Below are 123,132 nucleotides of genomic sequence, written 5' to 3'. Positions count from 1 at the left end.
CTGTAGTGCAGTGTGTTCCCTGTGTTCTGGACCTTTAGGAGGCCAAGGGGGCGTTGGGAACCTCCTTAACATTAAAGTCTCAAGTCACTGAGTAAAGGAGAATGGGGGAAAAAAAAAATTTCAATAAACAAGGGGAATTCTGTACAAGGAAAGAGGAAATGGAGAAGCTGTTGTTTTCTCCCTCCTCTGTGTCTGAAGGAGAACAAGAATTGTTGTCCCTCCTGTCACCCTGTGCTTTAAACCCTTTTGATCAGCACAGGAAGGCTAAAAGCAGAGTTCCCATGGTGGTTACTGGAACTCAGCTTTCCAAACAACAGAGACCACATGGACTATCAGCTTTCAGCTCTCCTCAGCTACTGTGTCCTCTCAGGTAACACAAACCCCTTCAGGCAAGACAGGCAATAAGCCAAATCCATCTCCCACTGCCACAGACACCCACCCCAAAAAGAGAAGCCAGCCTGGCCATCCTGAGCTTGGCGATTCCTGTAATGCAAGTTGGTGGTGCAGCACTTCATGGAGGGGGTGGGGCCATTCATCACTGAAAACTGAGCAAGGCAAGAAAGGAGAACACTTCCTCAGGTTCATATTTAGGAGATGAGCCCCTTTGAAAGCCTACATTTAGACTTGTAAAGTGCCTGTTTGGAAAGAGGTCCTGGTTTCCATCGGAGAAACCAACTCAGTGGCTCAGAAGTCAGTCATGGATGCAGAGAAGGGACTTTAAACGGTGACATGTAAATGAATTCTTTATTAATTATGCCATAAGCCACCCGTTTGTCAGTCTCTCCCCTGAACTTTGACCAAGGCAAACAGGATTGCAGTGGCAGGCAGTGAGATAGAATGAGGTTTCCTCACAGGAGGCATTTTATACCCTTTGAAGTAATCAGATCAAAGTTTAATGGTGGGTGGAGTCATTGCCCATTCTAATAAAAGCTGCTGTATTTGAATCTCTATCTGGATGAAAAGGGGTTTTAAGGGATAAAACAAAGACAGCAGCAAGCTTCTCCCTCTCAATCCACCCATATCGACAGAAAATGGAAAGCAGAAAAATATTCTAATGATTGAGTCAGACAAGCAGCTTCCCCTCCATGAAAACTGACTGAACAGTAAACAGCAAAGGAATTTATGAAGCTTGTAAAGGTGGTGGATAAAATAATAGAAGAGATAAAAATGCATGTCATCTTGAGTAAACCCATTCTCCTCATTGCTCTGAAAGAAAAGGGCTTGTCACCTCTGCCCAGATAAAACTGACTTGGCAAATACCTTCCCATGCACTATTTTACAATTACAATAACATACACCCAGCATGTTTTTCATTCGTGATTGCATTGCTAATCTCAGTTTTCAGTTCACACACCTACCAGGAGTTCTATTTAGACAGTGCCTCACCCCATACCTTTGCTTGATGAACACAGGAATGGGCCTTGCATTGTCCTCTTCTCTGCTCCTTCCTCCAGTCTTTAGGAATCATCTAACAACAAATGCGTCACCACAAACCCTATACACCCCTAGTGCCCAAGAGCACATTTAAAGATTTTCTGCTAGGTCTACCAGTGCTTTAAATCCAAGCCTTTCCCTGCATCCACTTCTGTGGAGCCAACTGCAATAACAGTTCTTGCCTGTGCTTCCTCACAACCATCCAAGGCTCTGTGCTTCAAGTGCACACATCCCTCTGGAATCCATCTGGTCTGTCTGTGCCAGACCCCAACATCCACAGCTTCTCCAAGTCCCACAGCAGGACATGCTGGAGCAGCAGCAGCTTTTGCTTCCTCTTAATCTGCTTCCCACTTTGCATTCACCTGGGCTTTTACAAGGAGGAAGGAATTCTTTCCCAACAACTTTGTCATCTTCTTCCGCGGCCCAGTGACGCACATGTCAACTGTGGACACAACCCACTGGGTTACTGAATCAGCTCACGAGTGCATCAGCACCAGAAAGAAGCTACTTCATCCCTAAAACAGTTATGTCTGATCACTAGGAGAAAGCAGGAAGATACAGGATCAAAGGGAGAAAAGCCAGGCAAAACTCATCCCGTTACTACAAATGTCCCATCAATTTAGCACTTGCTTTAAAACACCCCCCGTGGCCCCCCAGGGCAGCTCTACCTGCAGCACCTGGGTGATTCCCCTGCTCCAGGGGTTCATCTGCTCCTGGCTCTCCAGCTTAGCCACTGCTGCTGAAGTGCCTGTTCTGTACCCTGCTGAGCAAGGAAACCAGGATGAGAGGGTCGTGCTGGTGGATGGGCCTTTAATACTCCAGGGACAAGAGAAAACACTAGGAACTGGCCCGATAAGCCTCCAAGGGTTGCAGGCCCTTGGACTGCACAGATGCCTTAGTCAGGCCTGAAACTTAGCCATGCAAAAACCTGCTTTTCTCTGCTGGAGAATGTTGGTAAAGACAGGGAAAAGCTTCAGCTGCTTTTTGACAGTCAGGCACATTCCCCTTCCCTTCTTACCAGGAACATAGCTGGGCAACAAAAGAACAAGGTGAAACAGAACCTGGTTCCTTCTGTATTTTTTTTTTCCTTCCTGAGTTTTTTTTTTTTTTCCTTCTCTGCTATCACCTGAACATGTGGCCTGGCTGTCCCTGGCCCAGCTGGGCAAACAGCTTGGCTGCTCTGAGTCCCAGCTTTTCCTGCCTTGCAGTCCCCCCTGCTGGCAGAAACAACCAGTTCTGCAGGGAACAGCACTTACCGGGACTTTTGGAGTGGCCTTCACCCACTGCTGGTGGGCACACAACATTTGGATGTGACACACTCTCCTTTCCACAGCTGCCTCCCTGCCCACCATTCCCTTCCCATGGAGTCCCAGGGGCCCACCAAAGCTGCAAGTGCTGCCCCATTACACAAACTCTGCACATACAGGCGCCAAGTGCAAGGCTTGGATCACCACACACTTCAGGGTGCAGTTGGAGCAGGGATGGGAAAGCAGCTTGGATGGCTGCGCTGCAGCTGAGCTGCTGCTGGCACAAGTGCTCACACACGGAGGCAAAGGAAGGGGGGACAGCACGGAAGCCTGGCTGATGGGAGAAGACCATGGGCTGGGTTTACAGGACAGGCGAAGGGAGGTAGGAATACCAGGATAACCAAGCAAAACCACAGGGCAGGAAAGAGGCAAACAGCATAAAATCCTTTCCTACAGTCAGCAACACTCATTTTTACTACTAGGAGGTCTCATTTAGGTATGTTTGGGGAGAAAAGCCCCCCCAATCCTATAAGGGGGGCTTAAAGGGCTGGTGTAGAGTGAGCTTCCAGGTTTGGAGCCCCTGCAGGCTTTGCAGCATAGAAGCTCTTCAGAGTAGCTGTTCCCAGAGCATGGGATCCCACATGTTGCATGGATCCCACTTGGCATGGAGGACCAACACTTGCCCATGGCTTGTGTGAGCTCTTTGCCTGGCACAAATCCCACACAGGCAGGTTTGCTACACAAGACACAAGTGCTTTTATAGCTTGGCAAGCAAAGCATTAGTTTGACTGCCATAGTTCTACTTCCAAGCCAGGTTCAGAGGGGTCTGGGAACTAACTCATGTGTGTGAAGCTATCCCCTACTGGACAGGGCTAAGAGCTGCTGGAATTGATGACAGTAATATGCAAGTGGTGAAAGTGGTTATGAAAACCCATTATGAAACCCAAGTCTTTCACTGCCATGACCAGGCTGGTACTGACAACCAAAACTGTTATGTGCAGCAACAGCTTCATGCCTGAGCTCTGAGAAACTACAAACAGTAATCGAAGCCTCTAGAGATGCTTTCATCACCAGTTTACATACCCCAACAAACATTTTTCCACCTGTTTTTATCTCCTTTCTCTCCCCAACTTCAGCACTTGGCCACCTTCATCATGGACAAGAGTGAGTCCATCACGACAGTGGATGATGCAATCCGGAAACTCATCCTGCTCAACTCCAAAGAGAAGATCTGGACACAGGAGATGCTGCTGCAAGTGAACGACAAGTCCATCCGGCTGCTGGACTGTGAGACACAGGTACCTGTAGCCCTGTGGGACTGGCCCCAGACTGAAGTGTGGGGTGCAGTGAGTGCCTTTCCATTCTGCCTGGGAGAGGGCAAGTTCTAAGGAACACAAACAAGGGTGAATCACTACCAAAATCCTCTCCTAGATTAGAGTCAGCCCTGCAGCATGGGAACAGGATGGTTTTAGCAATGACAAATTAAGGAAGATCAGCCCAGGGATCCCAGGAGTTCCTGCACAGGACCATTCCCTCTCAATTCAGTAGTTCTCCATTGCCTGACACCTTCCCCCTTCTCTTGCAGGAGGAGCTGGAGGACTTTCCCCTGCCAACAGTGCAGCACTGCCAGACAGTGCTCAATCAGATGCGCTATTCCTCCATCCTCCTGCTCGTGTGTCAGGATTCTGAGCAGCACAAACCAGACATCCACTTCTTCAACTGTGACGAGGTGGAGGTAAGCAGAGCCCTCCTGCTTGCTGTGAAACAGAACAAAATACACTTCTTGCTGTCTGCCCTTTCCCCCTTCCTCCAATCCTTCCTAAAGCCAAGCCCTTAAAAACATCCCTGTTTTATCCTTAAGGCGGAGATGGTTCATGAGGACATAGAAAGTGCCCTGGCAGACCACAAGCATGGGAAGAAGATACGGCCACAGACACTCAAGTAAGTGCTGCAGGATACAACTGGGAGCAACAACAATAAACCCGTTTCCAGTGGTTTAGTCACACTCCAGTCTCTTGGAAACGGGATCTGCAACCACTGATGGGTTTGTTCCATGTCATTTTCCTTGCAGGGCAAACCAGGAAAAGATCAAGCAGAGACAATCCATCCTCCCCTCACCTCAAGGACCAGCTCCCATCCCGATCCAGCATGACATGCGAGGCTCAGCGATGAACAGGAACAGAGTGGCACCTCCTTCCCAGCATGATCCAGGTACTGGGAGAACTCAGGAAGTCTGTCCTGGGGATGGGAGACTAATTAACTCAGACAGCCAACCTTCCTGAAGTGGTCTGTGGTGAAAATAAGTGTTGTACCCCCTGGGCATCTTCTGCTCAACAAATAAAAGCTCCCAGAAACTCCTTGTAACAACACCCTTATTTGGGGGATACAGAAATGCCAAAAAAGCAAAAGCCCCTCATAAGCCATCACATGAAATTTGAACCAGGCGTTGGTGATCTTAAAATGTACAGACAAGGCATTTGGTCAGAAAGACAAATTCCTGGCTCTGCTGACTTCACAGAAGCCAAGATTTCACCCTTGAAAATCAACTTGTTTTCATGAATTCCTGTAAAGCCAAGCATGGAAATGCAGATCTGAACTCACCCTTCTTATGTGCTCATCTAAAGTCTGATTCCAAAACCATCCTGACTTCAGCCCATTTGAGTTGGCTTGGAAAAAAACTAGTATTTTCCTTTGAAGAAAGAAGTAACAGAAGTAAGTTCCTAGGAACAGAAACAAGCTCTTTCTCTTACAAAATATCAAAGTGATGAACAAACTGTAAGCATTTTTTACCCCTGCCTATCATACCACCTTATCTTAGCATTCATTTCCAGTTTCAAGGAAAACATGTACTAGGATACTATAACACATCCAAAACACTCATTTGCTGGGATGGATTCTGAAGTCAAGCAACTGCTCTGGCTGCTGAATGGAGAACTTATTTCAGGCCCAGTTCTGCATCATAAAAGGAATATCTCTATTTCTGAGCTGGACCATGAATAAACATCTCTATTCTGATGAAAAGCAGCCACTCTTACCTCTGTCCTTCCAAGGGTGCTCACATCAGCAGAGCTGGGAATTCCTCTAGGCAGGATTTCTGGCTCTGAGTGCACAAAGCCTGGCAGGAGAGCAGATGGCAGGAGGAAAGCCTTGAGTGATGCCTGTTTGCCGAGATTCTTTCTCCATGAAACATCTTCCCCACTTTTCCTACAAAACCTGTCCCAATGGGGCACCTCATCCCCACATTTACAGACGCTCTGGACTTGTCACGGTCCTTTGCTAAAACTGCCTCCCCGGTTCTCCCACTTGGTAGATCCTGCTGTGCTGGCCCTTTCCAAGCCCCTGTCCTGAGCTGACACTGTTTGCTTTGCATGAGGGGCTACCCCAGCGATTGTTCCCACTGGAATATCCCCCCGCACTGGGCATGTGGCTTCTGGAAGCCGGGACATGCCTCGGAGTTGGGTTTTTTGCAGGATGATTGGGATTTAGCACCTGTTACAAACATTATTCCTGAGGTGCCCTCACAACCCAGAACAAACACCCAAGCTCGGAGCTACCATCCCATCGATCCCTGCCTTTCATGGAACCTATTTCCAACCTCTGATAGTAAATCTGTTTTTCTCTCCCTTGTTTGCAGACTATGAACGACGAAGCTCTGGCTCTCACGACCATGAGGAATCCCGTGCCATGTTAGCACAGAAGATTGAAAAGGAAACGGTGGGTGACAGGGACACTGCACAGTCCATAGGCAGGAGCAGAGGCAGGGAGCAAGGGAGAGGGAGCAGAGGCAGGGAGCAGACATTTAATGCATCATCTAGGCCTTTTTTCCAATTGATACCTGCTGTGCATAAAGATAAGGTGGCCAAAAAGCAAGTCTCCATCACCGCCTCAGTGACAATGTCCTCTGACCTGAGGCAGCTCTGCTGATTCCAGCTCTGCTCCTCCCCATCCCACTTGGGTTATTTTCCAGCTGTCCATTCGGAGGGGGTCACTTGTCCCCTTGGTAAGGACAGCACACAGCCAGGCCCAGCAGCTCTGTGCTTCCAAAGGGAAGCACTGAGCTGCACTCCATGCCTGCACTACCCACTCATGTGCATTCTCCTGGGAAGTGCAGCCGGCCCTGGGATTCAGGCTCCCAGCTGTGCACAGTCTAGGCTCGCTTTCACGTTGGTCCCTTGGGTTTCTGTCCTCACAGCAAATCCTGAACTGCACCCTGGATGACATTGAAGTGTTTGTCGCCCGGCTCCAGAAGGCTGCAGAGGCATTCCGACAGCTCAACCAAAGGAAGAAAGGGAAGAAGAACAAGAAGAAAGGGGCCAGCAGGTGCGGTGCAGCAGCCACAACAAACAGGAGCACAGGGGGGGTCATGGATGAAGGGGGGGGGGGGAACACCTCAGCTCCTGGCCCAGCAAGGCCGGATCGATGCCATGGCACAGCCACAGATTCAGGCACACAGGTTTGGGAGGTGCTGCTTCCATGGCACCTCTGGCAGAGCACACGGAGCCTCTGGCACACAGAGGGAGTTTGCCTTTACCTGAACCCCTGATTTTCAGTAGTTCTGGTCTCAACACCCATTTCTGCTGTGCCTTCTGCATGGCAGGCAGATGGAACCTTCCCAAAGGGGGATGCTCTCACTAACGCGTCCTTCTCTGCCCCTTCTCCTGGCAGAGGGAATGCTGACCCTCCGAGCAAGACCCCCGAGCGAGGCCGAGTTCATTGACTGCTTCCAGAAAACCAAACTGGCTTTTAACCTCTTGGTAAGACATGGAGGAGTTTCCTTCCCATGCAGGGACAGGGCTTTTCCCTGTATATCCCAGCAGTGAGTGTTTGGAGTGACACTTGAATGGCAAATACTGACAGTGGACAATAGCGTGTATTCCAGGTTCTTCAGAACTCAGGACAAACACTGTGTCAGGCTTGTGCAGGTTTTCTGGGACAAGCTGTTACACCAAATCTAGAAGCATCAAGTCCAGGATGGGACAGAGCAGCCAGAGGGCCACAGCACCTGGGTCTTTTCAGATCCAGGCCTGGGCAGTCTCTGCTTGACAGTAATTGAAGTCCCCCATTGCCCCAGTATTCCTGGCCCCTCTCTTTCTCCCCTGCAAGACCCTCTGTATTGTGAAGGGGATGGAAAGAAAGAGCATAAAGATGTTCCCAGTGCTACCAGCTCTGCTCAGTGAAACACAAGAGACTAGGAAGCTAATAAGGCAGCAGGAATTCTGTCAGTTGTGACCAAACTTGTCCAGCCAACACATCGTCCAAGCTCCTTCCTGGGCAGTCATTATTAAGGAAACCTCACAGACAGGGTTTGCAGGACACCAAGCTCCAGCCTTTTCTTCTAGAACTGAATATGGATATTTGTGCCTACTCAGGATCAGAAGGAGCAGCTTATCTCCTGGCAAGAGCCCAGGGTTGAGTGTGGAGCAGAGCTGGCACTCCATGGGTGGATCCATGCCACATTCCTCACCACACAGCTGCTAAGTCCCTGGGAAGTGCCCGTTCACTGGGTCACCCTGCTGCCAGCAGTTGTTTCTCACTTCCCACTCCACTTTAATGTTTACTCTCCAGCATTTCAAATGCTTTGCATTTCAGTAGGAGCAGGGAGCCTGTCTCTCATGGCATCAGTGCCAGCAGCCCAGGACAGGAGAAGGATCTTGAATAGAAAAACAAACTGGAGAGGTTTCTCACCACAGCTCCGCTGATTGTTACTGCCAAAAACCCAATTCTTACAGTTAATTAATTCCTAGTGCTTGCTCCTCCATTCTGCCACAGTTCACCTGAAATAAAACTGTATTTGGAGCCTTTCAGTGGCCAGGGCAGCTCCAGGTGCCACAGGAGAGACCTTGGTGGTGATTTTCTCTTGTCAGCAATTGCAAAGGGACCCTCAAAACACCTATCCTGTTGTTTCCATTCATGGAACTAGGGGATTCTCAACCCTGCAAGAGGCAGAAGCAACCATAACCCTGGCCTTTCCTCCCTAGGACTTTCAAAATAAGCCAAGGTTTTGTATGTCTGTTCAAATTACCTTCCAAGGCACTGATTTAACAGAGAGGATACTCCACCCACACAGAAATTCATCAGGAATTAGAAATGGACACAAAATTAAAATTAATTATTCCTACTCCTCCATCCCTTACTCTTCTCATCAGCCAGCAACACTTCCCCATGTGACAGAAAAGAGAAGGAACACTCAAGTTAGGGTTAAACTGTGTTTCTCTTTCCAGGCCAAACTGAGGAAGCACATCCAGAACCCCAGCGCTTCGGAGCTGGTGCATTTCTTATTTGGGCCACTGGAACTGGTAAATCTTATTCCCAGGTCTCACTGGGAACTCCTTTTTTATTTCTACTTCACACTTACAGGCAGACAGATTGTGCAGAAGAGTTAGAAAACTGCTCACGCCTGGCCACAGCTTTCTCAGGAACTTCCAGAAGTGATGATGGTTGTTCCTGGCCTCTGATCCGGTTTGCAGCTTGAAGTAAATACAGGAACCCCAGCAAATCGTCCCATCCAATCAATAAAGCATTACTGTGAACAAAAGGGGCAGTGAGCTGGGGGTCCCACTGGGAATCTGTCTGGTCTCACCTTCAGGCAAACACAGCTCAGTATTTGCACTGAAAATGCTTGGAAGCAGAAATCCCAGCTGGGAAAAGGAGCCAGAAAGGACACAGGAATAGCAAGATACTTTCCATCTTTTGAAGCGTCAGCTTGTGACACTTCACTTGTCTGTAGCAACAGCTCATTTACAGATCAGATCTCACTTTGACTCCAATCTAAAAAAAAATTATGTTCCCCTGAAGTGTCCAGTCTCTTTCAAAGACTTAGGTTGATGTTTCTTGAGGTGACTGAGCTGATCCAAGGATCACCTTTGTCTTTTATTCCTGCTCCTCTGTGTGTCCCTCGATTGACATTTTGACCGTTTCTTGCAAGCTCTCTCCTCTTTGTGTGGTTTGTGTGTGACCCAGATCATCAATAGCTGCGGAGGCCCCGAGCTGGCCCGGTCTGTCCTCAGCCCACTGCTTTCTAAAGATGCCACCGATTTCCTGAGAGGACACCTGACACCCAAAGAGATAAACCTCTGGGATTCCCTGGGGGACACATGGACCAGATCCAGGTGAGGACAGAACTGCCATCTCCCCAGGCTGCCCAGGCAGAGGGCATGCTTGGATGCCCTGATGCTCCTGTTTCTCCTTTGAGGGGATGCTCTGAAAGACACATTCCTGTGAATGTCACCTCATATTCCCACTTTGTCCTAGAGCTGAGTGGCCCCGAGATGCGAACATCCCCACCTACATCCCCAAATTCCGCAACGGCTGGGAACCACCCACAGAGATCTTCCGCGGAGCTCCCTGGGAAATAGATATTGGTCACTTGCAAGAGGAGGTTAGTCCTGTGCCCCTGGGGATCCTCTCTTCCCTCTCCCTCCCCCTTTTCCAGAGAGATGGAGCCGTGGGGGGTGTGGTGGTGTACAAGAAGTAGTTGGATCAAAAGTCAGATGGATCTGGTCACTCCAGTTAAATATGGAAAGCAAATTGTGCGGCTGGAAAAGGGCAGCAATAATCAGCCTCTCCCGACTCATGGCAACGGGACCCTACAATGTCACTGAGCTCCAGGGACACAGGCTTCCCTGAAGAACATCTTGACCAAAAGCTGCCAGGCCATGATTCATCTCCCACTATCCCTCTTCTTTTCTCCAATCAGCTTTCCCCTCTCCTGGTAACACTGACTCCATATCTGCCTTTCCAGCTCTCCTCAGCCAATGGATATCCTTACCGGAACTCCTCACTCAAGCGTGGCCAGACTGCTGAGCAGACACAGCCTGGGGATGCCTTCAAACAGAATACCACTCCACATGGAAATAGGTAATGGATCTGCACCCCGGGAGCTTCAGCTCCTACCTTGGAACCTCATGAACACACAGGGGCACATATGGTGATACTGGGAAGTTTGGGCATCCTGGAGACAACTCCCTGCCACTGTTAATAACCACCAAGAGAAGACAAAGATCAGTGGAGGGATGATTCCTATGAGCACTGCCTGCTGTTTAACCCCCTGCAGCTCTGCAAGGAAAGGAATCCCAGGCGTTTTGCACCACAGGAGACAAAAATATCGACTGACTTCATCAGTCCATCCATAGGCTTTGTTTCCCAACATCAGCCCACCAAAGTGGCCTTAAGGATCAGGTGCCAAAGACGCTGCACTGTGCTTTGGCTCTCCACAAGTGTAGAGATGTTGGAATCATGGAATTACAGAATGGATTGGGTGGGACCGGACCTTAAACATTACCCAGTTCCAACCCCCTGCCAGGGCCAGGGACACCTTCCACTGTCTCAGGTTGCTCCAGGCTCTGTCCAGCCTGGCCTTGAACACTTCCTAGGATGGGGCAGCCATCTTTTCTGAGCAACCTGTGCCAGGGCCTCCCCACCCTCACAGGGAAGAATTTCTTCCCAATATGCATCTAAACCCACCCTCTGGCAGTGGGAAGCCATCCCTCCTTGTCCTGTCACTCCAGCCTCTTCCCCAAAGTCCCTCTCCAGCTCTCTTGGAGCCCCTTAGGCACTGGAAAGGGCTCTAAGAGCTCCCTAGAACTTTCTCTTCTCCAGGTTGAACATTCCCAGCTCTCCCAGTCTGGCTGTGTAATGCTCCAGCCCTTGGAGCACTTCCTGGCCCTTCCTGGCCTGCTCTGGACACCCTTGAGGATCTCTCCATTCATCCCAAAGCCACCACAGGTTGCACAGACAGAAGCTGCCTAGAGGGGGAATCAGCCCTAAGGGAAGGGCACACACAAACCTTGCCCTGTTGGAAATACAGGGCCAGGGAAGAGCACCCCAAGCTCCCAGTGTTGCTGGAAAACATTCCAGCTGAGGAAGGAGCTTTGTTTCACTGGAGACAGCAGCTCCCTTTTTGCTTTAGACACAACCAAAGGCAACCCCACTGATTAGAGGCTGAATAAAACAATATATTCCAGTCCTGCCCACCTCTCCCCCAGGGAACTGACAGGGTGCCGGGTTAGACAACTCTTCTTAATGAAACAGAATTCTGGAAAATGGAGAAAAACCCCTCCCTTTTCTTCAGAAGTCTCAGAAAGTTCACTTCCAAACCCAGAACCAACCAGGCCACTCTTCTGCCTCAGGTTTTTTCCCAAGGGAAAGATGGCTCTTCCACCTTTCAACATTTCAACAGCTTCAATGCTCATTTTCCATCACCAGCTACTCCTTGGTACAAAACCTTCATCAAAGTACTTTTAGTTCAGAGTTTAGAGGCTCCATCTGCTTCCTTGTTTACATGAGCTCACACCTTGAAAATTGTCACATCTCTGAGCGTCACCAAACTCTTCCAGACTTCCACATGAATCCTCTGCCGTGACTTGACACATCACTTTGCAGGGATTTGAGTCAAGTTTTCAACTGACCATCCACTTTTCTGTCACCAGCTCTAGTCTGGGAAAAAAACCCTCAAGCCAGACTGGTTTTCCATGGTTTTCTGTTCTAATCTAAAAGATTTATAAGCTTTATTACAAGAGTTCAAATCCACAGCAAAAGACCTTAAATCCAATTACACCAGCAAAATAATAATTTTTTTCTCATTTATCCTATCACTGGTCCAGGGAGGAACATCAGGTGGTAGAGATGCAGTGTGGAACAGGGAAAGGATAATTTGTCTTCTCCAATTTCAATTTTCTTGGCCTTGTAATTGGATGGGCCTCCACTAAAACTCCAGTTTTTCCCTCCTGCAGGAATTTCGAGGCCCAGGGAGTGGCTGTGCCCAGGAGATTTGCCAAAATCCGCTACGATTTCACAGCGCGAAACGCCAACGAGCTCTCGGTGCTGAAGGATGAAATCCTGGAGGTACGTGACCACTCCTGGGAAAAGGTGTGTCCCCTCCCCTTCCCAGGGGCAGGAGAGAGTCAGGATACCAGCCAGCACCGACTCTGTTTCCCTGGTGGTGTCTGAGCAGTGACACGGAGCTTTGTCAAAGCCAAAGCTGGAACAGGCTGCCTGTGCTGGGCTGTGTCACCTCCGCAGCTCAAACACATCGGTCCCATCCTAACCAGGTGAGGAGGGAGGACAACAACTCCCTGCTGTGCCCGGCTCATCCCCTGCTGGGCCTGTGCTCCTTATTACCACTTCCCCCTCCATGAGGAATTGTTTTCTCTGAAAAACACCTTTTTCATAACCCTTCTCTTCCAGCAGCTGGAGAATGTGGGACATTACTTGGGCTAACACTGATCTGTGACCTGGGAAATGGTTTCTGTGCAAAATGTAGCTTTTAAAAAATTTATTTATTTATTTTAACACAAAAAGACAACAGAAACTGAGTCATTGGGAAAAAAAAGATCTGGAGAAACAAGGACATTACGTAGCAACTATGAGTTCTTCAGCACCCAGAGGTGCTCTCATCTTCACCCTCATGATAAATTCTGACACCTTCCAGGAAAAGTTTCAATCCTGGGTTACATCTGAAAGCAGCAGATCTAATCAGAGCTCCTGGCCTCAGTGATGTCCTTCTGGCAACTTCACCTTCTGGGTGGTCCATCCCACTGTATCCTGGTTGGGTATGCCTGAAATCCCATGTTCCCACTAGCAGATTTATTTTTGTCCCTCTCTCAGGTGTTGGAAGACAATAAGCAATGGTGGAAGTTGCTCAACCGGAGTGGGCAGGCTGGTTACGTTCCATACAATATCCTGGATGTGGTGAAACTGGAAGAGCTTGAACAGGTCTGTAGTCAGGTGGTACCTGACTGGTACCAGCTGCAGGGCACAATCTGCCTCTGGGAATAATCTTGTCATTAGACCTCCCTGGATTTCTTAGGATACTATGAACAAGTCAGGATGAACCCTCAGAAACAGACAAAATCAGGAGATTCCTGAGTCTCCTATGATAAAACTCCAATTTTGCCAAGATTGCATTCTGAAATAAGGCCTGTCCTTCCCATTTGTGCAGCAGCCTCGTGTTTTCCAAATTCTTCCATGTCAAGATTTTTGTTGGGGTTTAAATTAAAGATGGACACTTCCTTCACCCAGTTCAGTTCAGCAGCAGGAACACATCACTCAAGTGGAGGCAGATGGAAATGACAACTAAGTGAGAATTAAGGAAATACTGCAACTTGCACTACAGAAATGTAGAGCTGGAGTGTTCTAAACACCCTAGGGAAGCATGGAATTGCTTTCCTGTTTTGGTATTGCAGAGTTTGGACAAAGCCAAAGAGGGTCCAGGAGGCTTCTGGATAAATCCTTGCTAGTTTAATTGAAACATCAGAAAACTTCCCAGTCTGCTCCAGGCCCTTGACAGTGGTCATGCTTTATATCCCAGCTATGGAGCAAGGAGGCTTTGCCTTGCAATGGGATTGAACATGTTTGGCATGTGTAGGAACTCCCTCATGCAAACTTCAGGCTTTGCTTTGGGTTTTTCATTCCCAGAAATTAACTTCTTCCATGCAGCTCCACCTGAGGTCTCACCAGCCCCACATGAGCACGAGGACAATATGGCAGTTTGTCCCTCAAATGAAAATGAAAAATGGCAGAAAAAAAATTTCTTACTTTCCCCCCCCCCTTTCTAAGCAGTCTAACCAGAGGTACAAAGGAGACCTGAGCCCCAGGGGCTATGGCCCATCCAGTCCAACTCACAAGATGCCTGCCAGCTATGCCGGGGATAAGTGGGGCAGTGAGATGTTATCACGCAACTCTCCACAGGACGCCAAAGAACGTAAGTGTGTGTCCCACTCTGTGTCCCACGCTGGGGTCCCCTGGGTTTGGGTGCTCCGGGGATCAGACCTACCCAAGGGGCTCCCCTGCACCCTTCAGTGATCAGAAACAGAACAGCACCAAGCCTGGAGGCCATTGCAGGTAGGACAAGAGCCAAGAGAGCAGCCCTGGAGCTTGTAACACCTCCCACGCTCTCGGGCAGCCCAGGACAAACAGGGCAATAAGTGATCACCCCATTCCTCTTTCCTCCTTCCTCCTCCCGAGGAGAAGGTTTCCTCTCTCTTCCAAAACATTTAAGTGTGTCTAAGGAACAGCTCGGGTCAATCTCCTTTCTCTCCCTTCCTTTTGCTCATATCCTGCCACACACGCAGTGCCTGCCTAGCTAGTTCCTTTATGTGGTTCCACAGAATTCCCAGCCAAACAGGAGATCCACATCCCTCCTTCATCCTGCACATGTTGTGGGGGTCACAGAGCAGGAGAGAGACCAGGGGCCCCGCTTATCCCACCCTGTCCACTCTTCAAAGGAGGAGTCCTTTTGGGACAATGGAAAGCCCTGCAATACAAGGACACAAACCTGTTCTTAACACCGAGTGATTCTCCACAGTCCTCAGGAGTTTCATGGGGAAAGTGACACTGGATGAAGTGTCACTGGAGTTTTCCCAGAATCACAGGATGGCCTGGGCTGGAAGGGACCTTCAAGCTCATCTCATGAGCGTGTTCCTCACTCCCAGTTTGTGCTTCCTGCCGCTTCTGTTCCGCTGTGGAGCAAAACCTGGAGCTCTGGGATCAGCAAATCACTGACTAGAAGTAGCAGAGAGGACTGAAAAGGTCTCAATCGCAACTCTCCAGTTGTAGATTCTCACAGATCTGTCCTTCCACTCCAGGCAACAGCCAAGGGCTGATGGGAGGAAAATAAATGGCAACACAGGGGCACAGGAAAATGGGAACCACTTTTCTGGGCTGAATTTAAATAAAAATGCTGAGCCACACCCCCATTTTCCTTACAATCTCCCCACAAACACATTTAATGGGATTTTGGACTGAAGATTTGATTTCATTCCCTCCCTGTTTCTACAGAACTTATTCACCAAATGGATGAGCTGAACGACGAGCTGCTAAAGAAGATCACAAACAATAAAATTCAGCCTCCCCACAGGAATTTCAAAGTGGAGAAGCCTCAGCAAGTTTTTGTGCCCCTCACCTTTGAATCCAGCACTGAAGAAGTCAAAGCCTGGCTGGAGGCCAAGGCATTCAGCAAAGAGTAAGATTTGCTCTATTGGCACATGAAATGCTCTCCTTCCCTGGAGAAGGAGCTGGGGAGGCTGCTGGCCCCATCTCACCTGGGACAAGTCACTGGGATTTACCTACAGAGCCTGTGATGTAAATTAGACTTCAGCCCTATTAAATCCAGGCTCTATAGCCAGGATCTTCAGAGCCCAAACTCACTCTGTTTCTTATAAACATTTTCTTGGAGAAAAATAATCCATGAACTAAACCCACGGCCTGAAATGCCACTGGAATCACAGCTGCCACCCTGGCACAGCCCCAGGGCCCTGTGATACCATCCCAGTGCAGCTCCCAGCCTCCCATCTCCCACTCCTCACCTCTGGCACGAGGCCACTGCAGCCCAGCCATCATCTCCCACTTTGTGTCTCCCCAGGACCGTGGAACACCTGGGCATCCTCACCGGAGCCCAGCTCTTCTCCCTCAACAGAGAGGAGCTGAAGAAGGTGTGTGGTGATGAGGGAAACAGAGTGTACAGCAAGATCACGGTGGAGAAAAACCAGCTGGAGGTGAGTGTTTGTCTGGATAATTCCTGCTGCACTGGGGGCTGTACCAGCAGTGTCACACAGCTCATCAAACAGGCCTTCTAAGAAACACAATTGGGAAAAAAAATGCAACCAAACCTACACAAGCAATAAAACACAAGGAAGAATTCTGAAGAGTCTTTCAAGCTAAAAGGGCCCAAATCCATAAGATCCCCCTGTTTCCACTAGTTAATCTGCTTTTTACTGATATCACCTATCCCTCTGAAACTAGCTCTCCTCCCACAGCATTCATTAAATACTGTAATTCATTAAATAATGTAATTCAACTGCAGCTTGAAGTTCCAATCCAAACTTCCTGTTTTGTTTCCATTCCAGAAAAGCAGAGGGGAGTCAGAGCTCCAAGAAATCATGAAGCGCCGCCAGGAAAGGATTGATTCTGCTAATTAAAGTCTCTCTGCTTTATTTCAGCTCTTAGCCCTAAGTAGTGCAGAAAAAAAGGGAATGAAAGCAATGATTCCCGGCCCAGGCCGGAGGCAGCAGAGCTCCCCTTGGGGTCCAGCTGCCATCAGAGTGACAATTCCTTGAACACTGTTGGGAAGGGTTGACAATAAGACCATATCCCACTGGGAAAGGTGTTTTAATTTTGCATGAAGTATTTTTTTTATAACTATATATTTTATACTGAAATTTTCCGTGCATGCGATCAGAGCGGGATTCCCGCGGGGCTGGATGTGCACGAGGGCTGGATTCCAGCAAACAGAGACCCCAGAGCTTTTCTCCAAGGGCTGTCCCTGCTCCCACCCCTCGCTGGCACAGCAGGCCTGGCACACAGCTCAGGAGGGGCCAGCCTCAGGGCCTGGAGCTGCACAGGGAATAGGCTTTGGAGCCCTGCAGTGGTTTGGGTGTAAGGAAAGGACAGTAAAGCTCCTTCTGTTCCACCCCCGTCACGGGCAGGGACGCCTTTCCCAAGCCCAGTTGCTCAAACCCTGTCCAGCCCGGCCTTGGACACTTCCAGGGATGGGGAGTGACGACCCCGCTGGGCACCCAAGGCGGCCCCATTTCCATTTCCTCCTCAGTGCAGGTGTCCCCTGCAGCCCATGAGCACAGGCCGGTGACAACTCCCCGTCCCCCTCCTGTCCCCCTGCGCCCCCTCATTGGACAAGGCTGGAACGGCAGCACACATTCCCAAAGTCTGGCTGCTTCCTTAAACCCACGGAGCAGTCAGTGCTGTCTCTGAACGGCTGAACTGAGCTCTCGGTGCCTAGAAACGAACAGGAGTGACAAACAAAGGGATGTGAACATGGGCACGGCTGAGCTCCACCTGCCCACTGCTGCTGATGCCCAGGCCTGGGCTCAGGGCAGCTGTGCAGCCCTTCCCTGGGCCACGGATCCTGCCCTGGAATGCTGTGGTGCTGCCAAACCCGGCCTCAAACCAGGAGAAGATAAACCCTGACCTTGCTCCCGTCCCAGGCACACCCACAGCCCTTCCCAGGGTGTTGGTCACTCGTCCCCACCTTCACCTTTTCACTGTAAAAAGTCAGCTGAAATGATTCCCAAATAGCTGAAACCCCAAAGCACACTGGGAAAGGCAGGTTTATCTCCAAATAAATGGGCACGAGGAAAAAAAATCTAATTTAGCACAGGCTGTTGCTCTTGACTTCCTGTTTTCCTTCCTAAAGTTATGTGCATTTATATATAACAATCTGTAAATAGGGGGTGAGGAGCATCTCTCTCCCTAGAGGCAGAATTAGTGATTATGCTTCCAAAATTTACTCACAGTTTCAGAACTCAAGCAGGCAGCGCAGTTCCTGTCCACAGCGAGTTTGGCACGTGGCATTTCTGTCTCTGTTTAACTGACAGACCACCCTGATTGCAAAGCAGCGAAGCAAACCCAGCTCCAGAGCTGCCCACAGCCCAGGGACAGTTGGGTTTTCTCTCTCAGCACTGCTGAGTCTTTGCCCAAATTTGAGTCTGTCCTTGCACGTTGAATGGAAAAAGCTTTAACACGGCCTCTGGGGAACTCGTGGCTAAATCTGAGAGCACCGGTGCACCTCAGCCGTGGCTTTATTCCCGAGTGTCTCCGATGGATAATCTGTTTTCTTCATTTGAAAGAGGACACTGCTGGCAGCAGCAGAATTGGGGTGCAGGCAGGGGGGATCCTGGGTTTAGTCACACCCGGCTGGGATCTGAGAAGGGCACTCACCTTGTCAGGGAGGGATGAAGAGGACAATCCTCCTGAGAAGCCCTGGCTCTGAATTAGGTGGAGAAGGGAAGCATGATGGCAAGCACGGGAGGCAAAAAAGTTTCTAAAATGAAAATAAAACCAAATGTTGAGCTAGGAAACACAGCGCCTTCTAGTCCTGGGGTGTAGAGGAAAGCAAATCACAGGGAATCACAGTTACCTGGGGTTTTAACAGGAGTGTACAGGACAGCTCTGTAAAGCTGGGAGCCACAGGAACACTTCCCAAAACAAATCTCTCAGCAGACCTTATTGCAGAGGTCACTTTTACAAGTTTCCATGCGACTGAGCTGTGCATCTGTTCTGTTTGTACTGCCTGCAGACACTGCTATAAAGTACTGTACATTGATGTAACTGAGCGAAGGAGACAATGATATAACCATGCACTGTACAAGAGTTATTAAAATAGTTAAGTTATACTTATAAATCCATCTCCGTCTCTTTCACTGGGTTCTCATAATGGTTTGTCACTGACAGGCTCAGAAACTCAGCAAGATGTCTGAAACCACACGCTTCCTTTTGGGTTTGGGGACTGACATTTAACAGGAAGGGTGTTATGGCCTGGACAGCTGGGTTTTAAACACAGGGGCAAAGCATGACAAGGCTGTACAAAAGCACATTTGGGCCTATCTGGAGGGGGAACGACTGTGGCAGCCATCCTAAGTGGAACAATATAGAAAGAAGGAACAGCATAAACCCCTGACTCAGGGCCTGTTACATGGATTCTCCAATTCCAGCCAAGAGCTATCCTCGGTTTCAGGAGGCAAAAGTTTGTTTTCTCTTTTCCCCATTAATTAAGTTACTCGGTTGAAATAACGGGTAATGCCTTTTGTAGATGTTTAGGTGAGTTAATTTCCAAGTAGGACCACACTAACAAGATCACCTCCTCTACAGGCTAAATAGAGTTTAGGCAAACCTAGAGCCCAAAACAGCTGCCCTGCTGGCTCGGGGGCTCTCTCGGCGGCTGGAGCCGTGCCCGACAGGCCATTTCGAACCTTGCCCCGACGGCAGGGGAGGGAGCACAGAGCGCGGAGCTCCTGCAGCGGGGCAGCACCGGCGGCTCCGAGCCTCCCCTCACGGCCGCCGCCCCTCAGGGCCCGCCCGCCGCCATCTTGCGGCACCGGCGGCGCCCGGGCCCCGCGCGGCCACGAGGGACGGCCGCCTCGGGGGCGGGTCGGGCGCCGCGCCGGCCGTGGGGAAGACGCCCGGGTGGTTCTGGGGATCGGAGATCGCGGGGCCCGGAGGTGCCGGGGCCGGCAGAGCCCCGGACACGCTCTAAGGGGACAATGGCGGCGTCGGGGTCGCCAAGGCGACCGCCCGCCCCGACCCGCGGGAGCGGAGCCGCCGCTCAGAACCGCTCTCCCTCCGCTGCCCCGCCCCGGCTCCTCCCGGCCGCCTCCGCCTCGCGCGCGCGCTCCCGATTGGCCGCTGCCGCCCGGCCGGGCTGCGATTGGCGCGGGAGCGCGCGGGCCGCGGGTGCGCGCGCAGGCCGGTCCCCTCCGGGCACGCACCGTCCCTTATAGGCACGCGAGCCCCCGCAGCCGCGGACATGTCGGTGTCCCCCGTGAAGCGGCAGAAGATGGAGTCGGCGCTGGACCAGCTCAAGCACCACACCACGGTGGTGGCCGACACCGGGGATTTCAACGGTGAGAGGCGGCGCGAGGGGATCCCGTCACCGCAGCTTCTCCCGAGCCCCCTCTCCCGCCCCCTTCACGGAGAGTGGGCGCGCCCGGCCGAAGGGGCGCGCGCTGGGGGGAGCGAACCACCCGGAGGGGGGCGGGGGGAGGCGCTCGGTGGCGGCGCCTTGGTCCCCGTCCCGGGGCAAATCCCGCCCCGGCGGGACATTTTCCAGACCCTCCCGGGAGCTTCTCCCAGTCTGCCCTCGAGGGTGCCCTGACCACCGCGTTCAGCTCTGCGTGCTGTCAGACTCAGGCCAGGCTCTGCTGTGCTGAGGAATTCGGGTTTTCTTCCAGTGACCTGGCTAGATCTGGGACGTGTTTGGGGTTTTTCCAAACTCAGGGTTGGATGGGACTTGGAGCAGCCTGGTCCAGTGGGACTGGAATTGGATGTGCTTCAATATCCCCTCCAACTCAAGCTACCCCAGGATTCCATCACTCTATGACACGCTTAAAAGCTGGTTTGGGGTTGGAGAAAAAGAAGGGAAGTGGTGTTTTTTATTTGTTACAGTGGAGCTGTACATTTATCAATTTCCCTCTTGCATTTCCAGGATGCAGAAAGCAAGAGGGAACTTGAGGGTGAGTCTGTGAGGAATAATCTTGAAAGAATTCAACCTGCTGGATACTGCAGAGACAGTAAAATTCCAAATGGGTTGTTGTATGATCCTGACAATTCCAAGTATACTTCATGGATAAGCCACAAGTGGTTACAGGAAAACACCCAGGAGCACATCCAGGAAAACATCTTGGAATTAATGGATAAAATCATGGTTTATTTTCCTTGTGCAGCACTGCATGTGCTTGATTTTAGGATCCCTAAAACTGTTACTTTCCTGAAAACAGGCAAGTGTGCCTAATTTATAGGCAGAATTTGATATAAAAATATTTGTGGTTATATATATCTAGCGTAGATATTTGTGAGGTAGATACTCTGTAATACATATTATATATATTTTAATAGGTGTGTATAAATATGTATATTTTATATAATATTTTTTATATGTGCACATATATATTTACATCACACGCTCTACCTGTCTGGGAGCCTTGCTGGTGAGCTCCCAACTCATTCCTGAGGAAAACTTCAGCTAAAGTTGCTTGGTTTAACTGTTTTCTCTTTTTCTTAATTATTTTATTTCTTAATTATTTTATTTTATTCTGCTGGAATAACTAATAAAGCCAGCTGTAAATGTCTAATTCCAAGTGGGACTAAGAAACTTTTCTGCACAATCCAGAGTGGCTTTTAAGACATTCATTATTCAGGGATGTGAGGAATAGGATTTTGAACACTCGTGGGCTGTGAGTCTAGCCAGAGGTCCCTCCTAACAGAGCAAAAACCCCATAGCCCAGGGGAGCCAGGGCTTTTGGGGATGGAAAACTTAATGGCAGCAGTTGGCAGCTGTGCCAGTTCAACTGATAAAATAAATCCAAGACTTCCCTACAGGAGTATTTTTGCTGAATATGTGTAAATACAGGCACACCTTTTTACTCTCGAGTGAGTGAGGTTTGGGGTTGTTTTCCTTATAATTTAAATTTCCAGGCTTTAGTTCAGCTCCCCTGGCTGGGCCCGAAGTGCCACAGTAGGGCGAGGGCTGGAGCTGGGAGCAGATTCTATCCCAGCCCAGCCGTGTCCAGGAGCCTCCCTAGGCTGTGGCAGGAGCCTAGGGAAGGGATCAGACATCTGGAACTGCCCAGGCTGCAGGAATGGAGGGGGAACTGACCTGTACAAATTATTCAGGCCCCCACAGAAAACTGCTAGGCTGTGGTTCCAGGCCAGGACTGTCAGCAGTGTGGCATCCTCAGTGCCACATCAGTGGTTAATTTCCTTGGAGCTCTCAGGATCAGGATGAAATGGTGTTCATGTCCCCTGGGAAAGCAGGGAGCAGGATCAGTGCTGTAGCCATGTCTCTTTCCTGCTCTCTGCACCTCCTCCAGGATGCCCTGGCTCACGGCAGTTTAATCTGTGTGGAATACCTTCCTGTGCCTGACTGTGGAGCTGGGACAGTCCCTGAGCATCCCATGGAATCCTGGGGTTATTGCACAGACATGCAGGCCTGAAAGTCCCCTGCAGTGAGAGCTCAGCGCCTGGCCACAGAGGCAATTCCAGCATCTAAAAGAAATAAAAGAAGAAGAAAAAGGTGATTTCTTCTCTTTCAAAGTTATTTCAAGTTCTCAGACCCAAACCAACCTCTGCCCTTGATTTTGGCTGGGTGAATCCTGAGCAGTGGGCACAGGTGCTGTCATTGATGCTGATGGCAGTGATGCTTTCTGGGGAAATCAGCTGCTTCCCAGAGCCCACTGCCTGCCCCATGCCTGATCTGCACAGGAGAAAACCTCTTGCATGAAGGGATTTTGCTCCATCCCATCCCATCTGCCCAGGCTGTTCCATGAGGATGCTGCCAGGCTGGGGCAGCACAGGCAGACGCAGCTCTCAGCTCTCTCTGCTCCAAACACAGCTCTGGGCTCCTTTGCAAACTCCTCTGCCGTGAGCTTTTCTCCAGGAGAACTCAAGGAATGGCTCCTGGCAGGGGGGAGACTCAGTTACCACACAGGGAAATAAAGGATGAATATTTGTCTCATATTCCCCTCAAAAGGTTCATGCTCTGCCCTACAGATTCTTTCTAGATTTTCCCGCAAGATCTGCCTTATCTGTCCATTACTAATTATCTATTTTTTACCTCAAAATATTTGTTCTCTATCTTGGAGAATATCTCAGTTTCTATCCCTAAAATTTTCACTACATGTCTGCATGTGACTCTCTTAGTTTACCTCATGATGTTCATTCTCTCCCTTGGGAATTGCTTCAAGTTCTTCCCCCAAATTGTCCCTTTCTGTCCACTTCTGATTTCCTCATTTTTTACAAGAAAGTATTAATTCCCTACTCTGGAGATTGTCTCCAGTTTTACCGCAAAAATTTTTCCCCTATCTGTTCACTACTGATTGCCTGATTTTAACCTCAAGTACGTTCATTCTCTTCCCTAGAGATTACCTCACATTTTATCCCCAGAACTTTCCCTACCTGTGCACTACTGATTGCCACAGTTTACTTCAAAATATTCACGCTCTCCACTACAGGCCACCTCAAGTTTACTCCTGAAGTTTTTCCTACCTATCCACTACTGATTATCTCAATTTTTACCTCAAATCAGTCATTCTCTATGTACAGATACTGGACAGTAAACCACACCAAGATTTAAAAGTCTGCACCAGGAATAGCAGATAGTTTTCCATGAATAACTGGAGTTCCTTTTTTCTGTCCTCAGCCTGAGACTGCAGGACTGAATCTTTCAAACCAAGAGACAAGAGAGTTGTTATTAACACTTAAACCTCTCAAACACTGTAATTTCTCAGACAGCTGTGCCAGCACTGAGCTACTCCCATATGCCTGCAGTGCTTTGGGGAGGAGCAAGATGACATCCCACTTCTGCCTGCAAAAATTTCAAGGTCATAAAAAGTCATTTCCCTTCTTTCTCTCTGACCCATAACCAAAGCTCTTGGGAGTCCTCTAACCATGGACTCTTCATGGAGGGGATGGCTCAGCTGTGGGAAAAAAAGAGACCAATGAGACCCCTCCTGAAACAGAAATAAATTCCAGCTGCAGCAAATCCCACTGCTACATTTGGAAGCCCTTCAGCAAAACCCTTGGAAAAACAAAAGTGATGCGTGGGGACCTGGAGCTCCAGAGGACTGAGGAGAAGGCGGGCAACAAGCAGCCAGCAAACAGCTTCCACTGCTTCTCACTTCAGCCACTGCAGCAATGACAGCTTCCCTGGAATTTCACATCCCCAATGTGTCCTTCAAGCTCAACAGGTGAACCCACAGGTACTCCAGGACTGATTCCCTTTGGACCTCAAGCTGCACAGACCCTCTGGGAGGAAATGAAATTTAAGGGCTGATGTCAACAACTGTTTTCCCCCTTGCACTCTTCCCACATGTTCTCCTTTCAGGGGGATGCAGGTCCCAGCCCCAGAAAGCAAAACTGCCATTCAATCCAGTACAAAACCTGCCTGAAAAGACCAGGACTCCAGGAGCCAGCAGCCATTTCTTCTGGGTTTTCTGCTTACAGATATTTTAATTCTGCTTTTCAGAGGTGCTCTTCTACCAAGGTAATTCCCATTTTTTAAAAAATCTTGAATAAAGTTTTAAAAAGCTGAGTTTAATGAGTTCATATTTTGATTACTCTTAACTTGGAGTTTTCCAGGGCAGCACTTGCCATGATCCAGCAGGCCAATGAACCCTCTGGTCTACCCCAAGCCTTTACATCCCACTTTCCATAGTCAGTGTTCCCATGAACAGAACACACAACTCACCATGGACATGTTCAAAGTCCAGTTTCATTCCTGGAGTTGACAGACCACACACAGCAACACCAAAAGCAAATTCCAGGTTAGTTTTTCTCCTTCCAACTCCTCCCACTATTTATCCATCTCTCCAATGTTCATTCCTTTGCCCACTGGAGTGTTCACAGCCCCAGGGTTCCCAGTGCTGCCCTGTTCTCTTCCCAGCCCCACGTCCCTCTGGCACTGACAGAGCTGCTGGGAGCTGAAATTCTCCCAGTGACCTCGGTCCCTCTGCCTGGAAAATGTCCCTTCCCGCTCCTGCCCCCAGCTCTCATCTCCTGGAAAAGAGGGGCCGCGTTCTGCTGGGTGCTCCCAGCTCTGGGCAGATCTGCCCTTCAGCAGGGAAAGGCAAAGGTGGCTCCAGTGACTGTGCCAAGAGCAGGTGACAAGGACAGTGGGTCACACCAGCGCCAAGGAACTTCAGGGTCAGGCTCTGCTGTTTGCAGAGAACGACCAGCCAGGAAAGGATGCTGTTCCACTGAAAGGGAACAAACAGGGAGAAGAACTAAAGAGGCTGGGACAGCACAGCCCCCAGACCTGCCCAGTCTCCAGCTGCCACATCGTTCTGTGGCCAGATAGGACCCAAATCCACAGCCAGCCTGTGGGTCTGGGGTTTAAAAGCTACTTTCAGGGCAGCAAAAAGGTCTCTGGCTGGGACAATTCACTGAATTCACTGGTAGATCCTGAAATCTGTTTCCAAGCGCATAAAAACCCAGAGGAAAAGGTGCTGAGCACCGTTAGGAGTTCAAGGTGCTCCTGGCAGAGATTTCCTGAACTGCTGGGAAATGGTCCCAGGTCTGGCTTTGGCTGCTCCCCAACACTCTGCACTCTCCAGAGCAGCCATCCTGCCTGGGAAGGCCAGGAAGAAGGGAAGGGGCATTGGAGCCCCTCTGGGAACCCCCAGCCCCACTGCCAGTGAGCAGTGGCCCTGTCAGTGCCTGCAGCCCTCACCCCAATTTCTGTCATGGGGTGGGTGGCTCCTGATGTAGCACTTGGGGACATGGGATGGGGGTGGCCCTGGCAGTGCTGGGGCAGCAGTTGGACCCGATGGTCCACAGGAACACCTGAACAGGTCCTGGCAGGGCCACAGCATTGCCTCCAGGTCCTGCAGCACAGCTGCTTGTACTTCAGGACTTCTGGTTTTTGGCACAGATCCACTGGAATTTAACCTCATAAAAATAATCTGGTAAGAATTAACATTAACCCAGGAGTTCCAGGGCATCACCTGTGTGTTATCACAGTCCGTTTAACTGGGGTTTGGGGTAGAAAAACTGCTTTGAAGGTGTGATCAAACCTTTGTACAACCTTGTCAGGATTAAGGGCAGCAGACCAGGTATGTCGATAAAAATTACAGAAATTATTTACTTGCATTAATAACAATGACTTAAAGACCTTAATTAATCACTCCTGAGCATAGGAGCTGTAAGTGCTGGTGCAGGGCACCCTGTGTGCAGGAATATTGCAAGGAATGACATTCAGCAACACCAATTACCAGTGTAAAAAATATTTTTGTGATTCATGTCAATTGGCAATGGAATCAGCAAATGCTTATATCTGCTGTGTCGAAAATAGACATAAAGAAAGGTTTTGAAACTTTCTGACCAAATAGCCAAATAAAGCATCGAAATAAAAAAAGTATAGTAAAGAGTAGCAGTACGACTGACGCTTAGAATAAAATACAGAAAGTTGTGGTAAAGCTAAGAGATATTGCAACAAAGCAATTGAATGCTTATGTATTATAAAAAGCTTGATGCACTTGATAAAATCATGTAGCAGACACCAGTGTAAGGCCTCCCTCCAGACGACCACAAGGACAGGAAGCCAACGACCACCTGAAAAGATTATGAAATTGCTGACACCAGCTTATTGATATTTGCTGATTTGGACTAACCAAGCACACTAGAAAATGCTTTGTAGGCTTAAAAACAGTTTATATACTTTACCGAACTTGTAAGTAGTGTGTGCCGTGAGTGGAGCGGTGACTTCCCGGCCACCCAGCGCTGCTTGCTTGCTTGCTTTACAATAAAAAATTTAGAAATAAAATTCGGATTGACTACTGAAATTTTATAACACCAGGACAAACTGTTACTGACCCACAACAACAGCTAGGGGAAAATCTCCATCACTGCCCAGTGCAGCGACCTCGGGGAGTATCTGCCTCAGAGGGGCTCTGCAGACTTGCGGTGACACGGGGCCCTGACTGACACCGCCATGTCCAGAAGAGGTTGGTTGGGTCATTTTCTCGACCATTTTCTCTTTTCATGTCTTCCCGGGGCCGGGGCGATGAACGATCTCCCCGAGGGCCTGACGCAGCAGCCGCTCCCGCTGCTTACCGGGCTGAACGCGGCTGCGCAGCCCCAGCGCCATCACCCCGCGGGCCGGGCCGGGGTTCGGGGCTCAGGGCTCGGTTCGGCGGGGGCGAGAGGAGCCCCCTCAGAGCCGGGCCCGCGCCGCGCCCGCTCAGGGGACCTCTGCCTCAGCGACCGGGACAGAGGCTGCCCGCCGCCGCCTCCCGCTCGCCCGCGGCGCCTCTGACCAACGCCCCCGTCCCCACCGGGACGTCTTTCTGGGCACGGGCTCCGTTCTCGGCGACATTTTCTCCCTGCTCAAAGTGCATGCGCGAAACTTCGCCATATTGGAAAGGGCACCGTACGCCTAAGCCGCCATCTTAGGTGGGTAACGTGAGTTTTGCCCGAAGTCCGCCATCTTGTGTTCTGGCGGAAGTCACTTCTGTGATCGCCGCCATCTTAGGTGTGGTAATGTGAATTCCTCCCGCAGCCGCCATCTTGTGTGCTGGCAGCAGCCGGGTCCGGGCGGTTCCGCCGCCTCCGGCCCGGGCCGCCCTCTTGGGCGTTGCCGACTTTGATTTGCGGCCACCTCCGCCCTCTTCCGAGCGGCGATTGTTGCTGTCCATCACACACACAGAAGCACGCACACACACACATGCACTCGCATCGCAGTCTCGCACAGCTCGACCGAGCCCCGTCCGGCACCGCCCCGCCCCGCCCCGCCCGCTGTCCCCAGTCCGGGGTCTCTCATGAGTTTCTTGCCCATGTAGCGCAGAAACAACCTCCCATCAACACCATGGTCACGGTTCGTCTCTTCTCTGCATACAAAAGCCTCACTAGTCACAAGCATCACAAAGGCCTTCAGAGCCTGTGAGTCAAGGGCAGTTGTGAAAAAAACCCCTTGCTTTCTGCTGTGATATGTTATGGACTAATTCGTGCCTGTGTAAAATATACATAAATAAGTTGTGCCTGCACGAAAATTCTTAAAGGTTTAAAAAACCCACAAGCCGCAGCAAAGAGGTTGCCTCACAAAAACGCCCAAGCGATGAACACCTGACAAGTATCCATGATCAAGATAGTCAGAGGCATCAAGGATGTGCATCCAATACCACATTCCCCTAACTCGACCACCAGCAGTCACCACTTCCCACAATCGGTTTTGTCCAGCCCAGCACAGAGAAAAGGAAGTTACATGAATATGTACAGCGACGAGAAGAATAGGAGAAACTCTGCCGCAGGCAAAATAAACCTTATAGAGCCCACCCAACAGAGACAGCCTGTGTGGACAGAGGGGATTCCAAGCAGTAGAGTTCGAATCTGTGTTAACCCGGCGCTGATCCTGGGCTCGATGCTGACCCTTGGATTGTGGCTATCAGAGACCGAATCTTGGTCGTGAAATAAAAATATTTTTATTGATTATTGATTTGACTTTATCATTAATTATCTATAGCACTGCTCATTCAGTTTTCTTTTTGACAAATATCTCTGTTATTGATCACATTTCCAATAACAGCAGGCAGCTAATCTATGTTCCTGGCAGGATATTCCTGTCTGTTATAAATAAGAAGCTTGATTAGGCCAATATTCAAGCAGCAATCAATTTATTAATTTATGTGGTAAAGTATGAGCAAAACAGCGCTGGGTACAGTGGGGGAAGTTTTCCCTCCAGCTGCATAACGATGGTTGGGGCGTACAGATATTTATAGGGGTGCACATAAGCTTTTCTCAGCAGTTTCTAGTCCCAATTTTTACGTCACAATTCTATACGCTATTGTGAGTTAGTTTTTCTCAGGATGTACCCCAGAAAGGAGTATTCCCAGATGGTGGGGTCCGACTTCCGAAAGAAGAAAGAGGCCTCCCAGCTGGTGCGGTCCAGACTCCAGATGTGGGCCCACCTTTTAATTGCAAAGACTATAAATCTCGTAACAGTGATGTCCAGCTTCCCTTGGTCGAAGCCATCAATCCTTGGGTTGATGTTCATCTTCCTTTCTCAAGCTGCTTTTTACTGTTTTGCTAAGGTGTTGAGATAAGCATGTTTCCTTTACATATATTCTAAACTTATATTTTCAAAGCTCCTTACTACAAGCAATATTCTAAAATTATACTTCAAAAGGTTATTATTGCAAAGCTGTTTAATGCTTAGCTACGTGCAAAAAGTTCCTGTCCAGCAGCAACATCCTTAAAGCTTTAATTCAGATGCTATAAAAGTTAATTGCAAACAAAGGATAGGTTCAAAGGCCTTCTTCCATGCTTTACTCCCTCAGTTATCTATTAGAATTCATCCTCTAATTGTCCCATGATCAGTTTCCACACATACCACAATCACAAGCACACACGCTGCCTGTGTGTACCTGACAAGAAACACAGCTTTGTATCTCACACTGTCCAAGTCCATGGCAATTTCTTTTTGCAGCCTTTGCAGAGCCTGAATGCAGAGAGGAGCAGGACATCCGTACCCCTGAGACCCTGCGGACGTTGGATTTTATGGAGATCTCAACTCTCAGAGAGGCGAACACGCAGTCCCGGCTCGCTGCAGTTCCCGCAGGAGCACGGGCGGTGCTGCAGGTCAGGCTGTCAGCGTGCGGCGCTGTGCGGGGCTCACCCTCTGCCCCCGTTAATACTCCCGAGCTCTTCCCTCCGCCCTGCCAATGGGGAACAATCCGGTCCCGCTGCGCGGTCGTCCTGCAGCATCGGAAGCCGTGATGACATATTCATGAAATCCTGGAATGTTCCGGGTGGGAAGGGACCTTAAGGCCCATTCCATTCCACCCCCTGCCATGAACAAGCGGGGGTGACTGGAAACAGCCTGGCCTTGTGAGATACAAAGCTGTGTTTCGTGTCAGGTACACACAGGCAGCGTGTGTGCTTGTGATTGTGATATGTATGGAAACTGATCATGGGACAATTAAAGGATGAATTCTAATAGATAACTGAGGGAGTAAAGCATGGAAGAAGGCCTTTGAACCTATCCTTTGTTTGCAATTAACTTTTATAGCATCTGAATTAAAGCTTTAAGGATGTTGCTGCTGGACAGGAACTTTCTGCACGTAGCTAAGCATTAAACAGCTTTGCAATAATAACCTTTTGAAGTATAATTTTAGAATATTGCTTGTAGTAAGGAGCTTTGAAAATATAAGTTTAGAATATATGTAAAGGAAATATGCTTATCTCAACACCTTAGCAAAACAGTAAAAAGCAGCTTGAGAAAGGAAGATGAACATCAACCCAAGGATTGATGGCTTCGACCAAGGAAAGCTGGACATCACTGTTCTGAGATTTATAGTCTTTGCAATTAAAAGGTGGGCCCACATCTGGAGTCTGGACCGCACCAGCTGGAGGACCTCTTTCTTCTTTCGGAAGTCGGACCCCACCATCTGGGAATACTCCTTTCTGGGGTACATCCTGAGAAAAACTAACTCACAATAGCGTATAGAATTGTGACGTAAAAATTTGGACTAGAAACTGCTGAGAAAAGCTTATGTGCACCCCTATAAATATCTGTACGCCCCAACCATCGGTGTGCAGTTGGAGGGAAAACTTCCCCCACTGTACCCAGCGCTGTTTTGCTCATACTTTACCACATAAATTAATAAATTGATTGCTGCTTGAATATTGGCCTAGTCAAGCTTCTTATTTATAACACAGTCACTCCAGGCTCCTGTGTATTACTGCAGCCTGCCAGACTAATTAGTTGTTTCTTGGAATGCTGTAGGAGAGAAGGTAATTGATGGGGCTAAGGATCACATTAACACAGCCATACACTTCTAGGAGCGGCAAACTATGTGTTTTTCACCCAAAAAGTGAGGGGTTTTTGTGACACCAAAGCAGAACGCATCACCAGTTGCATGAAGTGAGCGCTTCAGGAAAAATGACAGGATGAATTCAAGACAGAGAAATAACGTGGAGAATCAGCAAGTTCCAGCGGTTAGCAGAGGGAAAGGGCGAGAAGAAACGTGAGCAGGAACAGGAGTATGCCTTTCAGATGACACTCACTGCGAGCGCATTAATTTTAAAATTACTTATTTTTCCCCGCCGGCTGGCGCTGGTGAGGCGGGAACTACATTTCCCGTGATGCCTCGGGGCAACGGCGCCAATCGGGCGGGGCGGGGCGCGGGGCGTGACCCATGGGGAGGCGGGAGAGGCTTGAATATTAAGGCGGTGGCATTAGCTTGCCATTTCCTTGGTGAAAAGATATTGAGTCGGTCCGGGTATTTCTCGCGGCTGGGAGCTGTGTGCGGTACGCCCGGCCAGGTGGGAGGCGGGTCCGGGAAGGCTTGGCGAAACCTGCAGCGCTCTGGGCTAATGCGGCTTGAGGAGCTGTGAGGTCCGTGAGGGGGTGAAGGTTGAAGTGCTATGGGGTTAGAGGTGTGCGGGGCTGAGGGCTCTAGGGTTCATGGAGGACTGAGGCGGTCTCAGGGCTGAGGTTTGTGGGATCCCTGAGGGTTGCGCGCCTGTGGGGGCAGAGGAGTTGTGAAATCTCTGAGAGGCTCTCGGGTATCAGTGGAGTCGTGGGGGGCTGGGAAGTTCGCGGAACTGATACTTGTCGTGCCCTTGAGAAGCGCTCGGGGAGCCGTGAGGTGTGTAGGGCTTGAGGGGCTGTGGGGGTCTGCGGCATTCCTGTGGGGCTCTGAGTTGTGAGCTGCGCGGGACTGACGGCTGCGGGATTTCTGAGGGGCGCGCAGCTGAGGGCTGTGGGGTGCGCGGGGCTGAGGGGCACAGGGAGATCCGTGAGGGGCTATGGTTCGGGAGGTCTGTGGGGCTGTGGGTGTGTCTGGGGGTCTGCGAGGTGCTGGGTGGGGTTTGAGGTGCTGTGAGGGGAGGTGGCCTGAGGGGCTGGGAGGGGGGGGGGGTCCCTGAGGGGCTGTGAGGTGCGTAGGGCTGTGGGGCGGTGTCTGTGTGGGATCCGTGAGGGCCTTTAGGCTCTGAGGTACTTGGCGCTCGCGGCTGTGGCGCTCTGAGTCGTGTTTTCCTGGCCCGCACGGCGCTGGGGCTGCCCGGACAGCGCGGGGTGCCCGGTCCCGGCGTGGGGCGACGCGTCCCGGGGGAGCAGCAGCGTCGCCTCCCGTCGGTGCGAGCGGGGAGTCCCCGCCGCCCCCGGCAGGGATGGAGGCTCGGCTGTGCCCCCGCCTGCTGCAGCCGCTCGTCGGACTGGTGAAGGACCAGAGGGTCCCGACTAAGCCTGGCTGAGGCTCCCCCCGGCCGGAGCGCAGCCGTCGGACTGTGTGAGGAGGGAAGGGTGGGGGGGGGGGGGTCTCGGGGCAGGGAAAGGAGCAATCACCGGGGGGGGGGGGAGATGGCTTAATCTTAGTGGCTTTTGCTGGTAATATTGCCTGCTTGTGGTTCTTCATTAACAAGATGGGCGCTTTTTTTTCAGATATTTCCGGTAGGGTGGAATTAAACCCCCAAGTCCCCCTAAAAGTTGGGTATCTAAGCAGTGTGTTTTGGCTGCAGAGAAATTCGGGGTGAAAGGGTTTAGGAAATCTGTCTCTGTCAGGTTCCAGGTAAGTACCTAGCCTTACAGGTGTCCATTTCTTTTTAAACGCAGGATTAAATGAGAGGTGGTTATGTTCCAGGAGACAACCACTCCCTCCTGAGCAAGGAGAATGTGCAGCTCCTCAGGCAGGGACGGGAGATGTCCAGCCTGCAGAAACAACTCATTGCAGGACCTTAGAAATCTAGCAGGGTGTTATAGATAATTAATGATAAAGTCAAATCAATAATCAATAAAAATATTTTTATTTCGCGACCAAGATTCGGTCTCTGATAGCCACAATCAAAGGGTCAGCGTCGAGAGTGAGAGTCACCCAGTCATCGGTGCTGGGCGAACACAGATTCAAGCTCTACTGCTTGGAATCCCCTCTGTCCACAAATGCTGTCTCTGTTGGCCGGGCTTTACAGGGTTTACTTTGCCTGGGGCAGGGTTCCTCCTATTGTTCTCGTCGCTGTACATATCCATGTAGTTTCCTTTTCTCTGTGCTGGGCTGGACAAAACCGATTGTGGGAAGTGGTGACTGCTGGTGGTCGAGTTAGGGGAATGTGGTATTGGGATGCACATCCTTGATGCCGCTTGTGATAAACGAGTTCACTGAATTTAAGGATCATATCATTTTCTCTATTATTTTTGCAAGCAAGAATAAGCAAAGACAGCGCTGGGCGGCCCGGAGTTTTGCGCTTGGCTTTGGCTCGCAAACTTCCCATCTCCTAAGTCCACTTTTACAGTCTTATTCTCCGGGTTTAAAGATGACGTGATCCATTTTTCTGCGCTTGCTCGTTCAGTTGCTGGGGGGTCTTTTTCTGCGTTCTGGTGGTCGTGAGACTGAAGGCTTGGTCTTCCTCTTTGTGAATGCCGGGTGAACTTTTCAACCTTTTTAAACTTTTTCCTTATAAGGCATATCCATACAGAATGCTATACGCTTTTTTTGCAAGCTAAGCAGTTTTGCTAGTACCATATACTTTCTACAATCTAAGCAATTCTTGCGAATTTAGGGATTGTTATCACATCTGCTTTTTTTGCTCTCCTTTCATAAGGCATACCTTTACAATGGAATTCCCAAAAGCAGAAACCATATGTTTCTGCACAAGAAGTCTTTAACTGTTTAACTGTTGTTTTATATTGTATAATTATTTAGCTGTTGATTTAATTAATGAACAAACGTATTAGTATTACTACTTATTACACCTCTGACTATCTTGATCATGGATACTTGTCAGGTATTCAGTGCTTGGGCGTCTCTGAACTGTCCCGGGAAAGGGCCCATCTCCAGGCGGAGCCACGTCTTTTTGTTTGCTAATTCGGTTTTCTTCCTCGCTGCCGTCTGTGATTTCACAATTTGTGAGGCAATCTCTTTCCCCTGCTGTGGCTTGTGGTTTTTAAATCTTTAGGAATTTTCGTATAGGCACAACTTAGTTCATGTATGTTTTACAAAGGCACGAATTATTCCTTAACATATATCACACAGAGTAAGGTGGCTCAAAATGGATGGAGAAAAGAGAGGAAGGTGTGTGGCAGTTGATGACTTCTAAACACTGTAACACAGGATGTGTCTTTCCCCCATGCCTGTGGTTTGTGTCTATTGTAAATACAGATTTAATAAGAGAATCGTGAAATTGTTTGGGTTGGGGGGAACATTAGAGATGATCCAGTTTCACCTTCCACTGGCCCAGGTTGCTCCAAGCCCCGTGCAACCTGGCCTTGGTCACTCCCAAGGATGGATCAGCCACAGCTTCTGAAGGCAACCTGTGCCAGGGCATCCTCATGCATCAGCATCCTCGCAGGGAAGGATTTGTTCCCAGTATCTCATCCAAAGCCACCCTCCTGTGGCTTAAGGCCATTCCCCCCTGTGCTGTCACTGCCTGTCCTTGTGAGTGGCTGCTCTCCTAGAGAGTCCCTGGCCATGTGCCCTCTGTTGGAGTTTAGCAGGCTGATATTGCAGGAGTCAGGTTCCAAACCTCTGTGGAGTTGTGAAATCAAGAGAAGGAAATTGTTGCTGAGCAGCAGAATTGGCAGAGGTGGCCTGCTGAAATGTTTGGAGGGCAGCAAAGGAATGTAAGAGGCACAAGATGAGGGAGGGGGAGAGAAGGCAGGCATTAGTTCAATCTGTAAGGCAGAAGCGTAGGAGTTGAATTCTTTTGGCAACTGGAAGCTGAAGGAAGAGCTTGTTGGCTGTCTTGTGCAAAGAAGGCCCGTGCAGCGTTCTGCAAGTCTTGTTTTGAAGCGCTTGTGAGGAAAAGAGAAGAGCGCAGATCAAAAGCCTTTGAGTGCAGTATCAATGGAATATTTATCCTGGCAATAGGATGACAGGGAGTAGCTTCCAGTGGCTTAAACGAGACATCAAAAGGAGCATCTGTGCTACAGGTGTTTAGGCTGTGGTAGAGAAGTGATGGAAGAGCTTGTGTGAAGGGAACGGATGCTGTGAGGTGAGGTTTGTTTCAGAGGTGCTCGGATAAGCCCCAGTGCCGCCGTGTTCTTTGTAGCGGAGAGAAGAGGAGCAGAAAGCGGCGAGGCGGATGCCTGGATGTCCCAGGGTGGCTCCATGGTGCTTGTGTCCCCATGGTCTGTTCTGTTGGCCACGTGCTGGAGCACAGGCTTTTCCAGACCGTGCTGGAATGATGATGTAGAAGCCGAGCTTTCCTTGAAAGCCTTCAGGTACACGGTACGGCAAGAGGCAGTGCTCAGAATTCCATCCTTACAGCTGCCAGGACTGGGCCATTGGAATATCTGGCCTGTGTTGTCCAGTGAGAGAAGCAGTTGGTTAGGGAATCTCCTCCCTGGCTTCTGCCCTCCTCCCCTACCCTTACGGTGCCAGTGATGACGTGGTGCAAAATCAAATGTCCTTGGAGAAGTAACAGGCAGGAGATAACAGAATTCTAGCAATGTGTCAGTGAGGGCCTGTTCCCTGTGGGGAAGTACTGGAAGTTACACTGAGGCATTTAACAGTCTGCACAACTCCAAATACATGAAGAATACGTGTGAGCTAAAAACTTCAGGCATTGAGATAATGAAAGTATTTTCATCTTCTCGTTATGGACATTGTTATAAGTGGAGCTTGGCAAGAAAAACTCGAATGAGGGAGGGAGGGATGCAACCAGGCTAAAATTTAGGGGAACTGCAGGAACATTCTTTTCAGGTAGAAAGCAGTTTGGTTAAATACAAGAAAGAAAACCCACGCTTAAAGTTTAAGAGTTTAATAAATGATTAGAAAGGATAAAGCATAAAGCAAAAGATACAGTGCCTGACAAAGCCAGTACCCACCCCCTTCTTAAACTCAGGGTCCTTTATAGTGTTGCAGTTGCATTTCTTCCTCAGTTTGTGTAGTAGATTTGTTTTGGGCTCCTTGACTGCACTTCTTACTTCAGGTTTCCGTTTGTTTGCACAATTCAGTAACTACAGACTTCAGCAGTCTACGGTGTTCTTCTGAAAGTCTGGTGATGGCACTTGGAGCTTGGTGCTTCTTTTGTGGTTTTCGTTTCTCTACTTTATGCTATTTTACATGTGTATTTTGCAGAAGCAAGCACAGCTTAAAATACATCCTGTGAAAGTCTTGCTTCTCCATGTGCATTGCCCATAAGCTATTACTAATTTTTCCACAGTTAAAAACCGTTTAAAACGTACAATAATTATTTGCAAGGAGTTGCAATCCTATAATTAAAACATATAAATAGTAGTGAGAGCCAACATAGCCATTTATAACATTAAATTAATGGAAAAGTTCAGTAAATCACAGGCTTAATATAGCTGAGAAGAATGAGGAAGAATTAGTGATATAAAATTATTTTACTTATCTCTTTGTGCTGTTTAAAACATTCACTCTGGTCTCTGAATGCTTTGATATTTCTTTTAATGTCTGCCCTTAGAATAGTCTCTGCTCCCCTCTTAATGAAATTTCTTAGATTTAATTAAACAACAGATCCTGTTTCTGGCAGAAGAGGCAAGGATGTTTAGTTCCACTCCACTGAAGGGCAGTGCAAGAATAACCTTTGGTGAATGCTCTGACATAGTAAAACCTGCCATGGGGTTTCTTTTACTGCTGGTTTCAAGATGCCTCAGGAAGCAGTCTGGGAAATGATGGAAAAGGAGTGAGTATTCCCACCATTTGACTAATTTTGTTCTGAAGAGTCTCAGGGATTGAAACAGGCAGATGAGAGCAGTGCGTTGTCAGACTACATTCCACCTCTTCTCTTTACTGATGGACCTCTGTGGGGGGAGAGCTGAGCAGCAGAGCAAAAAGCAGTACACAGTTGACGAATGGTGTGGACATCTTGCACCTGGTGGGCCCGAAGCCCTGGGAACAGCAAACAGAAATGTAAAACAGAAACCAGAAATAATGTTGTGCTTTGTCTAAATCAAATCATGCAAGACTGTGGTTAAGCAATGTTACCAGGAAACGTAAATGTTGTGGTTATCGCTTTGGCAGTGGAAAAAGTCTAAAGAAGCTGTAAGAGTACCTAAACTGAGCTGTAGAAACAATAAATTGGCTTCTTGCTTGCACCAAGCAGAGCCCCTCTTTCAGTCGCTGTCAGAGCTCGGAAACTGTTGAGGAGTTTTTGTGGTGCTGCAATGGTCTCTAATGGGAAAATGGAGAAAAAACCAAACTCCAAGTCTGGACGCTGTTGGTGGGCAGGATAATGAATATTATAGAATTGGGACAATCTTGGCTGTAAAATCACAACTGTGTGTGATAAATGGGTATGATTTGTGCTACCTAAATTGTAACTATATCAATATTTTAGAAAATAGTTGTTATAAAGTATGTAGGATTGAGATAAGCAAGATCCCAAAACAGAGTTGGCCTTGGCATGAATGAAGTCCTTTGTTACATGTGAAAAACAGGATACAGGATGGAGTATTGGGATAAGCAAGATCCCAAAACAGAGCCAAGTTGAGATGATTCCAGGTAATGAATCCAAGTTGTGGTTTTATCTCTGAAATAATAAGGCTTGTTTGGAACATAATGCTTACTGACATAACACAAAGCTTAGTGAGCACGTGCAACCTGTAAAGGTTCTTCAGAGGACAGTGAGGAAGACAGGGAGCCTTCCTCTGAAAAGACCATCAAAAAGCCAGGAGACCCCCTAACAACAATGGAGCATGCTCTATGCAGTATAGTGACATAAATTTCAAGAATTGAAAATAGGAGGAGATTTATGAAAAAAATATTGATGAATATGTATTAGCATACAGTATGTAAGTGTAGCTTGGATTACTTTGTTTTGTACGTGAGTCAGGGTGAGAAGCCCTCCCCATAGCCCGGTCAGATTTGCTTCTGCTTTGTATGAACCTTGGTCATAATTAATTAATCACTGCCACATTTTTGGTATGCTTGATTATATTTCATGTACTTTATTGTATTCATCTATGTGGGGTTTCACCCCCGGATTGGGATGACCCCGAAAGATGGAAAAGTCCCTCCTCCAACCCGTGCCTTCGAAGAAAGACTCAGTAGTCTTCTGTTGTCTGTTCTCAAAGTTGTTTATTGTTGGTTATCTACAAGATTCTTCTCCCTGAACTGCTGTGGCCTGTTCAGCAGCTCAGACAAAGGCACTCTCTGCCCTCCCAGGGGCTGGTGCCATCTTTTATATCATATATTACGTACTACATGTTTATACTTTTTCTCCAATACCTACTATCTATATTGAATGGTGACTTTCTACTCTAGACCAATCTGTGAGTGCCAACATCACCAAAGACATGGAGGCTAGGAAGGAGAAAGAAAGAGGACAGGGCACACCCAAGTCCCTCCATCTTAGATCTCCTGACCCCCATGTACAAAACTTGGACCCCTGCGTACAAGGCTTAAAACCCCCCTGTACAGCACTCAAAAATCCTTCCTTTCACTTTGTGATTATCTCTACTATGCTATCTAACTTGTGTGTGTGGCTTGTAATTCTTCATACAGAGTTAGTAACTTGCTCCACGGGCTAAGATCAAAACCCCCACATGTGTCTTTGGCTGCATGCCAGGGTCTCAGAGCCCCCTGCCAGCGGCTCTGGCCATCCAGGACACCCAGAGGAGAGTCCTGGGTTCCGACACATCTATATAAAATTGCAGTTCATTTAAAATTGCTGCTAAATTAAATTTTCTTGTTTATTAATTAGACATAGATGTTATAGCTAATTAATGATAAAGTCAAATCAATAATCAATAAAAATATTTTGATTTCGCGACCAAGATTCGGTCTCTGATAGCCACAATCAAAGGGTCAGCGTCGAGAGTGAGAGTCACCCAGTCATCGGTGCTGGGCGAACACAGATTCGAGCTCTACCCTTGGAATCCCCTCTGTTCACACAAGGCTGTCTCTGTTGGCCGGGCTTTACAGGGTTTACTTTGCCTGGGGCAGGGTTCCTCCTATTGTTCTCGTCGCTGTACATATCCATGTAGTTTCCTTTTCTCTGTGCTGGGCTGGACAAAACCGATTGTGGGAAGTGGTGACTGCTGGTGGTCGAGTTAGGGGAATGTGGTATTGGGATGCACATCCTTGATGCCTCTGATTGTTTTGCTCACGGATACTTGTCAGGTATTCATCTTGCTCTGAACTGTCCCAGGAAAGGGCCCATCTCCAGGCGGAGCCACTTCTTTTTGTTTGCTAATTCGGTTTTCTTCCTCGCTGCCGTCTGTGATTTCACAATTTGCGTGGCAATCTCTTTCCCCTGCTGCGGATTGTGGTTTTAAATCTTTAGGAATTTTCGTATAGGCACAACTTAGTTCATGTATATTTTACAGAAGCACGAATTATTCCAGAACGTATAACACATACAGAACTTCATTCATAACTCTGTTAAGGGATTTTTGTGGCGTTGCAATGGCTTCTGATGGGAAAAATGAGAAAAAAACCAAACTCGAAGTCTGGAGGCTGATGGTGGACAGGAGAATAAATATTACCATACAATTGGAACAATCTTGGCTGTAAAACGAGAAGTGTAGCAAAGAAGGAATAAACCGAGATCTGTGAAAAGCAAGGAATAGCCAGTCTGACCAGGATAACGTGTATATATATCCCTCAATATATATAAACACTCCCTCAGAATAAGAGGAGCTGGGGCTGGTGAGGACGTGCAGGAGAAGCCTTTCAGGTGCCAGTGTTCAGCTGGGGGGCTGTGACTGTGTCAGAAGGGAATTCATTCTGGAAAAGTCTCCATCAAGTTGAATTTTCTGTGTAAGGAAACGAACAAATGAGCAGATGAGGGGAAGGGAGATGCAGAATGCAGGGGGATGTGGAGCCTGAAAGCAATGCCTGTGTTGTTCACGTTGCCTTTCCTTCCCCAGCGTCCGCGCAGCGCTGTGAGCTCCGGCCTGGAAGTGCCCCCCCCAGTGCCCAGCTTCACCCCCTACGTGGACGAGTCAGCTCAGCCACAATTGATGTGAGTCTGGAGTTTGAGATGGGGGATTGCATTTGGAATTCTCAAAGCTGCTTCCTGAAGCTGGGGCTTGTTTTGCCAAGTCCTTAAGCTTCTCGAGCGGGAAGAATGTAAGGATCTGTCAGGCTGGAAGCAATCAGTGCTGCAGCTTGGAGAGAGAGGCTTCAGCAGAGGTTGCATAAGGACATGGGGAGTGTAGAGTGCTGCTCGTGCTGTGGGGGCCTATATCATATTCATAGATGCTAATGAGTTGAATGGCTTAGCTCAGTGTGTTTACACAAAACCAGAAGCTCTGTGTCTTAGGGTGCTGTTTGCTGTGAAAGGGCCCCGAATGGAGGCAGACTTGTGGCTGTTTTTTTCCTGTCTTGGGAACTCTGTGCTCAGCATATCTGGAGTTTATTGTGAAATAAGCTATCAGCGTTGCCATGCCAACAGTGTTGCTTAGGTGGTGGAGGAGTGAGTGTGCTGCTCGTCCAGTGCTCCCTGAAATGCTGATAAATCCCAGGAGATGGGGTGGTTTAGTTAGAGCAGAGGAAAACACATTGTTTTGCAAGGCTGCTCTACCTCTCTGTGGCTAGTGATGGCCAGGGAATAGACAGGCTCCTTCTGAGAGAGGTGTGGAAAAGACTGCTTGGTAGTCTTATTCAGACAGTTCCCAGAGGTCTGAATTGCATGGGACTGTTATAGATAAATAGCCAAATTATGCCAAATCAAATAACTTGCGAGAGGAAATTATGGGGCAGCAAAAATATAATTTATTTCGCGAATCAGATCATTAAGTTTGTCAGGCACGAATCAAAGGCACAGGGCTGAGCCCGGGTCTCGACTCTGGGTGAATGCAGCTCTGACCCCCTGGCGCATCAGAACTGGTGAGTTCCCAAAGTCCGTTCAAGTGAGTCCAGGTTTTATACTCTTTTTCTTGCCCGGAGCTACTTTTCCTTTTTCCTTTTCTTTGTTGACGAATATTCTGATGGTCCTCCGGTGTTGGAGAATCCTATCAGATGGGTGAACAGTGCAGAATCCGGGGAGTCTCTAGAGTTTTCATGTGGTTCCCTTGTTCTCTGTCTGGTGGTCGTAGACTTTTGTCTCTGGCTTGGACAATGCTGCCTCGGAATACACATGACGCGTCCGGGAACACATACATGTAAAAAGAAGGCTACGGGAATCCCCTTTTTACATGTTAGTTATGTTATGGGAACTCGTTATTCACACAAGACAGCTTACTGGAATTACATTGTCTCTGGTTATCTAGGATCACTAAGAGCTGGCGATGGCTCGGGTGTTCTGAGATCCACTTAGAATTTCTATAGAAGTCCCCCTTTATTGCCGTGGTCTTCAGGGCAGTCAGGACTTGGTGAAGCGAATGAAAGATCTTGACTCCATTTCAGAAGGCTGGTTTATTATATTATGATATAGATTACATTAAAAAAGACCACACTGTAACTATGCTACAAAGAACAGAGAGAAAGATTCATCAGAAGGCGAGACAGGAATAGAAAGGAGTGAATACAAAGTTCTGTGACTCCCAGAGAGTCGGAGAGCTGCTGCCCTCTTGATTGGTCAGCAAGTAGAAACATCCCACACTGACCAATCGAGGAAGCACCTGCTGCATTCCACAGCAGCAGATAACAAACTGTTTACACTTGAAGCTGAGGCCCTTCAGCTACTCAGGACAAGAAAATCCTAGCAAAGGGATTTTCATAAAATGTCATACCTACACCCCTTTACTTGCAAATTAAAGTTTCTATTCAATGGGCACCTGTGGAAGTTAGAAGCTGATGAAGAAACCGATGTCTCAATTCCTGTGTAGGATTTTTAGGATTCCCTAAAAATCCTACACAGGATTAGTTGCCCTTCTGTGTTAAACCCCGAAGCATGATTTTAACTCATATATATGTTTTATATATATGTTTGTCTACCGTTATAATTTATTTGAGCACGGATTTTAATATACCTATAACAGAACCAAGGAATGCTGAGAGGTGGTGAGCAGCAGGGATTGCGTGTGGACTGCAGAATGGCTCTGCCCGTGGCTGTGCCGTGGTTAACTGACAAATATGTAAAATCTGCATTCCTGTTTACACTGTAAGGCTGGTTCTTTCTCCTGAAGGTCAGTGATGCCACATCACAGGGTAAATCTCTTGGCCCACTGGTCTGTGGGATGAAGGTTTGTTACTTAGCGAGGCAGCAGCTTTCACAGCAGGGAGAGGGGCGGAGTGGGAAGAACTGAGCACCAGGCTAAGCCAGCTCTAAGGGACTGAGGCAGAGACTTGGTCTGCATGTTAAGATTATGTAGTTGAAATCTTATAAGTTCATTTTATTTTCCTGTTGTTGAATCAATTTCCTCATGGTACAATGGACAGCTGCTAGGAACAGTAGTTTTAAGACTGGTTATTGCTCTTTTAAGTAATGTTGGATATGCTGTTTTGGAAGAGCTGTGGATATTGTGATAAACAGGTGTGATTCGTGCTGACAAAATTGAAACAATAATCAATATTGATACAGTAATTAATATTTGGAAATAATAAAACAGTTAAAAGGTAAATGCCAAAAAAAGGAAGGGGAAGGAGGAATCCCCCCTTTCTCCTGCAGATGTTCAGAACAGGAAGAAGCAAGAGGTAACTATTACTAAATTTATCTGGAAGAAAGGAAAATTTGGTGGGAAACCAGGAGAATGTTAATTATGAGATTTATTGCTTTAACATTGGAACATAATATTGGCTTATATTATGTTAGCTTTGGCTTATACTATATCAGCTTGGTGCACAAGTGTAATCCTAAAAGTAAAATCAAGGACGCTAACGAAGACCCTAGGCCTTCTTCAGCCGACCCCCAAAGTTTGGTGCCACCACCTAAAAGGATGGTGGAGCATGCGGGATAAAGGTGATGATGAGGGTGGAGATACAAGTGTGATGAATTGAAAATGGGAGGAGATGGTGATGAAATGCAGTGTAAAAGGGGAATTGTGGCTTGGCAAGCTTGTACGTGAGAGGGCCTTGCTCTCCGTACCCCGCGCGCAGCCTGCGCAATTATTTTTTTGTTTGCTTATGTGCTATTATAAGAACCAAATTATCCCTTATTTTAATCAAATTATATTGTCAATATTTTGAGTGTATTCAATTTTATATATGTTACGCTACTTAATTAAAATTGCTGCTACATTTAATTTTGTTTGGTTTTTTTTTTTTGAATGGGATAATTGGGCAAACATAACAATATGATAGAGCCTCTTGGTTTTTCTTTACAGATGTGCATCTGCTTTCCCCACAGGCTGCTGTTCTGTTTTCCTCTCTATTTGATGAATCCTCTACTTTGACAAAGGTAGAATTGTTTAAGACCTGGATTTCAGAGGGAAGGGAAGTGGAAGCATCAAAGCTGTTGCTGAAGCAGCTGAAATAACTGTCAAGTGCATGGATGGATGAGGGGTGTGTGTGTGTTTTGTTTTGTTTATACTGGTATTTTTTATTTAATTACTCAGAATCCATGATGAGGAAATAGTCTTCTGTTCTTCATCTTCAACCTAGAACTATTTAAGCTGTTCTCCTTTATTCTGGAGAGCTGTAGTGTACTACTGATCTCTTGCTTACTGCTAGTTGTGTGGTAGAAATTGGTTGATTGGAATGATCAATGGACTTAAACTCTTGAGAGGAACTTGCTGGAGATGGGCAGCTGCTCTAATAAATGTGAAACTGACTGTAACTTCCTCTCAGTTGTTCAGCAGATCGTGCCCATCAGAAAAGGGCCCGTCAGCCTCTCGCTGTTCGTAATCCTGTGGATTCTCTGAGCGCCAAGGAAAGCGCGGCAGCAGCAGGAGCAGGAGCCTGTGTAAGGAAACGCTTCAGCCCGTGGCAGATTTCGTGCCCAGGAGACACCAAGGCAGCCTGTGCTGCTGTCAGCCTGAGTCAGCTTGGCTGGACCGGCATCACGTGCCAAAGAGGAGGATTCTAACCTGCTGCCTGGCATGGCAGTAATTGAACAGGGGGGTGGTGAGATTGTCCTGGAAATAGCATGTGGTGGCTGTGGCTGCCTTGTCCCAGGAAGTGTTCCAGGCCAGGCTGGCTGGGGCTTGGAGCAGCTTGCGCTTGTGGAAGGTGTCCCTGCCCATGGCGAGGTGGTGGAAGTCAAGGTCTTTAGGGTTCCTTCCGACCTGGGCCATTCTGGGATTCTGTGATAAGTAGAATTCATGAAGGCTGAATGTCCTCTTCATGTTGGAAGGTGGTGGAGTGGAGGAAAGAGAAGAGAAGTGTTCGGCTTTTAAATAAAAGAAGGGTTTGTCATAAAATCTGCAGGCTTTCACTGTCTTTTCTGGTTTTTTTTCCCAGGATGAGCTGAATGGAATTGAACGTTTGAGTGAGGATGCAATTGTGAGCGGCTCCTACAAGAACAAGAGCCTTTGTGCCAACCCAGAGGACACGTGTGACTTTAACAGGGCTGCCCACCTGGCCTCAACGCCCTTTCACGGGGTGCTAGCTCAGAGAGTCCCAGCTCCTGCTTTCTCTCAGAGTGAACTGAAGGACGATAGCCCAGAATCCAAGAGTGCACCTCTGAATCAGGAGACACCGGTGGGTGAAGAGGCATACAACAGTGTAGCGTGGAGAGCTGCAAAGGTCGAGACTTGACATTAAGAAGGTGAGCCACTGGGGACGATGGGATCTCAATTGTCAACCAGAGAAAAAGCCAAAGTGTCAGCAGAAGAAAAAGCTATAGTGTATATATGGACTGTTATGTTGGGCCAACGAGGGATCAAGTGCGATAAAAAGGCTCTGCGTACTTTATTGCAGTGGTGTAGGCAGCATGGGGTAGTTGCCACCGAAGAAGCTGCTTTTATTGTTAAAAACTTGGAACAGGCTGGTGAATTGATTTTTGAGTCAGCCTCTCGAGGCGATGAGACTGCTAAAAATATCATGACTACCTGGAGGCTTGTGCTGGATACCTTGAAACGGCTGAAACCTGAGCAAAATGCAAAAACAGCAGCTGAGGCACCAGAGGCAGCACCTGCCAAGACACCCAGTGGTAGTGGAGCTCAAGAGGCAGCGACTGGGGGAGCAGGTGCCGCATCGAGTTCACAGCTGGAAAGGACGGGGGAAAAACTAGAAGGGAAGCGGGTTTCATCCACGCCTCCCATCCCTGCGACTCCGCCCGTGCCGCCCGCCCCGCATGCCACCCCCCCGGTTACCACAAAGCCAGTGTCTCCTGCAACTCCGCCCGTGCCACCTGCCCCGCGTCCTGCATCCTCAGTTACCACAAAGCCAGTGAGTCCTGCAACTCCGCCCGTGCCGCCTGCCCCGCGTCCTGCATCCCCAGTTACGACAAAGCCATTGTCTCCTCCTCTGCCTACGGATGACCAGAGAGATGATAAACTTCTGTTGACGACCCCTCCAGTGCTTGATAGGCCTGAACACAACCTCGGCATGGAAGTAGGAGCCAGGAGCCGAGTGGCTCTCGGCGCTGAGAGTTCCAGCAGGGAGTTGCCAGCACCTGGTGTGGCGCGACGCTGCATCCCATCGTGTCCACAGCCAAAGCCTGAGAGGCCCAAGGAACCCTGTCTGTCAGTAGATTTGTGGACTCCTAAGAGGGGAGGCCCAAGTTGTCGCCCCGCTGCTGGCCCTCAGGAGGGTGTTTTGGCCATGCAACCAGTATCAACTACTATCTCAGGATACGATCCGGTTAGATCTTGGCAACTTTGTAAATTAATGGCACTTGCTGATGGGGATCTTGAAATGGCTGAATGTATTTCTGTAGCAATGCCCCAGCTGTTCTTGGGTGGCCAACAGCCTGTGAGTGGCAGGACTGGGGCTACTATCTCAGCATACGATCCGGTTAGCTTTTGGCAACTTATGAAATTAAAGGCACGTGCTAGTAAGGATCTCAAAATGGCTGAACGAATTTCTGTACCTATGGTCCCGCTGTCCTTGGGTGACCAAGAGCTGCAAGACAATGGGACCGCGTCCTATATCCCTATAGTCTTTAAAATTCTCTTCCAGTTACGCCAACTAGCCACCCGACATGGACTGGGGTCTCCGGTCGTAACAAGGATGTTACGGGTTCTAGCTGAATGTGCGATGACACCCTTTGATATCAAGCAGATAGCGGGGTTGCTCTGTACCCCAGTTGAGTACGAGGTGTTTGAGTCCACCTGGCAGCGATATGCGGAAGAGCAAGGGCTGCATAATCTAGCGGTGGCACAGGAAGATCCACGCTCTGGGGCAGGGGTCCCTCAACTTCTGGGATTGCCTCCCATAAATAACCCCCAGTCGCAAGCACGCCTAAATCCTTTGATATTGGCACAGGCAAGAGATTTAGGAATCAAGGCCCTGATGGAAGTTGGAAAGATGTCACTGGCAACGCCAACTGAGAGTTTTGCAAAAATTAAACAGGGCCCCAAAGAGCCTTATGAGCAATTTATAGAACGATTAAAAGATGCACTGGATAAGCAAATAGAAAATGACAATGCAAAAAAACTGTTGATGTTGTTATTGGCACAAAGCAATGCAAATGAAGACTGCAGGAAAGCTATAGACCTATTACCAAGAGAAAATCCATCCTTAGATGAAATGATTCAAGCGTGTGCTGAAGTTGGAACTCCATCTTATTTGTTAGCTGATTCCTTGGCAGCTGCTCTAAGGTCGTGGCAATGCTATGGATGCGGGCAACTAGGCCACATAAAAGCATATTGTCCCTATAGGTACAACTCACTGGGGACACGGCAGCAATGGAGAGCTGTGCCTGTAGTGGGAAACTGTTACCGATGCGGAAAACCCGGGCATTTTGCCAAGCAATGCTGGTCTAAATTCCACGCTAACGGACGACCTCTTAGTGGACCAGGAAACAGGAACGCCAAGGGGCGGTGCTTGCAGACACGAGGGCCTTCCTGCCCTCCAGTGCAGGCCTAAGTGACTGGCTCACAGGGAAAACAAGAGGATCAGCTGGCCTGGATGTTTCTATCGCTGGCATTATAACTTACAGACTCATTAAAGGTATATAAAATCCCCCTTGAGGCCCATAGGCCTGTTGGGAAGGATTAAGTACATTACTATTAGGATGATCAAGAGCCATGTTGTAAGTTTTTTTTGTCCACCCTGCAGTTATAGAGGCAGACTATACTGGACAAATATGTGCTATGGTATCAGCACCTACTCCTCCTATAGCCATTCCAGCTAAAAGCTGTATTGTTCAACTTGTGCCTTTTAAGTCTTGTGTTCCTAAAACAGACTCAAAGCTGTGGGAAAACTGAGGCTTTGGCTCTGCGAGGGAACCTGAGATATACTGGACTCAGGCCATATCTGATCGAAGACCAAACGTGGTTTGTACTCTTACAATGCCTCAGGCAAATCCATCCCACATCGAGGTTAGTGGGATGATAGATGCTGGAGCAGATGTTACTATCAAATCTGCTAAAACGTGGCCTCAATCACGGCCCACCGTAGCTGTGGGATCTGTTGTTGCCGGCCTTGGAGGGACCACACAAAGTTACTTGAGTAGTAAGCCTGTGTTAGTTAAAAATCCAGAAGAACAGACAGCCACAATCCATCCCTGTGTTACTGCTGTGCCACTCTCCGATGGGAAGGGATGTCTTGTCTGCACAGGGGGTTTGTCTGGGAACAGATTTGTAACAGGGGCCGCTGTGCTGAAGGGCGTAAAGCATCGTACATTACCCTTAAAATGACTGATCAAAGGACCTGGGTGTGTTGATCGGTGGCCCCTTGAAAAAGAAAACCTGATCGCTCTTTAATTGTTGGTTAAAGAGCAATTAAATCAAGGACTTAGTGAGCCATCAGCAAGTCCACGGAACACCACTGTGTTTGTGATTAAAAAGAAATCAGGGAAATGGAAGTCATTCCATGACTTAAGAAAAATCATTAGTTATGGAAAGTATGGGTGCTTTACAGCCTGGAATGCCAGCCCCTACTATGATACCTGCTGCTTGGGACATTTTGATTGTGGATTTAAAAGACTGTTTCTTTGCTATTCCTTTACATCCTGATGATATCCCAAATTTGTATTTACAGTGCTTTCTGTCAATCATGCAGCAAAGAAGGCGTTTTACACATTCAACCAAAATTGATGCAAGCGCTTCAAGAGTTTGGGTTGCAAATGGCACCTGAAGAGGTGCAACAACAACCCCCATGGAAATACTTAGGAGTTAAAATCTTAGATCAGACAAAACAGCCACAAACAATTCAATTTTCAACCCAGATCCAAACATTAAATGATGCACAAAAAGTTTTAGATATCCTCAGCTGGGTATGACCCTATTTAGGGTTAACTACCCCACATTGATCACCCTTGTTTAATATTCTTAAAAGTGACCCTGAGTTAACTTCCCCAAGTGTTGTGGTTTAACATAGCTTGTTTTTAGTTAAAACCTGTTTTGCCCTTCTCCTAATCCTTATCTCTCGACAGAAAATGAGTAAATCATTCTAGTGGGTGCGCTGGCATTTGGCCAGTGCTAGACCCACTACAGTAATTGGTGCGTTGGCCAGAAAGCTCGGATTGGCAAACCAAAAGCATTGCACTTAATCGGTGTTTCTGCCCGGTTACTGCAACCACTGCATCTTTTGGTGGAGAATGCATGCAGTTGGTGAAAGCTGTGAGATAATGATTAATTAGGAGATATAAAGGGCAAGGCAAGTATTAAGTCATACGTTTAAATAGAATGTTAGTGCAAAGTTTATATTGTAATTATAGTGAAATGTCTAGGGGTGGAGGTTAGTGTAAGAAATTTTTTCTTTAGGTTTAGTTTAGTAATTTTTGTTGTTCTAAGTACAAGTTGAATGTTGAATGTAATTTTGGTAATTTTTAAATGTGTTCACACAAATGGGGGTGGAGAATGTCGTGGTTAACATAGATTGGTTTTTAGGTAAAGAGAAAATCCATCAGTTGTGGAAGTGATTCTCTGTGCGGACTGCTAACAGCTTCCTCTGGGCCCATCAGAACCAATCATCTGGCTAGTTTTGGATATTGACACCTTGTTAAACCACCTAAGGAAGCTGAACACACCACTGTGCAATCACATTTAAAAATGAAGAAAACCCAGGAAAAGCTCTCTTGCTTCCAGCTTTTGAACAGGCAACTGGGTTCTGGTCAGGCCAGGCTGCGCTTCACCACATGGCCCACATGACCTGGTAGGGCTGGGCCGGGCCCTGCTCTGCTGCAGCACCGGCCACACCATTAAAACTGGTAATGGCCCTGCCTGTGTCTCACAGAGAACTCATCAATTGCTGCAGTTATGGGGCGTGTCGCATCTCACTGGCATTCCTCATTGCCCTACAGGCCAAGCCATTGGTGAGCTTGCCCATGGCACTTTGAAGTTCATTCTTGAAAAACAAAAAGGGACAATGTCTGGTGAAACCCCTTAAAGCGGGGTGGCCAAAGCTCCGTATACACTGAATCACCTTATATTATTGCCAACCTCCCAAAACCCTCTTATTTTAGATAATTTATTTTTGTCATCACAGTCCTCTAGTGACGTCCAGTTGCCCAAGCCTAAGGTATGGGTATGGGACCTTGTTACCAGCAAGTGGGAAGGAACAGTAATGATGTTTGGGTATCAGTTGCTCCATGCAATGAATCAGATGTGATTTTGTGCATCTATGGCACAACCAGAACCACCTTTTCACACCTCCTTAGTGGGGGTACCCTTGAATGGCCCACAAAGTATACAAGGAACACAAAATGTTGTCAAAATGCAGTGCTCTTCTCAGAACAATTGGAATACTTAAACCCCCTGTAGGGATCTGTGGGATGTTTGGGATGACAATTTACCTCTTGTTTCACTTGAACCCCAAGAGTTGGACATTTTAGGGATGTTACCAACAAAAGGATGTGTATTTTTTAATTACACACCAGAATATGATATGTGGGACAGAAACGGAGCAGGACAGCAAAATGTTATCCCCAATAGTTTCTGAATTAAATAGATTGGCTTGCTTTTTAGCAAAAAGAGTAAGTGAAGCTTCCTTAATTTTCAGTGCTTTGGCTATAGATGTAGATAGCGTGCAGCATGCTGTTGGTTTTCTTTTGTTAGCTCATGGACCAAGTTGTGAAGAGTTTGATGGCAGGTGTTACATGGAAGATTTTCTGGGGTAGATCACTGGCTGGAAGAGTTAGGTTGGTCAGGCTGGGTGAAGAGCCTCATTCAAACCGGGCTTATCATTTTTTGTAATATCATAATTATTTTGCTCATTGTGCCATGTTTGTTATCCTGTCTGCAAAGGGCTCTGAGAGGATGATCAAGACAGCCTTTGTAGTTGAAATACAGCAAGGGGGAACTGTGATGGCTGACAGCTGGCCTGAAGGCCTCACAGACACAAGTAACCTTGACCTCGACTTCATCAGCCTGTACCTGTGGGAAAAGGAAGTCTTTAAGGAAGATGTTTTCTTCTTTAGGGAGAAAACAATGAAAAGCTGAAGGACTTAACTGCAAGGATGAGAACTATCAAAAGCTGAAGGATTTAACTGCAAGGAATGGATGCTGGCCAATCTTTGCCGAGCATGTATGGAGGCAGCTATTGGCCAGTGAGCTGGGTGGCAAGAAGTGACCATCCAATTGGGATTGAATGTGCTGCTTTTGAAAACCATCTAAATATGAACTGTGAACAATAAAGATCGCTCTTCCTGCTTGAACCTTGCACTGTCGTGTCTGTCTCTACTGTGATACAAAAGGCCATGGGGAATGTTCAGTGCTGCTTGTGATGTGGGAGCCTATATTCATAGATGCTAATGAGTTGAATAGCTTAGCTCAGTGTGTTTACACAAAACCAGAAGCTCCGTGTCTTAGGGTGCTGTTTGCTGTGAAAGGGCCCCGAATGGAGGCACACTTGTGGCTGTTTTTTTCCTGTCTTGGGAACTCTGTGCTCAGCATATCTGGAGTTTATTGTGAAATAAGCTATCAGAGATGCTATGCCAATACTGCTGCTTAGATTGTGGAGTGAGATGAAAAAGAACTCTGCAGATTCAATGTGAATCCAGAAAAAGCCATTTATTGTGCTTCTAAACGTTGTTATATTTACTTCTTATCTTGGTCTACGTAGTCAGCGCATTGTTTAATTGGTAGCTCTGCTTTGTCCTCACTTCTCTTGATTGCTAGCTCTACTTCGTCCACCAGGCAAGCATGCGATTGTGAGCGGCTCCTACAAGAACAAGAGCCTTTGTGCCAACCCAGAGGACACGTGTGACTTTAACAGGGCTGCCCACCTGGCCTCCACGCCCTTTCACGGGGTGCTAGCTCAGAGAGTCCCAGCTCCTGCTTTCTCTCAGAGTGAACTGAAGGACGATAGCCCAGAATCCAAGAGTGCACCTCTGAATCAGGAGACACCGGTGGGTGAAGAGGCATACACTGAAGCTCTCAGTGTAAAGAAACTCAGGTGATTAACAGCAAGGGACCTTCAGCCCCTTCTCCTGCATGCCTTTCATGCTGTGGTTTTAGTGTTGCCTCGGAAGGAGTTTTCTGAAAAGACCAGAATATCCTGGAGAGAGCCATTGCTTTAGCTCAGGGTCCACTTTGCCTTGAGCAGATTGAAGAGGGAATAGCAAGCCCACTTGGCTTTTTTGTATTACTGCTGTGGGCCTCAAGTACAAGGTTTTTTAACTAAATAAGTTGCAGAGAAATTAATAAATGTTTTCTATCTTCATTATCAAGCATGAAGAGCAGAATCACCAGTTCCTTTTATACTTGTTGAGAGAAGGTGATTAATGGGACTAAGCATCTTATTAACATTTCTGGGAGCCACTTTTGGGAGTGTCAAACCATTTATTTTTTAGGGATACCCAAAAAGGGAGGTGTTCTGTGACACTAAATTGGGATACATAGCCAGTTGCATGAGGTGAGCACCTCAGGAAAAATGACAGGATGAATTTAAGACGGAGAAATAACGTGGAGAACCAGCCAGTTCCAGCTGTTAGCAGGGGGAAAGGGCGGGAACATACGGGAGCAGGAACAGGAGTATGCCTTTCACATTAGATTAACGGCGAGCGCAGTATTATAAAAGTTTTCATTATTTCCCGCCGGCGGCGCGGGTGAGGCGGGAACTACATTTCCCGTGATGCCTCCTGGCGACGCGATCAGGTGGGGCGGGGCGCGGCCAATGGGGAGGTGGGAGAGGTTTGAATTCTGAGGCGGCGGCGCCGTTACGGCTGTAGCGCTGCTGGGGCCCTGTGGCGGTGCGGGGAGCCCGCGCCGCTGGCACCTGTGCGCGGTACGTCCGGCTCGGGTTTGCGGGACTGGGGCGGCCTGAGGAGCATTGGGGTCCGTGAGGGATGAGGCCGTGTGGGGTGAGCCGCGCGCGGCGGCTGAGGGTTGTGGTGCCCCTGAGGGACCGTGGCGGCCTCAGGGGCGGGCAAGTGCGCGGGACTGAGGATGGTTTGGTCCGTGAGGGGCGCGCGCGCCTGCGGGGCTGGGGTGGGCTCAGGGCTTGTGGAGTCTTTGAGGGGCTGTGGGCCATGACGGGTCCTCGAGGATCCGGGGGGGGGGGTGGGGTGGGATGTGGAGTCCGTGAGAGGCTGCGATATCCTCGGGGCTCGTGGTTGTGGGGTCTGTAAGGTTCTGAGGCGGCCTTCGGTGCTGTGAGGTGCGTGCGGCTGTGGGGTCCTTGAGAGGCGCTCGGGGGTCTGTGAGGGGCTGAGAGGGTCCGTGGCATCCCTGTGGGGTTGAGGAGCCGTGAGGTGTGTATAGGGATTGAGGAGCTATGGGGGTCTGCGGCATTCCTGTAGAGCTGAGGGGCTCTAAGTTGTGAGGTGCGCGGGACTGACGGCTGCGGGATTCGTGAGGGGCGCGCCGCTGAGGGCTGTGGGGTGCGCGGGGCTGAGGGGCACAGGGAGATCCGTGAGGGCTGTGAGGTGCGTAGGGCTGTGGGGGGGTGTCTGTGTGGGATCCGTGAGGGCCTTTAGGCTCTGAGGTACTTGGCGCTCGCGGCTGTGGCGCTCTGAGTCGTGTTTTCCTGGCCCGCACGGCGCTGGGGCTGCCCGGACAGCGCGGGGTGCCCGGTCCCGGCGTGGGGCGACGCGTCCCGGGGGAGCAGCAGCGTCGCCTCCCGTCGGTGCCAGCGGGGAGTCCCCGCCGCCCCCGGCAGGGATGGAGGCTCGGCTGTGCCCCCGCCTGCTGCAGCCGCTCGTCGGACTGGTGAAGGACCAGAGGGTCCCGACTAAGCCTGGCTGAGGCTCCCCCTGGCCGGAGCGCAGCCCGTGTGAGGAGGGTGGGGCGGGGGGGTCTCGGGGCAGGAGCAATCACCGGGGGGGGGGGGGAGATGGCTTAATCTTAGTGGCTTTTGCTGGTAATATTGCCTGCTTGCCGTTCTTCATTGTCAAGATAGACGCTTTTTTTTTCATATATTCCCGTAGGGTGGAATTAAACCCCCAAGTTCCATTAAAAAACCCCTAAAAGTTGGGTGTCTAAGCGGGATGTTTTGGCTGTCCAGAAATTCGGGGTGAAAGGGTTTAGGAAAGCCGTCCGTGTCAGGTTCCAGGTCAGTGTCTAGCCTTACAGGTGTCCATTCCTTTTTAAACGCAGGATTAAAGGAGAAGTGTTCAGGATTGGAGTTGAGGTGGTCATGTCCCAGGAGGACAGCCACGAGTGGGAGCTGAGCAAGGAGAATGTGCAGCCCCTCAGGCAGGGACGGGTGATGTCCAGCTTGCAAGAGGCGCTGTCTCAGCAGGACTCTTCCAGCCACACTGCTGTGCAGCTTAAAAAACAGTAAGTGATGTTATAATAGCTCCTTTCCCCTTATCTTCCTCCCTCCTCATTTTATCTATCTCTTCTTTAACTGTACCAATCTCATAGGCATTAAAAAGGCATGAAAGAAGTTTAGTAATTGATGTCCGTGTTATTGCCACACTCTAGGATTTTAGAACTATTCGATGCAGGTGTTCTGTAGCACAGACTTCAACTTTTTCATTTTGCAATGGAGCATTTAAAGAGCAAACATGAGGGAGATTTGGCTGTGCTTTTTAATTAGTAACTCACTCTTAATTTGTAATATACATGATCAACTTACAGTGATACCAATGTATTTATTGGATGAATAATGTTATGTTTTAGGGAGTTTGAAGCAGAAATACGATTTTACTCTGGAGATGATCCTCTGGATGTGTGGGAGCGGTAAGTTTTTCTTTATTTCAGAAAAAAGAGTTAAATGGTCACGTATCCTTGAAAAGCAAGGGAAACACATTCTAATTTAATAAGAAATTCCTTGAAAGCTAAGTTTTATTATTGTTTTTAAATATTATATTGTGCTTCAATGTTATGCCTATTTTTTTCGTAATCTCTTTCTATTTTCGACGCTTATTAAGAACTGACTTGCTATGAACACGTTGTGTCTCTAGGTACATCAGGTGGACAGAGCAGACCTTCCCCGGGGGTGGCAAGGATGGCAACCTGGCAGCTGTTCTGGAAAGGGCAGTGCAAGCCCTCCACGGGCAGCAGCGATACTACCAAGATCCTCGCTATCTTAATCTCTGGCTCAAGTTTGTGAGTCTTTTGGGAGCATCTCTTGGGTGCTGCTTTTCCTTGGGACCTTGCCCTTTTGTCTGCACACAGCTAAGTTGATTCTGGTGACAACAGTTAAACAGTGTTGTACAAGGAGTGCAATACTGGACATATTTTTCTGCAATTGTTACTCTTGAATTCTGCTTCTCATTTCCAGACTGTTTTTTAGGGTTGCTCACTTTGGACAGCTAGAAACTCTAGAAGCTTTTGTTTTGAAAATGCTGCCTTGAATAAATAGAGTTCAAACATTTATTTAAGGAGAAAGAGAAGTTATTTAAAGATACAACATCTAGAATACAGTCGTCCTACCAGATATTTTAGCTTCTAGCTCTCTTCTATCTCTGTCCTTTAAAACTCTAAAGCAAGCTAAGTGTGTTCTGGTCCTGTCCTGTCTCTCCATTGCTGTAATTTTTGTTGTCCATTTTTTTAAAAGCAGCTTTTCCCCACCTTTAGCTTGCTGAGGTAATCTACCCGTTCCAAAAGTGGCAAGGAATGTGCTGCACTTTATCTGAAGCTAAAAGAACTGTTCATTCTCAGGAATACTAATATGGTGCAATTCAGTCATTGAATTACCTCACATTTAAGTAAGAAATGATAAAATTCTGTGTGCTGGCCTTAGAACTGTTCCCATCAGACTTGTATTGAAATCACTGGGCTCTTGCTGGAGGTGTTGAAATGCAGATTTTGCCCGGACCCCCCTGCAGTGCCGTGTGATTACAGACATCCTTGGGTCGTTTCAGGGCGATTGCTGCAACGAGCCCTTGGATCTCTACAGTTACCTGAGCAGCCAGGAGATCGGCACCACGCTGGCCCTGCTCTACATCACCTGGGCAGAGGCACTCGAGGCCAGGGGCAGCTTCAGGAAAGCAGATCTGATATTCCAGGAAGGACTCCAGCGCAAGGCTGAGCCTTTGGACAAGCTCCAGGCTCATCACAAGTAAGGGAAGAACTTGGGTGCTCACCTGGGTTCCCGGGATAGGGAAGGTTATGCTGACTTCTCCAATGTTTTTTTTCCAGGCAGTTTCAGGCACGTGTTTCTCGGCAGACACTACTGGCACTCGAGCAAAGTCCTGATGGAGACAATATGGGATTGCTGGAAATTGCAGAGCCTCAGAGAAGTTCGCTGGCAGATCTCAAAGGCAGAGGGAAGAAGAAAGTGAGAGCCCCCATTAGTCGTGTGGGAGACGCGCTTAAAGGTACGTTAAAGAGCTAAAAAACCTGTGATTGAAGGATTTTAATCTCTTTATAGGGAGATTTGCAACTGAATGTGATGGTTGAAGGTTAACTGACATAAATCTTCTTGCGTATAGTCACGAACCCAAACAGAAGCTGCCAGCCTCAGGCTTCTCTACAGCTCCCAAATGCTCCAAGTTTTGCTGTATTTGATGAAAATTCTATGTCTGGACCTGAGATTGCCACACTTACAGCACAGTCATGGCCAGCACCTCCAGTTCCCAGGGCCAAGGAGAATGAACTCAGCGCAGGACCGTGGAACTCTGGCAGGGTAAGGTGGCTCAAAATGGAGGGGGCAAAGAGAGGAAGGTGTGTGGAAGTTGATAACTTCTGATTGCTAAAAAAGAGGTTGCTAAAAAAGAGGTTGTCTCTTTCTCCCATGCCTGTGGTTTGTGTCTATTGTAAATACAGATTTAATAATAGAATCGTGAAATTGTTTGGGTTGGGGGGAACATTAGAGATGATCCAGTTTCACCTTCCATTGGCCCAGGTTGCTCCAAGCCCCGTGCAACCTGGCCTTGGTCACTCCCAAGGATGGATCAGCCACAGCTTCTGAAGGCAACCTGTGCCAGGGCATCCTCATGCATCAGCATCCTCGCAGGGAAGGATTTGTTCCCAGTATCTCATCCAAAGCCACCCTCCTGTAGCTTAAGGCCATTCCCCCCTGTGCTGTCACTGCCTGTCCTTGTGAGTGGCTGCTCTCCTAGAGAGTCCCTGGCCATGTGCCCTCTGTTGGAGTTTAGCAGGCTGATATTGCTGGAGTCAGGTTCCAAACCTCTGTGGAGTTGTGAAATCAAGAGAAGGAAATTGTTGCTGAGCAGCAGAATTGGCAGAGGTGGCCTGCTGAAATGTTTGGAGGGCAGCAAAGGAATGTAAGAGGCAAAAGCTGAGGGAAGGGGAGAGAAGGCAGGCATTAGTTCAATCTGTAAGGCAGAAGCGTAGGAGTTGAATTCTTTTGGCAACTGGAAGCTGAAGGAAGAGCTTGTTGGCTGTCTTGTGCAAAGAAGGCCCGTGCAGCGTTCTGCAAGTCTTGTTTTGAAGCGCTTGTGAGGAAAAGAGAAGAGCGCAGATCAAAAGCCTTTGAGTGCAGTATCAATGGAATATTTATCCTGGCAATAGGATGACAGGGAGTAGCTTCCAGTGGCTTAAACGAGACATCAAAAGGAGCATCTATGCTACAGGTGTTTAGGCTGTGGTAGAGAAGTGATGGAAGAGCTTGTGTGAAGGGAACGGATGCTGTGAGGTGAGGTTTGTTTCAGAGGTGCTCGGATAAGCCCCAGTGCCGCCGTGTTCTTTGTAGCGGAGAGAAGAGGAGCAGAAAGCGGCGAGGCGGATGCCTGGATGTCCCAGGGTGGCTCCATGGTGCTTGTGTCCCCATGGTCTGTTCTGTTGGCCACGTGCTGGAGCACAGGCTTTTCCAGACCGTGCTGGAATGATGATGTAGAAGCCGAGCTTTCCTTGAAAGCCTTCAGGTACACGGTACGGCAAGAGGCAGTGCTCAGAATTCCATCCTTACAGCTGCCAGGACTGGGCCATTGGAATATCTGGCCAGTGTTGTCCAGTGAGAGAAGCAGTTGGTTAGGGAATCTCCTCCCTGGCTTCTGCCCTCCTCCCCTTCCCTTACGGTGCCAGTGATGACGTGGTGCAAAATCAAATGTCCTTGGAGAAGTAACAGGCAAGAGATAACAGAATTCTAGCAATGTGTCAGTGAGGGCCTGTTCCCTGTGGGGAAGTACTGGAAGTTACACTGAGGCATTTAACAGTCTGCACAACTCCAAATACATGAAGAATACGTGTGAGCTAAAAACTTCAGGCATTGAGATAATGAAAGTATTTCCATCTTCTCGTTATGGACATTGTTATAAGTGAAGCTTGGCAAGAAAAACTCGAATGAGAGAGGGAGGGATGCAACCAGGCTAAAATTTAGGGGAACTGCAGGAACATTCTTTTCAGGTAGAAAGCAGTTTGGTTAAATGATTGGAAAAGTTAACTAAATCATAGATTTAATATAGCTGAGGAGAGTGAGGAAGAATTATTAATATAAAATTGAGTTTGCCAGTCTCTTTTTGCTGTTTAAAACATTCACTCTGGTCTCTGAACGCTTCCATATTTCTTTTAATGTCTGCCCTTAGAATAAATAGTCTCTGCTCCCCTCTTAATGAAATTTCTTAGATTTAATTAAACAACATATCCTGTTTCTGGCAGAAGAGGCAAGGATGTTTAGTTCCACTCCACTGAAGGGCAGTGCAAGAATAACCTTTGGTGAATGCTCTGACATAGTAAAACCTGCCATGGGGTTTCTTTTACTGCTGGTTTCAAGATGCCTCAGGAAGCAGTCTGGGAAATGATGGAAAAGAGGAGTGAGTTTGTGAAGCATTCCCACCATGTAACTTTTTTTGTTCTGAAGAGTCTCAGGGAATTGAAATAGGAAAATGAGAGTTTAGTGTGTTGTCAGACTAAATTCCACCTCTTCTCTGTACTGATGGACCTTGGAAACTGTTAAGGGATTTTTGTGGTGCTGCAATAGTCTCTCACTGGAAAAACTGAAAAAAAACCAAACTCCAAGTCTGGAGGTTACTGGTGGACAGGGAATGAATATTATCATAGAACTGGGACAATCTTGGCTGTAAAATGAGAACGTGGCACGTGTGGAAAATAAGGAATAGTCAGCCTGACCAGGATAATGTGTATATATATCCCTCAATATATATAAACACTCCCTCAGAATAAGAGGAGCTGGGGCTGGTGAGGACGTACAGGAGAAGACTTACAGGTGCCATTGTTCAGCTGGGGGGCTGTGACTGTGTCAGAAGGGAATTCATTCTGGAAAAGTCTCCATCAAGTTGAATTTTCTGTGTAAGGAAACGAACAAATGAGCAGGAGATGAGGGGAAGGGAGATGCAGAATGCAGGGGGATGTGGAGCCTGAAAGCAATGCCTGCGTTGTTCACGTTGCCTTTCCTTCCCCAGCGTCCGCGCAGCGCTGTGAGCTCCGGCCTGGAAGTGCCCCCCCCAGTGCCCAGCTTCACCCCCTACGTGGACGAGTCAGCTCAGCCACAAATGATGTGAGTCTGGAGTTTGAGATGGGGGATTGCATTTGGAATTCTCAAAGCTGCTTCCTGAAGCTGGGGCTTGTTTTGCCAAGTCCTTAAGCTTCTCGAGCGGGAAGAATGTAAGGATCTGTCAGCCTGGAAGCAATCAGTGCTGCAGCTTGGAGAGAGAGGCTTCAGCAGAGGTTGCATAAGGACATGGGGAGTGTAGAGTGCTGCTCGTGCTGTGGGGGCCTATATCATATTCATAGATGCTAATGAGTTGAATGGCTTAGCTCAGTGTGTTTACACAAAACCAGAAGCTCCGTGTCTTAGGGTGCTGTTTGCTGTGAAAGGGCCCCGAATGGAGGCAGACTTGTGGCTGTTTTTTTCCTGTCTTGGGAACTCTGTGCTCAGCATATCTGGAGTTTATTGTGAAATAAGCTATCAGCGTTGCCATGCCAACAGTGTTGCTTAGGTGGTGGAGGAGTGAGCGTGCTGCTCGTCCAGTGCTCCCTGAAATGCTGATAAATCCCAGGAGATGGGGTGGTTTAGTTAGAGCAAAGGAAAACACATTGTTTTGCAAGGCTGCTCTACCTCTCTGTGGCTAGTGATGGCCAGGGAATAGACAGGCTCCTTCTGAGAGAGGTGTGGAAAAGACTGCTTGGTAGTCTTATTCAGACAGTTCCCAGAGGTCTGAATTGCATGGAAGCAAGGAGTGCTGAGGTGGTGAGCAGCAGGGATTGCGTGTGGACTGCAGAATGGCTCTGCCCGTGGCTGTGCCGTGGTTAACTGACAAATATGTAAAATCTGCATTCCTGTTTACACTGTAAGGCTGGTTCTTTCTCCTGAAGGTCAGTGATGCCACATCACAGGGTAAATCTCTTGGCCCGCTGGTCTGTGGGATGAAGGTTTGTTACTTAGCGAGGCAGCAGCTTTCACAGCAGGGAGAGGGGCGGAGTGGGAAGAACTGAGCACCAGGCTAAGCCAGCTCTAAGGGACTGAGGCAGAGACTTGGCTTGTAGGTTTAGATTATGTAGTTGATTTATTAGATTATAGTTAGATTATAGAGTTGAAATCTTAAAAGTAGATTTTGGGGGTTTTTTTCTGTCTTTGAATCTGTTTCCTCTGTTACCTGCCAAATATGGAAGTGTTATGCTCAAACTGTTTAAATGTGATCCAAATCATGCCATGAGCTGTGGTCCAGGGTTCTTGGCAGAAGGATCCTGTTGGGATCTTGGTATTGATCCCCACACTCCTCCAATAATACTTTTAAACCTCGAAACCTGGAACACCTGTTTGCCTCATGATCATTTCCAGATTTGAGTTTATCCAGCTGAAGTCAGCTGGTTCCTGGTGTTTGTAAAGCTGTACTAGCATTGCTTCTTCTCTCCTGAAATTAGCATGTAGGTTTCATCTGGCCCAAGAATGTCAATTTTTAAGTCCCTTTTCTCCTGTGTCCCTTTTCTCCCAGATAATCATCCTACAAACCAGAGTTTAGGGCCTTGTCATGCCTGTGGTCACACAGCTCAGTGGAACTAGATTGAACAGATCCTATTTCAGGATGCAGGGCAGTTTAGACATCATAAGAATTTTATTTATTTTTGACCGTACCTTATAAACAGTTTAGGATGGATTTGTCTTTTGTTGTTGGTTGTTGTTTGTTCTGTTTTAGTTATCACACAATTCTGAGTAGTTTAGTGTTACTCATTCCAATTTTCTCATGTATTTTTTCTAAGCACAGATCAGAATGTCTTTACACTACTCCAAAACTAGGTTCTGAAATTAGCCCTGCTGTCTCCTGTGCCTGCTTTTCTGTGCTACAGTGAAGTCCACTGTCACCCTGATTTTCTAAGACTTTGCTAAGCCTTCTGATGTTTGCATTCTTGTAACAAACTTTCTCACACACAGTTCTGTAAACAACTTATGTTTTGCATTCTTTCATGGAGGAGGAGAGAATTGATGGACTCTTGGTCTGTCCAGTGTCATTGGAGAGGTGGCACTGTCACCCTCCAATCCACTGTCACTTTTGGAAAACTATAAATGTTGGAGTCAGAAAATAAAGGTCCTTCTTTTTTGTTCACCTGGAGAGCAGCAGTGTCCGTGTCGTCTTTTCGTGTCGTATTACGACATTCACAAAGCCCAAGTAATAAATTCCTGCATTTTCAGGACTCCCTGCAAAATTGAGCCCAGCATAAACCGTGTGTTAAGTACTCGCAAGCCTGAGGAGCGGCAGGACCCACTGCAGCGAGTGCAGCATCAGCAGCAGGATGCTGAGGCCAAGAAAGAGATGGTGATGTACTGCAAAGAGAAAGTTTATGCTGGAGTGGATGAATTCTCTTTTGAAGAGATCCGAGCTGAAATCTACAGGAAGAAAGCGAGAAAAAAAGACGAGGGTATGTTCCAAAGTGGGCTGGAGCAAGTAAGGCATTCCAGATGGAATCATAAAATTGTATTTGCTTCTGTCTGGTATTGCAGCTGCTTCTCTATTTCCACAGGAGTAGTTGTTTAACTGCTGTCAGGTACAGAGACAGTAACTCATGCAATAGCTTATCGTGGAAGCTGTGGGACAGGCAAAGACCACCTGAAGTTTTGGCCCCTTGACAATTTAGGCAGCAGCCACCAATTGCATGTGAAATAGGCATTGGGCCTTAGAGGTGTTTTTTCCTTAGATGAAATACAAGCCATAGAACGGAAGAAGGAAGAAATACAAAGGAAAATTGAGGAGCTGGAAAAGAAATTGAAGAAGAAAGAAGATAACAAGCAGCAGCAACCACATGAACAGGTATTGTCCTCATTTAACTGCAAATAGATATGGTTGCAAAGAGTAAATGATGCCTTTTAAGTTCACTATAAAATAAAAGTGGACTTTACTCTCTTCATGCTACGAACAAATAAAAGGGGCTACAGGCAGCCATTATCTATCAGAGTTTTAATGGCTACATGGGATTATCTTCATGTTTTTGGAACCTTTTTGCCTGGCTTGCCATTCTATCACTGTAGAACCAAAATGTGTCTTTGTTTCCACAGGCAGCGGCAGCCGAGGTATTGGTAGCTTCCACACCTTTGGGAATGCAAGGATTTACTTTTTCCAGTGCAGAAGAATGTGGGGAGAAACAGCCTCAGTCCCAAAGGTAATAGAGGGGTTTTTGAGCCAGCGGGGAGAACACTTGTGAGTCCATGTAGGTATGACTAGTAACATGGATCACTAGCAGCCTGTTTTCTCAGGTAGAATGGAATATAGCCTTGGCATCAGCCTGTAACTAGGATCTTTGCTCTTTCTCCATATGTTTAATTATTTGTCTGAGGGATTTAACTTGTTACAAGAAGCATTTGTCATCTTGGCTTGCCTTTTTTACAGATTTTTCTTATATTTTGTGAATGTCTGTAGAATACAGACTTGTTTATTTTATCTTTTTCACAGTGAATTCCAGGTCTATGAAGATATTCAACTACATAAACCATCTTGTTCTGAGGGTAAGTAGTCAAGTTTTTTACCATTAACGAGAAGGTGTGGTTAAAGGGAAGTGTTCCATGAATACCAAGAAGGCAGCAAAGTAAAACCCAAAGCTTAGGTGGATTAGAAGAATGACAGTGTGTGTGTTAGTAGTGCCTTTTACCTTATTGAGCAAAACATGGAGCATCTGAGAACTGTCACTATTTGAAAGGACTTTCAAGAAGAAGGGTACTTTTCTTTCAGTAGCTGGGAAGTTTTCTTCCATCTTTCATGTTTGTAGTCTGACTAACATTTCAGAAGAGTTTAGTGCTACCATGAGATTAATAATTACCTTAAATCCTTTTTCCTCAGAGGTTTTGCTAGGGGAATACATTCCAAAATTGTGTATTGTTGGTTTTGGTAAGTTTTGTTGGGAAGGTCAAATCCTGAAGAAGTTTACTTCTGATCGCAGCTGACTTTTGTTGCTGTTGACAGCGGTTATCCAGACTCCTGATGTATCCCCAGACAGCCACAGAGGAAACAGATTTTTAAACTCTAAGGAGAAACAGAGAAATGAGACAGTCTTGCAGAAATACTTACAATAGTCTAAACACGGCAAGTTAGCTCACAACATGGTGGTAAAGGGGTGGTTCATGAACGTGGCAAAACCAAACCTCTTTAAATAGGTTTCTTTATTTGCCAGCTCTGTAACTTCCTGTTAGGAGCAGTATTTTTAGAACAGCATATTAACTATTTTCAGTAGTGTGGGATATGCTATTTTGGAAGAATTGGGGATATGATAGAGCCTCTTGGTTTTTCTTTACAGATGTAGGTCTGCTTCCCCCACCGGCTGCTGTTCCATTTTTCTCTATATTTGATGAATCCACTGCTTTGACAAATCAGAATATAAGGTAGAATTGTTCAAGACCTGGATTTCAGAGGGAAGGACAACAGAAACAACAAACCCTTGCTGCAGGAGCTGAAATAATTGTTTCTTGTAGGGGTGTGTGGGGGTGTGTGTGTTTTGTTTTGTTTATACTGGTATTTTTTATTTAATTACTCAGAATCCATGATGAGGAAATAGTCTTCTGTTCTTCATCTTCAACCTAGAACTATTTAAGCTGCTCTCCTTTATTTTGGAGAGCTGTAGTGTACTACTGATCTCTTGCTTACTGTTAGTTGTGTGGTAGAAATTGGTTGATTGGAATGATCAATGGACTTAAACCCTTGAGAGGAACTTGCTGGAGATGGGCAGCTGCTCTAATAAATGTGAAACTGACTGCAACTTCCTCTCAGTTGTTCAGCAGATCGTGCCCATCAGAAAAGGGCCCGTCAGCCTCTCGCTGTTCGTAATCCTGTGGATTCTCTGAGCGCCAAGGAAAGCGCGGCAGCAGCAGGAGCAGGAGCCTGTGTAAGGAAACGCTTCAGCCCGTGGCAGATTTCGTGCCCAGGAGACACCAAGGCAGCCTGTGCTGCTGTCAGCCTGAGTCAGCTTGGCTGGACCGGCATCACGTGCCAAAGAGGAGGATTCTAACCTGCTGCCTGGCATGGCAGTAATTGAACAGGGGGGTGGTGAGATTGTCCTGGAAATAGCATGTGGTGGCTGTGGCTGCCTTGTCCCAGGAAGTGTTCCAGGCCAGGCTGGCTGGGGCTTGGAGCAGCTTGTGCTTGTGGAAGGTGTCCCTGCCCATGGCGAGGTGGTGGAAGTCAAGGTCTTTAGGGTTCCTTCCGACCTGGGCCATTCTGGGATTCTGTGATAAGTAGAATTCATGAAGGCTGAATGTCCTCTTCATGTTGGAAGGTGGTGGAGTGGAGGAAAGAGAAGAGAAATGTTCAGCTTTTAAATAAAAGAAGGGTTTGTCATAAAATCTGCAGGCTTTCACTGTCTTTTCTGGTTTTTTTTCCCAGGATGAGCTGAATGGAATTGAACGTTTGAGTGAGGATGCGATTGTGAGCGGCTCCTACAAGAACAAGAGCCTTTGTGCCAACCCAGAGGACACGTGTGACTTTAACAGGGCTGCCCACCTGGCCTCCACGCCCTTTCACGGGGTGCTAGCTCAGAGAGTCCCAGCTCCTGCTTTCTCTCAGAGTGAACTGAAGGACGATAGCCCAGAATCCAAGAGTGCACCTCTGAATCAGGAGACACCGGTGGGTGAAGAGGCATACACTGAAGCTCTCAGTGTAAAGAAACTCAGGTAATTGACGGCAAGGGACCTTCAGCCCCTTCTCCTGCATGCCTTTCATGCTGTGGTTTTAGTGTTGCCTCGGAAGGAGTTTTCTGAAAAGACCAGAATATCCTGGAGAGAGCCATTGCTTTAGCTCAGGGTCCACTTTGCCTTGAGCAGATTGAAGAGGGAATAGCAAGCCCACTTGGCTTTTTTGTATTACTGCTGTGGGCCTCAAGTACAAGGTTTTTTAACTAAACAAGTTGCAGAGAAATTAATAAATGTTTTCTATCTTCATTATCAAGCATGAAGAGCAGAATCACCAGTTCCTTTTATACTATTGGCTCCTGTATGTATTTTGACTGTATAAAATGTTTTTAGTATTTGAAGTTTAGTTCTTCTACAGAGTAAAACACCTGGAGAGAAGAAAAACCTTTTTATCTCTATGAAGAAAAGGCATGTGTTGTATGGGCGTTTCTTAATCTTGAGCTTAGTCAATTTGCTGGTTCTTAGGATGTATAAACATGTATATCATGCTGAATGTGTTTTTTACTCAGGAGGTTCCTTGAAAACCTTGCTGATTATAATTAAGAAATATTTCCCACCCAACCCTTCACTGCTTTGAAAGCACTGAAATTTTGTAGCAAAGGTAGTGATAAATATTCAGGATGTCTTCTGTTGTAGCAGTTAGATTTGGTGGAAGAGAAGGTTAATAAAATCATCTCTAGGCTAAGATTCTGAGTATAATCAATCATCAAAACTGAAATGAAGCTCTGACATGATTTCTGGCTTTCTGCTACGGATGGGAAAGAATTTCTTCATGTTAATTAAATCTGGGTGTGCACAGTATCCTGTCCTAGTCCCCGGGTTGATCTTATCTACAACTTGTATCTGTGGTTAGTCTGAGTACTTGATGGCTTTATTTACAGCCCGATCATGGAAGCAAGCCTGGAAGATACTCACTCGTCAGGTGCTTCAGTCTCAGGAGGTTCTCTGTCCTCTGTTACACAAACATCTGCTATTAAGTACCTGCAGATCAGTGAGAAACTGGAGCTGGCTCAGAGCTTGCCTGCTGAAGGGGTTACTGATTCTGGAGGTGGAGACCTTACTGGTTAGTACTCAACTGAATTTCACTCACAACCAATGACTTGCACCTGTCACTGAATGGGGGGGTTTCTGTCCTTCCCACTCTGCATTGTGTGTTTCCCATTACTGTGACTGGTGTCTGAACTTGTCTCCCTTGTCTGAAGCAGCAGTGAGGTGCAGTACAGGATTCTTGTCAGCCTCCAAAGCATGTCAGTATTAAAGTGGCAGAGAAGTTACTTAGGGTAGTAAAGCAGGCAGTCTGTAGGAGTAATGAGGTCAAATTCCAAAATGAAAAATTTGGACTGGATGGCAGTAATAACTTTTAAGGTAGCTTGGTTTTGGTTTGTCTTTCTTTTTTCTCTGTCATCATACTGTATGTCTCCTGATGTGCTGATAAGCTACTCCTTTGGAAAGGATAAATACGAATTTGGAGTCTAGTGCAAGTTGCATAATTTTGGTTTAAATCTGCATTTTAACTATGCTGTAAACTGTTGTGCTGCTTCACAGTATCCTTCTTATTCCTATTGAGGGAAAACAGTTCTGATACTTAAATAGTCAATTTCTTTGCTTATTGTAGTTAAAGACACTTGTTTCTTTCTGTTCTAAATATTTAGATTACAGTTAGAACAGAAATGGTCCCAAAAAGCGTTCAAAATCTGGCCTGTGGAGTTAGATGTGTGTTGGATGATGGTGTTCAAGGTGTTTAACCTTCTTTAACTCTTTTGGTTTTGGTTTATGATTCTTTATTAGAATTATTTATTAGATGCTATTATTAGTGTATTTGAAATTTCAGTGTATCTACTCTGGAGAGTTATGTTCTCATGTGCCTGCAGACTATTTTATGATGAAGCATGCTTGGGACTTGGAATGCAAATACAATTAGAAGTCACGTCACTGTAATAGCTGGGATATTTTGGGTGGATCTTTGTCTTGTTTTTATCATATGTACTAAACTTTAGCGCAAGATGAAAAATCTCTTCAGAAAAAAAAAGCATTTGTTCAGAAGTTTTAATGGTCCTTTTTTAAACTTTGGATCTTTCCAGTTGCTTTGTTTCTTGATTTCTTCACATCTCCCTTGGGCTGCAGCTCTCACCCTGGATATAGTTATTCCTAATACCGTGTAGAGAATAAAAGTTACTTCAGATGTCAGTCAGTTATTCCTGCCAAATATGCCAATAAATTTCCTAGGTTTGTGATGGCAACAGCTTGGAACACATTGTAGCCTCCAGCCTACACTATTTCCTGGCTCTTTCACAGAATTGAGCAGTACTTATTGCAGTGTTTTTCAAATAAGTGTGGGCATAACAGTAGATAGTCTGGTTCTTACGTGTGTACTGTGAAAGTTTAAAATGTTCTCCCTCATTACAGCCATAGCATTTGGAGCAAGGCAGTAGAGGCTATCTAGTTCTTGTGTTTTATCTCAAATGATCAAGCAGAGTAAACATTGAGGCTACCTTGGTTTTTTACAGATCAACTCATCTATTGAATGACCTTATGTTCTGTTATAAAGGAAAATAAGTCCAATCCTACAGGTGTCTTCCAGGAGATAAAAGGCATTAAATTCTTAACATTGCAGGGAACAGCAGAGTTGGAGTCCAACTTTGTTTTCCTTTTCTTACATTAATCCTCTGCTATAATCAAACCCCATAATGTAAAAGCCCCAAACTAATCACTTGCTATGGGCATAGATAGAAAAAGGGAGTGTTGATTTGCAGAATGAGTTTGAATTCTGCTGTGGCTGAAATAATTCAGAGCTTTGTCTCTTGTGAAAGATACATTTTGCATGATGCTACAGTAGAGACCTTGAGACCTCGTGATAAAAGTCTTTAAGGCAGTTTTAAAGACAAAGGTCACATTGACTTCCCAGAATTATTGGAAAGAGATGAGCTGACTTGCTAAGAGATGAACAGTAAATCAGAATGTGGACCGAAAGTTTCCAGTATCCAGCTTACTTTTACTGACAGATAGAACCAAATTGCAGAGAGTTATCACAATTTCAGCTCATTTTTTCATGTTGTTTGTTTTCTTAGATGATGATGTGGCTCAGTTCCTGTGGAGCCCTGAACAGCGTAAAAAGTTTTTAGGCTCTGTGCTGTCATCACTGGCTGCTTCTCCAGATTTTCACTTGGAGGCTGGAGCTCTGCCTCACATGGAGGTTGAGAATGACGTTGAGCTGGGTAGGTGTGCCAGACCCACTGCAGTGCAGCGTTTGTGTTCTGATGGGTTTGAATTGGGAAGAGCTATTTACTGTGACAGTTTATGAATGTAAACTTTCAACACAGGAAATGAGACTTACTGCATCAAAATGGAATATTGGAACAACGAAGAATACAAGATGTTTTTTGCCATTCCAACTGGATGCATTTTCCAGTGGGATGCAAAGGGATTTGCAATAAAGGTAACACACACGATGGTTATTGTACAAGAAGTGTGAACTGGTAAAATCTCATCCATTAATATAAACTCTTAATTTCTGAATTCCATGTGAGAAGTTTGCTACTTTGAGTCCTCTTCCTAACTGAGGATATAGATTAAAAGTTTCTGACTGTGAAAAATTTCTTCCTTGATCAAGTGGGAGGGGGGGAAAAAAAAGATGAGAAGAATATGAAAATGAGCAATTTTCACTTTATTCCAAAAATAAATGTTCTTCTTATGTACCTTCTTGTAGGTGTATTCTCAGCCTGTGCCTTGGGATTTTTATATCACCCTTGAGTTACAGAAGCGTTTGAATTCTGACTTTGACCAGAGCTTCAGTGAGAATTGCAGCTGTTACCTGTACCAGGATGGCTGTGCCATTGTGCACAAGGATACAAATTGCTTCACACTCAGGGTCAGTACAGACAAACCAAGGACAGTTGGAAGGTCCAAACTCCTGCTTGGGTGCCAGTAGTGAGTTTGGAGTGGTGTTATGTTCCTTGCTGAAGAGCTTCTCCTGTCTTATCCTGCAATACATGTGCTCTGGGCTTTATCTGTGTACAAATCAGGGCTGTCTGTTAATGCCTCAGTTGGGTCTGGTTTCTTATTCATAGATCATGTGCTTCTCAGAGACAATCTTGAACCAATTTTTCACATTTTCTGTCTTTGTGAGTCATAAAGGACTGAAGCCAAGAACCACATGTTATTCCACAGCAAGACTTGCATCTAAAGCTGTTGTTTAACTTGACCTCTTTCAATACATTCCAGTCAGCTACAGCAAGGTCATAGCAATTAATGTCTTGCTGAATGATTCGCACTTTAAGTCTTGTAAGTGCATTTTGAATTGTTGCATACAAATAGGACTGAAATTCAGTAGTGATTTCAGTCTTCAGTTCAATTTCCTCCTCCTGGTCTTTTGTCCAATTTTGAATAACAATGTTTCCTAGCTTACAGTTCTTGTAATTATGTCTGGGCAAAATCTGATTATACTGAACTTATGGTGGGACTGTTACCTCTGTACACATGAATAATGAAACAAAAAGTGAGCTATAAATATTTCACCTAATCTAAGGTAGAAGGGTACAGAGATAGATGTTTATTCTCTTTTCAGGATATTCTCCGTGACCGTAAGTTCATCACAAAGGAAATCATCTTCTTGGTTGTTCATGATCTTCTGCATGTGGTAGAGAAGCTGCACAAAGCTGAGATTGTCCATGGAGATCTGAGGCCAGAGGTGTTGTTTCTGGGAGACAGGTTTGTCTCTGCCTGTCAGTATGGGAGGGTACAGAACAGTCATTTCAGCTACAGAGCCCGTGCTGCTCTAACTTCTACCCTTGAGCTGGCAAACTGAAACACTGAGGCCTGAACAGCAGGCCCTGAGCCAAAGCTGACCTCTAGATGAACCTTCCAGCCAAATGTTATATTCGTATCTGCTCATTAACAAAGAATCTTAAGCAATATGATCTACATATCCACTCATTGTCAAAACATTTATTCACTTTCCTGTATTTAGAAACCAGATAAGACCGCACCTGGGTTTTGGGGGTGTAGGAACAAAAAAGGCAACTCCCGGGGTTGCTCCTTGAGCCCTGGGCAGGCTTTGGGAGGAACCCAGGAGGAGGCTGACCCCAGATGTTCCTGCACTGGAAGTGGTGTGAGCTCGTTTATTGCCCCCTGGCCACGCTGGGCCCTGTCCCAGCACAGTCAGAAGTCTCTTTGCCCGTGGATGGACGCACCCGTAGGAATTCCCAGTTCTGGGAGGGGCTCTCCAGTGCTTGGCTGTGACAGGGTCGCCCCTGCTGCTGTGTGGCTCTGGAGGATGGTGAAGTCTTAGGGTGTAACTGGTGCTGTATCTTAATTGCTGTAGGCAATCCTTGGCAGCAATGATGAGGTGCATTGCTGAGCTTATCCTTGTGTAATTCTTTATGGTCTTGCATTATAGAAAATTACACTATTCCTTAAGTTGGTTTCTGTGCCTCTAGTGCTGAACTTGCCCACTGGCAAAACAGGTCTGATTTTGCAGTCTGGGCTTTTTAGCCTCCAGTGTATTCTGGTAAGAGTGAAAATACTTAAATTAGGAATAAGCCTTCCTGCAGAAATAGTATACATTGACATTGCAAAACTTATGCTCAACAAAATGGTTTTGCTATTACTTGTGTTTTTAAGTTTCTGCTTTACCAAGGTTCTGGACTGCTAATGCAGGTTACAATATGGTTCGTAACTTGCCTTTACATACTTGAAACCCAGGAGATTAGAAGACAGAAGACAGGTGGAACTGGAATATCCAGATGCCCTAAACAAAGTGTTCAGCTTCCTCTGCAGTCCAACTTGTACCTTAATGCATAGACCTAATTTTCTTCTTTAAGCTCTTTGCCATGTTATGTTAACAAAGTCACGTATCCCTTGGAATGTGATCTGTGAACCAAGTATGGTGATGTCTGGAAATAAAGGACAAACTTTTCCAGACCATGTTAGAATGATAATATAAAAGCAAACCCTTACTTGAAGGTTGTGTGCCTTCAGGTACATAATATGGCAGAAGCCAGTGCCCCAAATTAGATCCTTGCAATTGATAAGATGGGGCAATTAGAATATCTGGCCAATATTGTCCAATTAGAGGAGCAGTTGATTATGTAATCTTGCTCCTGGGTTCTGCCTTCCTCAACTACCTTTATTATGCCTATGGTTATCTGGTGCAGAATAAAGTGTCCTTGGATAACTTACAGGCACAACAAAATTTTAACAATGTGTCAATAAGCACCTGTTCATTGTGGGAAGGAAAGCTGGAAAACTACTGGAAGTTACACTGAGGCACTTAACAGTCTACAGAACTCCAAATACATGAAGAATACATAAAAGCTAAAAACTTCAGGCATCAGTGAGAAGCCAGTAACCAGAATGTCTAATGAATCAGATATAATTCCATTACATAAATTCACTGGGGCTGTTCTTAGTTATCGTTGATATGTTAAAAAAAGCTATTAAATTTAAATTTACTTTAAGCCTACAGTCATCTAACATACATACTCCCAACATATTTTACTTATAATTTCTTTGTGATTATTTTATTAATAACTTATTTACATAATTATTTATAAATTACATACCTGTACTATGCTAGTTCTATTATTTTCTTTACATCCTGCAATGGGTTGTCTTGCACATCCCTTAGGGTGCTGCATCTCTTTTGGAAGTCACTGATCTAATAGTGGCTTGATGGACTTGGATACCTCCTGCTGGATTTCTCTGTCCAAATAGAAAACAAAAAACTGCCAAAAAGTTAGGATAATGAGTTGGGATTTTTCAGATAGCAAAAGGACAAGTGCATAGTATAACTTAGAAAATAAGCTCAGAGCATACAAGTATGTAAGAAGAGTAGTAGTGAGAGCTGTGATATGTGGATATTGTTGGCTTGGCAGTTGTCGATAGAGATACTGCTCCCTGCCCTTCTGGTTTGTCCTTCCTCACCTGTACACTAGGAGAAGTTTGTAGAAGTATTATCAAGCTTAATTATTTTTTGTATCAGGTGTTCTGAGATTTAGATGGAGAGGGAGAAGTGCAAAACATTACACTGATTCCAAACTGACTCTTGCCTTTTTGCTTTTAGCTATTCTCTATATTCTTTATGTATATATATTTGTAGCTCTGTAGCCTATTTTTAGCATTTTACCTACTCTAATAGACAGAAAGACAAAATAAATTCCCCAGTGTCTCCAAGCCCTGGGGTCCAAGGTTAGGCTCTCTGAGAGCCAAGGTTGAAAACCAGCTCTTCAAGATGCATATTCATAAACAAAGTTCAGTTCCTATCCAAGGGGGGTTGTTCAGAAAAGGGTAGAACCAGGGGGAATTACCTCATCACGTATGTCTCTAATTGAGGATTCTTGTCAGTTTTGCTTGTGGGAACCCAGGACATCCCTCTGGGTGCCCTGGATGGCCAGAGCCGCTGGCAGGGGGCTCTGAGACCCTGGCATGCAGCCAAAGACACGTGTGGGGTTTTGATCTTAGCCCATGGAGCAAATTACCAACTCTGTATGGAGAATTACAAGCCACACACACAAGTTTAGGTGTTGTAGCAGAAGTAGTTTCGAAGTGAAAGGAAGGATTTTTGAGTGCTGTACAGGGGGGTTTTAAGCCTTGTACGCAGGGGTCCAAGTTTGGACATGGGGGTCAGGAGTTCTAAGATGGAGGGATTTGGGTGTACCCTGTCCTCCTTCTTTCTCCTTCCTAGCCTCCATGTCTTTGGTGATGTTGGCACTCACAGATTGGATTAGTGTAGAAAGTCACCATTCAATATGGATAGTAGGTATTGGGGAAAAAGTATAAACATGTAACACGTAATGTATGATATAAAAGATGGCAGCAGCCCCCTGGGAGGGCAGTGTGCCTTTGTCTGAGCTGCTGAACGGGCCACAGCAGTTCAGGGAAAAGAATCTTTTAGATAACCAACAATAAACAACCTTGAGACCGGACAACAGAGGACTACTGAGTCTTTCTTGGAAGGCACGGGTTGGAGCAGAGACTTTTCCATCTTTCGGGGTCACCCCAATCCGGGCACGAAACCCCACAATGCTAATTTGCTAAACATATAAAAATTGTATCTGCTTTGTTATGTGTGCATCTTCAGCGCTTTTCATTTGGCGTGTTGTGCACCATAAGGATCCTTACAAAGGTAACCCCTTCTTATCACCTGTGTCTGGCTCATAATTTCAGGACCAGTGAAAAGGCATCACACTATTCCCACGGTCCACAGACTTTGTTTCAGATAACTGTGACAAATACAAAAATAGCATCATCCTCAACTCTTTATTGTCTCCTATTGCTTACTGTGGAGACAGCACTATCATCCCTAAGCTCCCTGCTGTGAGCCCTTGCCATCCAGGGCAGCCCTAGCAGCAGTAGTTCTGACAGCAGCCATCAGAGGGGAGTATTGACATGGCTAAGACTCACCTTCACTATGCTGTTAAATTTAATTCTAAAAGAAAGAAAAAGTTTGTTGGATCATCTTCTGCCTAATGTGCTTCTTCTGCTCAGGATCTGCGACGCATTTTCTAATGAGGAGGTGCCAAATGCTCTGAAGGTGGTGGATTTCTCTCACAGTCTGGATTTGAGGGTACTGCCTCGAGTCAGCTTGCCCTATAACTTTCCCACAGCTCAGACCCCTCATGGACAACAGCTTCTGGCAGAAAGTTCTTTTCCTTATCAGGTGAGTCTGTACGTAGTAGGACATCTTAATTTCTGTGTTTCCTTTACAAAACCCATTTTCTCAAGTGAAAATTTACAAGTGCTGTGGAAAGCTCTGATCAATAAATACTGAATAAAGAGAATTTTGCATCTGATGGACTCTTTGACATTAAGTGAAAGGATTAGCAGTGCTGTTCAGTGATTGTAGCTACTGTACTTATTTAGAAGCCTACAATGAAAACAGAATTTTACCTTTTGAAGTTTTCTTGCTTAACAGGTCTCTGGAAGATTCTGGTGTAAAGATGGTTCCGACTTAAATGCGTGAAAGCAGTAAGAACAGAAAGTGACAGACCTTGAATTTTGTGGTGTTTGTTGTGATTACAGGTTGACTTGGTCGGCATTGCAGATATAGTCCACTTGCTGTTGTTTGGGGATCATATCCAGGTCTATCAGGAGAATTCCGTCTGGAAAATCAGCCAAAACTTATCAAAGTAAGTCCTTTTGCAGAGGGGGCTGCTGGGAAAGAAGAGACATCTAACTTCATTTTCTTTATAGTGATACTATCTTCAGAGCTTAAACTGTGCTATCTTCAGAGCTTGGAATGTACGACAACTTGGGGCTCTTTTTGCCAAAAAGTGTTAGTTTTGTGGGGCCTAAAATTATGAAATTGTTGGACTTGTTCACTGGTAGCTTCAGTGCTGTGTAGGAGACAATTTTAAGTTGAATATGAATAATCCAGCTGAGATGATTTTGCTTTTTCCATGCTTTCAGATGAGACTGACTTAGTCAGCACCTTACAGATCAAGCTTGGAGAAGTTTGTGAGTGGGTGGGTGGTGAGGGGGGCAAAGATCACATGAGCATGTTGCCTCAGAAAGGGATTACTTTGGCTTTCTGCTTTTTTTTTTTTTTTTTTTTCATTTTACTAAGACACTGGTGGCAGGGTGTAACAGCTGTAGAAACAGTACACTTGTGCAGCAAAGGAAACAGTTTAAAACTGTCACCTAAGATGCAAGAGTGCAAACAGCTGCTTTTTGGAAGCTGCTGTTTGTCTCAGGTATTAAATTCTACTGCTATCTTTTAGCTGCATGTTTTGATTATAAGTCTGCTCTCCCTTCCTGTGCCCTTTGTTTGTTCTCACACTGAACAGCTGTTTATTTTGTTAGGCACATACTGCAGGTTTTCTTGCCTTGGCATTTCATAAGGATTTTTCAGAACTCGGCACTCATGGCAGCAGTTGCTGGACAGGTATCTGGTTCAGGATCATGGATCACTCCTAGGACCATTGCTTTAAGAAAACCTGCTACCAGCGTGGGAGTTGTCCAGTTCCCTAGCAACCTGCACTGCTTACATCTCCCAGTTTGTTGTATTCAGCCTTTGGAAAAAATCCAATCTTCTTAAGCTGTGTACAGAGATAAAAATGCCTTTTTTTTTTTCCTTTACTGGGTACATGTCTGGTTTTCTACTATGATATTCCTTGTTTAATTCTGCAAGAGATTAAATTGAGCTACTGCAGATGAAGCCACATAAGGCCTGAGTTGAGAAGGCTGGGACATGGTGTCAGGGACCTGATCAGGACGTGGGTATGGGAAAAAGAGCAGTAACTGGATAACTGGAGCAGGAGGAATAGTAAGTCGGAGTTGGGAAGGATAGGGCTGGCTGGCTGTCAGTGGAGTTTGGGGAGGAGGAGTTTATTGGAAAGGAATTGTAGACAAGGCTGGGGATGCTGGATTGAAAAAAATCAGGATTTTGGGCTGAGGTAGAAATTGGAGGGAGTCTTGAGGAGTGAGACCTGTGAAGGGCTAGAGGAGATACAGCAGGAAGAAGATAAAGATTGGGCACAAGTTCTGTGGAGCTGGAACCAGGCTGTAATGGCTTCTCGCTCACCTGCATGCATCAGTTCATCATTTGAGACTTCAGAGTACAAATAAGGAATTTCTTTTCCACCCTCTCTTCTGCTTTGCTTCTGAAAGTGTTATAGACTTATCATTCATTATCTATACTTACTTTTCCATATCAGTTATTCCAATAAATGTCTGCATAAGTGTTTTAGTTACACATTGCACTGAAGTCTGATATCAGCAGTGTAAATGAGGTATTTCATTATTTGGGAATAAGGAATTTGCACTGAACCCATTTCCATTCACACACGGATCTTTTAGTCTGTCTAGTTCTTATTGATTGATGCCACTTGCTCTAGTCAGTTTGAAGCTTTCAAGTAATCTGTGACAAGCAAATTCACTGCTGCAGGGAGCCTTCATCCACCAGAAGAGGCTCCACAATTGAGTATTCCCTGGGAGAAGAGTCAGCTGCTGGAGATCAATTTTGCTCTTCATCCTGTGCATACATGTGCTGGTGTCCCTGTAACACCCCTAAAGACACAGGATTCTTCTTCCTGTTGCTTTTAGTAATTCTGCTTTTGTAAAGATGACATTGCTTCTGTCCTTTGTGTTCAAAGTTCTCCAAGTGATTTGGAAAGTGATTTTTAAAATTTCTTTGAGGTTCATTTGAGTTTGTTTGGTGGTTTGTTTTGGGGTGGTTTTTTTGCTTGTTTGTTTGTTTGGTTTCGGGTTTTTTGGTTGGTTGGTTGGGGTTTTTTTCAAGGATTTTATTGACAGAATAACTTTCCTCAAAAAAGGTTCTGAGAATTCAGGTATTGACAACTAGAAATAAGGCTTTTTACTACAAGGCTGACTGATGTTAAATACAAAAACCATGACCCTCTTATCTTAAGAAAGCTTTTTAAACAGGACTTAATTATTTTTATTAAACAAATGCAGATATAGCAGAATGACTGCAAGAGCTACTGATTTTAGTACCAGTTCAGCAAAATACCGAAGCAGTGGGGAATTGCAGGGTAGAGCACAACATTTTTCTTCCAAGGTCAATTGCTTTCAATAAAAGAGAACCCACTTAAAAGGTGACAGAACGAGTGGAAACCACTGAAACATTGTAGTAGAGATTTAGGAGAAGGTAGAATGTAAATTGTGATCAAGTTGGTTTTTTCATCTCCTAGTATAATGCTGACAGCCTGTTTTTCAGGGGAGGGCTTTTACTGTTATTAAAGAATGGATATGGTGATTTTTTTGTTGTTGTTTTCACTGTACTATTTTAAGAAACTTCATCTGTGCAGGTTTATGTGAGGCAGGGTATAGAAGCTGCATTTGAATTTTTAGGACTATTTTTGTCACTCAGAGCTCCTTACACCTCCTTAGCAACACTTCATCTCCTCTGCCACACCTCCTGCTCATCTAATCCCCCAAAGAAAATGGACTCAAGTCTTGCATATTTTTTTCTTGGTTAGGTTCTGCATTGACTTAATTATTTTAGCAAATATAAGAGTTACCAGTGAAATAGTACAGGCTGGATTCATTCTGAGACTGGCTGCTGCTGTTTTGTGAGTCAGATAAAGCAGAGGCAGATAATGTGTTTCAAAGCCACTGTAACTCCTAGCTCGAGGGAGAAAAGTGCTTCAGTAGTCAGTAGCAGTGCAAGACTGAAGAACAAAGGGTTTGCTCTAATATCAGTTTTCTGAGACTTAAATGAGTCATTTAACCTTTTTATTCATGTTGTGTGGGTACATCTGGGAGAGAGGGGATTTATTACTATTAATTGTCTCCAAAATATTATCTGTACAGAACTCTGGCAGATGGAAGGCGGAGTAAAAAGGAAGCAAAACTGGCTCTAAACCACCTTTCTTTTTTTTTTCCTTGTAGCTTTCCTTTAATTTTGCCCTGTTAACTTAACTTAGCAAGTGGGTAAATAAGATTTACCTCTGCCCTTTATTCATGAAAGGAGTTTCCCAAGTTGTTTATTTCAAAAATATTCTTGATAATTCCTGTAAACTGAAACTGCCTTGGCTTACAGTGAATGGTGGTAGTGGTCAGGTATGCTAGTAGAGGTAACTGTATAAACAGTTGGTTTAGACCTGTGTAGTTACTATCCTTAAACCTATTGGAGAAAGAGAATGGGGTCCATACATATAAAATGAGCAACGCATTCCTAGTTTTCCTTTATATTTACTCAGGTGAGTGAAATTATTATTTCAGGCGTGGTTCTCCCAGGATGTTTAGTGCTGAATATAAATGGAGACCTTGATAGATACATTGTATGTGTGTGTGTATTGTTCTACTGAACACTGCTCTGTTTCTTTTAGGACCCCTGACAGTGATTTCTGGAGTAAACTTTTTGAGAGAATTCTGAATGCAGATGGTAAGTCCACAGTACCTCTGCTGAGGGAGTTGAGAGAGGAAATCAGTGAAATGTTTGACAGCTCTTTCAAAGAACGACTTTTGTTGACCTTAGCTGCCGTGGGAGAAACTTTTCTCCTGGTGAACTTCCAGTGACTTCATAGAAAACAAACACATTTTGTATTCTAGAGAAGAATTTGTTGTTGCTTTCTTATGTTTTCAAATGTAAACATGAGAGTGATTGGAGCCATTTCTGCAATACTTCACATGGGACTTGCTCAAGACTGTTTCTATTGCATGAGTTATGGAAAACCTCCTGAGCCTCTACATGAACCTTTTTTGTGTTGGAGCAGTTTGTGAGAGAAAATTGTTTGTCTTAACTGCCACCTCCCCTTCTTGTACAGCTCCTTAAAAATTTAACACCTACCTTGAACCACACTCTTGGAAATGTCTTTGTCCTGCATTCAGTTGGTCTTTTACTTGGTGTTGAATCAATAAAGTTGTGTTTTGGTAGCGAGTGTCATATTTAACATTGCTATCAAATGGTTTCAAAAGACTTCATTTAGAATCCATGCAGGAGTGCTGCTGTGTGACTGGGAATATTTTGTGGCTGCTGGATGCAAAAGCCCCTCATTTGGTGGCAGCTTTCATAACCACATGGGATTTCCTGGACACTTGAATACAGCTTGAATGCTTCTACTTGGAATGTGTTCTTGTAGAAAATTGTCATAAGAAGAAGTAGGTGAAGTCACAAGTGGAAAAGCTGCACACATAAACCATTTTTCTTCTTAAGGCAAGAGTTTTGTTTACTTTTGCGAGGGCTGGAGTTCCTGACTGGATTTGAGCATCCCTGAAATCTCAATTTGCCCTAAGCGATGTGTTGGCAGGATTTTTTGGGGGGTTTTGTGGATAGTTATATGTCTTAACCTTTTCTGTACTGCATTACTGAAACCAGTACAAAGGCTTCATTTTATTCAAGACAACGGAATTTACCAGATCCAAACCCAAGGTGGTACTGTGTACTTGAAGTGTAAGGAAACTTCTCAGACTTGGGATTTACTTCCTTGCAGCTTCTCCCACACAGGAAGGTGAGAGTAGACAACTGCATCATTGGCAATTTCCTCTCCCTAAGAAGCCAAATGGACTGTGTTTTTTAATTTTGTTGAATTCTCCAGCCACGGTTCTGTTTGGTTCTCCCCCTTTGTGTTATCTCCAAATTTTGGGGTGGAACTCAGTTTTGTCTTTTCCATATTGCTTCAAGCCACCTTCTTTCCTGCTTTTTTTCTGCATATTCCATCACTGTTCCTCTTACTTTAGCCTGTCTTCTTTTACTGTCATGGATTCCTAATGCCTTTTTTTACACTTTCTCTGAGAGGGTTATATATTCTTCTAATTCAGGAATAGGACCTAAATGCTCTGGTAGACCAGCTTTAATATCGAATGAAAACTGCTGCTGAAGAATTTATTTTGGTCCATTAATGCCTTAATTAATGCTTCTTGTAGTACATTGATTAGTCATCTGTTGAGCTAGCAGATAAACAATGCTCCATCTCTAACCAGAGTTTAGAGCCAAGATCACTGGTAGAGCACTCAGGAGTCCAATGCATAGCTAACTTCTGTTAGCTCTAAAAAGATGCTGTGTTTGTTCTTTTATTTAACTGAATTTTTCTTTTGCTGATCCTTTAACTGCCTTTTAAACAAAATCTGGGGAATCTCACTTGCTGGCCTCTCACTTGCAACTTTTTCAGTTTATATCCTGCAGCACTGACCTGAATACCAGGTAGATTAGGAAGAGAAGGCTCCTAACAAAGTGTCAGTCATCCCAAGGACTTCTCAGACAAGGCGTGTTTGTAGCCAGTACAGAACAACTTCACTGTGTCTAATTCGCACAGAAAGCTTTTGAGAACAGGCTGAACAGGGATAAGAGCTCTCAGCAGAAGTTCAGTAGAGGAAATCTGTTCTTCAGGTCTTTAAAATATGTAAGTGAACCTATTTGTCTTTACTTAAATGAGATCTAAAGCAAAGCTGCCAATACTCCACTATTACTTTTTTTGTTGACATGGCATCTGTTTTCTTTCTAAACAAAAAGTGTGCTAATCCTTCTTTGTCTAATACAGCTGCCCATGATCTGTTACTCTTCATGTACATCCCAGACAACACAAAACTGCCCCCCAGTAGTGTAAAAACAGAAACAGCAATGGCATTATGAATTTGTCCATAATAAAGACACACAAATAATGGAGAGGAGCAAGCAGGTATAACAAGAACAAGCAGTCATCTCTTCTGATGTTTGTTCCTATTTCTGCTTCAATGAACTCTGCCTCTCTGCTGCACAGGTCAGTCTCTGCCTCCCCTCTGCCATGAGCTGATGGCACCAACATGTAACAGGAACTCAGGGAGCTCTTTGCACGTCCCTGTTGCCTGTTCAAGTAACTGCCTCCAACCTTCAACAAGCTTTTCCTGAGCATCACTTTTTGAATCATTGTGTAACACACAGGTGCTCTGTGGCCTTGCAGGCTGGGATTGCCATAGACTTGTCATGAAGTAGGAGATACACCAGCCTTGCTCACGGGATATTTGGAGATGAAAACTGTCTTCATCTTGTCTGAGGGGGAAAAAGAGGCATTTATAAATCCTGACAGGACAAAATGTTCCACACCAGGTAGAGGGTAAAATGAAATTGTGTGACAGCCAGATGTAGAAGTCCTAGTGAGGTTATCATTAAAAAATAGAGTGATGGAATCTGGGCTATGGAAAATTTTAATGCCTATTATATAAATAAAAGTGCAAAGTGCACAAAGGAAAATAGGAGTGTGATGGGTCTTGGTTGTACCAGGTTGCTTGAGAACAAAACTTGACCAGAGATACAAGAGGGATGTCTGGAAGATATCTGCAGGCTTCAGCTGCTTTGATTTAGAAACTGAAAAGAATCAAATTATTAATGTCCAGTCTGTTAAGCAAAAAGGGATCTAGAAATATTTGCAGGAAATCACTGAGCAGCCAAAAATACTAAATGTCTAAAATGGGGGCTGATTTAATGTGCTTGAGCTGTGGATGGGACAAACCCCACAGGTGTGATCCATTTTGTTCCCCTTAAGAAGCTGCAGCTGGAGTTGATTCCACTGTTTCCAAGGGCTCACAACGATCATTGCTTACACCTGTGAAACACAGCTGGTCCAGGTTACCTCCTTACTGGCTCTGGAGTGGAGCGACCAATGATGTTACAGAACCTAATTGCTTTTTAAGGTACACCTGCAAGCATTTACAAATCCGTTGTGATCTCTGAAACTCACTTTATTTGCTCACTTAACATGTGAAGAGATCATTTTAAGGAAGCCTGAGGAAAGGTGAGGAGTACTGATCATCTGCTGGTCTTCAAAAAGGTACGTGATTTGTAGATTTAAAATCCTGACTCTGAGATAATTGGGAAATCTAAAATTTATCAGATAAGTGCCCTCAGAATATATGTATCTGAGACTTTTGCAGCCTGGGGTTTGTGTTCAATAAAAAGATCAAGAAAACTTCAGAAGAGATAGATGCACCTGATAACTGGTACATTATCAGAAGTGTAAGCCTGAGCTTGTGCTAGCAGATAAAATGATTTCACAGAATAAACTAGGATTTTTGGGTTTTCCGGAGTAAAGTAGAATGGACAGGCAATTCAGGAGAGCTATAAAAATGTGAGGTTATGCAGGGACAAAATTAAAAGGGCCAAAGCCCAACTAAAACTTAATCTGGGTACTGCTGTGAAAGACAGAATAAAATGCTTCTATAAATAAATGAGCAACAAAAAGGGCTGAGAAGAATCTCTATTCTTATGGGACTTTAAGGCACTCTTTAATAAAAAGTGGTTGAGTCAGTGTCCCTGGCAGGATTTAAATAATATATAGAGGTGGCACTTGGGGATGACCTGGTTTAGTGGTGAACTTGGTGGTGCTGGGTGGGCTCTTGGAAATCTTTTCCAACCTTAATGATTCTATTATTTAAAGAAGACAAATCACCCCTCCTGCCTGAGCATCAGCAAGTAATTCTGCATCTTTTTTCTGTTCTGCTGCTGCTTTCCCAAATAATATTCTAAAATGCATTTGGGCTAAAGTGTATCTCCTGAGGTGCAGCGCTCCCTGCGGTGCCCCGGTGATTTCCCCAAGGACGCCTCAATGTCCAAAAGCTGAGTTCTTATTCGAAGTGAGTTATTTGCCTGTAGGCTGGGAAATTGGGGTTGGAGTCTTTCCTTTAGCTTTGGGCTCTGGGCACTGCAGTGACAGGGATGTGCCTGTGTTTATACAGATCACCCTTAAAGCTTGACAAAGAACACTGAACTCCTTTAACAGTTTCATTCTTTTGGTTCTTACTATTTCACACTTTTTGCCTCTCTGCTCAGTTATTCCAGCAGAAGCTGGATGCTGTTTGCAAGCTTAGAAATATGAAGGTTTCATCTCCATAATAGTTTAAATTATTAAACAACGTGAATATCAAGGTCATTCAGTAAAGACTGAGGAAAAATGTTGTTCTTTTTGTTGGTTCTAGAAATGTTTGTTCCCTACTTTCCTTTTGTAATAACTATGATCCAAAGCTATTTAATTATTGACCTCATGGTTCCAGCTGGTATGGAAGTGTGATTTACCAACCAGCAGCAGTAGCTGGGTGACACAATGCTGACAAAAGACAAATGTTAGTGTTCAGTTTCTAGGCCTGAGGTGATGGGTTTTTTCCTCCAGTGCTTTGGATTCTCTTGATTTTTCAGTATCTTAGGTTGCATATTTTCTTGGAGCTAAACTAGTAATGTACTTTGTAGTGCAATACTTTAGATCATTTTGTGGGAAAAAAAAAGTTGGAATAATGCAGAATTCAGTATTGGTATGCTTCCTTGATATGCAGTAGAGGCACTGGACTGTTCTGCCACATCTGCAGCTACTCCTAAAGAGCCAACCTGGATTCGTACTTTACCTGTGTGTGAACTGAACTGGCTTATTCCAAGTGCCTTCTAAAATTATTATTTTTGTTCCTCTCTAAGTTCTTAGTCTTTCCTTTTCTCTCCTCTGTGCTTTGCCATTTTTACATGCACTAAACATTTGTTCTGTAAGAATGTGTTGATGTGCAAGCCCCACACAGCCAAGGCCTGACCAACAGTCACAGGGTCCTCGGGGGTCCCTTCCAGCTCAGGCTGTTCTGTGATTCCATGAGTTATTACTGAGTGGTTATAAGCAGTATGAAGCCTTCACATAAACCAGGGTCTCTGTCCCCTCTTTTTTTGTGACATGCCTTTCCTTCCAGAAGTGGTTGTATCTCAGTAATGCTGCAGAGATTTTCAGGACAGAAGTTACTCTACAAATATGAGTGTTTATTTAACCTCAAACCCAGTGAGGAGCTGGGAAAGATAAATCTAGTTCTAATGAATGAAGTCCGAAAGCTGACAGCGTTCAGTAATCTCACAGGCTTGGGATATTTTCTGACAAGAAAATTCATTTCTGAAACTTGTTGACAGAAACATCAAGAATGGAGCTGCTTTCTTTGCTTCCACCCACCCCAGCAAAGAGTGGGGGAAGAGAAGCAGCTCTTATAAATAGCTTGGTTCCTGTTGTATTTGTAAGTTCAGTGCTTTTTGTGTCAGTGACATCACCTTCTTCTCCATGGCAACCCCCTACGATGTCAAAACTGCAGGGCACCATCAGAGGAATTCAGACCAGCAGATGAACAGGTTGAATCAAGATGATTTAACTGCAAAATAGTGCAGGGGCAACAGAAGGAGGTGGGAAACAGAAAAAGAGGCTACTGGCAGCTCTCTTACACTGGAAAACAAACATCTCTAGTGTCTGGTTCCCCAAACTCTGCTCTATCTCTTTTTCCAAGTCGTTGTCAGGAGGAGGTAGGTGGAAGGCAGGCAGGAATCTTATTCCTGATCTTCAGTGTGTCTGGAGAGTAGAACTACAGGTGACTAAGCAGGAGGAGCATGACTGACTCACTCCTGAATTATTTCTCACTCCTCTCCCCCCTCCCATCTATTCTGTTTGTTTTTTTAGCTTTCACCCAACAGCTCAGATTTTTCCCCAGGCTCTGATGAGGAAGAATTAGCAGCAGGCTTTCTTGTTACCTAATGTTCACAAAAATGTGCTTGTGGTTATCCAGGTGAGGAAATAGAAGCCAACTCCAAGAACAAGAAAAATGAATTGGCACTTGAATACAACACCTTTATCTGGGAGGAAAAAAAAAAAAAGGGCCTCTCTTTTCTGAGTGTTGTGTAGGAAATACTGAAGTAACTGATGTGCCAGGAAGCTGTAAATAACTGGCTTCCTTATCAGGATACCTATGGAAAACACCTCATTGCCTCCCTGGCAGCCCTGCTGGTGTTGATTTCTAAACCGACTGCAGTGGGGAGAAGCCATGGCACTTGCTGTCTTGATTAAAACATTGGATTCTGCTGGGTTGCATTTGGGACTCAAGGATCAGGAATATAATGGTTACAGCTGCAGAGTTTCAGCCAGTATGAGCTGTTTCCATCAGCTTAATAAATCTGTCCTCATTTACATCCCTGTGAAGTCTGAAGCCATAGAACAGAAGCCATAGAACAGTTTACCTTCCTTCTCAGGGTGCCAGGAGAACTGAAACCTAGCCTGCAGAAGTGTCAACTTTGTATTAGCTTTTGCAATTTTTGAAATTGCATGACATGGGACCCAGACAAGCTCTGCAAGACCAGTACAATGCCCAGAGTCCTGACATCCACAAAAGGATGTGGCAATGCTTCCCACACAGCGAAGGAATTCTGTGTTGGAATGACATTTTATTTGCCACCTGTGGCCTGCAGTTTATGGGGCATGAGAGTCTTTAATCATGGATTCTCAAAGTGTAAGGCTCTGTTTATCTGAAGCTCTCTCCCCACCCCAGTGTGATGCTAAGCCTGTGATTTCTGGGCTTGGTTGAGGGGAAAATGCATGGAGTCTCTACACACCAGAATCTTGATTAGTATCTTGCTTTTGCCTTTTGTGCAAAATGCCACTCAAGGCACTGTGCCATCCTCTTTGCTGAGCTCACAGCATCAGCCCACGATAAAAAAAGGTCCCAGAAAACATTGACTCACTGCATCCCAGCATCCTGACAGGGCTATGTGTCTGCAATGAGATCTCCTCGGCCAGAACTGCAAGGTTTCAATGGAATTGGTGCTCGTGAGGCTGTTTTACCTTCCCTGAGTTGTGCTACCACCTGTACTGCCTGCCAGGAACAGGGGTGGGAGCACTGGGATCACTGCCCAGCGCCTGGCACGGGGCAGTGCTGCTGAGGAAGCAGCTGGAGCCGGGGGGTTTGCATGTGCATGAGGAGTTTTCTGCAGAAGCTTTAAGACTAAATTGCTGAGAATTTTTGCCTGAAGCAAGGGATGTTTCCCGTATTTAAGACAAGCAGCAACCTGCAGTCAGAAGGAAGAAGGGACTGAATTTACTCCAGAAGTATTTCTCTGGGATCTTTTTTCAAGGTAAGCCTGCTTTTGTGAGAGGTAGATGGGGCAACAGCGTTCAGCATTCTGAACACTGAAACTAAAATGACTTCTTGCGTTTTTGTTACCTTCCTGGTCTGCAGAACTCAGATAAATGTATTATGTCTCTCATACTCCCTTTTTAGGCTGAAAAATCAACCAATAAGAGCAATATCGAACCAATAAGAGGTCTGAAGCCATAAAAATGGGTGAGGGAGAATGTTTTTGACCTTGCTCCTGTGGTGTTTTTAACACTGCCTGTGTCCTAGTGGTGAATAAATGCCATGGACTGTGCCTCTAAAACATATATTTAAGTAGCAGAATGATGGGAATTGAAATAACAGGTGAATGAAAGTAAAATTTAGTAAAGAGACATCAGCTTAAGGCTTTTTAATTTAGTGGTTTTCAACATTGCTAGATTATTTGTTGTTCTGTAGGAGGCAAAATGAAGATGGTTCCTGCCTTGGGAATTTGGACTTCAAGTTTTTTAGTTGGCACGGTTTGAAGAAATGCTGTGGAAACCTAAAGCAAGGAGATAAGATTTATTTTTTTTTTAATTTGTATGACACCTGAACAACCAGTTTATGGCTGTTGAAAACTATTGGTAGAGAGACCAGAAAGTAGTAGAGAGCTTGTCCTAGCTGCAGGAAAAGCCTGTTAAAGGTAGGGGGAAAAATACCTTGAATGTACAGAGATGGCTCTGAAAAAAACTGGTAACACCTAAAAAATGTTTGATCATCAGCATCCCTTCCTTATACTGAAACTATTCCTACTGGGAACCCTCCAGCCTGAGAAATGTGTGCTTAGGTTGTGGGTATAAATGACAGTCCTTGATGGGACTACAGCAGAGCATGGATTTGGCAGAGCTGCTGAAGCCATGGAGGGAAGGCACTTGCTGAGCCCAAAAGTGCAGGGCAGCGCATGCACGCTTTCTCTTTGCATGCTGATGGTGCTAATATGTGAATGCAGTTCCATTTTGCTCTTGGAAAAGGAACAACGTGTGCTCATAAAATAAAACCACCCTTTGGTTAGGGAAATAACTATAGTATAGTATGGTTAGGGAAATAACTATAACTTTTGGAAAAAAGCCTTGTCAAGTCTGTGAAGAGTGAAATCAAAATACTTTCTTGCCTCTTCTTTTCCCTAAGGAAGGTGGAAACCAAACATGCCTGGAGGGAAATGGTGCTCCGGGCAGGCTGCAGAATGGCTGGGTGAGGTTGCCTGGGGAAGGGCACCTGTGCCCAATGTTGAGGCAGGGGCTGGTGGCCAGGAGGGCCTTGGTGCCAGCAGTGCTTGTGTAACGTTGTGCTGTGTCCGCAGCTGTTGCTGCCAGGCACTGGATCAGCTCATGCACTTGGATGCAGTTGCTGCAGCTTGATTCCATTCCGTAGAAATAGTTGAGGACATTCCTGCCAAATTCCCAGTAAGGAGTCATCAGTTCTGCCTCTGTCACTTGGGGAGCATGAATGAATAACTCTTAAATCATTAATCTAGGGCAGCTTCCAAGAATCCTGTGTACCCTGGAATACACTGTGATCCAATTCATTATCCAGGGACAGCAAAGACTTTGAAGAGGTGTTTACCCAGGGGTGGCCATGCTACATTTCAAACTCCAAAGAAAATTACCACATGAGAGGGTATGGGGCAGCAAGGGAAGTGGAAGCAAGGCCCCAGAGGAGCAGGGAAACTGGAAAGGGACAGTAGTAGCCACATGTTGTGGATTGGTGGACAGGCCAGCACAGCAGCCTGTGACTTTGGGGGGCTATGGAAACTGATGATACTGCTTTTGGCAGTGCCACTTGACATAATTTTAAACTGGAATTCTGCATAACCAGTGTTAAACATCAGGTTATATTCCATGGGATGGTTCTTTACATCTGGTAAAACCTTGTGTTTTGGCTGACAATGACTTGGTGGTAGAGGGGGGCTTTTCTGAGTTCCAGAGAGAACTGTGGAAGGATGGATAAATAAGAGGAAACAAGTGCTGCTGCTGGAGAATGTAAAGCACAGCAACCTAGATAAAGGTGATCCTAATTGAGGAGGAGGAGCATTGGTATTTAATTAAAACTACCCCTAAACCCCAGGTTCCTAGCAGTAAAATAAATAATAGCAGGACATGAGTAATTCCTCTCGGGGGAAATGTCAGAGACAAAATTACACTAATGTAGTAATAAGAGGGGCCTGTGTGCAATTGCTCAGAGGAATAGGAACAGGGCAGAATGATTTTTCACTGCTAAGAAGTTCAAATGTGGTTCATCTGAAAAAGGACAGGTGCTGGTTAAAGCACATGCTCCTCGGGCCGTTTCCAAAGACAGAGCTCTCTGAGTTCCTGAGCTGGATGTTCATGCAGGAGTTGGTAATCCCAGCACAGAGACTGAGCTCCCTCTCTGCTTTAGCAAATGATGACAAGTTCTGTGTGTCACTTGCACTCCTGCTGCTCCATCAGGGTGTTTTCAGTGAATTAAATATTTCGGACCCAGACTTAGGACAACTGTGCCACGTGTCATGCATCTGAAGGCAAGAAAGGACATTAGACCAGCTTTTTGTTTCCTTATTTCCCTCCCACTCCTCATTTCAATCATCTTAGAGTTCTATCTGCATTCCTCAAGCTGTGATGCTCATTCTGGGGAGGAGGTTAAATAGTGTGAACTCATTAACCACTCTTGACTGAGTAACAGCCAGTGACAGAACATTGTTTCTTCTCCATAACTGCCTTGCATAAAGCTGCGTTTCAGTTTTGGTTACTCCTTCCATTTTATGCTTTTCATTTCTGGGACATCCATCTGTTTACCAGACAAGGTTGGGGGGGGCGGGGGGGGGGGGGCAGTGAGGGGAGTGGAAATAATCCCAAAATACAAAAAGAAAAACCCATACAAGTGAGGCTGGTTAGGGCTTGGAGGAGGCTGATCTATTGGAAGGTTCCCTGCCCGTGGAAGGGGGCTGGAACTAGATGATCTTTAAGGTCTCTTCCAACCCAAACTGCTCTGTGATTTCTCTGATGCTGTGACTATATAATGAAGAACAGAGGCATTGGGACACTGGAATGAGAACTGCTGTTGTAGCGAGAGAAGATCTGGATACTCGGGGACCAGGAAAGCAGGTAGTAGAGCCTTTTCCCTTTTGTGTTCTTCTTCCTTTCCTCCCTTTTTTTTTTTCCTTTCCTTCCTTTCCTCCTTTTTACCCCATCTGTGAAAATAACCAACCAACTACCCTCAGCTCTCCCCCAGAACCCCCAAGTGATAGTGGCTTGTGGTAGACATGGAAGGCAATTCATAACCTGCTCTGAAGAATCAATGTAGCTCAACTGTGGTGTTGAGCAGTGTCATTTTTGGTGTAGACACAGCTGAGGCAATGCAACAGCATCCTCTGGCTGGGGGCAGGTGGCCTGCTGGTATGGCATAGAGAGAGTGTATGGCATTGCAAACTAGAAAGCAAATGGTACTCAGCAACTTCAGCTGGGACAGTGACTCCATAAGTTGATAATGTCAGCTTGATGGCTCTGAGCTCAATTGTTTCTCCCTGAGAACTGGTTAAATGGAGTTGACTGTCTGTAGGGTCAGCTCCCTTATTGATGGCCTTCTAGTTTTTTGACTTTCTTCCTTGCCAAGCATTGTGGGAACCTTTTTATCCCACCCGTGTCAACATTTGAGTCTTCTAAATCTTTGACTCTTCAAGGCGCAGAAGGAGCTGAGGGTCTTCACAGCAGAGCTGGAGAGCTGTACTTGGAGGGGGAGAAGAAGGGTGAAAGTGTGTCCTTAATCTGGGCCAGGAACAGAGGAGTTAACATGTAGTGGCCAGAAGGCACTACACAGATCTTAAAATAACCAAGAACAGGATAATTTGGCTTAAAAAACCATCTGGGTCTTGATTCAGTGCTCATTAAAATTCATAGTAGCTTTATGATTGGCTTCTGGAAGAATTAAGCAGGGTGTTACACTTCATAATGAGTACTTTGGGCCTTGGCCAAGAAAGTACATCACTGCATACAATAATGCTAGAAATTAACTTCTTTCCTGTAACATCCAGCTTAGAATGAGGATCTTTCTAGCACTTGTGGAAGTCAGTGAAAAAGCTCTGGTTTCAAGGGATTTTGGATTGTATCCGAAGAACAGATGTTACAGCTGGCTTTGGGAAGAAGTCTCTCTGGGCAAGTCATCTCTGAGCTGGTCATGCTGCAGCAAGCTGTCCGCTTTGGGGACACTCACAGTCCGCAGCCATCAGAGTTCCTGAGTGTGCAGGGAAAGGAGAAAAGCCAGACTGCAAACCTAGCCCTGGGATGGAGTAATTGGGGCCTAAAAGGAAAAACGCCTGCTTGTGTTTATTTCATTAGAAACCTAAACGTATTAACTAATGGCACAAATAGCTTAGAATCTTGTGGCACCTCATCAACCATGAGATGAGGTCAGTAGACAAAATGCTCCTGTCTGTGACTGCTGCTGAGAAAACCTCCTGATTTCTGCCTCTTTCTTATACAATGCTGTTTGGCATACTGTTAAAGGAAAGAAAATACTAATTCTGCTTGCTCCCAAACTAGAAATTTGCAAAGCTCTTTGGGTTTTTGTGTTCTCTTCCAAGTTCTAAATATGCTCTTCTCCCAAAGCATCTTGAAACAGCAGCCCGGGTCACATAAAGCTGAGCTGATAACTTATTTAAGGAATATTACCTTTTATTCATTTAAAGACATGTTTTTAAAGAGTCTCTTAGAACTTGGGCTCACCTGAATTTTCTGCCTACTCCTAATCTGTGGTCTGGGATCTCGTTCAGTGGTCTGTGACTGTGCTTAGACTGGGACTGCTACTTGTGGAAAGAAGAAAATGAAGGAATTTTCCAGATAAATACTCAAGTATTTCTGTAAGACATCTTTGGGCACAACTGTTACCCAGGCTTTCAGTTTTCATTAAAATTCTGAAGAACTAAATAAGAAAATGGTCATTTTAAGTGCTAAGAAGCCTTGCCCCCCCCCCCCCCAAGATCACATTTAGAATGGAGACGAGCTAGTTAATATTTTTTGTATTGGAATGTATTTTTTTTAATTCATTTATTTATAGAATTTATTTGGCACCTCAGAGAGCACATGAACAAGAAAAGTGTTTTTTTGAAATAGTAGTTTGACAAATGGTGATTAAGTAGAAGATAAACTGAAGTTTTTTGGTTATTTTTACTAGCCTCAGAATCTCCAAATGTGCAGATTAGGAAACATCACATCTTATTTACAGCTTAAATGGCTATGTCTTCTGTTGCTGTTTTCTTTAAGGATGATGGTGATGATGGAGATTTTCTTTAATCTTTAGATACACTCACACACATATGTGTATATCAGTGGACTAGTTTCTGGTGTCATGTTGAAGAGGATTCTGGTTGAGTTGTTCCACCATGGTTTCCCTCCCTCTGCAGCCAGCAGGATCTAGACTCCTTCCAAAGGATGGGCATTCACTCTGCCAAGTGCCAGCAGGTCCATGTGCTCAGGCTGTGACTGTGCTCAGTTTGGCCTCCCTTAATTGTAGGGTAGGGCTGTGGTAGAAAAATGTTCCTACCATACCAGAGACAGCCGGCATGTTCCAGTCCTTTCTAACGTGCATTGCCTGACTGTGTGCATGCTTTAGTTCCTTATTGTGGAATCTGACAGCCTCAGTAGTTGCACAGATGTTTTGGGTCGTTTGGAAACTTGTTTTTAATGGAGACTAGTGGTAGTTGGAAATTTACTGTTTGCCCACTACTGTTGTGCTGAAACTGGTACCTAAGAACAACCAGCGCCTCCCTCTGGCTTGGGCAGTATTCAGGCTATTAAAAATTCCAGCCTAAATGAAGGATGAAGGAGATTACAGAAGTCTTACTTTTTTTATCCTCAGCAACTACTGTCAGGAAAGACCAAAACTGACTCTTGGGGGAGGTAGGAATTTACTTGTTCCTCTGTCATAGCAGTTAGAATGCAAAACAAGGATGTCTCAGCTACCATTTTTCTGTGTTATATCAATAAATCTCTAAGTGGGGACTATAATAATTTAATCCTTTGCAACCCCTCCTTGGACTCCAGAGCATTTGCTGCTCGTGGAGATAAGGGAGACTGAGGGTTCAGTATTGTGACATGCTGCTCTCAGTGGCAGAACAAGAAGGTCCAGTTCCTGCATTGCAGGTTGTGGCTGCTGTGTTGTGGCATGACTTTGTGCAGCTGAACTGTAGGCCAGGCTCCTGAGACAGCCAGAGCTTGAAAAATAAATTAAATAATAGTAAAAAAAAAAAAAAAAAAAAAACAAAAAACAAAAAAAAAACCACAAAAAAAACCAAAAAAAAACCCAAAAAAGCCCCCAAAAAAACTCCAAAAACCCAACCAGGTTTAACCCTTCAACTGCCTCCTACTTCTAGGGAGAGGAAACCAAATGCTTAATCCAGCCTCAGCAGCTGGAAGGGGTTGAAATAAATTTTGGATACTTGTTCCCGTTGCAGTTGTCAGCCCTTCCCTTCTTTTCTTCCACAGAGAGGAATAGCTGCTCTGCCTCTATCAGCCTTCCCCCCAGAAATGTCAGCCACTCACCACCACAGGTCAAAGCCCTCTCCTGTACTTGCTGTAGGGAAGCTGCTGCGGGGAGGTGACGCCTGTTCCCTGGCATGGGATTAGCAGTGCATCTTCCCGATTTTCCTGGGCCGAATGCTTTCAGGGTAAGGCTGAGTTGGCTGCAAGGACAGTTGTTCCCTGCCTCCACACGGCTGCAAGTGGGACGGGAAACCTGTGCTGCACGGAGGCACGTGCTTGGATTTTGACAAGCATAGGCTCCAACCCTCAAATTATTCTAAGCTCTGCAGAGTTGGGTTTGAATGTACCCAGAGGTAGAGTGACTAATGGCAGCAAATGGTGTTAGACTTTTGCAGCCGTTATTTTAGCCACTAGGAATTCGCCGGATTCTGGCTAATACTTCAGCGATAGCTGACTGACCTAGTTATTCAGAACAGAGGCTGCGGTCTGTATTCCTCTGCTGCCAGCGAGGGATTTCAATCTGCATTTCTATAGCATCCTTAAGGATCGCAGCACGCTTGGAAAAACAACAGATTAAGCCGCCTCTGTTCTGGGGGAGTTGAGCATTGTCACAGTCATTTTAGCAGCATGCAGAATGCCTTTCCCAAGGTGACCTGGGAATCTGTAGGCAATGTTGGCTTTCTGCTGTGTTGTCCCCATTGCAGGACTGATCATCGTGGCTTTTGTGGGAAGCAGAAGAAGCACCTTTTGTAGAGGGTGGCACAGGCTTGCGGGGTGGACCATGATGTTACTTCTGTTATAACCAAATAAGTCTGTGAATTTTTACAAGTAAAAGATCTGGAAGATGTGTGAGGCGGCTGTGTTCCAAGCTGTATTGATATTATCTGCAGGAACATCTACCAAGCCACAGGAATTTAACCAGTAGCAAAATAGCATGTGCTCTGTTCAGGTGATCTTCTTGAGCTTTAGCTTCAGTTTATCATCAGAGTGGGAGTTAAAATTTTCAAAGAGTCTGATGTTTTCTTACTCTCTCTAAGCTTAACCTGCTTTTTTCACTGAAACAGTTGTCAGGTACTGGGCACTGCACCAGGGCAGTGGTGGAGTCATCATCCTTGAGGTGTTCAAAGAAGGACTGGGTGTGGTGCTCAGTGCTCTGGTCTGGTTGACAAGGTGGTGATGGGTCAAAGGTTGGACTTGATGATTTTAGAGGTCTTTTCCAACCTTAATGATTACGTGCTTCTTGCCTCTGGCATTCTGCAAATTTGGCAGAATTTGCAGATCCTTGTGCTATTTCCTTGCTGGCCGTGCTTTGCTCCACCACAGGAGTTGTTTGGCCCAGGAGAGTCTGGCTGTAACCCACTGTGAGCCTGAAGCAGGACAAATTCTCTTCCATGTGCCCCGATCTGCATTGTTTGGCATAGGGTAAAGAGGGACTCTGAGCTCCCTACAGCCCTGCCAGATAGGAGTGTGGGGATGTGTCCAGATCCTTGACAGCACCCAGAGCTCTGGCAGAAGCAATGGATTTGCTCGATGAACCTCCAGTTCCTCAGTTCTCATGAATTTGTGTTTTGTTTTGAATTGGAAAAAATCTCCCCTTGGTTTACACTGTAAACCTTGGATAAAAACACTGGGTGAGCTCATGCAGCTGGAGTTCAAGCAGGGCTTTGTCCTGCTGGCATCTCAGGATCCTACCTGGATAATGGCAGCAATGCATAGTAAACAGGAGGATAACCCAAACACTGGAGCTGGCTATCCAGGTCATGCTCTCTTGGAATGTGCTGCCCGCTCCGAATGGGATACCCTTAAGGAAAGGTGGCTAAACTGTAAGCACTTATTTAAAGTGAAACTGCCTCTGGATTGCTCCCTCCTTATCTCCAGTCCTGGCTTCACTGTCATGTGTTGAGTATGAGACTCCCAGACTTGATTCCTATCTCGTGCTTCCTCCCACCGGTTGGTTCTGATGTGCCGATTTGCAGCACACCCTTTCTCCTAGTGACCCCTTTGTCCCAGTCCTTAAGTGTATTCTTTCAGCTCCCTGGCCAGTTTCTCTAGATTTACAGAACCATGAAAGTGAAGGAAGGGATTCAGTGTGGAAGAGCATCTCTGCTTCCTATCTGATCCCTGAGCACAGGGAAGACTTGATGCAAAGTCTGGTCCAGAGCCACAGCCTGGCTTCATAGGTGGAATTGCTGTAGTTCTTACTGGGATTTCATGATTGTATCAGATTTCCTATGCCTTGCTGTTAGCTTTTTCCTGGAAGCTCTGTTGAACACAGACCCATTTTCCTTAGCAGTTTGCTCAGTTTCCAAAAGCTTCAGACAGGTGAGTAGGTATGTTTCTCCTAGCTGAAGCAGAAGACAGAAATTGTATATGGTACAGTTGGCCTGACTGTCTTGGACCTTTTATTTTTTAAGTTAAAAGTCCCCAGTGTTGCCTGCTAGAATAGGAAAACATTTAATAATGGGGTTTTCATCACAAAATCTTCCTTCAGTGGTGATTAAACGGGATTAAATGGAACCTATTGCAGCAGCAGTGCAGGATGTGAGATCCTGGAGCTCTCCTAGCACAGTGATGTGGCTGGGCAGGATGAGGAACGAGGTGAGATCAGCACTTTGGATCTGAAATTTGCTTTGCTTTGTGTCTGGGGAGGGGACATGGAATATGAAATGGCCTTTGCTGGGAAGATAAATCAGGCAGGCTGCAATGCAGACATTTAGTCAACGTACCCTGCAGCACTTGTTGCTGCCAGGAATGCTGTCCCGGAGACCGACGGGACCTGAGAGAGCAGCCGTAGGAGGAGTGGGGCGTGTATCATGTGTTTATATGAATGCGCCAGTATAATTATTTATATTGTCTTGTGCAATTCTCTAGCTAAGAAGAGAGCAGTGGGCAGGCAAGGAGCAGTAAAATGTGTAATGAAGGGATAGTTGCTGAAGGGGAAAATTAGAGACGTGTCACTTTTACTGGGAAATTTTTCTTCAAAGTGTGCAGGGCTGCTGGGACCAAACTTGTGAATATGAAGACTGGAAAGTGTCCTAATTTTTCATTAAGATTGTAGGCAGCAGAGGTTCACACTGATTCAGAACTGCTTTGGTTTCATCTAAGCTTGTGCCTTGACAAGTAAAATCAGGCTCTGCCATTTATAACGAACTCAAGTCTTGTTCTAGAAGACTGTGCTAGCATGTAACCCAGGAAATACAATACTCATGCAAATGTGGGGCCAGCTCCAAGGCTGGATGACTCCTTGTAGACTGTGGAAGCTGTTTGTGTGTGACGCTCCCCACACCACGGTTGTGCAGATGACTCTGCGCTGCCTGGCACGGCAGCAAAGCCCAGGTGCACAGATGACAGGGATGCTTTGCCACCCACACCTACTGGGTTCACACTCTGCTTCCTCATCCCTGATCCTCCACCACGCTGCTCTGCCCTGTGAGTTCCAGTGTGTTGGGAAAGAATGTTGTCCCCCTTTGTTATTTACTATGATTTTTTACTATTAAAGGGAACTTTCCTTCTTTTGATTACATCTGTGTATGGGGCCTGCCCCACAGGAGAGAGAAGCTAATCCCCAGACAGAAAGGAACTTGGCTAGCTCTATTTCCTATACCCTGGGGAGGGAACAGGCAGGAAACCTGGGTCACTGTGGCAGGCAGGGACCTGCAGTGTAACGTAGAAGTGGTGACTGCATGTTCAGGAAGCAGCCTTCCACAACTTAGCTAGCAGGTTCGGAAATGAGGATCAGGAACCTCAGGCCATCAGCTCCAAAAGGTTCTCTCTATGAACCTTGGTTCTGTTCCTTCTCCGTGATAGTACTGTACAGCTCATGAATTCCAACTCCAGCTGAGACTCTGGTGGTTGTACAAAGATACTGCAGCTCTTTTAGCTGGAATGGACAGGTAGGGAGGAAAATGGGAATGGGGGGAACATGGCTGAAAGGTCACTAGGCTGGCTCATCTCTGTGGGACAAGCCACTCCCAGCAATAATAACGACAGCCTAATGGTTATTTGTAGCACGTCACTCACTTAATGGTGGTTCAACAAAACCAATGATATATTAAAAAACTCCTAAAAAGTCACCCCCTAAAAGGGGATGGGGTTTTATGGTTTATATCTCTGTTCTTTGGACCTAAAAATACCTGAAGGTTATGCCAGCATTGTCAGTGGTTTGGACAGACGAAGAATTCTCCTCGCTTGCAATGGAGCAAGGGCAGCTGATGGGTTTGCTGCCATGAACTCTAAATGCTCCAGGCTGTAATCCCCAAAGTGTCCTCTGATGATGGCCCAGTCACCAAGCCCAGCCGGCACTGCCGGAGCTGGTGTCCTCCTGCTTGTGGAAAGTCTATTTCCAGTAGTCAGTAAACCCTGAGGCACAGGCAGCACAACTGAATTAGAGGGTGATCCCAGACTCCAGACCTGGCAGCACTGACTCACGGCGAGGACAGGGGAAAAGTAAAAGCGCCAGGTCATGTGCTGCTCATCTGCAATGCAAATAAATGGGGTGAATTCTTCTACAGCGAGCCATAAAGCAAGCAATCAAAGCTTTCCTTCCTGGAATGACAAGGGATTGGTGGCAGGTCCCAAAATCTGCAGCTAGGCGACACAGGCGGAGATGTCGGGCTTGTTAGAAGCTTCAGCAGCTCCCGGCCCTGAGGCTGTGGAGCTGAGAGAGAAGAGCTGACGAGTGGAGCTTTAATAAGTCACAGTGAAGTAGGGTGTGAAAAAGGGCGGAGGGGAATGGGAGATGATCTCCCCAAAGTTCTTGCCTGAGACGCAGCACATCGGGGTGCCCAGGTGTGACTCTGAGCTCTTTCTCTCTCTTATCCCCTCTAGGGACCAAGAAAGGAGACTGTAAGAAGAAGGCGAGATGGTCCCAAGAGGCTCTGCTGTTGGCATCTGTCGTTTTCCGTGGAACAGGAATCTGAGTCTTCTCTACGCTGAGTGCTCCTGTGTCCCATCTGCTACCACACCCTGAAATCAAACTCGGCAGCTTAGGTGAATCAGGCACTGTACAAACATGTCAGACTTGCCTCCACCCCTTTTTCTTCTCCCGCTTTCTCCTGCCGTCTTTCTCTCTCAAGTTTATCGACGTGTCAGCGGATTCCGGTGGCGGAGCATTCTCACTTCATCTCTGGTCACGGAGCAATGAGGAGTCAGGGGTAAGCGCCCTCCCGCAGATTTGGGGATCAACACTGATTTGCTTGCTTGCTTTAAAACCAGACCAACCGTCCTAATGGCTGCTGTTTCGTGGCATTTGTTCCCTGTGTTTACGGAGGACTGGGTTTGTCAGTTTAAACTAAGTCTCCGCTTCCCAGTGGCTGTGCTGCCTCGGCTTAACCCCTTCTCTTCGGAGCTGAGCCGTGCCACTGCCAAGGATTAGTGTAATGATCACACGTGTGTTGGCAGTGCCCGCCCGGGGTGAGGTGAGAGCGGAATAGTTTGGGGAGTCATACAATTTTTTTTTTTCTCTCAAGGCATGCTTCTGGAAGGGAAGAAAAACTGGGAGCTGGATTCCTTTGGGAATGAGTTTGCTTCATCTTTACTCCTATAGCCCAGCAACACCGTCCTCCAATCGGCTTTGCTGCATGACAGTGGGAGAGTTTACCTCCAGACCCTTCTTTCTCCTCTCCCTTGGAACTGTCCACCACCAGCATTGTTGCAGCAGGACTGCCAGTAAGAACTTGTGATTTTTACTTTCCAGGGTCTATGAGGTGGGACGACGTGTGGGGCTGAGGTCTGGCAGTTCAGCCAACTGACACTCAAGAGAATGGGGAATGTGGAGGGAAAATACCTTGTTGAATCTTGCAGGGTGATGGTCTTAAAACCTTGGGGTGAAGAAGGGGTTAAAAATTACTCGGGATGATGCTTGAGAGAGCAGACAGCATGTCAGGAACATGCATACTCATCGCCTTTACAGGAGACAGAGCAATATCTGCTCCTAAGTATCTTCCATCTGCAAGGACCCTCACCATACCTTACAGAGAGGTCTAGTTAAACACTTCCTGTGTGTATTCCCAACCTTCTGGCAGCTGTGCTGGCCAGGATCCTTTCAGAACACCTCCTGAAGCTATGCTGGAGTACTCGTGTGGGGCTGGGTGTGTGTGTTTTGACTGGCTGAAAGCTGCCTAATCTTGTTCTATTTAAGTTACAATATACAGATTTATTGGGCATTTGTGTTTAATTATTTTTGTCAGGTAACCAGTGCATACAGGCAGGTATTTGCAGTGATAGAAAACAGTCCTGTCTGTTAATATTTGCTTTCTTCTTTGCCAGGGCATTAATGCTTTAATGTATTTGGGGACAGAGCACTGAAAAAACAGAAGAGCAATTTGTGTCTGGTGAGTGTGAGCTCTCAGGTGAAACTGGGGGATGTACAGAGAGTAAGAGACCTTTGCTCACTCTTTGTCTGCTTTTCTGAGTTCTCTGTTTGGGTGCAACCTGTCGGCCCTAACACAGCTGCTGGGGAAGGGAAGCTGCTGCCTTGCTCTCTCCAGCCCTGTCCCATGGAAAAATCTCATTCCTGATGATGCCATGAAGCTTTATATTGCTTTTAACATTCAGTGCTGCCTTGGTATGTACATCCTGCATGCTGTGTGAACAATGATTTATGAATCTAGAAGCAAAGCTGATCAAATAGTGGAAAGCACTATCAGCAAATAGCTTGCTGGATTAGTAGCTGTGCTCCCAGATGGAAAGCCTGCTCTGTGCACAGGGGCTGTTTCTGTCCAGCTGGGTGTGAGTATGGATGTACCTGGGAAGGCCACTCTGGGTCCTGCTGCTTGCAGAGTGAGAAACAACACTTGCCTGGTCACAAAATGGTTTTCATTCCCAAGGAGAGTGAAATTAAGGAGAATTCTTTAAAGTTTGACTGTCCTGCCTCCAATATTTTAAAAAAAAAAAAAAAAGCTCTTTTTAACCTACTTCTGTAATATGCTTAGGGAAATTCACAGGCAGAGAAAGAGCTAAATATTTGTGTAAATTGCTTTAAACAAAATTGCTTAAAGCAGCTTGGACTAGCTTAGCCCAACTGCAAGTAAAAAAACACAGAGCCAGGCTCTGAGCTCTGTATTGCACTTAAGGGGTTTTTGGGTACCCACAGGGGTACCCTGCTGAAGTCCCATCCTGTTCAGAGCCGCACATGAGCGCTGTACCTGGATGGGACACAAGTGAGCAGGAGCAGCTGAAGGCTCACCAGGAGTTGTGCTGCTCAGCACTGAGGGCTGCAGAGAGCCCAGCAACCTCTGACACCTTTTCAGAGGGGTTCTGGACTGGAGAGCAGCTTCCTTGTCTGTGGCCCCAAAGCTGCTCCTGCACCAGTCTCGCTGACTTTGAGTAATAATGTCACAGACTTAGTGCAGTGGAGCACGAAATCAGCACTTGGCTGCTACAGGTCTTGTTTTTAAAGAATTCCTCATTATGGTTTCTTAAGCTGCAGGATTACCATGTGGTTCGAGGACTAATGCGCCGCTGCCATTTGGTCTTACCGATGGTACTGCTGTTCCTAGACTGACCTTCCATTTGTCTGGCAGAAGAGAACAGTGGGAATGGAGGGTGCCCAGAGACTAAAAGTTGGAATCTATTTCCTTCAAAAATGTCTCAGGAAATTACACTTTCCCTAGGGCTCAGCCATTTAACTTGTAGTGTTAGTAATTAGATTATTTTGTAATTAATTGATGAACGGAATGTAGCTGTAGCCAATAGCAGTCATTTATCTCGTGTTAGGAGTGCACCTCAGGTTTGAACGTACAGAGGGCTGTGTGAACACTCACAGTTGTGGCAAACAGCGCAGGATAACTGATATTCCCAGGGAGAAGACTTGTCTGTTGTAATTTAAATTTGCATCTCAGCATTGGCAGCAGCGAGCAGGAAGGCGCTGAGAGTCAGGCAGGTTGTGGGGTTAAGCAAATCTGTGCTTTCATGTTTTGGGGGGCACTGCCTGGGCTGGAGTTTTCCCATCAGTTATCCTGTGGGGATAACACAAGCAAACTGCCTTGCAGGCTGCTGACAGCAGTTAAATGTATTTGTATCTCTCTTTGGGAGAACATGATGAGCATAACTAGGGACTGAGATTGTTCAGTGTTGGCTGGAAGGAAGTTTAACTCTTGCGTGTCTATACTTGGGTCATCTGGGGAATTGCTTGGGTGTCTCTGTCAGCCCTTTGCTGTGCAGAGGAGCGAGTATGGTGATCCAGGACAGTGGTCACCAGTGCCTCATCTGTGTCTGCTTGTGAGAATTCGGCCCAGCTCCCTGAGTGTGTGACTGCATACAGTAAAATCTGTGCTGTGCCCATTTGCACACGGAGCTGCAGCTTTCCTCTGGTAACCCCGCGTGCCAGAGGCAGCTGGATCTGTGAGCAGTGCAAGAGCATGCCGAGGTTCCAGGGCTCACATGGAGCCGCAGGATGTGGTGCTCAGTGTTGCAGCCCAGTGCCTTGGCTCCTTCCCCTGCCATGTGACCCCACATGCCAGATGTGGCCCCTTGGCTTGTCCCAATGTAACCTCTTGTCTGATATTTAAGATGTTGATATTCATGTGAATTTTTGGAGACGGGAGACCTTTACCTTTCTTATTCTCATCTCAGTAGTACTTTTATGCTGGTTTTGAATGGATCTGTCACACAAGACAGTGAAGAGTGAAGCCCTGAATCTGTCAAGCTCTGTCTTGAAGCTCTGTGGTGCTTTGGATTAACTGCAAAATACAGCAACCTGTTTTTAACCCTTCGTGGCAAAATAATGGGGGGAAATCCATGTGGAACAATGCAGCTGCCCTTTGGACAGGGGTCAGGGAGGGGTGTAGGTGAGTGTCAGAGGTGCAGCACAGCGTGGCTTGGTATAGCCAGAACAGGACACAAGCCGCATGAATCACGTAAAAGGTGGGGGAGAAGGGTCAGAGTTGTTGTGGCTTTGGTCTCAGCCTGGTGACCTGCAGCACACGTCCTGCTGGCTCTGCGTGCCAAGGACACGATGAGCGAGCCGCCTTCCCTGGTGCTGCAGCAGCGTTTGGTGGCTGTACCCTCTCACACACTGAGCTCAGGGGGAAAGGCTGGTCTTGTAATGAAGGCACTGGACTGCAGCTGAGGTTTGGGTGTGATTTCTGTCTGTGCTGCTTAGTTCTGTCAAGGCTTCTGGACCCACGTGCTGGTGTCCAGATCAAACCTGTGCTCAGAGCGTGTCTCGGCCTCCACTGGGGCCCTGCACCCATGTTTTCCATCCGAGCCAGGGTGCGTTGGGCCTGGATCTGGCCTTGATATAAAGTTAAAAAGCAGCCAGGAGACATACCTGGGAGATGTTGTAGATCTGCTCATCTAGACATAGGTGGGAAGAAACAGGGCTAGTAATTTTTTTTGTCTCATCTGCAAATGAGGATAATAATTCCCTTTCCTCACCTTTAGTCTGTTTAGATGAAACCTCTAGAGGGTGGGGCCTGACTTCAGAGACAGACACAATGGGATGGTGACTTCAGCTGGGATTTCTAGGGGACTGTAAATAATGGAAAACTTTGTTATTTGTTAAGGGATAAAGCCCATTAGCATTTGGTACATGCCTGTGCTGGTTTTGTAAAGTTCAAGAGGTCTTTTCTTTGCAAGTGCTTTTATATATGTCCCAGAATGAATTTGGTACGGTATAACTAAAACACATCTAAAAGTATGTAACCCAGCAGTGTCCCAAACAAGCTGAGCAAATAGGCGTTCACTGGGGCTTAGTCCTAATTTATGAGCAAGGAAATGGAGCAGGGGAAAGAGAGGCAGCACCTTCGGACCCTGCTCAGTGGAGGCACGGCCAAAAAATGTCAAGCCAGTTGTGCTGTTCTTCTCATTCCTCAGAAATAAACCCACCAATAGAACAAATATGTCTCTCCCTAAGCTTATTTCTAATGTAATATTAATCTGTGCTCTCGTGTGTGTTTGGGCAGGATTTAGAGCATTACATCAGTTTGCTGTGCTGTTGCTTTGCTCCAACATGCAGCTTTGCCATGGGGGGCTGGTGAGGGAGAAAGGAATAGAAGGAAAGGACTTGCACTGAGGAAAGGGATAGCACAGCAAGGAAATATCCACTCTTCCTTTAGGAGGAAAAAAAAAAAGTCCTTCAACCATTATTTCTAACACTAGAATAGCAGACAAATGTAGAAGGGGACAGGGCAGTGCTCCTAGATCCCATTTCAGATTTTGGACTGTTTGGCTTTTCTTCTTCCCTTTCACTGACCCGTGTTGCCATTCCCTGCTGTGTGAAGTAACATTTGGGTTTGTCAGACCTAACCTGTTGTTTCCCTTTATTTGCAAACTGCTGTGATAGTTTATAGCTTGTTATAAATACTTAGAGTGTTGGAAACCTCAGGAAGGCAAACATGAGTATTTTAGAAGGTATGGGATGCAGTGAAATTCCACGTGTGCATATTCACACATACATTTGTGTGAACACATGCACATGACATGCATGGGTAATGGCCTAGTTAACCTGTAATCCATTTCAAATGCAGCACATGACAGCGACCGAAGTAGCAGAGTATGGAAATACATTTTTCCTTTTAATTGGCGTGTTCTCTGGGATCTTCGTCTTCCTACTGCGAACTCAATCTGCATATTGCAGTTCCTCAGGTCCTGTAGGAAGAGTTCTCCTTCTCTCCCTCTCCTCTCAGAGCTGGCCAGAGCAGTTTGGCAGATCAGCTGTGGGAGGACTTGGAAATGATGGGAATGGCTTTCTTGAGCCCAGGGACCAAGCGTTATCTCTCGGCCGGGGCAGGAGGAATGTAGGGAACTGCGTCCAGATCTGCGATAGCGACGCAACGAGCTGATGAGCGAGTTCAGTGCTGCAGCAAGGAGGGGGAGGGAGAGCTTATTTTTAACTGGAAACTGCACAAGTGAGACTGAAGTAGCTCTGTGCTGCCGTGCTATCATCAAGTGCATGTGTGAGTGAGGGAGGGTATGAGCACGGGTCCGTACGGCGCGGTGTCCTGGTGGAACGCGTAGCTGGACGTGAGCAGGGTGGAGGCAGGTCGGGTGAAAAGGCAGTGCATGCTGCTGCCTTTGTCTGGGCGTTGGAACGAGCCACTCCTGATAACATTTATCTACTTCTTTTTTTTTTTTTTTCCTTCCCCTCCGGGTGATGTTGCTTCTTTTCTGTGCCCTCCTCCTCGGGTTGCCTGTCTCCCAACCATTCCTCTCTTCCTTACTGACACTCATTCCCCTTCCATCGTTAATCTTCCCACCCCTTCCTCTCATCTGAGGCTGACCCCTCTCTCTTCTTGCCCCTCCTTCCCAGCTGATCCCTCCCCCTGCTCTGGAGCTGCTGGCTGTGGGATTTTTTCTCGTGCTCGCTGGCAGATGTGACAGCTTTTGGAACTGTATCATCTAGGAACAGCTATATCTGGAGTTGAAAAACCTAACGTGGTTTCCCAGGCAGCAGGAATGGATCGCTGAGAGAATTTCAATCTCCGACTGCTTTTGTCTTGTGGTAGTGACTTTTATTATTTATGTTTGTGACATTTCTTACAGTACAGTTGTCAGCACTGAATGAAAGACTAAAGTCTAGTAGATGATTATAAAATCAGTGTCAGAGTATTTGTGTTGTTATATTAAAGGGATGCTGTCTATGTTTAAATACAGGTTCGGCTTGATTTACAAAATCTTATATGCATAAAATGTTCTTATGAATTTCTCACTGACTTAGAAAAGGCCTGGTTTTATGTGTTTTATTTAACAATAAACATTCTTTAGCTGGGTGTTGGAAATACAAGTAAATAGATCTTGCATGAAAACCACAAAGTGAAAGGAGACTGGTTAAATGCAGACCTCAATGAGATGCAAAACCTACCAATATTATTAGAATTCATTGGATTTCAAATAACTATTTTTAGTGTATGTATTTCATTTGATCCTAATGCAGTTTACCTTTAAACCACCTGTCTGATCTCTTTATAATCGGGGATTGATGCTGACCATGTAGAGCAAATACCATTGGATGCCCAGGGGTGTGTTGTATTTGAAGCTGATTACATTTTGTTGGTTTTAAGCTGTCTGTTTTAAGCCAATAAGGTACATGCAGGCCATGCCAACCAGTCACTTAAAACTGACCATGAAGTCAGTAGGTGCTCCTTTCTGGGTTTTGGAAGCATGCTTTTGGCTGTGGGATCCAGCTGTAGTCCACATGTTGATTGTCAGGGATAGGGATTTTATGTAAATATACAAATGTAGTGTTGTGTTTATGCTTCTGCAAACTGAGATGGTGAAACAGAGCCACTGTTCTGTCTGGGGCCAAAATATCACCTGGGCTTTAAAATGTTGCATTTTGAAATACTTAAGCCAGAATCATTCTTGTTATGAGCAAATACCTGACATGTTCAGAAAACCATTGATGTTACAAGTGCTAATGATTGTGGCATTTGTAATACCCTGTTTTACAGGACCCTTTGCCACATGAAGCACTTAAAAAGCAAACTTAAGACTGTCTGCTGTGCCCTGGGTATCCTCTCATTATGAAGCTGTGAGAGTAGGAGCAAAAGAAGTGCTATTAGTTGAAATAGTAAGATCACTGGGATTACTGTGGCTGGGTCAAGGTGGATCAAGGAGCTGTCATAACTGACATGTAGTCAAGGATTCAGAACTGAACCACTTGCTGTAATACTACAGAGATACTCCCTGCCTTCCTTGGAGGCTCTCAAGCTCCTCAGCAGCTCCAGCTGTTGGTTTGAGCACTACTAACAGCACGAGCTATTAGAGTATCTTTCCTTTCTGGGATTGTCTGCACTTTTTTTTCCTTAAAGAATTGCCCTCTGACTTCAGCCTTGATTATTAGTTAATAAGCAGCACCTAAGGGGCCTGAGAGATGAATCACTGTGTTTGAGGAGCTGCAATACAGACCTGGAGCACAGACACCCTTCCCATAAGCTCTCCATTAAGATGTATTTGGGTTTTCATTGGAGCTTGTTCTAAGCAAAGATTATTCTGGCTGAAAAATCTCTTCTAGGCAGAGCAGTTGCTTCCAGCCTCTTTTGTAAGCTTTTTGGTTTTTTTTTTTTTCTTTTCTTTCCTAAACTTTTGTTTTCTTTTTCACCTGTGAGGTATCTTTAGTAGGCGGTTGAAATGGTCCATGCATGTGAAGTTGGTGTTTCACCAAGGATGGATTGCATGAATAGAGGGTTAGATGGGGCAAAGGTCCTTCTCTGGCAATACAAACACTTCCTATATCTGTGTCTGCAGGATCATTGTAACCAAACTGGGAGCCATTGTGTATTGGATTTTGAAGACCCCAGTCTAGCACCAGGGAGCAAAGTCATTGTTCAGGGGGTGGCTGCACTTTGCTCCCTAAACAAGTTTAGAGTGGGACAATCTGGAAAATGTTTGACATAGATTTCACTGTGATGTGCTGATTTTGGAGACTGGTGTCCTCTAGAAGTGTGTTCATGTCTACACCGCAGCAGGTTATCTCTCTATGTGGTCTGCCTCTCTGACCCTTGTAAATATTTATTCAGCACAAATAGTTGGAAGCTGAGGTCCTGCACAGGGGAAGAGTGACTGCTACAAAGTTGAAGATTAAGTGGCAAAAATCCTCAGGGATGTCAGGGAAGAGATGGCATTCATGGCTGTAAGCAGTGTTAGTGGGAGGCAAATGCCAATAGGAATGTTGTCTGTGGAAAAGGAAGAGCATATATATTTTTTTTTTTTTTTGTTTATTGGCAGATGTTAATTGCTTTTAAAAAACGGTGCAGCTTTTTCCTAAAGCAGTGCATACAGTCAAAGAACATTTCAGGGGAAAAGGGACCTTGAAAGGTGCAGCCCAACCCCCCTGCTCAAGGCAGGGTCAGCTTGGAGGGTCAGGCTGGATTACTCAGGGCTTTGGCTTGGAGAGCAAACCCCTGAGGATGGAGCCTGCCCAGCCTGTCTGGGCAGGCTGCTCCAACGTTAGGCTCTCCTGGTCACAGGAAAGCTTTTCCTTCTATGCTGCTGGGACCACTCCTGTTTTGATTTATGACTGTCTCTCACTCCCACCACTCCAAAAAACCTGACTCTCCATAGAAAATCTCCTTACCTTACCCTATCTTCCCTATCTGGTTGTTGTGAAGAGGTTGTGTCAATCTACTGCAGTCCTCCAGCTTTCCCACCTCTTGTCTGCATGCAGAACTCTGGCTCTTCCTTTTCCTTCACATCTTCCTGATTTCAGAAAGGTCCAGTCTCTGAGCTTTCTGTCTAAGTATCTTATTTGGTTATGAATTTGTTTATAAATTCTTAATTCAGATTTTGAAGTCTCCTGTGTTTGGGTAGATTTCAGTGTTCGGTGCTTCTGGCTTGTTGCACTTGCACTGGCTGTTCACACAAGCTGTCTCTCTCAAGCCCCCAAGGGAAAAGAATCTTAGTTTTTAATTTTAGCTTCTTCAGCTACCTGCTGACAGAGTTTGATTTCCACCTACCACCTCCTCTCTCCCTCCCGAGCCCTCTGTCTAAGCAAGAAAAACTGAAATCCAGAGTCAGTCTCTGGCAGCTCTTCCTTTGGCAACAGCTCTGCTGTCTTTAAATGGGAACCAAGTAGATATTACTTACTTGGAGTAAGCAGTGAGAAGGCAACCTGAGCCCCGTTCATTGCCACCTTAAATTTCAGGCGTGGGGTGGAATCAATGCTGTTTAACTGGCTGGACTCCAAAGCCATATAATGTAGGTATAAGCAGGTATAATATAAATATGTATCTCTTAATTACTTTTTAAATAGTTTTATCAGGCAATATGAATTTGTAGAAATAAGGGAAGTCACATCTGAGCTGTGAACCTGCAAGGTGGCCTTGGGCAAAGTCATTGCTCTCTTGGTGCCTGTTTCCTCATCTATAAAAGCAGGTGATCAACTCCTGATCAAGTGCTTTTCACTGGAAAACGTTCTCAATACAACATAATTAACTCATAGAATTGATACCTGATTTTACTGCTTGGGCACTTCAGCCCTAGACAGGCACTGACCGTGTTGCCTTCTCCCCCTCAGGCATCATGTTCCGTAAGAAGAAGAAGAAACGCCCGGAGATCTCGGCCCCGCAGAACTTTGAGCACCGTGTCCACACCTCGTTCGATCCGAAGGAGGGCAAATTTGTGGGCCTGCCACCTCAATGGCAGAATATTCTGGACACGCTGAGGCGCCCCAAGCCAGTGGTAGACCCTTCAAGAATCACAAGGATGCAGCTCCAGCCTATGAAGGTGAGGGAGGCAGACAGTTCTTTCCTGTTCCGCGGGGAGTTGCCTCCAAGTTGAGGCACTGCTTCTGGTGCCCCATAAATGGGACTAAGGGTGGTATCTGTATGGAATTCAGTGGAGAGCAGGCTTTGATAGTCCAGGGTGATAGTAACTTCATCAGGAATAAGGATGGTAGGATCCTGACCTGTTGCTGTCACTGTTGAAATAACCACCTGGCTGCCTGTCACAGTGATGGGGATCTGTGAAAGCTCCTGTGGTAGCTGACAGGACCCAGGATGCGTTCAGCTGTTGTACAGAGAAGCCAAGAGAGGAATTTGTGGAGAGACCTGTTTTAGAAGGTTTGTCATTCTTGTGGGTGAGCAAATTTGGCTGGTAATTAAATTGCCAGGGAAGCCTAAGTGGGAGGGAGAGCAATGTAGCACTGCCTGGCTGTTCATGGACAAGTGAGGACCACAAGGACTAAACTAGGGTCTGGGCTGAAATGGTTAATAATCCAGCATTTTAATGGAAAGTGGGACATAGTAATGGGACAATGTCCTTTAGTAAGGAAAAAGAAGTGATTGCTGTAGATGGGTGGGTTGAGATGGCTGCTGGTACTGGCATCTGGAGACTGTGTAAGTGACAGCAGGAACATGCTGGGGGAAAAGGCAACTTCATGGTGACCTCTCAGGAAAGGAAATGAAATATGGTGTCAAAAATATTGTGCTTAAAATCTTGCTTGCTTGGGAGAAGTTTTTGTTCCCAGTTAAAAAAAAACCCACAAACCCTGCAGGGGCCTAAAAACTGGAAGGTGTGTTGTAAAACAGAGATGTTGCTACTTGGGTTTTAGGAGGGATATAAAAAGGAGTTTGCTATCTGATGAATATATTTAGCTTTTTGTGTACTGGTGCTTAAAGCATGGGGAATAAAGGGGACTATATTTGGTTTAATGTAAGCTTCAGTACATAATCAAACCTGCAAATGAAATGGCTCGTCAGGATCTTTGAGCAGAATGCTGGTTTATAAAGGAAAAAGTTGCTTAGGAAGAATAGGTGAAAAAAAAAAAAAAAGGCAGGAGGTATTGCCTGGTGTCCTGAATGTGCTTTGAGGTTCAAAATGTAGTAGAGGATAGGAGCACAATCCAGAGGAGAGATAAAATGTGTAATAAGAGACCAACTTGGTTAGATCAGGAGCTCTGTAATGAGCTTAAACTGCAGGAGGATTGCTCAGAAGGGTGGAAACTAGGTCAAGTTATAAAGGGCAAAGAGAAAAGAAATTCATGTAGGAGCAAAACTAGAAGGGCAATGCACAAAAAGAGATGTTATTCTCAAAGAACATAAAGGGCACTAAGGACACATCATGAGGGCAGTGAGGAGGAGAAGAAGGATGAAGGAAAGAATTTGTTCACTGCTGGTTTTGGAAGAAAGTTAACAGATGATACCAAGAATTCCTAAGTGTTTAATGATTTTTCTCTGGTCTTCATTAAGTGTGATCAGTGGGCTGACAATTAGCATGAGGATGAAGGGATGAGAGTGTAGGCCAGAATAAGAAAAGAACAGGAACAGAAATGAGACTTAACTAAGAAGTTGCATATTTTCAAGTCAGCTGGGCCTAATGAAATTCAAGGAATTGCAGATCAGTCAGAATAATTTCTATCCCCAGAAAGAGACTGGAACAAATAAGCAAGTAATCTATTTGCAGCCACTTCCAAGGAGATAGCAGGGTAATAGCTGGCAGCCAGTATGGATTTATCAAGAAAAGAATCAAGTCAAGCAACCCAATTTTCATTAATCACAGGGTAGGGGGCTTTGGGTCAGGGAGGAGTGGTAGCACTCCCCTGTATCTTGACTTCAGTGAGGCTCTGGGCACTGCACCGATGGCATTTCCAGAGCAAGCCACATTTCCTCAAGTATTAGGCAATGGATGCTCAAAAAATAGTGTGGCATCACTGTTGAAACAGAAATGTGTGAAGAGATTTCCTGGAGTTTGCCCTGAGCCTTATACTGGTCAGGATTTTCATGTCTGACTTACTGAACCCGAGGATGGTAAAAGCTGAAAGGAGGTGCAAATCCTTAAGAGAAAAAGGACAGAATACCCAATGGGCTTTAAAAAACTAAAGAATCATCTTAAATTAACACTGTTTTTCCCAGTATTCCAAATGCAAGCACTCTCATGGACTGCATAACAAAGCTGACTGTTTCTGGTAAACTCCATTTGAATTAACTCCAATTCAATGATACCAATCAATTAGATTTTTTTTTTTCAAGTGCTAGTTGGCCAAGCCCTTGTATATAGTCCTGGATTAAATTATCAGAGTAGTTCCTGGGTTTGTGTGTAGCTTATAAAAAGGTGCTTTTCTTGTTATAATTTCTCAGTTCTGGTCAGTAAGGCATGAGGTTTGTAAGAGCGCTCCATATAATTGGCTGAAATTTGGATGTTTCCTCCATCCATTAATCTGATGCAATGCTTAAATACAGCAGCAAAGCAAGATTAACTCCCATCTTCCCTGCCTGCTGGGGCTAGGTCTGACTTCATGGCAGTGACCTGAGTCTAATTCTAGGGAGTTTTAGCTAGAAGGGGGAGAAGAGCACTGCAGTGCGTTTTCTGGAGAGGCCATAGCATGTTGTTGTGGGCTTCTTACTTTGAGAATACCCATGTCTTTCTGGAATTACTTTCGTCCATTTTGGACAAAAAGTTAATGTCCCCAGCACATTGTTCCATGACAGCAGCTGGGCTGTGGAGGAAGGGGGGTGTGTGTGTGGTGAGAAGTAGGAGTGAAGACCAGAATTTCCAGCTGCAGCTGGTGTGTGTGCCATGGAGTGAGTTCAGTTGTCCTTTCTTCACCTTGTCGAACAGAAATCTTCTGTTCTGCCTTTCATTCTCAGACGCTGAGCAAACCAGGTGCTCGTTTGTGCTCTGTGGTGGTGTTCTGTTGAAATTACTGGAGCTACTGTGTTGCACCAGCTAAGTATTAGTCTCAGTGTAATTAATTCAGCATGTTTAGAAGATCCCTGGAGCTCAGTTAGCAAACAGGAGATTGCTGTCACTCCAGGGAAGGACTTTCCTCAAGCAAAGGTTCATGAAAGTGTAGGAGTGATCCTGTGCTGTGAATTTCTGTGTGGAAAAATGAAACATTTTGGTTCCCAGCACTAGAAAAGCTTCTGTAAGCTTTTCAGTTCCAGAAAAAAACAAGGTAGAACACCACATAATATAACAACAGCTTCAAGTGTCCTACTGTACAGAGCTGGTCCCTGTTTGGATGGAAGCCTTGTTCTTCAGCGTTTGCTTACAAGGCAGTTGTGAGCTGCTGTGACCCTTTGTTCATCATTTTTAATTATAATAGCTTGGCAGAGCAGAGCAGAGCAGGGAGACAGAGTTGGAACAGCACGGTCTGCACTGGTCAGGATTGGGATGTATTAGCAGAAACTGTAGAGGAGCAGACTGAGGCACGCTGATCACAACGCTATGGAGAGTGCTTCAGGGGAGAGATGAACCTTGTGTTGGCACAGCAAAGGTGAGTTTTGCAAATGGGGCTTGCAGCATGCTGGAACTTCTGAGAGCTAATATTTCAGAAGTTTGGCGAGTGCATTAGTGATGTATGTAGTGTCACACAGTTTCAGGACAAGAAAGCCAGGAGTGTTGAAATATCCCAGTTTTGCTCTAATATTGTCTTCTAGAATGTGAGCACAACAGCAGAATCGACTGTTCTGGCTGACAGCACTGCTGCTCTGACAGCAGGACGTAACCCAAGGACTTTTTTTTTCCCCTCAGTAAAGGACAATGAAACAAAAGACAAAAGTTGGTAATTTTTCCTGAATTCCTTGAGTTGTCTTTGGCTATATGTACAAAATCCAACCTTTGGCAAGACAAATTGAGCCTTGATTCTTTCAACTCTGACTTGTTTCTCACCCTCCCTGTGTTTCCCAGACCGTGGTGCGGGGCAGCACTGTGGAAGTGGAAGGCTACATCTCTGGGTTGCTCAATGACATCCAGAAGCTTTCTGCCATCAGCTCGAACACTCTGAGGGGCAGGAGCCCCACCAGCAGGAGGAGAGCCCAGTCCCTTGGGCTCCTGGGAGACGAGAGACCCCCAGACATGTACCTTCAGAGTCCTGAAGGAGACTGGGCAGACAAGTATGGGAACTACCTCAACTGCAATGGCGGGTCCAAGGTGGCCCGGAGGCAGACCATGTGGCCGGATTACAAATCCCGCCTGGAAGGGCAGTCTCATCCCAACGGGATGGTGACAAAAGCCCAGTCCCTGGGGCCGTCGGAGTTCCAGGACGCTGATGGCAGCTGTCTGCAGCGCACCTCTGGGCTGCAGCACGTACCCGCGGTGCCGGGGGAGGGCGAGACGGCAATGAAGAGCTCAGAAGAGGGCTGGCTCCAGCGACAGCCCAGCTCCAGACCCTCGGGGGAGGGCAGCCCCAACTCCAAATCACGGGACAACAGCCTGAAGAGGAGGCTCTTGCGCAGCGTGTTCCCCTCGTCCAGCACCTCAAACAAGCCAGGCCCTCCCCTGCAGATCAAGGTAAGAGTTATTCATTGGACTGCAGTGTTGACTTTACAGTTCCAGAGGTTACATTTAGCAGCCAATTTAATTGCAAACATCGGGCAGCCATCTGTTCTTGTTATGATTAATGCTGGAATCTAAAGAGTCCTGAGCAGAGGAAATGTGTGGTCCGCCTGAGCTCCACGAGATGCTGCAAGGCACGGCTCAGGATGGCAGCCAGATCTCCGGCAGAAGGTTTGGCGGAGCTGCAGGAGCGTGGGCCGGGAAGGACGAGGGGTCTTAGTCACTACCTTCTGTGAGGTAAAGGCATAACTGCAGTGCCATTCTGCTGGCCCCAAAAAGCCTTTGCCATTTGGGAAATTGCCACGATTTGCATTAGCAGTGTATTCTTCTGCCTGTGCAAACCAGAGCTAACCTGGGGGCGTGTGTTGGTTATAGCTCTATCTGCCAGGCCACTACAGCAGCAGGGTTTGCATCAGCACCCACGGTGCTGTCACACAGGAAGTCAGACTGTTGGATTCTGTAGAGGGTGGGACAGCTCATAGCTACAGCTCCCCCAGGAAAGCTGTCCTGAATGGATGACTCATTTCTTGTTAAACTGAGTATCTCTGGTTCCTGGTACAGGATAGGAAATGCAGCCAGTGCTTCTTTTCCATTCTGGGCTGACCCAGCATCTGTCTTCTGTGCATGGCTTGTGTGGTGGCTTCAAAGCTGGTGCTGGGCCAGGTTGATTCCCAACAGCTGTGAACTGGGAGGATGATGACAGGAACCACTGTCGCAACCAGCCTGACTGTTCTGAAGGGTGGCACATGGAGGGGATGTCTCCAATCCAGCTTCTTGCAGTTTGTATAAGGATCCAGGCTGAAGGCTTTGGGCACAGTGGCTTTCCTTTCCAAGGGAGAGGATTTTGAAAGAATGCAGTCCTAGTATAACACAAACTGCACTTACTGCTGTCTCAGTGCCTCTGGGCTGATCTACACTGCTTTGAGGCCTGTCCCCTGAGTACCTAGAACTGGCCACTTCTGTCTTCCCCAGAGTGTCTTTGCCATGCTCAGCACTTCCAGGAGCAGGACCAGAAGTTACCTGCCAAGTGGATGTGCTTGGGAGTGTGTGAACTCCAGCTCTTTGTCAGAGGAGAGGAATAGGGAAGATCTTTAAGGCTAATCTATCTCCCTACTCCAGTGAGGGATCTGTCCCATCCCTGGTAATTGTTTATCTAAGATGTTCTCACCAGCCTCTGATGATTAAAACCTGGGTCTCCTGCTCTAATGGAGCTGATGATCGCAGAATCACAGAATAATGAGGTTGGAAGGGACCTCTAATATCATGGAGTCCATCCTATGCCCTAACACCTCACCTAGACTAGCACCAGGTGCCATGTCCAGTCTTTCTTTAAACCCATCCAGAGATGGTGATTCTACCACCTCCCTGGGAAGACAATGCCAGTACTTAGTTTTTCATTGAAAGAATAATATTTTCCCAATATCCAACCTATCCCTTCCCTGGCGTAGCTTGAGTCTGTGTCCTCTTGTTCTGCCTCTTGCTGCCCGGTGGAAGAGACCGACCCCCACCTGTCTGCAGCCTCCCTTCAGGGAGCTGTAGAGAGCAATAAGGTCACCTCTAAGCCTCCTCTTCTCCAGGCTGAACAACCCCAGTTCCTTCAAAGGTTCCTCATAGGGCTTGTGTTCCAAGCCCCTCACCAGCCTCGTTGCCTCTTCTGGATGCGCTGCTGCATCTCAACGTCCTTCCTAAACTGAGGGGCCCAGAACTGGACACAGCACCCAAGTCTCACCAGTGCCAAGTACAGGGGAAGAATGACCTCCCTGCTCCTGCTGGCCACACAATTCCTAGTGCAGGCCAGGATGTGTAAGAAATGTGTAATTGCAGATGAAAGGAAAAGGGATATAACTGAATCAGGGAATCCCAGACTGGTTTGGGTTGGTAGAGACCTCAATGTCCATCGGGTTCCACCCCCTGCCATGGGCAGGGACACCTTCCACTAGACCAGGCTGCTCCAACTTGAACAGTTCCAGAGATGGAGCATCCACCACTTGTCTGGGTAGCTTGCTGAAATGGGAAGGTGGTGCCTTGAAAAGCACCATGGTAAATTGGAGTACACCTTCCTTATGAAGGGAAGGAGTGGAAGAACCAGTGACACCTCAAAATGTCCCAAGACAGAAAAGGTACATGGGGACTGTCAGATTACAGGAGCAGGAAATAAGACTTGTATGTGGTTAAGCAAACCTGTGTGAGCTTGCATGCATGTTGTGTGCCCTTCTGCATGCTCTGGGTTATGTAAAATGTGGGGTTTTTTCTCTCTCCTGAGACAAAACAAGATTTGGGAAATAAATTCTGTGTTGCTGTGAGCATGTCAGCACAGGACTGCAGGGGTGGAGCTGGTGTAAGGGGAGGAAGGAGCTCCTGACAGGCAGTTGTGCTTGTGCTGTGCCCTGATGCTGCTAAATCGTGTTTTCCAGGGCCTCTCTGTGTGTTTGAGGCTTATGCAGATTCTGCTCTTGACAAAAATCCTTGATTAAAACCCAAAGTGCATAGAATTAAATCCTACACAATTATTCCCTGTCTGAGACAGGGAAAATGAGTGCTCTTGTAAAAAATTCTCGATTGGCAGTTTTCAGTTCCCATGCCCATATTATTAACTTTATTAATAATCTCTCTGAATTGTGAGAGAGAAAAAGCTTTTTGCTTTGAAGTTTCTGTTTTGCCCTATGATATAAATGATGGGTTTGCTCTTTCTGAAGTTGCTTCTTTGACAGATCTACTATTATTTTGCATATATTTATATACATGTGCTATGTATATTTTACATATACACATGTACGTATATAATGTATTTTGTACCTCACCTGCTAAATGCTTTTGATTTTAATTAATCAACATTTCCAGGGTGAGTATTAGCACGACAGTATTTATCCTTCCTGGCATGGGAATGCATATCCTGAAGCCACATTCCCACAGGCTGTGATCTTACTACATCTCCTACTCTAAATAGGGTTGGGCCTGCTTGTCATTTGAGTGGGAGGTCTCCAAAAACCTCGAGCATTGCTAATCCAAATTCACTGCAGGTCAGTTTTAAGCCAGCAAGGTGGCAGGTGGCTCTGTGTAGCTGGAGTCTCATGTTGGCTGCCTCCAGCTGTCCTGGTGCCTGGTGCTTTTCCCAAAGTGGAGAGCTAATTCCATGCCTGATCGACAGCAATGCTCTGCAGGTACCAGTGGAAAGTGCAGAGAGTGTTTTCAGTAGGCAGAGTGTAATTACCCAAAGGGAATTAGGCCAAGACTTCAAAGTGATTTACAACCTTGGCATGAATCCCCTTTCCTTTTATACAAAGGAAGATCAGAGGCACAGAGGGATAAAGGATTTTCAAGTTCTCTGCAGCACAGGTTGCCCCTGATTTTTGGTGGCAAGGTTGGAATGCTTTTTAGCAGCTGGGGTTTTTTTCTGTGGGTTTTGTGTCTTGGTGGTTTTTTAAAGCATGTTCCCTTTAAACTGCCTCAATTTGGAGGCTGCTAAAGCGTAGCACCCATTCCCTAAGGGATTCTTGAAGATCTGCATCTAAGGAGATCTTCATCCAAGCCATGTGTTGGGCAGACCTGGAGACAAGAACCTGAAGCTCTTGACTCCAGTCTGCTCCAAGGTGTGCTAGGGCAAAGTGGGATGACACAGAACCGATTCCTCATCTCTCTGCTTGTTAATCCAACCATCACTTTGTTTTTCCTCTCACTTTTCTCTTTGTTTTTTCTTGAAGCCTAATGCTTTCTTCAAGCCTCAGCAGTGGGGTTCCCCCCACAGCCCTGCAGCCAAAGCCCAGTCTCTCCCCCCAGACCAGCCTGCCTCCGAGTTCCCCAGGATGATCTCCGAAGCTGGGACCCCCCAGAAGTCCCCAACAGCAGAGAAGGCTGTGGCAGTGCCGCCAGGCCGGCCCTCCCCCGCGGGGTCCCCCAGGAACCGGCAGACCCAGACCAGTTCCAGCAACCTCCACCTGCCCCAGGACTCTGCTGGGAAGGGGCAGCCAGCCAGCGAGGACCCTGTGGTTGTGACTCACGAGCAGTTCAAAGCTGCCCTCAGGATGGTCGTGGACCAGGGAGATCCCAGGACATTGCTGGAGAATTACATCAAGATTGGGGAAGGCTCCACAGGAATCGTGTGCATCGCTCGGGAGAAGCACTCGGGGCGCCAGGTGGCCGTGAAAATGATGGATCTGAGGAAGCAGCAGCGCCGGGAGCTCCTCTTCAATGAGGTGAGGGTGCTGAAGACAGGGGGATTCTACTGTCTGCAGAATCTGTTGGAACAATCAGTGTGGCAAAAGAGAGGGAAGAGCGGGATCATCTTCCTTTTAGTAGTGTTATGCTCCTACCAAGAGCAGCCATTGCTGGGGGGATGGAGGCGCTGTAGTTGCAGGGCTGTGTGCTCACTTGGTTGGATAAGATGAAGTGTGCTGAGTGGTTTTGTGGTGGTCATTTGTCCACTGTGGTTTTACAGGTGGTGATAATGAGGGACTATCAACACGTCAACGTCGTGGAGATGTACAAGAGCTACCTCGTGGGAGAGGAGCTTTGGGTGCTGATGGAGTTCCTGCAGGGAGGAGCCCTCACAGATATTGTGTCTCAGATCAGGTATAAAGCAAAATCCCACACAGCAGAGTGGGGATTTCTGGGACAGATTTGTTACCTCAGAGATCTTGTGTTTGCAGTGCCCTGAAACTACTACAGTTTATAACTGTTATCCATTTTGAACATGTGATAGTACTTCTGATGTAAAAGGGACTAATTTAAAATACTGATCTCTTTAGATACCCACTAGTCATCTCCTTGATGACCTTCCCTGTAAAAGACAGTACTCAAAAAAAGTGTTTACTATATCTGTTGAATCATGGCCAAGAACTTCATTGAATAAGTATTAAAGAAATAGTTTTCAGTGGTGCAACCTTAGCCACAAATTCAACCTCACTAACTCCTCTGGAGAAGTGCAGCAGAGCCTTGAGATCTGGACTCCTTCCCAAATTTCATTGCCTAAAGATAGCAACTACTGGACACTCTCCTAAATTTGTTTCCTTATCTACGCTGCTTCATATTCAATAGTACCCAAAGCATTTCTGTAGGGCAAAGAAGTTGTTCTCAGATGGTCCCTCTCAGAGAGTGTTCTGATGATGCAGTTATGGTGATTGTGTCTTACCCATGACTCTGGAGCACCCTCCTCCTGCTTCAGAGCAGTCCTACAAGGCTGGAAGCTGGGACAGGGAATGCCAGTGGAAAGAGTGACCAAGAAAGTCTGTAGGATAAGAGTTTCTTTTTGAAAGATTCAGGATCTCAGTTGGATTACAGTTAGGAAGAATGGATAGCACTAATTGTCCTTGGTTTTTAAAAAATCATAGTACACCTTTGGTTCACATACGTGCTTGGCCTGGGCCCTGTGGTGGGTTTAAGGCGTGTATCTTGCTCTGTTGAGTTCTGAGTTTTGGAAGCACAATTTTGAGAGGCATCAAGAGCCACATTGTCCTCTGTAGCCTCCACAACACCACCTGGAAGGAGTGTCCTGGAGACACTTACCCGGGCAGGTCCTTCCAGAATTGAGTTCAGAGGTGTCTCAGGGTCTGCAAGCCAACATTTCATCCTGAGTGCTCAGTTACAGCTTCCAGGGCCAATGAAACTCTTGTGGCTCTTGGCTACAGATAATAAGTGATGAAGTGGTTTATGAATTTATATATATATATATATATGTATATATATATATATATATATGTATATGTATTTATATCCACCAGTGAGACCTGGTGGTCAGCCTAGATTTGTTTAAAGAAGCTTCCTTTAAACCTGTTAGTGAATGCCTTTTTTTTTTCCCTCACGATGGAAGAAGGATCTGTTATAACCATAACATTTATCAGAAGTAAGCTGCAAAGCTTTATCAGTTTTTCCCAGGAAGGAAAATGCCATCATTGCAGTCATTAAACTTTTGCTGAGGGGGATAAGTGATTTACATCTCCAGGAGTGAGGTAATCCTCCAGTAATCAGTTTTACACTATGCAGTCACTTGACTGAAACCAAATTCCATGCGTGACAGGATGAAAGTGCACCTCTTGTGATCTTTGGGAACCCCAGGGCTTTCAGGTGGATCAGCTCAGGCACTGTGAAAGGAAAAGCACCGTTCCTAAAGGCATTGGGTTCTGGGCTGGGAAGTCCCACGGGTAGCCTTTGTCCCTCTCCCTTTTCAGGTTAAATCTTAAAGGCAGGAGTAGCCCCCTGACATCCCTCAGATTTAGTTGCCATCAGTGTGGCACAGTGCAGCTACAACCTTGTAGCTGTCCTGGTTTGCAAGAGTAAGGTATGGGATGCCAAACAAGCAGCACAAGTGTAGATTTCCCAGCCGATGGTGTAGGAATTGCTATGAGTTTAGAATGTACTGTTCACTACCCAGTTCTGCCTTCTGAGTGCTCTCTTGTCCTTAGGCTCATTTGCAGATGCAAACTTGAGGATGTTTCATTTCTGTCCTCAATGAGGAGTTGTTCAGAACAACTGCTAGAGACAGGCTGAGAATCCACAGTACTCAAATTGGGTACTTCAGCTATTCTTTGAAATAATTTACTTCTAGCATTGCTCAGTGTAAACGTGCAGAGCTGTCACCGTCTCCAGGTACAGGAGAGAATTTTCATTTCTACCATTTTCACTCGATTGTGAAGGTTTTTGTATTGCTATTCTAAACAGCAACAGCTAATAAAGAGGAGCTTCTTGGGGCTCATATTCCATGTGCTAACAGTGGTAGAAATCAGTAGTGCCTTCCCTGCTTGTAGTCTTTGCTATCTTTAGTTAGGTGTGAGTGTACCCCAAGTGTCTGCAAATACTTAAAGGATCCTAAAGGATCCCTGTATTCGCTGTCAAATTATGCATTTGGATATTTTGTGGATACAGTTGCACAATAAGCCTTGTGAATAATGTCTTTACTGTGTTTGCTTAAAAAAAGCTGTCTCACCAGTTACTGCAGCACCTTGGCATCAAGCAGCACTGCTGCCTGTCAGAACTGCTTGAAACAGCATCTTGCAGAATGAACTTATGTACGGAACTCGAAGTGCAATTTCTCAGTTTTAAACCTATGAAAACTTTAAAGTTGTCAACCATCAAGTAAAAAAATGTTTTCCTTAGTAACAGACATGGAAGAATGGTGAAGGTGAGATGGTGATTGTCACAGGGAACCAAAGTGTCTGTGTTTAAAGCCCTGTGCCCCTGTGAAGGAGCACTGTGCTCTGCACGGTTTAAGTTGCCCGTCTCTAATTGCAGGCTGAACGAGGAGCAGATTGCCACAGTGTGTGAGTCGGTGCTGCAGGCTCTGTCCTATCTCCACTCTCAGGGGGTCATTCACCGAGACATTAAGAGCGACTCCATTCTTCTGACGTTGGATGGCAGGGTGTGTTTCCTCAGACAAATTGTTTCCTGTCTTCTGCTGCTGCAGCCTCTGTCTCTTACTCCCTTTCTGTTCCCAATCCCTTGTTTCCCCCTCGTCCTCTTACTCTGTCATCTTTGTCTGTAGTATTTCAGTCTGTGTTGTTTAAGGCTTATTTTTAAGGTTGGTTGCTTTTCTCGTTGTACAGGTCAAACTCTCTGATTTTGGCTTCTGTGCTCAGATCAGTAAAGATGTACCTAAAAGAAAATCCCTGGTGGGTACTCCTTATTGGATGGCTCCAGAAGTCATTGCAAGGATACCATACACCACTGAGGTAAGGGACTTCTTCCCTAATAGCAGGAGAGCAAGTAATATTCTGAAATGTCACAGAAAAATAACTATTGGCTTCTGTAGGAAGTCTCTAGATTCTATTTAGCAAATAAACCCAACTATGACTAGAGCTTTGATGGTGATGACATCAATATTTCCGAAATCAGTAGAAAACCTGATTGTTCTGCTTCTAGGAACAGGGCATCAACTTTTTCTATTTTTACACCTAAAGCTTGGCCTAGGCTTGTATCTACTGTGAACAGATGTGAGCAAGGAGCAGCCTGTGACATTATAGGGATCAGTAAATCAATTCCATAAAGGAAGCGGGGGGAAGATGTGAGCTCTGAGAGGCTCACCTCAGGAAAAGCAGACATGGGAACTCTGGAGTTCTGGGCAGGTGGCAGCACACTGACTAGTTTTGTTTACCAACCAGCCAGGTACAAGCAGTTACTTGCACACCTTTACATGTTGCAACACCAGCATGGCTCAGTCCTGGGTGCAAAATTGACTTTGTTAAACTCCTGTAAGGAGCCTAAAAGCATTAAGGGCATCGGTGTTGGACTCTCTTGGTACCATTTGTCACGGGTGGGGTGTTGTGGTCTTTGTGGAAAGCAGCAAAACAAAGACCTGCTCCTTTGGAGTGTGTGTATTGATGTGACATTGTTTCCCACAGGTGGATATCTGGTCCTTGGGGATCATGGTGATAGAGATGGTAGATGGAGAACCCCCCTACTTCAGTGATTCTCCAGTCCAGGCAATGAAGAGACTCCGTGACAGCCCTCCTCCCAAACTGAAAAACTTCCACAGGGTGAGCATGCTGCCAAACACTTGTAAGCCTGATGGTTATCATGGGCAAATATCCATATCAGCTGTTCCCAGTACAGCTGGCTGTGGAAATGGTCTTGCTAGGACATGTTTCTTGGGGAACAGCTTTGGCCTCGGGGTCTTAGCAGCTGCAAGCTGCTGCTGACAGCTGGTGGCTGCTTTAGGAAACAGCCCTGGCAGTGTGAGGGCACCTGGGCATAAATGGAGAACACAGGTCAGAGCTGCTTCAGGTGGACCCAGCAGTTCCCAGCTTACTGATGTTGATTGAGTAGCTTATCTTCCAGGGAAGGGAACAGGAGGATCCATGCCCTTGGGAGTTTGGAGCTTCATGGCCTTCAGGACTACAAAGGATGCATTATGGTTAGGCCAGGAGAGAGCTCAGAACAGATGCAAACTCATGGAGACACTGCAGTAGCTCAGAAGATGAACTTAGCTCCATGGTTTCTTGGGAGACAGTAGCAGTGACATAAGAAATAGTGATCACCTTTCAGTGCCGACTTAAAGAAGCCTTCCTTTCATTCCATGCCCAGCCTCTGAGATCAAACAGCTTCTGCAGCATCCTGAGCTACCCAGCCTTTCCAATTAATCAGAGCATCTGCAGCTGCTAAAACTGAATTATTTAAGAGAGTAGACTGCTGAACTAACAGCACACATTCCAACATCAACAGCTGTTCTTTCCTTTTTGCCTTTGCAACACTAATTAAAATTTCACAGTCACATCCTGGACCTGGTGCTTGCTCTCCTCGAGACCAAGTAAAACCATCCTGGTCTGGGTCACACCTCGCTTGGTGACGTGGGCATGCCACGGGCTGTGACAGCCAGGGCTGGTTACGGTCTTGCTCTGCTCCACTTTGTACTGGGAAGCAGACTGGCTTCCAGCAGACCTCTGATTTACAGGCTGGTGGGCATCCTCCCTAGTGTCCTGCTGGAGCGCAGCTCCAGCTGTGGATCCAGCCCTGCGTTCTGGTGCCCAGTCATGGCTCACTGTGGTCAGTGACTGTGGTTCTGGGGGCAGCAGGTTAAAGGGATGCCACCTAGGATGGTCCCTGCTGCATTGCTAAAGCATGGGCAGATTTAAAGACAGGGATACAGGCTGGATCCTGGCACTCGTCCTGAGCTGTGCGGTGCCTTCTCCGGCAATCCAAGCGAAGCCATCCAAAGTGCTCCTGAGATGAGCAATGTCTCAGTGTGAACAGTATTTCAGGACCTACGAAGGGAACCAGAGCTGGGAAAATGCCCCCAGTCTAAACTGGATGTAATTTTCAGCATTAAAATAAATAAATATATGCCAAGATAATTTTTAATTCCATTTTAATGATGCAGATGTTTAAACCAGCCAGAGATGCAGGGTCATGAAGTGATACTTGGGGCTGGCTACTACCAGGCTTTTACACCTCTTCCAAAGGACAAACCTGTGAGGTCATTCAGCTTTTTGCTCCTGGTGCTGCAGCTTCTTCATCTTGTTGTACCATCAGCATGAGGGTTTTTCAGGCTCTCAGAACCTAGGGGAGAACTCTATTTAACTGCCTTTCCATAATCTGTGACCAGTAAAAGAATGGATTGATGCCCCCTTCCCACCCAAGTGGTGTGCCCAGGTAGCAGGAGTCCTGCAGAGTTTTTGAGCTGAAATCCAAGAAAGTTTAAGTAACAAAATGGGAAGCAGAAGTAACCCAAATAGAAGGACGTGGCAGGCAGTCTTAGCTTAATTGACTGTATCCCGTTCAAAAGAAAACAACCTAAGAGTTGTGCCTAGCAGTGACTGAAAATTATGTCCGTAGCATAAAAAGCGTGTGACCCGTGTCCAATTGCTGGAAAAACAGGGATACAGATCGGGAATGTGCAGGATCCTTTTAACCACACCCACCTTGGCAGCCTGGTGTTGCATGAGCTGTGCCTGGTCCCTTTGCAGGGTTGACTTGATTGGTTGCTTTTTCCTCAGACCTCCCCAGTTCTGAGAGACTTCTTGGAGAGGATGTTGACACGGGACCCATTGGAAAGAGCAACAGCACAAGAACTTCTGGATCACCCCTTTTTGCTCCAGACAGGACTTCCGGAGTGCTTGGTGCCCCTTATCCAGCAGTACAGGAAGCGCACCTCCACCTGCTGACTTTATACGAGGGGAAACTCTAGGGAAAAGAAACGTTTATAAAAAAATATATAGAAAAAATTAAGAGCCCAGGCGGTCTCAACCTGTGAATGGTGCTTGGAGCTTGCCAGTGATTGTTTTGGAGGACAAATGTGAATCCTGTCCATGCATCCTCAGCCTTCTGTGGCTTCTCCTTTGCTGAAGACAATCAATACAGACTGGATCTGAGCGAGACCGAGTCTGTCTCAAGGATAAAGCGGGTATTCCATGGCTTGCGGATCACTGCTGCCGAAGGATGGCATTCGAAAGTGGAGTCTGAAGTTGTGTTTCTCAATGTCTGTGGGTTTCTGCACACCTGGGCTGCTGACTACTGAGCTGGAACAATATTTCCCACTTAGAAATGTGATCTTTGTTTCCTTCATTGTGCACTGGAGCCATGCGTTGACTCACTTTGGGGCACAGGCCCCTTTAAACTCTCAATGCACAAAGACTTTTTTTTCCTCTGAGACCTTTTCACAGATTATTTTAATTTCCCTTGGTTAAATATGGACCTAGAAACCTGCACACACTTCCTTAGGGAGCTGATGTGATCTGTATATATTTGTTTCTAAGTGGCTCTCTTGCATCAACATGCTTCTCTTTTGCTGCAGAATGTGTATGGTTTAGTGGTCAATCTTGAATCCATTTCATGATTTTAAACTTTTGGAGGGGGAAACCCTTGGATATGGTCCTCAAAGTGGACTCTGTGAAGACCAGGTGCTCTTACCACCAGGATCTTATGGTTAAAATTCACCATTTGCAACACCTTGTGTGCTGGTTGGAATGTGAACAGCGTGCTCCTGTGGCTTGCTTTCCCAGTTCTTTCTCTGTGGAGAGGCTGAGAAGTGCTGCCCTGGGGCAGTTATTGGGTAGCATTTTGGGGATGCTGTAGGAGACCAGATGGAAATATTTGAGCTATCCTGCATATCCCAGGATTGATTTTTGTGTTTGTGTGCTGCTGTCTGGCTATTGGTCTGCCCCTCCCCGTCAGCCCTTTACATCTGGAAGGTTTCTGGTTGTCTAAACAGCTCTTTCTAGTTTTAGGTATTTTGTATGCTGCACTCTCTGGTCAGTGAGATCCTCCAGGTAATTGGACTCTAGGTCGAGATTAACATTGTACAGTGATGGTGTGTGTTGTCGTGAGGTCTCAAGAATATATTCGTAGATGTGGAGCTGGGATCTTACTTTGAAACTCCAGATACCAAGATTTTAGACTTTTAGTTATTCTCAGGACAGTCCTGCTGTCTCAGAAACTGACCTCAGAACTGAGTTTTCTTCAGAAGATATTCATAACCTCTGTCCTCTGCTATTTGCTCCAGCTACAGATCCTGCTTCAAAATTGAAGCCATGGTTGATTACTTGAAGTAATTTGGGATGGAATTCATCTGCACTGCTGCCAGCCATCAAAGGGTGGGCACCCAGTCTGCGGAGCGTGTAGGTTGGCTCTCTAACCCATGGGGAGAGGAACACCCCTGGGGGAACAACTCTCCAGAGGTGGTTCATCCCCATGGTTCAGACACCTGCTGAAGGACAAAATCACTCTCTCTCTCACCCATGGCAGGTAGAGAGGTCATAGAGGGTTTCTGTAGACTGGATGTCTCAGTTTGGGCCAATGGAGTTGGTTGAAATTAATTCATTAAGCTCCTCCTTAGCTGCACTGGAAAATTTTTGATGTAAAATGTTTCTGTATTCCAGATATATTGCTTTTTTTAATGCAAAAAAGCAGGGCTTGGAAAAGATTTATAATTTGAAACAAACAGTCCTGCTCGTCTTTAATTGTGAATCCTTTGCACTTGTGTTTTAAATTAAAGTAGTTCTTGATTTATTCATAAGCCTGTTACAGTGTTGAGATGCTTAAAAATGTGTCTGTAGTTCAGAGATGCGAGTGTGAACCTTGGAGTCTGCTCTAACTTCCCTGTTCTGTGGCTATATGGCTTCTAAACCAGGAGGAGACTGGGGCAGGAGCCTGGATCCTGAGTCCTGAAACAAAGGTTTTTTGGAGACAAGGATGACAGGTTTAGCATTTAACACCATTTTATACTTTAGCCCAAATCTGACTAAACACAGTGAGGGAAGGTCCTGGAAAAATTGCATTCAAGTATCTTATAAA

At 46.2% G+C, this 123,132-nt stretch overlaps 5 protein-coding genes across 10 annotated transcripts; all 5 read left to right on the top strand.

The window, feature by feature from the left end:
- The first annotated feature begins 3,739 nt into the window (after positions 1-3,739).
- LOC119701396 (epidermal growth factor receptor kinase substrate 8-like protein 2) lies at positions 3,740-18,816 on the top strand. The gene is made up of 17 exons (XM_038138027.1): positions 3,740-3,979; positions 4,267-4,416; positions 4,543-4,622; positions 4,753-4,892; positions 6,316-6,395; positions 6,874-7,006; positions 7,347-7,435; positions 8,903-8,977; positions 9,642-9,790; positions 9,933-10,059; positions 10,423-10,538; positions 12,413-12,524; positions 13,287-13,394; positions 14,241-14,382; positions 15,459-15,642; positions 16,042-16,174; positions 16,526-18,816. Exons 1-17 carry the CDS (start codon positions 3,740-3,742, stop codon positions 16,595-16,597), a joined length of 2,130 nt encoding a protein of 709 aa, XP_037993955.1. The 3' UTR covers positions 16,598-18,816.
- LOC119701395 (translation initiation factor IF-2-like) lies at positions 18,426-21,589 on the top strand. Its single transcript, XM_038138026.1, has 3 exons — positions 18,426-18,431; positions 19,293-20,035; positions 20,617-21,589. The coding sequence occupies exons 1-3, from the start codon at positions 18,426-18,428 to the stop codon at positions 20,654-20,656; spliced, it is 789 nt and encodes a 262-aa protein (XP_037993954.1). The 3' UTR covers positions 20,657-21,589.
- A 22,573-nt stretch (positions 21,590-44,162) lies between these two features.
- LOC119701599 lies at positions 44,163-50,174 on the top strand. The gene is made up of 2 exons (XM_038138470.1): positions 44,163-44,781; positions 44,848-50,174. Exons 1-2 carry the CDS (start codon positions 44,195-44,197, stop codon positions 46,439-46,441), a joined length of 2,181 nt encoding a protein of 726 aa, XP_037994398.1. The 5' UTR covers positions 44,163-44,194; the 3' UTR covers positions 46,442-50,174.
- A 131-nt stretch (positions 50,175-50,305) lies between these two features.
- BUB1B (BUB1 mitotic checkpoint serine/threonine kinase B) lies at positions 50,306-77,274 on the top strand. 3 transcript variants are annotated; one of them, XM_038138467.1, is made up of 23 exons: positions 50,306-50,914; positions 53,056-53,238; positions 53,584-53,643; positions 53,868-54,012; positions 54,771-54,967; positions 55,048-55,226; positions 55,341-55,534; positions 58,233-58,327; positions 60,461-60,687; positions 60,964-61,076; positions 61,322-61,425; positions 61,716-61,768; positions 62,554-62,638; positions 63,024-63,138; positions 63,636-63,922; positions 64,822-65,003; positions 67,009-67,155; positions 67,261-67,376; positions 67,647-67,808; positions 68,505-68,647; positions 72,425-72,596; positions 72,959-73,065; positions 76,729-77,274. In XM_038138467.1, exons 2-23 carry the CDS (start codon positions 53,096-53,098, stop codon positions 76,916-76,918), a joined length of 3,216 nt encoding a protein of 1,071 aa, XP_037994395.1. In that variant the 5' UTR covers positions 50,306-50,914; positions 53,056-53,095; the 3' UTR covers positions 76,919-77,274. The 3 variants fall into 3 exon arrangements, with proteins under 3 accessions (XP_037994395.1, XP_037994396.1, XP_037994397.1); XM_038138468.1 differs by lacking the exon at positions 50,306-50,914 and adding an exon at positions 51,645-51,745; XM_038138469.1 differs by lacking the exon at positions 50,306-50,914 and adding an exon at positions 52,411-52,732.
- Positions 77,275-83,821: 6,547 nt separating this feature from the next.
- PAK6 (p21 (RAC1) activated kinase 6) lies at positions 83,822-122,854 on the top strand. Of its 4 annotated transcripts, none has more exons than XM_038139186.1 (13): positions 83,822-84,227; positions 95,527-95,852; positions 96,168-96,366; positions 96,967-97,031; positions 101,951-102,139; positions 105,656-105,864; positions 109,768-110,370; positions 114,117-114,608; positions 114,851-114,984; positions 117,640-117,766; positions 117,951-118,076; positions 118,746-118,880; positions 120,837-122,854. In XM_038139186.1, the coding sequence occupies exons 6-13, from the start codon at positions 105,661-105,663 to the stop codon at positions 121,002-121,004; spliced, it is 1,989 nt and encodes a 662-aa protein (XP_037995114.1). In that variant the 5' UTR covers positions 83,822-84,227; positions 95,527-95,852; positions 96,168-96,366; positions 96,967-97,031; positions 101,951-102,139; positions 105,656-105,660; the 3' UTR covers positions 121,005-122,854. The 4 variants fall into 4 exon arrangements, with proteins under 4 accessions (XP_037995114.1, XP_037995112.1, XP_037995113.1 ...); XM_038139184.1 differs by having other exon boundaries at positions 101,951-102,142; XM_038139187.1 differs by lacking the exon at positions 83,822-84,227 and adding an exon at positions 87,141-87,327 and having other exon boundaries at positions 101,951-102,142.
- The last annotated feature ends 278 nt before the right edge of the window (positions 122,855-123,132 follow it).

The sequence above is a fragment of the Motacilla alba genome, chromosome 5 (genome assembly GCF_015832195.1).
Source record: "Motacilla alba alba isolate MOTALB_02 chromosome 5, Motacilla_alba_V1.0_pri, whole genome shotgun sequence".
NCBI classification, from domain to species: Eukaryota; Metazoa; Chordata; class Aves; order Passeriformes; family Motacillidae; genus Motacilla; species Motacilla alba.
Note: the sequence above shows the minus strand (reverse complement) of the source record. Positions and strands in the feature narration are given on the sequence as shown.

What these genes read in the sequence shown, in the direction of transcription:
- BUB1B (XM_038138467.1), top strand. Translation starts at nt 53,096, where the DNA reads ATGTCCCAGGAGGACAGCCACGAGTGGGAGCTGAGCAAGGAGAATGTG. An exon ending in AAGCTCCAGGCTCATCACAA is followed by an intron (nt 54,968 to 55,047) that starts GTAAGGGAAGAA and finishes TTTTTTTTCCAG; the next exon opens with GCAGTTTCAGGCACGTGTTT. An exon ending in GTGTTGTTTCTGGGAGACAG is followed by an intron (nt 68,648 to 72,424) that starts GTTTGTCTCTGC and finishes TCTTCTGCTCAG; the next exon opens with GATCTGCGACGCATTTTCTA.
- LOC119701599 (XM_038138470.1), top strand. Translation starts at nt 44,195, where the DNA reads ATGGGATCTCAATTGTCAACCAGAGAAAAAGCCAAAGTGTCAGCAGAA. An exon ending in CCTGCCCCGCGTCCTGCATC is followed by an intron (nt 44,782 to 44,847) that starts CTCAGTTACCAC and finishes GCGTCCTGCATC; the next exon opens with CCCAGTTACGACAAAGCCAT.
- LOC119701395 (XM_038138026.1), top strand. An exon ending in CGACACCGGGGATTTCAACG is followed by an intron (nt 20,036 to 20,616) that starts GTGAGAGGCGGC and finishes TTGCATTTCCAG; the next exon opens with GATGCAGAAAGCAAGAGGGA.
- PAK6 (XM_038139185.1), top strand. Translation starts at nt 105,661, where the DNA reads ATGTTCCGTAAGAAGAAGAAGAAACGCCCGGAGATCTCGGCCCCGCAG. An exon ending in TGCAGCTCCAGCCTATGAAG is followed by an intron (nt 105,865 to 109,767) that starts GTGAGGGAGGCA and finishes TGTGTTTCCCAG; the next exon opens with ACCGTGGTGCGGGGCAGCAC. An exon ending in AACTGAAAAACTTCCACAGG is followed by an intron (nt 118,881 to 120,836) that starts GTGAGCATGCTG and finishes CTTTTTCCTCAG; the next exon opens with ACCTCCCCAGTTCTGAGAGA.
- LOC119701396 (XM_038138027.1), top strand. Translation starts at nt 3,740, where the DNA reads ATGCTTTCATCACCAGTTTACATACCCCAACAAACATTTTTCCACCTG. An exon ending in TGCTGGACTGTGAGACACAG is followed by an intron (nt 3,980 to 4,266) that starts GTACCTGTAGCC and finishes CTTCTCTTGCAG; the next exon opens with GAGGAGCTGGAGGACTTTCC. An exon ending in TTGGTCACTTGCAAGAGGAG is followed by an intron (nt 10,060 to 10,422) that starts GTTAGTCCTGTG and finishes CTGCCTTTCCAG; the next exon opens with CTCTCCTCAGCCAATGGATA.